This window comes from Zalophus californianus, chromosome 16 (genome assembly GCF_009762305.2).
Source record: "Zalophus californianus isolate mZalCal1 chromosome 16, mZalCal1.pri.v2, whole genome shotgun sequence".
Taxonomy (NCBI): domain Eukaryota; kingdom Metazoa; phylum Chordata; class Mammalia; order Carnivora; family Otariidae; genus Zalophus; species Zalophus californianus.
In genome coordinates, this window is record NC_045610.1 from 38,453,143 (window position 1) to 38,575,038 (window position 121,896).

Sequence of the window (121,896 nt, forward strand, 5' to 3'; positions counted from 1 at the left end):
GAGTCTCTCTCTCTCCCTCTGCCCCTCCCACTCATGCTGTCTCTCTCTCTAAAATAAATAAAATCTTAAAAAAAAAAAAGGCAAGATGATCTATAGATTTTTTGTTGTTGCTATCATTAAAGATATAAACCAAGTTCTCAATCAAGCTGCCCGTTAGGATCACCAAGAGCTCTTAAAAGATACAGATGCCCTTGCCCTACATACCCCCTGCTATTCTTAGGGAACCACTCCTATCTTTAATCTTCCTAGAATACTCTAAAGTGCAAAGGCTGAGAAACACTGGTATAGATGACCATCTAGAGCACATAATTTTCTAGAATTATCCGTAAATACTAAAGCAACACTCTATTGCAAAGAGGGATTTGGACATCCAGGATAATACGTGTATTAAGTTTTCTATTTGTTCTGAGAGATGCATTACAAATATAGAAAAGATTATCTGACCCATGGAAGTGAATCATTACAGGGTTAAAAGGATTCTACTGGCATTTTATAGGATAAATTAAAAGCATGTCACTGTGCAAAGAGCTATACAAAGCAGTGAGATGGACAAGCAGATGATTAAATACATCTGCAAGTAAAGACCAAAAAAAGGACATACATGCTGACCTTTGTGTTTTGTAATGTTTGAGGATACATGAGGGGGCAAAGAAAAAAAAAAATCAAGAATATAAAATCAACTTCCTCCTACTCATAAGAGGTAAGCAGGCATGAGAGTCAGCAAAGGATAAACGTTTAACTCCTTGCTCTGAAGCTGTTCATCTATACTCCCACCTCATTAACTAGACTCTGCAAAGCCCAGATTTCTGATACAACAGGCATATGATGTGTAATGCTTTGCTGAATAAGAATTTCAAGGGGTGCCTGGCTGGTTCAGTCAGAAGAGCATGTGACTCTTGATCTCGGGATTGTGAGTTTGAGCCCCACGTTGGGTGTAGAGATTACTTTAAAATAAAATCTTAAAAAAAGTTTTTTTCAGGCGCCTGGTGGCCCAGTCGTTAAGCATCTGCCTTCGGCTCAGGTCAGGATCCCAGCGTCCTGGGATCGAGCCCTGCATCGGGCTCCCTGCTCCGCAGGAAGCCTGCTTCTCCCTCTCCCACTCCCCCTGCTTGTGTTCTCTCTCTTGCTGTCTCTATCTGTCAAATAAATAAACTTTAAAAAAATCTTAAAAACAATTTTTTTTCAAAAATAATTTTTTACTTTTGGTTAGCGGAAAAGCAAAATCTTATAGACTAATAAGTACTGAACCTAAAATTGGTATGTTTTAAAATCAAGGGTTCATAAAATCTAGTTTCACACAGAACAATGTGTGTTCACCTTATAAACTGCCCAGGAATTAATCTGAATGTGTGAAATTTACTGACATTAAATTATAATGTAGGCACCTGGCTAGAGCATGCAATTCCTGATTTCAGAGTTGTGAGTTTGAGCCCCACATTGGGGACAGAGTTTACTTTTTTTTTTTTAAAGATTTTATTTATTTATTTGAGAGAGAGAGAGAATGAGAGAGAGAGAGCACATGAGAAGGGGGAGGGTCAGAGGGAGAAGCAGACTCCCTGCCGAGCAGGGAGCCCGATGCGGGACTCGATCTAGGGACTCCAGGATCATGACCTGAGCCGAAGGCAGTCACTTAACCAACTGAGCCACCCAGGCGCCCGGGGACAGAGTTTACTTAAAAAAAAATAACAACAACACATTTTTAAAAATGTAAAGTATATAATTTACATAAAGTGTATAAAGTAAAATAATTTAACGTATGTCTATGGTACTAAAAAACATAAAATTTCATTCCCTTATCTCATTTGATGTATTAATGTCATAAATATATTTTGTTCTATTTAAAAATTCTAAAAAACTCTATTTTAAAACATTCCAAGTTTCACACTTGAGTCAGAATGGTCTTCTCCCCAATCCAGTATCCTGAAAGAATGTGACTGTCTTTATGTCTAAGTTCCATGCCTAAGTTCCATAATGCCATTTCCATGTGTACGTTTCACATACACACACCATCCTGAATGTCACAGATCCTCTTGTCATGAAGTATTAAAGAAAAGCCCTAGATACCCAATGGGGAGAGTATGCCACCACCACCCCAGAGGCATGAACAAGGAGAATGACAGTACAGATTACTCCGATTTTAGTCTATATGTTGTTTTCACTAAACTTAAGAATGCGACGCACATTTTATGCTTTTTGTTTTTCTCAGAATACATTTGCTCTCACCTCATTTTATGAGACGGACAGGTTAACGATCATCTGCTGCTCCTATCCTATTTCATACATGAGGAAACTGAAGTAGGGTGAAACGGAGTGGGACTGTCCACAGTCACACAACTTTTACTGACAGACACCACCCACCTGCTTCCATGAGACCTCACTGCCCCCCTAACATGAGTCTGCAGTACATAAACAGAAGCAGGACTGAGGCCCGGACACACTCTGAGAGGTGGGGAGGAGGCAATCATCCTCAGGCATGCTTATTAATCGCCAACCATGCGCGAGGCCTACACTAAGCCCTTTACACGCTATCTCATCTGATCCTCCACAAACCTTGGGACTTGGGTACTCTCATTCCCCTGGTTCTACTGAGGTAACTGAGGCCCCCACACTTGCTCCCAGTGACACAGTTAGACTGTTACACACAAAGCCAGCCTGAGAGCCCAGGCCGGACTGACTCCAAAACCCATGCTTGTAGCCAGCAGTTCTATGACAAGTGGATGATGCAGCTGCAGGCCAGCCCCACGGTGCCCCACGCCACCGGGACAGCCCCAGCCCCGCTGGCCCACTGCGGCCTCAGCCTCTCACTCACTTGACAGCCCCAACATCCTCAGCGTAGCGCTGCATCTCTTCCCGGGCCCTCTCCTCCCGCAGCTCCCGCTGCAGCTCCTCGATCTTCTTCCGCTCAGCCTCATGCTTCTGCTCAGCCTTCCACACCTTCTCCACATTGCGGAGGGTCTGTGGATGCCAGCTCTTCTTCAGATTCTGTGGTGAATGAAAGAAGGGAGAAAACAACACAGGGGCTGGGTGGGTGGGTATGGGCCCCCCCATTCCCTGTTCAGTCCCAAGCAGACATCTAAGGCCAAGACGTTCTTCACAATAGTGAGGTTGGCACCCAATAATCTCTCACACATCTGGGGGTCTTGTTCAAGTATGTAAAGCTTCAGCATAGAACAGGCCTTTTCTGGATTCCCTTTGAACACTGTTAGCCTGAAATGTTTACAAATCAGACTTCCATTGGCCGTGCCTGAACTAAAGTATGGTGGTGACAGGAAAGGGGGAATGGGCAGAGAGGTGGGAAGGTAAACTCTGAAAGGCAACAGAACTCTAGTGCGTTTGGCAGGGGACATTCATTTTTATGAACACAATCTTCTCCCTGAGTCTAGTTAACCTGCCTTAACCTTATGTGGTTTATAACCCCACCAAGTACCTCTTTCAACCTTCCTTCTTGGGAATCTCCCCTCGGTTCTGATCCCCCCTTCATGCTGCACCCTAAAGCACCTCAAGAATGCTTCTCGTCTCCCTCCTCCCCATCAGCCACTGCTTTGGTTCAGCTGTCAACCAGGGAAGGTTTCCTGGAAGAAGTGACATCTAATGACAATTACAATTTAGCCCAGTGATGTAGGAAGCAGGGAGGAGCAGGGGTAGATTTCCAGAGGGAACAGCACACACAACTTGAGGCCCAGTGGTGAGAAAGAACATAGCACAAGAGATTCCGTGGGGCTAAAGAAGGCATGCGAGCTGATGAGGAGGGGGGGGGTCTAAGATGAAGCCAAACAAGACAACTAAGAAAGGAACAGAGTAAGTGCCTTATAAACCGTGTTAAGGGGGTGGGCTTTATCCTGTGGACAGTAGGAAACACTAAACAGTCATATGCAGGTGACAGGCATGACTAGCTATCATGTTTAGAATGCACTGGAGATGGCTGAGATTGAGGACCAGGAGACCAGTTAAGAAGCCTAAATGAGAAAACCTACAAGAGGTACGTGGTGTGTAGAAGGTATTCAGTCAATGAGGGCTCTCTTTTCTTTCTTTTCTCTTTTCTGCCTTGTCCTTTTCCCTTCATCAGGCTGCTCAGTCCCCTACCCCACCCCACCCATCCCCAGCCTTGTTCTACTGGTCTTTCTTCCCTTCCTTCAACATGGGTGTTTCTGCCCCCCAGGGAACGTTTGGCAATGCCCAGAGACATTTTTGGTTGTCCCAACTGGAGGAGAAGAGTGCTACTGGTATCCAGTGGATAGAGGCCAAGGATGCTGCTCAACATCCTACAATGCATAGGACCTCCCCACCCCCCCACACACACACAAAAAGCAAAACAAAGAATTATCCAACCCAAAATGTCAATAGCACTAAGGCTGAGAAACCCTGAATTAGAGCTTTCCTGCCCCTAAATGCAGTTACCTGAAGAACATTCTAAACTGGGGCGCCTGGGTGGCTCAGTAGGTTAAGCGTCTGCCTTTGGCTCACGTCCCAATCTCAGAGTCCTGGGATGGAGTCGTCAGGCTCCCTGCTCAGTGGTGAGTCTGCTTCTCCCTCTTCCCTTTGCCCCCACCCCTGGCTCGCATACTCACTCTCTCATAAATAAATATTTTTTAAAAAGACTACACTAAATCTTAGAGTCTTGGAAAGCATTCTAATCAACAACACCTGACAAACTCTAATACAGATACTGGACAGGTGGCAAAACCCATCTATTTGCTGATTCAATCAGCTACACTTTAAAGAGGTTAGCATCTTTCTGATCTTGTACCATGCTCTTGTGGGTCCTCTGCCCTATCAGGAGCTCAGCACACTACAAATCAACTATACAGTTTAAGAGAAATTGCCACATAACTTATATTAAGTGCTATAAACGCAGAAGAAAGCTGTCACTACAGATCAGAATGCAGCATTGAAGGAGGAGTGGAAGTCGGAAAGGTGGACATGAAGAAGATAATTTCAGGTTTAAAATAGATATGGCTCAGGGGCGAAGAGAATGGGGCACGACCACTCCTATTACAGCCCCAAACATGACTGAACTCCCAGCTGAGGAAGAGAGAAGTGTCCCAAGACAAAATACACTAAATCAAGCCTGCGTGACTTGGTATCTGCCTCCTTTCGTAGGCATGGTTCCACCACCACCACCCCCTCCCGGACCTTCCCAGAATTTCCAGCGGGGAAGGTCACCAACAACAAACACACAAACACCAGCCGCCACAGCTGGCGACACACTTCGCACACCTTCCCAGGTCTCTACCTGGTCCCTCCGTAGGCCCAGAGATCGGTCCCCTCTTCGAGACTACGCTCCCTTTTTGCGAAAGCACGACTGTGTAGCCATGGTCACCCACTCCCACACCTTCCAATTTCCGTCCACAGCCGGGGTCGGTCTCCGGCTCCGTCCTCCCCCGCCCAGGCCTTCCTCACTTACCAGATCTCCGCCCCCCATGACAGCTGAGAAGTTTCCTTTCTGCGCGGACCTGGAAGACTCGGGAGGGATCGAGAGGAAACGCAGAAAAATAGTTCAGCTGCTACCTGCCTGCCACTTTTACTGCCCGATCTAGAGCCCACTTCCGGGAGGGCGCCCTATTACTGCGTCGGCGTCGCGGGACGATGACGTTTAGTACACTGTCGCGCAGTGCGGGGTTAGCGTCACGAGCAGTCTCGCGACTTGGGGCCCAGATCTCGCGGCGCCTGCGGTCCGGTTTTGGACACCTCTGTTGGCCCCTCACCCGGTTTCGGGAACGCTGTGTTGAGACGGCGCTGCTCGGTCGTCTTACGGTCGGCCGGGGGTGCCCCGCCGGCCATGGCAGCGCGCCACGACGTTCACCCCGCCGCGCACGGGCTCCACCCGGCTTCTCCCCGCCCCGCTCCACTGCCAATTCGCCTCCACCCCGCACACCCCTCTCACGGCCTTTTAAGAAAAGCTTTTCAAAGCCGCACTCCTTTACAGCCTCCACGCAAGGTCAACTCTTACTCTAGGCCTAGTTTATCGAGGGAAGTAGAAAGCATCCCGCCGAAATTCCATCGGCTTCCCTGCACCAAACCTTTATTATTTTTTTATTGGATGAGGCCCACCCACATAAGGCTCTCTACCCAAAAGGTGGGGCTCGAACTCACGACCCTGAGATCAAGAGCCTGCTCTACCCACTGAGACCGCCAGGCGCTCCCTCCTGCACCAGACCTTTAGAATCTGCCTGTTTCTCCATTTCCTTTCCCTTCATTTATGCCGGAAGAGGCGTCCTTCCCGTCTAAGTCCTCACGGTTCATCAGCTTTGCATCCGACCCCTCATATCTGGTATTACAGATACCTTCCTCTATCCTGTAGCGCCCTCATATTGGCACTTTGTCATCAGCATTTTTTTTAAGATTTTGTTTATTTGGGGGCACCTGGGTAGCTCAGATGGTTGAGCGTCTGCCTTGGGCTCAGGTCATTGATCCCCAGGTCCTGGATCGAGCCCCACGTCAGGCTCTCAGCTCGGCGGGGGTGGGGGCGGGGGTCTGCTTCTTCCTCTCCCTCTGCCTCTTCCCCCGCTTGTGCCCTCTCTCTCTCTCTCTCTCTCTCTCTCAGATGAATAAAATATTTTTTAAAAAAATAAGATTTTATTTATTTTTTAGAGCTAGAGAGTGAATTCGAGCAGGGGAAGGAGCAGAAGGAGAGGGACAAGTAGATCCTGCACTGCCCACCGTAGGGCTCGATCTCAGGACTCTGAGACCTGAGCTGAAACCAAGAGTGGGATGCTCAACTCGCTGAGCCACCCACTTCAGCATTTTAGATGCGCTCAACTGACCCTTTAAAAAAAAAAAAAAAAAAAGCACGGGAAAATAACCGTGTCTTTCCCCCCAGCTGCTCCACTCTGTCTTAACCAGACTCTAAATGGGCTGTCTCCTCTCAGGAGACAAGATGCCTCCCCTTGGTCTTCTGCTTAACCTCAATCCTCCACTCAGCTATTTTTCCCCCATAATCTTCAGCAATCCCCCCCATACTTAAATCAAAAGTCACATCGCATCCTCATTTGACCTCCCCTAGCCTTTAAAGGTATTGAGGACCATACTCCCCTCTTCGAAACACTTTACATGTGACTTCTCTGCACCACTCTCCAGATTATTGTTTTATTCTCTAGTCCCTTCTCAGGGAACATTTTGTTTCTACCTCATTTTGCCTCTTCATCTTGCTCTAGGTTCTGTCTTGGGTCTTTTCACACTAAATGCTCTCCCTGGGTGATCTCGTTTACTCACAGGGCTTCAGTTCCGTCTATATACTGATGGATCCCAAATTCGTTATCCCCAGTCGTATTTCTCTCTCAAGCTCCAGGATGTTAAGCCTGCCTATTAGACGTTTCCAGTTGGACATCTGGGAGGCACGGAAACTGAACTCATTGTCTAACTATCCTTATTCCCACAATCGGCTCTTTTGTCCGTTACCAGCGCTTACTCCATCTTGACATCGTCCAAGACCTCTCCCTCACCGCCAACATCCAATCAGTCAACAAGATCCTTGCTGCTAAACATCTCTCACACCTACCCACCTCTCTATCACCATTCACCACCAGCCTGGTTCAGGCCCCATCATCTGTCCTCTGGGAAGTCTCATTTCCTCACTTTCAGTTGTATCCCCTACCCATCTGTGCACTCCTTTATAGCTAAGAGTGATCTCTCTAAAATGCAAATCTGATGTATCAATCCCCATGTTCTAAAACCCTTAATAATTCTCCATTATTCATACTATAAAGACCACATTTTTAACATATCTAGGCCCTTCATGACCTGATCCTTCTTACCTCTCCAGCCTCATAAGACTCCCTACCCGTCCTAGAGCAGGCAAACTTTTATTTCCCTGGCCAAACCCTCTTAACATTTTTTAAATAGGTTAAACATTGTAAATATGTTTTAAAAGATACAAAAGGCAATGCAGTAAAAAATTCACCCCCCGCATCCTTATACCCTCGTCAGAGTTCTTTTATCTCATGTGTCCTTTATAATTTTATTTTATTTTATTTTAAAGATTTTATTTATTTATTTGACAGAGAGAGACACAGCAAGAGAGGGAACACAAGCAGGGGGAGTGGGAGAGGGAGAAGCAGGCTTCCCGCCCAGCAGGGAGCCTGATGCGGGGCTCAATCCCAGGATCCCGGGATCATGACCTGAGCCGAAGGCAGACGCCCAACGACTGAGCCACCCAGGCGCCCCTCCTTTATAATTTTATATTAAATATTTATATTTGAAATTTTGATCCATTTGGAATTTATTTTTGCATATTATCTTTCCAGTTGGCTACACATTTGCCTCAACGCTTTACAGAGTAATCTTATTCTGGTGTGAAATATCCCTTTATTATGTAGTGTATTCCTATTTGTATCTGAGTTTGTTTCTGGATCCTCTATTCGATTTCATGAGTCCAGCTATTCATATGCTGTTACCAAATTGTCCTCATTATTGTAACTTTCTTTTAATGACTGGTAAGCCTACTTCTCCCTCACTACTACTCTTTTTCTAGAATTTCCTGGCTCTTTTTACACTTTTATTTTTCCAAGTGAACTTTAAAGTCAGTGTGTCCATTCCAGAAATAGTCCTGTTTGTGGTTTTATTGAAGGATATATCAAATTTTTAGATTAATTTGGAGAATTATATTATAGCACTTAGCACTGTTTTATAAATTGCTTGTGTACTTGTCTGTATCCATATGAGTTCCATAATGCTAGAGACTGTAGTTCACCTTTGTGTCCCTTATGCTTGGCACAGATTCTGGTGCACAATAGTTGCTCAATTAGATGTGGTTAAATGAATGAGTGACTGGATTACTGATTCCTTAAAGGCCCTATGTCCCGGAGTCAAAGCTGACCAAGAGGGCGCCTGGGTGGCTCAGTTGGTTAAGCGACTGCCTTCGGCTCAGGTCATGATCCTGGAGTCCCGGGATCGAGTACCGCATCATCGGGCTCCCTGCTCAGCGGGGAGTCTGCTTCTCCCTCTGACCCTCCCCCCTCTCATGCTCTCTCTCTCTATCTCATTCTCTCTGTCAAATAAATAAATAAATCTTAAAAAAAAAAAAAAGCTGACCAAGATATTTCTTTAGGGTATGGCCTCATAGAAATAATAGTTATATTAATATATTAATATCTTGGTTATTAATAATTACACAATAATAAAGGGGGTTATATATTTGAAAAACCAATGGCTTTGATTTGAGTTTGAATCTCAAGTGGGCTATATATGTTACTGTGACTTTGGACAAGTTTTATAACCTCTATGAGGGTTTTTCCCCATCTGTAAAATAAGTATACTACCACCTACTGTGAAAAGTTGTCATATGACATGAAATAGCATTTGTAAAGCATTTCACATAGTGCCTGGCAAATAGCAGCTGTTCAATAAATGATAATTCTACCTACCATGTGACTAGTACCCATAGTAACCGCTTTTCTAGGACTCCATCTGATTGACACCAAAGGTTAGGAGGACAAGGGGATGGTCCTAAAAGTCAATGGTGCCATAGTTTTGTGGTGGAAAATATTTGAAAACAGGACAGGGCTATATTTGAGGGAAAGAGAACTGGAAATAATCAATTTCTTTTCACCAGTGTTTTTCACATTGTGATCTGGGGACTACCCATAATGGATTGCCCTGAGGGTCTTATTAAACCCTACAGAATCCTGGGCCCTACCTCTGACCACTCAATCAGACTTCCCAGAGGGGAAATCCCCAGATTCTATCAAGATCCTAACTAACTTTAGAATAAAGTTAGTTTTCAGGAAAAATAAATAAAGTAGCCTTGTCTGAAGCCTAGAAGCATGAAAGTTGTTTACAAACACTGTAATCCAGAGCTGTTTCCCCAATGAGGAGAGGTGAGACATCACTGTTGATCAAGGAATTAATCACTATGGCTGACTTGTGTTGCCTTTTCATCCAGCTATACTTCATTCATTCATCCATTCAATAGATGTCGGACACTGGACAAATTGTACTGTAGCCATAGTCTGCAAACGGATCAATGCTCTTCCCAAGGTAAAGTCAGGTCTTTGCTAGTCCTCAGCTCTTCCAAAGACAGATGCTCCAACTTCTGTTTCTTTGGGGCTTGTAGCAACCAGCCCTGTCACGTAACCATAAATAAACAGCCCCACAGCCGTTGAGCCAGGTGAACAAGGATAGGCTCTGATCAAATGGTTTGGTTAGGCATGGATCTTTGCAGAAAGTGGTGGGAGAGGGAGCTTTGGAGGTAGGTTAAGCCAAAACATTATAAAAGTTAGGAAGTCTTCCTCCCTCCTTTCCTTCCTTCCTTTTCTTCATCCATCAGCACCTTAAGGGAAAGATGATTATAGGCTAGTTAGCACTATATTAAGCATGGAAGTGACAAAGATGGAAACTGTTTCTGCCCTCAAGGAGCTCATGGTATGAAGGAGGTGACAGACACCTAAACAACTGACATCACTATAGTATAACAAAGGCTATAATTGAAAAGTGTACAAAGTAATGTATTAACACAGAGAAATAATTTTTTGCACAAGCAGCAAAGCATAAGGAGCTCTGGAGTCAAAACGTCCTTGGGCTGGATCCTGGCATGCCACATTGCAAGATGGGAAGTTTTCTGAGCCTCAGTTTCCCCATTATTAAAACAAAGATTTTATTAGTACCTAACCTACCTCATAAGGTTGCTGTGCGGATTAAATGAAGTAAAGCTCTGCTAACCCACTTCAGTCATTCAAATACCACTGTCATGAGTTTGTCATGTTCATATAGCAATGATATTTAATATTCTTACTTGTGTTGATTCACCTTTTTTAAGAAGTCTCCAACATTATGAAAAATTTCAAACATTCAACATAGGTGAAAGAATTTTATGTGGAACACCTATAAGCCCACCACGTAGATTCTACAGTGAACAGTTTTACTATATTTACTATACTTGCTTTATCATATTTCTCTCTCTCTCTCTCTCTCTCTCTATATATATATATATATATATTCCTTTCTTCATCCACTAGCCATCTGATTTTCAGTGCATTTCAAAATAAGTTGCAGACAACAATGCACTTCCTCCTAAATACTTCAGCATGCTATCATTTTTAGAGAGAGAGTACAGGCATACACGTGCACATGCATGGTGAGAAAGGGGAAGAGGGCGAGGGAGAGAGAGAATCTTTCTTTTTTTAAGATTTTATTTTATTTATTTATTTATCACAGACAGCACAAGCAGGGGGAGTGGCAGCTGCAGGCAGAGGGAGAAACAGGCTCCCCACTGATGTGGGGCTCCATCCCAGGACCCTGGGATCATGATCTGGGCAAAAGGCAGATGCTTAACTGACTGAGCCACCCAGGCGCCCCAAGAGAGAGAATCTTAAGCAGGTTCCATGCTCAGCACAGAGGCCACGGCGGGGCTTGGTCTCATGACCCTGGGATCACAACCTGAGCCAAAATCAAAAGTTGGATGCTTAACCAACTGAGCCACCCAACCACCCCTCACCATGCATATCATTAACTAGAGTTCATATTTGTTTATAGTGTTTTTCATTTTATGTTAAAGTTACATAAAATGAAATATGTAAATCTTAAGTGTCCATTCACTAATTCTGACATATGCATACACCAGTGTAATCCAAGCCGCCATCAAGAAATGGAACATTACCATCATCCCCATTAAATTCCTTCATTCCCCTTCCTGGCTAATCTCTGTCCCACCCCCACCCCAGAGGCAACCACTCTTGTGATTTTTTTTTACCATAGATTAGTTTTGCCTTGTTCTAGAATTTCATATAACTGGAATAATACGATATACACTCTTTTCTTTCTTTTTTTTAAGATTTTATTTATTTATTTGATAAAGAGAGAGAAAACACAAGCAGGGGAAGCAGCAGGCAAACGGAGAGGGAGAAGCAAGCTCCCTGCGGGGCTCGATCCTAGGACCCTGAGATCATGACCTGAGCCGAAGGCAGACAGACATTCAACTGACTGAACCACCCAGCTGCCCCTACACTCTTCTATAAGGTTTTTATCAGCTTAATGTTTGTGAGATTCATCTATCTTGTATCAGTAATTCATTCCTTGTTATGGATGAGTAGTATTTCATTGTATGAATAAACCACAGATTTAAAAAATCATTTTCCTATTGGTGGGCCCTAGTCTGTTTCTGGTTTTGCCTATTATGAATAAAGTCTCTATGAACATTTCTATATACGTCTTTTTATAAGCATGTGTTTTCATTTATCCTGAGTAAAATCCTAAAAATGGAATTGCTGGGCCAGAAGGTCAGTCTACTTTAGTTTTGTACAAACTGCCAGATCTTTTCCCAAAATGGTATACCATTTTACATTCCCACCAATTAAGAGTTGGTGTCTGGTGTTGTCAGTCTTTATAATTTTAGGCATTCTGATGCGTGTATGGTGTAACAATGTGATTTCAATTTGCATTCCTCTGATGAGTAACGATGTCAAATACTTTTTCATGGGTTTACCCGCCATTTGTATCTCTTCCTTTATAAAATGCCTCCTCAAATCTTTACTCCATTACCCTTTTCTTCCTTCCTTCCTCCCTCCCTCCCTCCCTCCCTCCCTCCCTCTCTCTCTCTCTCTCTCTCTTTCTTTCTTTCTTTCTTTCTTTCTCTTTCTTTCTTTCTCTTTCTTTCTTTCTCTTTCTCTTTCTTTCTTTCTTTCTTTCTTTCTTTCTTTCTTTCTTTCTTTCTTTCTTTCTTTCTTTCTTTTCTTTCTTTCTTTCCCTCTCTCTCTCTTTCTCTCTTTCTTTCTTATTGGTTGCTTGGAGTTTATTTTCCACTTGGTGCAAGGCTCCCAGTTACAGGGTGTCAGGAAGGCTTGCGTGTGGAGCTTGGATAGTAAAGGGGGCGGTTTCTGCAGGGGAGACCAGGAAAGGCTGCTCCACCACCTCGGTGCACCTGGCCTTTACCCCATTTCTTAATTGGGTTATTTACAAGTCTTTTTACTTTTGAGTTGCAAGAGTTCTTTATATATTCTGAACACCAGTTCTCTGTCAGATCTGTATTTTGCAAATCATTTCTCCTAGTCTGTGGCTTGCCTGTCTCAACAGGGTCTTTTGACAAAGAAGTGAAGTCTCATTCATTAATATTTTCTTTTATGCTCTTTGTATCCTCTTGTTAAAGAAAAAACTACACATAACACTAGTTAAAGAACAAGGGTAAGGAAGACTTTATTTAAGGGGGACCTTGCAGTGGGGGAGAGAGAGGGACGTCAACTCTGAGAACAGCATGGCAATTTATAGCCAAGCAGCAGGGCAGAGCAGGGGGAGCAGGGTGGTGGTGGGGGTGCGGGGGTGGATGGAAAATTACTCAGAGGAAACATCAGGGGCAAGGGGGGATTTCTGGCTAAACTGACTTTACAGGATAGTGACTGACGGCAGGCCAGGATGATCAGACTTCGCCTACAGGACGGTGGGGGAGGAGGAAGCTGATCAGATATTGAAGGTGATCAGATCAGATTCTGATCCTGGCTAAACTGGCTTAACAGGATTCTTGCGAAAATTGAACAAGGCAGCTCCCGGCCTTAGCACCATCTTTTTGGAAACCTCTGCGCAAAGACAGCCAAGTGGAGGAAGAAGCGAATGCGCTGAGGTGTAAGAGAAGATGAGGCAGAGACCCAGTAAACTGCTAGCTTACGCACCCATGGAGTCATAGGAGCAGAAAGAAGGAAAGCCAGAGGCCAGGGACGATGGTATCAATGGTCGGACTGCACGCCTACCTTCTAGAGCTTGATTCAGTGGATATAGGACATCCATCGCCATCTGATCTCAACGCCCACCTTTAAGAGACCCACATTGCTCGTACCAAAACAGTCCCTTTTGTGCAGGCTTCCACAGCATATATACTAAAATTGGAACCAGAACAGTCCCTTTTGGTCCTTTGCCCTGGAACTATGACTTTCGGGACTAATTGTTTCCATTTGTGGCTGAATGTAACACATGTACAATAAATCATCCCTTCTGTTATCTTCGCTGAAGGAAAAAAAAAATTGGACAAGGCAGACAAGAACTCAGAAGTCCCAAAGTCAGGGCCTAGTTGAAAAAGAGCTCAGAAGAGTCCATCCAAAGTTTGATCGTGGAGAGAATCTCTTGGTCACTCACTAAGAAACCTTTGCCAACCCTCAAGACACAAAGCCATTTTCCTATGTTTTCCTTTAACAGTTTGTCCATGATACTTCTTGAATTTTTTTGAGACAATCATTTAAGTATTGGACAGGGCAAGTTCATTTAAAAAGGGGAAACCTATCTGTAGAAATGTGTGTAGCTTGGTGTCACAGGCATCAATACTCACAACTCTACTCCAGGTCACATACAACCGGGAAGAGGTAGGTGGTCATGCCAATCAAAATGCTTAAGAAACGATGAGGGAGTTACAGAGCATGATAGTCTCCGATTCACTGATCTGCATTTTCTGCATTTGGGCCATTAGCCCAGAGCATCTGACTGGTTCCCTGGTTACTAAGAAGTGAGTCTTCCTGTATTCTAAAGAGTCTTAAATAGTACACACTTCAGGATGTCACTGAAATCATAGTCTCCTGCAGGCTTAACCGTAGTTATCTGCTGTGTGATGAAAGCTTCTGTAATGAGGCCACCTTGTGTTCACTGTCGCAATACTTATTTTAAATGATGGCCTTTTAATTACTAGGGTGAGAAGGTGGAGGTGGCTAGGTGTGTTGAAAGCAACTTCAAATATTGTCCGGCATGTGTCTGCCAAAACAGAAACACCATAAAAAGGGCAAGAAACTGAAGACACCTTTCATTTGACCAAATATGTGTATTGGTAGAATTATGTTTACTGGGTCACTGACAACTGCCATCCTTTTTTTAAAAATTAATCAATTTATTATTTCAGAAAGAGAAAGTGCTAGGGAGGGACAGAGGGAAAGAATCTCCAGCAGACTCCCTACTGAGCATGGAGCTTGACACCGGGCTTGATCTCAAGACCCTGAGATCGTGACCTGAGCCGAAATCAAGAGTGAGATGCTTAACTTAACCACCTGAGCCACCCAGGCAATCCAGACAACTCCCATCCTATATGGAGGACCCGGTGTGTGTCTAGCATAGTAGTCATGCTGTATTTTGGCTACTATGGACAAATGAGTGAATGAATACAAGAATGCAAGAAAACTCTTTCTCGGCCACCGTAAAGAGAGAGCAAATATGCCAAAGTGCTCGAGCGCTCCTCAGAAATTTCAACCTAAGAGATAGGCCACATGTATATACATTTGAAAATTCATATATAAATACTTCTCATAGAGCAACAAGTTTCTATGGATCATTATGTATTTATCTCCACTCCCTCTCCAAACTCTTAAAGTGTATAACTCTTAAAGGACAAAGAGAAGAATGGACAGGGAACAGAAGAATCATGCCAAACAGTTTTCAAAGATGGAAAGAAGGGGTGGGGGTGACTTTAGCACAGCAGAGGAAGCTGAAACCCAAGTGCCAACTGAGCCAGTGGTTCCCAATCTTGGGTGCACATTAATGTCACCTGGGAGAGAAACAAGTCGGAAAGCTAGGTTCCACTAGGCATCAATAGTTTAAAAATCTCTCTAGGTGTTTCAGCTCAGGTCATGATCTCCAGGGTCCTGGAATCAAGCCCCGTGTCGGGCTCACTGCCCAGTGTCTGCTTGAGGATTTCTCTCCCTCTCCCCCTCCCCCCTTAAATAAATAAATAAATCTTTTAAAAAAAAATCTCTCTGGGTATATGGCAGTCGTCAAAAACTTAAACATGGAGTTACCATATGATTCAACAATTCTACTTCTGGGTATATACCCCAAAGAATTTAAAGTAGACACAAACAGTTATGTGTGTATCTGTCTTCCTAGCAGCATTATTCAAAATAGCCAAAAGGTGGAAGCAACCCAAGAGTCCATCAGTGGATAGATAAACAAAATGGGATATATCCATACAACGGAACATTATTCAGCCTTAACAAGGAAGGAAATTCTGACATGCTTCCCCACTGGGGAACTTGGAAAACTTTATGCTAAGTAAAATAAGGCAGACATAAAAACCAGATATCGTAGGAGTCCACTTACATGAGGTACCTAGAGTAGTCAAATTCATAGAAAGTGGAATGGTGGTTTTCAACAGTGAGAGCTGTGGAGAGGGACACAGAAGAGAACTGTTTAATGTGTGAGGGAACGTGGACTTCCTGAGAAGAAAATTTGGCATCACCAGGAAGGGCTGAGGAGTGGAGCAAATAGGGAATTTGGGTGAAAGTCTGTATACGGAACAGCAAAGATCCTTAATCTCTATCTCCAGTCCCACAGGTGAAAGATTTGTTGGAGAAACTGCATCTGTGAGCCCCAATTCCAACTGAGTGGCCAAAGGCTTTCAGAATAGCAGTGGGGATTAAACAAAAGTCTGCATGTTGAAAAGTGGGGTCACCAATACCCTTCCTCATTCTTCTCCTGCTCCCAAGATGCCCGCATCAAGGAGATATCCCAGGCAGGAGATCTCAGGATTTTTCTATGGAGAAACTGAATGGCCCAAGGAGTCAGGGAAGATGGTGACCCACAGATATAGACATTTGGAAGTTCCCAAATGAAAAGGCTGGGTCACTGTTGGAGAGCCCACAAGGGAGTTCACTAGTCAACAAGCCTACCCAAGAACAGAGCTTCCAATGGCCTTTAACCTATTAGAGGGAAAAAAGGCAATGCTTGGAGAAGAACACTTCAGAAACAACCATTATTTTAAAGAAACAAGAGAAAAAATGGTACCCATAAAACTAGAACAGGATGTAACGACAAAAAAAGCATTTGGGGCACATGAGAAAACTGAAATCTAAAAGCCAACAAAAAAGTGGAAAGATGGGGCGCCTGGGTGGCTCAGTTGGTTGGGTGTCTGCCTTTGGCTTGGCTCGTGGTCCCAGGGTCCTGAGATCAAGCCCCACATCGGGCTCCCTGCTCAGCAGGGGGTCTGCTTCTCCCTCTCTCTCTCTCTCTCAAATAAATAAAATCTTTATTTTTTTCTAAAGATTTTATTTATTTATTTGAGAGAGAGAGAGAGCACATGAGAGGAGGGAGTGTTAGAGGGAGAAGCAGACTCCCTGCTGAGCAGGGAGCCCGATGATGTGGGACTTGATCCTGGGACTCCAGGATCATGACCTGAGCCGAAGGCAGTCGCTTAACCAACTGAGCCACCCAGGCGCCCCTAAATAAAATCTTTAATAATAAAAAAACTACTAAGAGGAAAGTGCCCCTAACCTTTCAGAGAGGGAATTGCACAGTGTCAGAAATAATAAACTCTTCAGATCAGGCAGACATGTCCCTTCAAATTGTAGGAAAGCCTCAGTTAGAAGTTAGCCTAGGGCACCTGGGTGGCTTCGTTGGTTAAGCGACTGCCTTCAGGTCATGATCCTGGAGTCCCGGGATCGAGTCCCACATCGGGCTCCCTGCTCAGCGGGGAGTCTGCTTCTCCCTCTGATCCTCTTCCCTCTCGTGCTCTCTATCTCTCATTCTCTCTCTCTCTCAAATAAATAAATAAAATCTTTTTAAAAAAAACAAAAGAAGTTAGTCTAGAAAAGGTGGGTAGGTATTTTTAAAAAGATGTCTCTTCCTTGAGCTACAAACAAAGTGTCTCCCCCTGACCGCTGTGTGAACATGCTGACTTCCAGCAGACACAAAGCTCCCTGAGGACAGGGGCCCTATTTCATGTTTTCATTCACAGCTGTCTTGCAAGCTCTCTCAAAAAACATGTTGTATGAACCTCTTTAACTGATTGACATCAGATTGCTAAACTTGTGTTCATAGCTCTCACACCTAATTATTTTATTTTATTTCTTTATTAAAGAGTTTTATTTATTTGAGAGAGCACAGCAGGGGAGAGGGTCAGAGGGAGAAGCAGACTCCTGGCTGAGCAGGGAGCCCGATGCGGGGCTCGGCCCCAGGCCTCCAGGATCATGACCTGAGCCGAAGGCAGAGGCTTTAACTGACTGAGCCACCTGGGCACCCCTCTCACACCTAATTTTAGATTTAGAATTTCCTTCGGGACTTTGACTTAATTGAAGCCCAACGGGGTCCTCCAGGGGTCTCAGCTAAGTGTCACTGGAATGTAGGGGAAACTAGTAGTGTTTCAGTACAAGAATGAATTGAGAGTTCCTTGTCTTCTCTATTAACTCTGGCTGGGAGTTGAGAGGTACAGTGCATTTCCTTGCTTCCATGTAATGGAAGTAAAAAAGGGAGGAGGAAGGGGGCACCCGGATTTGAACCGGGGACCTCTTGATCTGCAGTCAAATGCTCTACCCCTGAGCTATACCCCCGTGCCCTGGGATCCTTCTCTTCTTTGTCCACTGAAGGTGACTCAGTACCATCAGGTTCCACCCCACACTGGAGCTCTGGCGAGCTTTGTGTTCTAAAGCTCCACCTTCTTTTGTATCCATCATCTGTTTTGCCTTTTCTCTTGGCCACCAATAAACTGGGTGGGGACACTTGAAAAATGACATCCTGGAAACTAGCTGAAAAGGAAACTGACAGAGCACCAGCGGAGAAAATGTCCACAAGCACTGTGTCAGAATTACCACGGTAGAATCCAGAGGCTAAAAAGCAACCCCAGATATCCCCTTGTTCACTGCCCTGACTCTTGATGGACTGAGGGTGGAAAGGAGAAGGAAGATGTCAGTTAGTTTGGCTGGGATGACTCTCAGGAAAATCAGGAAATCCTTCTCAGGGCAACCAAGGACAATCTCTTTGGACAAACCGTCTGCTCCTTTCTTGATGGGCAAACAGCAGCCAGCTTCTAGCCTGGGGCACTGCTGCTCCCTGAGCTTTGTGGAGGCTGAGGTGCGCAGCATCGTTCCTTCTTCTGACATGGGCCCAGGAGAACGGAGGCCTCCTTTCAAGCCTGGCACTCGTGGGCATGGAGTGTAAGGGAACAGGTCTGAGGACGCCCTCTCTCCTCCCACCTCCTCTCCAAAGGCTAGAGAAGCTGAGGCTGGAGAAACTAGCCCCCACCCCCAACCACAGGAAAGAAACAGCACACTTGGAGGCACAAATAACATCATTGTTTATATATAAATAGCATTAAGAATTCATCTAAACATCCGTCTTCTATTCAGGTCAAGGGGTGGGAAGGAAAGAGATGCTGTTAGAAGAGAGGGAATTGGGTGACCTCTCCAAAGACAGACGGGCGCTGGCGGAGGGCTGGGGTGTTCCGGCGATAGCCAAACCGACCATTGAACCCCTTGATCGTTTTCAGTTCAGCATTGTAGTGATCATGCCCAGTCACCTGCTGGAGGGAATGCCCTTGGGGGCAGAGAGAGAGGCCTGAGCCCCCATTCAGCCCCCTCTTGCTTTGCCCCTGCTCCCACGGGGCTGGTATAGAATGTGCTCCCCATGTCCCCGCTGAACCCTCCATCCTCAAACGTCTCAAGCCTCTTGATTAAAAGCCAAGGGTTGATGAAGTCCAGGAGACAGACAGCTTTCTAGAAACCAACCTGCATACCAGGAGTAGCACACAGGAGGAACGTGAATGCTATGTGCTAAGACAGGAGAGGACAGAAACTTCTGGGCTTGGCTGAACTTGCCTTGCTCCCAGGAAGACTGAAAATATTTCACCCTTGCTTCTGACCCATGCGGAGAAAATGGATGAGCTCAATTTGGCCAAATGGTGGAAAGGGTCATGTGACTAGAGTGTGACCAAAGGGCATTGGGGTTGGGGTGGGCGGAGGGTTCACACTGTCGGAAAAACCTCTCTCAACCCTTCCTTTCCTGTTGCTCAGTTGGGCCTGGAAAAGCAGCAGGACACAGCCTGTTGAGGGAGCAGGGAGGGGAACATGGGCTTCAGAGTAGGAAAGAGTGGAATTCCAATCCCAGCTACCCTCCTCAGCCAGTCACTTTACCTCCCTACACTTGTTTGCTCAGCTGGAGCGCAGGGAGAGCGTGAGCGTAAAACCCACCTGACCTACAGCAGGTGTTTAGTCCCTAAATAGAAGGAGCATGGTGACACCATTCGGCTCATGTCTGAGAAGAAAAGCTGGGGACACAGTCCCAAGGCCTCTCCCCCACCCCCCCAAACCAGGGCTCTCTGTGGCCTGATTTCTCTCTCTGAACTGGGGACCTCACACCACTCTTCCAGGGGGGGGTTCACGTCGAGGCTGAAAAGCCGGGTGGCACTTGCCTGCCCCTGCCCAGTTTCTCCTGTTCAGGTATCTCTGTCCTTCCCCAAAAATGTGGAAATAATCCACTATCCAGCCGTCTCTTCCTGTGCCACCGTGATCCTGAGAGTGAGGGAGAAAACACAAGACTGTCAGCCACCATGCTGAGAGGTGCACACGCAAAACTCTCTTTGGGCTTGTTGCAAGGGGAGAGAGCCGAGGTCCCAGCCAGGGGTCGCCAGGCCAGACAGCTTAAATATGAATACACATAGTGACCTACTGCCTCTCAGGGAGAGGCAGCCTAGGTGGGCAGTTAAAGGCTCAATGTCTGCTGCCAGACAGACTGGTTATTATCCCAACGCTGCCACTCACAGGCTGTGTGACCCTAGGCCAGTGACACAGCTTTTCTGGACCTCAATTTCCTCCTCAGTAAAAGGAGGGTTGCTGTCAGATTTAAGTGAGATAATCCTTTTTTTTAAGATTTTATTTATTTATTTGACAGAGAAAGACACAGCGAGAGCAGGAACACAAGCAGGGGGAGTGGGAGAGGGAGAAGCAGGCTTCCCGCGGAGCAGGGAGCCCGATGCAGGGCTCCATCCCAGGATCCTGGGACCATGACCTGAGCCGAAGGTAGACACTTAACGACAGAGCCACCCAGGCGCCCCATAAGTGAGATAATTCAAATAAAGGGCCTGGCATAGTAAAGGTTCCTTTTTGTTTTTAAGATTTTATTTATTTGAGAGAGGGAGAAGATGAGCATGGGGAGGGGGAGCAGGGGGAGAAGCAGACTCCCTGCTGAGCAGGGCGCCCCAGGTGGGGCTGGATCCCAGGACCCCAGGATCACGACCTGAAGGCAGACGCTTAACCGACTGAGCAATCCAGGCGCCCCTAATTTACTTTAAAAATAAACGATATCATGGGGCTCCTGGCTGGCTTAGTCCGCAGAGCATGCCACTCTTGATCTTGGGGTCCTGAGCTCAAGCACCACGTTGGCAGCAGAGTTTACTTAAAAACAAAACAAAAACCCCATTATCTTTATGTAAATGATAAATGTAAAAATGACAGTCGTGATGATTAAACCCTTATAAAATGGAACATAGAAAGTTTCCAAATTGTGCACATCATATTATTTTCAAGTTTTTAAATACTCAAGTTTTTCTTTTTCTCTGGTTCCTTTGGTCATAAAAATTAGGCGAGTAGAGACCCCGTACATACTCCAGCATGGGACACACAGACGGGTCCATATACATGCAATGCACACACCCAAACACCAAGACCACACACACACACACACACACACACACCAAGATTTGTTCGCAGAATAACCCCCATTAACCCCGCCTGTCCCCTCCCCATACCACTGTGACATATGTACACAAACACTGGAGGCAAAAGTGTTGGGAGAAGTAGCAGCCATCAGCAATAAGGTAAGGATCTTTGATCCCAGGTAGGACTCGGCTGAGGAGAAGAGGCAACACCCACGAGGGAAAAGGCCGGGGGTAAGCGAGGTCCGCAGAGGTTTGGGAAGTTTCCTTCCCACCCGCTCACAGAAAGTCCCATCGAGCGAGCCTCCACCCCACCCCCCCCACGCTCGGCCCCGGTAATTGTGACATCACCAAAGGAGGGCGCCCCGCCTGGAGGGTCTAGGCGTTGCTTTGTCTCGTTCGCTGAAGTCACAAGGATTTTCGCGCTTTTAGAGAATCTGCGGGTCCGTAACGTCAAAAAGGACAATGAACCGATTGGTTTGGCCGAGGCGGGCTTCAAGCCCCGTTCCCTAAGGTTTGCAGAAACCCCAAATGAGATCGCTCTCAAATTCGGGGGTGGAAAGTGATTCCGCGAGCTCAGTGAGCTCAATCCGGGTCAGCGGCCTGCGCTAGTTCCCTTTCATGGAGAAAGCCGAGGGGGCGGGGGTGGGAATGGGGAGCCTTCCCAAGAGGTAAGATGCCCGGATTTGGGAAGTCGCGCCCCGCCGCCAGGGTCAAGCTCTGCGGGGACAGCCGGTGGGATCGTCCGGGGCGCTCTTCTAATAACCTGTTGGGTTTTCCGCAGAATGGGCGGAACCACGTGGCTCTGGAAGTACCGGCGGGCGTGGTGATCCTGCTGGGCGTTGTAGGGCGGAATCGCCGACCAGAGCTTGGGCCTCAGGCGCTCATGGGCGCGGGCCTTGGTGCTCACCGCCACGCCGTCCAAGACGAAGCTCTTCTCTAGCCGCAGAGGACACTCGCAGAAGTGCGACATCCCAACCACTGCAGCCTCCAAGGGCCTTTCTGGTGGGAGTGGAGGGCCCTAGCTAGGCAGGGGCTCCCCTGCGCATTAGTCGCATTGTTACGTGGTGCGGTGTCAAAGACTCCTGTGACACAAACCGTACCGTCCCACCCAACAGGGTAGGCTCTCAGGGCTGTGGGGTTAAGTCACTCGCAAGGCCCCGAGGCGAAGGGTGACTAAGAGGGGACCAATGCAGGAGGCATTGGATTTTGGAGAGGGTATTTCTGAATTTAGGGGTGCGAACGCAGGCCCACTCCTCCTCCTCCCCGCTCCCCTCCTTACTATATACATTTACTAAACTCATTTCCGGGGAAGAACTGGTACCCAGAATGGATCAGAAAGAGTTCAGATACCATCTACTTCCAACTCTCATTTTTCATAATTCTAAGTTGAAGCTCAGAAACATTGGGATATTCCCTAAATCCATTTAGTGGCAGATCCAGAACCAGAATTCAGGTCTCCCGACTTCCCACTAAGCCCACTTAAAGCACTTCTCCCCACCTTATTGTTTTCATCAGCCAGTACTCCTCCTCCTCCTGTTAAAAGTTTTTTTAAAAACCAGGAGAGCCCGAATGGGGCTCCCTGCCCAGGGAAAGTCTGCTTCTCCCTCTGCCCCTCCTACAGCTCGGGCTCTAATAAAATCTTTTTAAAAACCCATCAGGTTAACACATTGCCATGTTTTCCTCTAATTTTGTGGATGTGACAGGATACAGCAAACCATTAACAATGAGTTCCTCTAGTTGCTGTGATTACAGGCAACTTTTACTTTTTATTTCCAAAATTTAATAAACCCCTTACAAAGATGCTTTACACATCAAGGTGCCTTATTCAGTGCCCCTCACACCAACTCTATGAGGTGCTATTATCCTAACACGAGACAGAACACGAGACAAAAGGATCAGGGAAATCTTTTATATTCACTATTATATGAAAGCACATTATTTTTTTAAGATTTGAGAGACCGTGAGAGTAGTGCAGGATCGGGGTGAGAGGGAGCAGACTCTCCGCAAACAGGGCAGGGCTCGACCCCAGGACCCTGAGATCATAACCTGGGCAACTGAGCCACCCGGATGCCCCAAAGGCACATGTACTGCATCTATACACAAACCCCACTAATCCTAGCAATTTAACGCTCAGCAAACTTAATGTTTCTATACTATGACAGGTAAATTCCTAGAAATCTGAAATTTCAGGAAATTAAGTTTATAGTTTTTTGAGTCCATTCTACATGGAATTGGAAAGAACCTGGAAGACAGAAAAGGCAGGGAAAGAGGCCCAGCCCTCACACCTCTTTATCTGAAGCAGGAAGATGAGACATTTCATACAGAGTTCACACAAGGGGATAAAAAGCATTAATTTTATTAATTTTTTAGATATTGAGAGCAAGCAAGCACAAGCGTGGGGTGGGGGAGCCTGATGCTGGGCTCGACCCAGGGCCCTGGGATCGTGATCTGAGCTTAAGGCAGACACTTAACCCACTGAACCACCCACGTACCCCAAGAATTTTAAATGGAGGACCTGCAGGCTTCACGTCACATCAAAGACTTCAAATTCACCAGGGTGGAGCATAGGGTAGGAAGACAGGTCTGTTTTAAGAGACTTCTGGATTTAATATTCCTAAAACCAAGATAGGCTCAGTCTAGACAGCCCTGGTTCTCCATCTCAGCTGCACCTGGGGATCTCCCGGGGATCTTTAAGAGGTACTGATGCCTGGGTCCTCCCTCCACAATCTGACTTAATTGGGTCTGGGCTATTGCCTTACTCCTCTGGTTGAGCACCACTGATTAGGTCTAGTACATTCCATTCTGAATCTTGAAGGACAAAAGGGTGGTCATCTTACCAAGTGAGTATGTGCTAGGGTCTAGGCATCCTCTAAACTTCAGCCTTACAAAGAACACCTAAGGCTGAGTATTTTCAGATACTAGATGTGTGAACACAAATCTTGGTCTAAGAAGCCTATTCCAACATCTTTAGGCCAGACTATTGACCCAAACCTGCTGAATGCTCATTTTTCCCCCTCAGGCCCCAAATGTCACATAAATAAAGGGTTTAGGAAGAAAAACAGTATCCGATGCCTTCCAGCAGAATTTGCCAAGGTTTACGCCCACTGTTGGTTAATTACATCACCTTTTATTCATGAATTAGGGTTTGGCAGGTACACTATACAGCTATCCTGTCAAAACGTTTTGATAGCAAAAACAATGCAGGTACTTTTAGTAACATCTTCCACAAGAGCAAATTTACATGGCAATTATGTGTTAGGTTTTACAAACATAGTCCTTTATGTGCTGGTTTACCCAAAGAAAACCTGTAACTGCAAGTGTGCATATATACACACGCGCCTGGTCCTTCCTCACATCACTCTGTGAACTCCATGTGTGTCCACCATCTGACCATTCACTCCACCTTATCTCAAATTAAGCACTTGGGGTAACCTCTCATCAAACACTATCTACTATCTGCAATTTACTCTTGTAAGGACTCCAAACACAAGTAAGTTTTTACAGCAGAAATTGGAAAGTCCGAAAGTTTCTGTACAGTCACAAAGCACAAGTACTGCACTGAGCAATTTCATTTTACAAAAGGTTAGGGGGTGTCAAGAAGAGTGACAGGTAGAAAAGAACAAGAAGGCAAACACTGAGAACAAATAATTTTTAATTAACAAATACACCAAAGAATCATGCAATGCTGCCAGCATTGGATGCAATCCTGGGCCACAAGTCTGCACACTCCTTTGCGACTGGTCCTGTGATAGCAGAACCTACATAAAAAAAAAGAATGAGATGACAGATAAGATCAGATAGATCCAGAGATGAAATCATCCCATCTCAAAGACCCAGGCAACACTGTGGTTTCTTTCTTACCTTTCATTTCACCTTTGTTGTTTACTATGACCCCCGCATTATCTTCAAAATAGAGAAACACACCATCTTTTCTCCGGTATGACTTTCGTTGTCGAATTACCACTGCTGGATGTACTAAGAGGGAAAACAGGACAGCAGTCACTTACCTGTCAAGTAAGTGACACCACAAGAAAGCAGTTTACATCTCATCCAGTTCCCCAACATTTCCCACTTGAACAGAATGTAGACTCACCGTTTGCTTTTTATTTCCTAAAAGCAAGTGTGAAAGAGCAAATACCAATCGCCCCTTAAGGAAAGACCTTACTCCAAGTCAAACAGCCAGCACTTCCTGCAAGTATAAATCTGTACTCTTTAGAACAATTAGCAACACACCAGCAGGAAACTTGCCAAGCACCTTCTATACTTGTTCCCATTTCACCCAACAGGTAGATACTGTTAAGATCCTAGTACCACAAGGGGCGCCTGGGTGGCTCAGTTGTTAAGCATCTGCCTTCAGCTCAGGTCATGATCCCAGGGTCCTGGGATCAAGCCCCGTATCGGGCTCCCTGCTCAGCTGGAAGCCTGCTTCTCCCTCTCCCACTCCCCCTGCTTGTGTTCCATCTCTTGCTGTCTCGCTCTCTGTCAAATAAATAAAACCTTAAGAAAAAAAAAAAAAAGATCCTAGTACCACAAAATGGGAACCCCTTTTGGCCTGCATAAGTAGAGGTCAAGCTATTAACTCATTAGGCAATATTCCATCCCAGTATATATCAAAACCTCCAAGTACATACATACCTTGATCTATAAATTACTGCTTTGGAAGTTTGTTGGGATTAAATATGTACCATGTTAGATTTTAAGAGAAGCTCATTTACATACAAATTCAACCAAAGAAAACCTACAACTAAAGATGCGCGTATCTGTACATTCACACTCCTTGAACCCCAGGAGCACATCCCAGGATCCTGACCACACACCCCACACCTTTATCTCAATGCCCAACTGCGGGCACATGTGTTATTAGAGCAGAAACTTGGAATAGGTTATCTCATGGCCAATACACAAAAACAGGATCATTTAAAAATGATTATGTCTATCCGTAACTTTTCACATGTAGGACAATCATCTATGCAGCAAAAAGAACGAGTTATGGGAAGGCCATGGTCCCATTTAAAAAGCTTACAAGCTAATTTTTTGCACGTTAAAGCAAAAAGAAAAGACAGGGCACCTGGGTGACTCAGTTGCTTAAGTATCTGCCTTTGACTCACGTCATGATCTCCGGGTCCCAGGATCAAGCCCTGCATCGGGCTCCCTGCTCAGCGGGGAGTCTGCATCTCCCTCTGCCCCTTCCCTCCCACTTGTGTGCTCGCCCTCTCTCAAATAAATAAAATAAAATCTTAAAAAAAAAGGCAACAAAATATTAACAGCGATCATCTCTTGAAAATCTGAAAGTAGGGTAATTGAAATTTAATTTGAGGTGCCTGCGAGGCTCAGTTGTTAAGTGTCTGCCTTCAGCTCAGGTCATGATCCCAGGGTCCTGGGATCGAGCCATTTAAATTCTCACAAATGACCACTCTAGTAGATGAGCGAGGCCACACACCAATCCAGGACTCTGGACTTCCAGAACTGCCCCTTTCCACATTTCTGTCTGTTATATGTAAGTCTAAGGTGAGGGGATGTATTCATTCAGCAGAAACAAGGACAAGTAAGACTAATAGAGTTGGCAATTCACTATTTTTCAAACCACCTCTGGTCTGTCCCACCACAATCTGATAGAGACCAACAACACACCCGGCTGCCATCTCACCAACAGTGCTAGTGGACTGCTCTGCCCTTCTCTGACGGCTTCCCGGGCCATAAATCAGACCCAGCAAGTGTTCTAAGAGGAAAGCCTGTCCAGTTGCATGCAGATCCCAATCTACACGCTGATTAATCAATGCTTAACCACAATGCTTGGCACTCCAAGCCCTCAAGTGGGTATTAAAGGTAAACAAAGACTTTGGACCCCCCCCCCAAAAAAACACCAGGGGGTGGGAGGGGTGCTTGTACAGGCCTACACAGAGTAACTTGTACTGACCAAGCCCATATTTGTACTGTCCATCAAGAGGTGGCTAGGACTTTTCAGAAGAGCAAGATATCCCAGGGCAGAGACAGACTAAGCAGAACAGGAGGAAAATTCAGGAGCTCCAAAGCCAGACAAGACATTACAAGTCAGAAGTGTTCTGAAACCCACCCCCCTCAACTTACACTCTTAGGGGGATTAAGCAATGAGCAGCTCCTTATTTTAGTTTCTACCAGAAAAGATTTAGAAGCAACCATGTATAACTTTTGACAAGTCACAATTCTGAGTTAATCTCTATAAAAAAAACAATCTTAATTAAATTGGAAGTGCCGGGGAAACGTTACACCGGCCCAAAAAAAAAAAAAAATCACTTTTGTTTACGTTCTTAAATCAGGAGGTATGTCATTCCATACTTACTAAGTGTTAGGTCACAAGCCAAATGCTCTGTGCTTAACTTATTACCTGAATCTCACAATCATTTGAGAAAGTATGCAAGTTATCATTCTTCCCCTTCAAATCAGTGGTTCCAGAAAAAGAAACTTGCCTGACACCTGGTCAAACTCTAAACGCCTCCTCCCGCAAAAATACATTTACTGGGGCGCCTGACTGGCTCAGTCAGTAGAGTGTGCAACTCTTGATCTTGGGATTATGAGTTCGAGCCCCACGCTGGGTGCAGAGATTACTTAAACATTTACTAAATACCGCCATATCCATTTGTAGCCAAGGAATCAGCAATGAGCCATGCTCCACCAACTGAGCCAGCCAGGTGCCCCGAGATTTACATCTTTAAAAGATGGGCTCTGACTTCAGTGTGGCAAATACATTTAAGGAGTAAAGGGGCAAGAACAAATAGAACAATGGGGTGCTTGGGAGCCCAGTCAGTAAAGCATGCGACTCTTGATCTCAAGGTAATGAGTTCAAGTCCCTCACTGGGCACAGGGATCACTTAAAAAAAAAAAAAAAAAAAAGGAAACAAATACAGCAAGACCAGGTAGGAGAGAGAATAGTCTCTAGGACAGCAAAAGCAGAACTTCCATTGCAGATATTTCTCTCACACTGTGTCTCAAAGGAAATCAAGCTTTAAGCCTTCAGAATGGTAAAATTATTATTCCATTTTCCAATAAAGGGAAAAATCCTTCAACTGTTCACCCAGTAAGGAGGATTCAGTGTCTCTACTCACCCTTCTTTCTGAGTTCTGGTTTGCCTTTCTTCACTGTGGCCATCACCATGTCACCCACACCAGCAGCAGGAAGTCTGTTCAATCGTCCCTTGATCCCCTTCACAGAGATGATATACAGGTTTTTGGCTCCTATGGATAATGTAAACAAAAGTGATTTGGGGGGGGGAGCGGTGTAACGTTTCCCCGGCACTTCCAAAGCCTCTCCCTCAACTCATACTCCCAAGCGGTTAGTTCCCCCAACCAAGGCGGAAAACCTTGTCACACCACCGATTGAAGCAAACCAACACAACATGCTGCTGCTTCACCCAAAAGCAGTGTTTTTACTCTGCCCTTTCTTGACGGCTCAGTGGGTCAGTAGTCAAGGCCCACCGAGTGCTTTTAAAAGGGGGAGTTTGGCAGAGCGCAGCTGAAGATCTCACCTGTGTTGTCAGCACAGTTGATCACGGCACCTACCGGAAGACCCAGCGAAATCCGGAATTTCGCACCGGAGGACCCACCACGTCCTGTGGATAGGAACGAAAACAGGACAGGGGTCACTGAGTAGTCCTGGTTCCGAGTTTCCCTCACACTCTCAAGGCATGAATTCACTCGCACATGCTCTGGGCAACGGTATACTCAATTCCCTCTCTCTGGGACTCCGCCTACCCCTCCTGAGCCACCCGGTTCCCACAGCCAACTCCTCACTATTACCGCGCTCACGTTACGATTAAGGGGCCTGAGCCACTCAATCCTCGCTCCAACTTTTGCACCACGTAGTTCTCCCTGCAAGGCACAAGGCGTCCACTCTGGGGCCTAACCCAGTCTCACTTCAATACCATTACTGAAGCACCAGGTGCAGAGGGACCCCGCGAGGTTTGGTCTAAACTCCTGTCCGGATCCTGCCAACTTAACTCTCCAGGCACCCCCCGCCGCCGCTTTCGGGGGCCCTTCCAGTGCTCTCACGGCGCCCTCCTCTCCCTCTCCGTCCCGGAGGAGAGCAAAGCGCCCCAGCTGCCCATGGCCGCCGCGCCGGGAGAGGCCAGCAGTCACCTCGCGACAGATGGCGAAGGATACTCAAGAGTCAAAACCTCACCTCGCTTCGACATCTTGAACGCCGGAAAAGGACAGAAAGGAAGTAGGTACAAAGGGACTCTGGGATATGAACCTTGATGCCCCGCCCAGTCTCGTCACGTGGCCCGGAGCTTGCTCAATCGGCCTCTTCCCCTCCGCCAGGGCGCTCTCTTATTACATAAGTACTGGACGTCGGTTTGAGCTCTCGTTAAGTGGGAGGTGTGGGTGTTAAAGGCTGCGGGAGGGAGAGACGCCCCGAGTCTCCTCTTTACGAGCCCTAAAGTAGTTGGGGATACGGAAACATTGGTTAATTTACCCAACGACCTCTTCTGAGCACGTAGTGTGTATGTGTCAGGAACTTCCCTGGACACTCGAGGTTCAGAAATGATTAAAAGCGCCTGTGCTGAGTAGGGGCCTCCAAAGAACACAGGGAGTGGGGGACCGAGCGAGAAAGAGCTCTAAATGGTGTCGTTAAGATGTGGTATTGAAAAAACAAATTGTGTTCAAAAATAGATTGCGAAAAAAAATCAACAAACTCCCCCCACCCACAAAAAGGATGTGGTTTTGAGTAAGTGCCATTCTACCACTACAGATAATTCCATGTATGTGTGTTTGGTCCCATACCCGTTTATATTTTAGAGATCTTGGTCTATTAGTTACCCCTTTCACAGCTTCAACCTCCCCTTCTTCTGGCTTCTTTGCTTTTGTCGATACATTCAAATATTTATTGAGCACCTACTTTATGCCAGGTACCGTCATGGGTATACATTAGACTACATCAGGGAAAAAAGTCCGATTAACATTCTTGCCCTTAAGAATTCTGCTAGGGTGGCAATGATAGTGGACATTCAACACTAAATAGATACAATAACTGCAGTGTATCATCCATAAGATGATGATGTGTACTATGGAAAAGTAAAAGAACAAAGTAGGTGGGATCAGGAAGTGGGAATAGGGGCAAATTGCAATTGGAAACAATATGGTCACTGTGGGCTCCATGGACGAAGTTGTTATTAGAGCAAAGACTTTAGGTGAGGGAGTTAGCAATATGAATGTCTGGGAAAAACAGGAAATAGTCATCAGTCAGTGAACAGGCCCAAGGCAGAAGTGTGCCTGAGCAATATGAGGACCAGCAAGGAAGCTGGATGTGACTGGACAGAGTAAGTGAAGAGAAGAGTACTAGGAGAGAAGGGCAGAAGTAATGGAATGAGGGCGCCTGGGCAGCTCAGTTGGTTAGGCAACTGTCTTCAGCTTGGTTCATAATCCCAGGGTCCTGGGATCAAGTCCCACCTTGGGTTCCCCTGCTCTGCAGGGAGCCTGCTTCTCCCTCTCTCTGCCTGCCACTCCCCCTGCTTGTGCTTTCTCTCTCTCTCTCCGTCAAGTGAATAAAATCTTAAAAAAAAAAAAAAAAGAAGTAATGGAATGAGATTGTGTAGGGCTTTGTACACCACTGTGGACTTTGGCATTTTTGGACTGGAATGGAGAACAATTGCCCCATCGTAAGCAGAGGAGGGACACGATCTGACTAATGTATCAGAAGGATCACTTTAATTGAGGCTAGACTGTGGGAGAGGATGAAAAGTTATAAGTAAGGAGATGTGCTAGGAAGCTCTCGCAATACCCAGGAAAGAAATGATGGTGATTTGCCCTACAGTGGTAGCAGTAGAGGTAATGTGATGTGGTCAGATTCTGGATGTGTTTTGGAGGTAGAGCCAACAAAATGTAGGGTGTGAAAGAGAGAAAGGAGTCAAAATGTCTCCAAGGCTTTAGGTCTGAGCAAGTTGAAGATGGCATTGCCATTAACTGGGATAAGGAAAACTATGGAAAGAACAGGTTTGGGGTTAAGAATAGGACATAAGTTAAGTTAAATGTCTATTAGACAACTGAACAAGATTCAGATAACAAGTTGGACATATTAGCCTGGAGTTCTGGAGAGAAGGAGCTATAAATTTGGGAGTTGTCAGCATATAGGTATACAGTTGACCCTTGAACGATTCTGGGGTTAGGGGCACCGACCCCTCTGTACATGTAAAAATCCATGTATGACTTTTGACTCCTCTAAAACTTAATTATTAATAGCCTACTTTGACCAGAAGCCTTACCAATAATATAAACAGTCAACATATTTTATATGTCATATGTATTAATACTGTATTCTTACAATTTAAAAGAGAAAAGAAAATATTATTAAGGAATCAAAATGAAGAAAAAATACATTTACAGTACTGCACTGCATTTAAAAAAAAAAAAAAAGAGGGGCGCCTGGGTGGCTCAGTCGTTAAGGTCTGCCTTCAGCTCAGGTCATGATCCCAGGGTCCTGGGATCGAGCCCCACATCGGGCTCCCTGCTCGGCCGGAAGCCTGCTTCTCCCTCTCCCACTCCCCCCGCTCGTGTTCCCTCTTTGGCTGCCTCTCTCTGTCAAATAAATAAATAAAATCTTTAAGAAAAAATGAGATTGCAGTTGAAACCCATGTTGTTCAAGGGTCAACCATGTTTAAAACCATGACAGTAGATGAGATCATAAAGAAGTAAGGATAGGGGTGCCTGGCTGGCTCAGTATGTGGAGGGTGGGACTCTTAATCTCAGGGTTGTGGGTTTGCGCCCAACGTTGGGTGTAGAGACTAATTAAAAATAAAAAATCTAGGGCACCTGGGTGGCTCAGTCGGTTAAGCGACTGCCTTCGGCTCAGGTCATGATCCTGGAGTCCTGGGATCGAGTCCCGCATCAGGCTCCCTGCTCAGCAGGGAGTCTGCTTCTCCCTCTGACCCTCTTCCCTCTCGTGCTATCTCTCATTCTCTCTCTCTCAAATAAATAAATAAAATCTTTAAAAAAAAATAAAAAATCTAAAAAAAAAAAGTAAGGGCAAATAAAGACCATGAGCTAAGCTCTTGGGCACTTCAACATTAAGAAGTCTATATATCTGTACATTTATGAATCTCTCTTATCACCCTTAACGTGCCTTCACTTGATCCTGCCAGCTTCTCTAGCTACCAATTTTTTGCTCTCCTTCACTTCTCAACCAACTTTCATGTGTTTCTCAATATATGACTTCTTTACCAAATTAGTCTCTCTTGTTAAATGGAACCACCATCCATCCAGGTGTCTCATCTGAGACTCTTGTCCAAGTTCTTTTCAGTTTGTCTTCTCAATATCTGTTACAAGGGTGCCTGGCTGGCTCAGTGGGTAGAGATTTGACTCTTGATCTCGGGGTTGTGAGTTTGAGTCCCATGTTGGCATGGAGATTGCTTAAAAAATAAAAAATCTCAAAGTCTGTCACATCTATCTACTTCTCTCCATCTCCTCTAGTTAGTACTGCTCTGGTCCATGTCTTACCTAAACTACTTCTGAAGCCTCCTAGCATACCTCCTGACCTCTGTTTCTCCCTCCACCCACTCACTTTTCATACAATGACCAGGAATAATTTTTCAGAAATACAAATATTACAATGTTGCCCTCCTGAAAATCCTCCAGTGGTTTCTTAGTGCTCTTAGAATCAAAGTTAAGGGGCACCTGGGTGGCTCAGTTGTTAAGCGTCTGCCTTCGGCTCAGGTCATGATCCCAGGATCCTGGGATCGAGCTGGACTGAGCCCTGCTTCGGGCTCCCTGTTCCGCGGGAAGCCTGCTTCTCCCTCTCCCACTCCCCCTGCTTGTGTTCCCTCTGTCGCTGTGTCTTTCTCTGTCAAATAAATAAAGTTTTAAAAAAAAAAAATCAAAGTTAAAATCCATTATCATGGCCTACTAGGCCCTGATCTGGCATTACCCATTACCTTGTCAACCTTACCTTGCACCACGCTTGCTCTTGTTCTGACGAACAGTTTTAGTCCCAGATACTGCCCATGCTCCTGAATACCCATAGGCCTCACACATGCTTGGAGTACTCTACCCTGCCTACCCTCTTCATGTACACCATGCCTACTGATTTTTTTAGATTTCAGCTTAACTGTCTCTTAGGGAAATCTGCCCTGACCCTCCTTCTAGGTCATAAGTCTTAACATGCTGCATTTTTCTTTCATATCTTTCATACTGCTTATTACAATTCATAACTATATATTTGAAGATTGTTGGATCACCCCCCCCCCCCGCAAAGTCTATAGCTAGTCTACAAGCTCCATAAAGGCTGGTCCATGACCTTTTTGTTCAACAGTATATCCCTAGCACTTAGCATAGGGCCTCACTCAATAAATACATGTTGAATGGCTGCTGAACAAATGAAGTCAATCTCGTTCATCTCCATATGTCAGCATCCTTGCATGAAGAAGCTTTCATTCACTTATGGCAAAATTAGAAATATTTGGAAAAGATGTTTCTTATAAAGCTACATTTGCTCAATTTATTTTTTTAAATGATTTTATTTATTTATTTGACAGAGAAAGACAAAGCGAGAGAAGGAACACAAGCAGGGGGAGTGGGAGAGGGAGAAACAGGCTTCCCGTGGAGCAGGGAGCCCGATGCGGGGCTCGATTCCAGGACCCTGGGACCATGACCTGAGCCAAAGGCAGATACCTAACGACTGAGGCACCCAGGTGTCCCTACATTTGCTCAATTTAAAATACTGCCTATTATTCTGGAATTATCTTCTTTCATTTTTTTTGGTGTTAAAAATTTTCCTTACAACTCTCTATCAGCTTCCCATTCTCCCAATGCCATTGTTTTTTTGGTCATTTTCATGGTAAATGATTGGTCTCTACTTCCTTATTTCCTGCATGTACACATTCCTTGAACCCTGTAGCTTATGTCCTTACTACATGACTGAAGTTATACTAGAAATGATATATGTTGAAAAATTATACGAGAAAAGTCACCGTGACCTACTCATTTTCAAATTCCAAGGACACTCTTCAGTGTCTTACTTGACCTCCACAGCATTTCACACTGGGATCATTCCCACCTTCTTAACACTCTTCACCCATGTTTTCCATGGTGCTGCTAATAATAGAATTTACTATTTATGGAATGTTACTGAGTCCTAGTCATTGAGTTAAGCATTTTACTGGAATGTGACTTCTTGGATTCTCCCAACAACCCTGGGATGTAGGTATTATTATATTCTCATTTTAGCAATGAGAAAACAGAGAAATGAAAAGGTGAAGTCATGTGTCCAAGATCACACAGCTTGTGAAAGGCAGAGCTGGAATGCCACCCCAAACCTGGCTAATTCCAAAGCACAGGCTCCAAGCCACTAAGCTCTTTCCTCCTTTATTTCCTTAGGTGATCACGTCCGCCCAGATAGCTTCAATTGTTGTCTATATGCTAATCACTCCCCCATCTATATCTTCAGTGCAGACATTTCTGCTTAGCTCTCGCCAATATATGGAAATGATTATTGGGATATCTCCACCCCACAGGCACTTCCAACCTGGCATGTCCAAAACAAATCATCATTTTCCTAGGAGATCTGCTCTTCTGCCTGCATTTTTCTCTTCTTTTTTACTTTTTAAAGTAAACTCTAGGGGCGCCAGTGTGGCTCAGTCGGTTGAGCGGCTGCCTTCGGCTTGGGTCATGATCCCAGGGTGCTGGAATCGAGCCCCACATCCGGCTCCATGCTCAGCGGGAGGCCTGCCTCTCCCACTCCCCCTACTTGTGTTCCCTCTCTCACTCTGTCAAATAAATAAATAAAATCTTTAAAAACAAAACAAAACAAAACAGGGGCGCCTGGGTGGCTCAGTTGGTTGAGCGACTGCCTTCGGCTCAGGTCATGATCCTGGAGTATTGGGATCGAGTCCTGCATCGGGCTCCCTGTTCAGCGGGGAGTCTGCTTCTCCTTCTGACCCTCCCCCCCTCATGTGCTCTCTCTCTCTCTCATTCTCGCTCTCTCAAATGAATAAATAAATAAAATCTTAAAAAAAAAAAAAAACCAAACCTCTATGTCCAACATGGGGCTCAAACTCACAACCCCAAGAACGATGATTGCATTCTCTACCGACTGAGCCAGCCAGGTTTCCCTGTATTAGTCTTTTTAGTTGGTGCTACCATCAGTGTCTCACCATAACATTCCATTGCTAAACCCCGTGCTGGCCTTCTAGGGCTTATAGAATAAAGTCCAAGCTCCTTAGTGTAACATTGGAGTCTCCTCCTGAAATGGCTTTTACCTTCTCTCTGGGCTCATCTCCAATCATCTTTCCTCTGACACTTCATTCTCCAGCAACACCAAACTGCTTAGGCTTTCAGGACTCATATTCATCCTCATATTCTTCAAAACTGTGCTCAAATGTCATCTCTTCCCTGTGCCATTTTGCAACCCCAGGCTGCTCTCCCGTGAGCCACCTCTTTACTTCAGAGAAGTGGTTCTCAAACAGATCAGCAATGTAGCCTTATACAATTAGCTTTTCTCTTTCTAGAAAGGGTCTCAGGAATCCCCCAGACCATTGTTTCAGAACCACTGATCTGGACGGATGCAGGCATTCTCGCCTTATACAGTAATTGCTTTGTTTTCATGTTGACTCAGGCATTAGCACCTGAAATCCTTGGTGCTGTAGTTTCTTTCCCTATTCCCAGAACACTCTGCAGAATGGACAGGATGGGACGCTGGCTTGGTTAGTAGTGTATCCCTTTCCCATCATCTTGAGGGTAGTAGGGCTTAAAAGTGAATACAGTAGGGGGCACCCGGATTTGAACCGGGGACCTCTTGATCTGCAGTCAAATGCTCTACCCCTGAGCTATACCCCCTCTGCTGGAGGAAGAGGGATTATATACCTTAATTGTGGCGTTCGCTGACCAGACCTCTCTGATGGTTAGTAATAGTTTAGTACCTGTGATTGACTGTTTCAGGTTTCCCGGGGTGATAGAATCAAGAAAAGATTACAGAGACAATCTCGACCCAAGTGGTGGGAGAGGAATGTGAGGTCTGCTCTGACCCAGGCTTGAAGGTCCTGTGGCGGGGTGTGTGTGTGTGTGTGTGTGTGTGTGTGTGTGTGTGAATGGGATTCCTTCTCTCCATCAACGACAGACTTTTCTACCTCTGGCGTCTGGGAATTCTTCTGTGCATTGCCAGCCTCCCTGCCTGCAACCCGAGCTACACTGAATGCCCAGCCCCGTGCTTTGTGCAAGAGAGGAAATGCTTCCCCTGTCCTTCTTCAGACCCTCTCTTCTTCTGTACCAGACGAGCTTCTATTGTCTCCATTCTCAGCATCTTCAGTCACTTCCTCTCCCCTGGCCTCTTCAAACATCAACAGGTTTCCCCTAGATCGGGAAGCCCTTCCTTTGCTTTGTACAGCTGCAGTCGCTTGCACATTTCTTCTTTCTTGATACCTATTTTTAAGAAAGCCAGTGACTTCATTTCTTTCATTATCAATGACCTGTCTCTGCAGTTCTGCTACTCTGCATTTGCCTTCCTGACTGTCAGTAATTTTTTCCCCTGGAGTATGTATCTTGGTTCTCCAACTGGATTGTAAGTTCCTTGAGGGCAGGGATCACTTTGCATTCCTCCTTGTTTTCCCCACAGTAGTTGGCACAGCGTCTGCCTGGTTCACTATACACCCTAGTTTGTACTTGCCAGCCAAACCACAATCCTGATAAAACTCAACTACCACATTACACCAAGCTAGCACCCAAGCCACTGAATTTTGCTGGGGAAGAGCTCACAAGTCCTATGTCACCTCATCAATCTCAAACAGGCTAGTGTTCCCTGTCTAGAATTCTTACACCACTGGCTGGCTAGGTTCACGTTCTCACTCTCCAAAATGTCTATTTCCCACACTTTCTCCTGTCTCAAACCTTCCATATCTTATCTCTCCTCACTCTCTTAGCTGAAGAGCTGGCCTGTTTCTTCCACTTTGGAGAAAATCAGAATCAGAAGCAGTGGTGTGCTGGTAAATGGCTAACAATGGGCTTCGAAGGACCTGGTTTATAGCATTTGCTAATTCCCACGGTGCAAATACTCCCACCTGCCAATTTCAAGCTACCACAAGGAAGTCAACTGGCTTTTAAAATTCCTGAAAATTCAATCATCAGTTCTCACAAGCAGTATGAGCCAAGTCTAGCACACTTCTGGGATTTACTACCTCCTTCGTCAACTCCCCACTGTACACTGACAACTCCCAGAATTACATTCCCAGCCCAGACCTCTCCCTGGTCCCCAGAATTCACTGGATCTTCAACTACATACTTAACATCCCCTCTTCAATATCTATGGAGCACCTCACTCTTAACATGTTGACCCATATTAGCATGTGAAGTCCATGAGGACAGGGGGCTATACTGTTTTACTTTCTGGGTAAGAGTTTTAAAAAGAAACTTAATTTTTTCCCTTCTAAACTTACGCCTTTTCCGGTATTCTTTATCTCAGGAAAACATACCACCATCCACCCAGATGGTGAAGACAAAAAAGAAGAGTCACTCTTGATTCTTCTTTTCGCTCCTCCTCCTCAAGGCATCCAAATTACAGGAAGCATGTAGCTTCTCTTCGATGGCCCATCTGGAGGCCTACACTCCTCTCCAGCTCTGCTGTTCCCATGGTAGTAGGCTAAATAATGGCCCTCCAGATACGTCCATGTGCCAGTCCCCTTGTGAATGTGTTAGCTTATAAGATAAAAGGCAGATGTGGTTGCAGTTAAGAATCTTGAGTTGGGGAGATTATCCTGGATTATGTGGATAAACTCAATTGAATCACAAGGGTCCTTATGAGAGAGAAGCAGGAGGATCAGAGTCAGAGACAGAGAGAAGATGTAAGGATGGATGCAGAGATCAGAGGGTGAGAAGATACTACCTTGGCTTTGAAAATGGAGGAAGGGGCCATGAGCCAAGAAATGCCGGTGGCCTCTGGAAGCTACAAAAGCCAGGGAAACTGATGCTCTCCTAAAGCCTCCGAAGGAACACAGGCATGTCAACATCTTTTTTTTTTCTTTTTAAAGATTTTTATTTATTTACTTGTCAGAGAGAGAGAGCACAAGCAGGGGGAGCAGTAGAGGGAGAGGGAGAAGCAGGCTCCCCACTGAGCAAGGAGCCTGATGTGGGACTTGATCCCAGGACCCCGGGATCATGACCTGAGCCAAAGGCAGACGCTTAATGACTGAGCCACCCAGGTGTCCCCAGGCATGTCAACATCTTGAGTTTAGCCCAGTGAATTTGATTTTGGAATTCTGACCTCCAGAAGTGTAAGATAATATTTTTGTGTTGTTTTAAGGAAATAAGTTGGTGGTGGTTTGTTATAGCAGCAATAGGAAAGAAGTCCACTATTGTAGTCTAAGACACCACCACCATCTCTTGCCTGCACTACTGCAATAGAATCCTAACCTGTCTCTCTGGGTCCGTCTTTTTCTTCTCCTTTATTGTGGCAAGAACACTTAACCTGAGATCTACCCCCTTCGTAGATTTTTAAAGATTTTATTTATTTGTTTGTTTGTTTATTTATTTATTTGAGAGAGAGAAAGAGTGTGTGCGTGAGCAGGGGGAGGGGGAGAGGCAGAGAATCTCAAGCAAACTCTGTGCTGAGCATAGAGCCCGATGTGGGGCTCAATCTCACCACCCTGAGATCATGACCTGAGCAGAAACAAAACCAAGAGTTGGACGCTCAACGTACTAAGCCACCCAGATGTCCCTTCACAGATTTTTAAGTGTACAGTACAATATTGTTAGCGATAGGCACAATATTGTATAGCAGATCTCTAGAATTTATTCATCTTGTATACCTGAAATTTTATGCCCATTGGTTAACAACAACAACCCATATCTCTTTCCTCATCCCTGGCCACCACCCTTCTACTCCCTACTTCTGGGAGTTCAATTGTTTTAGATGTCTCATATAAGTGGAATTATTCAGTGTTTGTCCTTCTGTGATTGGCTTATTTCACTTAGCATAATGTCCCATGTTGTCAAATATTGCAAAATTTCCTGCTTTTTAAAGGCTGAGTAATATTCCACTGTGTGTATTCTCTAAGTCCATTCTTGACTCCCCATACATCTTCCCCACAGCAGTGTGGGTGATGATCTCAAATCCCCGCTCAAAACCGTCCAATGGCTGGCTTTTCGTCCATATGCAATAAAATCCATACTCCTTGCCTTGGATTACAAGGCCCTTGATGGCCCTGGCTACCTGTCCAGCTCTTTTGAATTGCTCTCCCCTTGTCCACCTCTCCAGCCACTCTGGCTCTAGGGACTTGGTGGTAGTCATTCCCACTACCTAGAATGCCTGCTCTCCCAGGTAGCCAACTGTCCCTTTCATGTCTTTCAGATCCTAACTTTCTGGTTTGTCTTCACTAGACTTTAGACTTGGTGTGAGTGAGGACAGAAAGTATGTTTTGCACCTAACGTGGAATAGTTGCTCCATAAAAAGAGAGAGCGACCTCAAGAGCGTATAGGCAGGGAGTGTCTCTCAGTGGTGTCTTGTTAGCTGGGGTTTGTATTCTTTTTAGAGAGACCCGGGAAAAGGATTTCCTATCCAGTTTTGCAAAAGATTGTTTTCTGACTTCTTTGGGTAAAGAGATGGGTGGGGTTATGGATAGAGAATTGAGTCTATTTTGGAAAAGGCAGATTGATACCTGACTTCACATGTTTTCAAAATACCATGTCTTCTATTGGTATTTTGGTTCTGTCCCTCCTTACTAGAAAATTCAGTATCACCTAGCAAGAAGAAACCAACTTCCAACAAATAATTTTCAGGATGAAAAATTTAGGATTGCGGTAAAGAGAATTTAGCAGGCCTCTACCAGCAGAGGGGGTATAGCTCAGTGGTAGAGCATTTGACTGCAGATCAAGAGGTCCCCGGTTCAAATCCGGGTGCCCCCTTGGCTACCTTTACTGTTTTTCACAGTTGTTCAGGTATAACCCGGACTTCTATAGGTCCTGAATCCGAAAGTCTTTGGAATCCTGGTCTCTTCCACTTGGCTGATTTCCACCCCCCAGGTACTTGTTCCTTGTACCTGAGAAGCAAAGAGCAACACCCCAGAGGTTGAACAGTGATTATTGCCCTGTCCAGTCTTACGGTATACCTCAACTCAGTGGCAAGAAGCCCACTGTGGGTAAAAAAGGAAGCACGAGACATTTTTCATCTCTGAGACAGTTTGAGATCTATTGGTTTAATGTTAATTATAGTTTTCTTTTTAGGTTAACAATGGAGTGCCTGGTGGGGAAGGGGCGGAGAGGGAATATTATTTAGCCTAATTCATACTCTGAGAAGACTAGAACAGAATCCAAGTTCAGAAGGTTTATCTACGTGGTTGAGAAGTTTAAGACCCAGCACAAATAGAAGAAAGGTCAAAAGTAGATGGCTTTCTCCTTCTTTATGTTAGCTCAAAGGGAGGGCTTTGGCCTGATAAAAGCGCAGGTGGCAAATCTGAGGCCTACTGTCCAGAAAAGGGGTGAAAAGCTAGCTATTCCCTGGGATTGGGCTTTGCACCCCGACAGTGGTTCTGCTCAGTCTCCATGCCCAGGCTTTTGACGCCTCTCACAGTTATGAGAGCCATGGGGAAAAATGCACTCAAGTATTCCCCAAGGGCTCCAAAGGATGACACAACCAGATTCCGGGTTTAAAATATCACAGCTGCCCCCTGACCCAGGCAGCATGAATCTCCCTTTCTCCTTTATTTTTCCTTTTTTTGGGCAAAATCTAGTCGAGGGGGATGCCCTTGCTGCCTTCACACATTGTTTCCCTGTGGCCCAACAATGTTAACTGTCAGGAAGCCAACAGGTATCTGTCCCACCTTTAGATTGTGAAACACAATTGCCTCCTATTACTAGTTCAGTGGTTCTCGAAGTGTGGCCCCCTGACCAGCAGCAGCAGCAGCGCCCAGGAACTGGTTACAAATGCAAATTCTTGAAGTTCCACTCCAGGCCTACAGAGTCAGAAACTGGGGGTGTCTCAACAAGCTCCTCTGGTAATTCTGGTGCACGCTCAAGTTTGAGAGTCATTGCCTTAGTATATATCAGTTTGCATCCGGATGTAACTTTATTTTTGTAAATTAAAATGAGCCTATGGGTGTGAATTCGCCATTTTAACATTCTTGAAGTGCTTTCACTCTGCCCGTGTCATGAGCAAGAGGGAAGGGTGAACACGACAGGTCCATGACACCTTACTTAAAAAAGAAAGTTGAAGTTGGGGAAAGGTTGTGTTTGTGGGTTTCCCTCTCTTGACCATCCACCTCCCCCATCGGAAACGGAAAGCCAAGTTGGGGGAGTAATCTTGTCCTCTGACCCGGGCGCCTCGAACTGCCTGACACTCCTGAGGTTGCTGGCGGTGGCCGCAGAAATCCCGACAAGTCTGGCGCGGATAATAGGGAACTGCAGCTTTTGAACATGGTTTGTGCGCGCACCCACACCTCCTCCTTTTGCTGGGTACAAAGCAAAATCAAAAGCTCTTTGCTAAGGTTGAAAAATGAGGAAGGCATTCGTAAAAATTCGACTTTCGGTTTTCTTTCTAACCTAGGATCCAACGTTCAATAGTAAATCCAATTTATTAAATGCTCGTGTCAGAGTGAAGGAAAAACCACGAAGGGGGCACCCGGATTTGAACCAGGGACCTCTTGATCTGCAGTCAAATGCTCTACCACTGAGCTATACCCCCACGCCACTGCCGCTCCTGGACATGACTCTTTGGGTACTAAAACACTGCTACACTGAGGGTAGGAAGTAAAAGTAAGGGGAAAGGAATGAAGGGGGCCAAGCGGAGACCAGAAGGTGTCCGCACCCGGAAAACCCGGGAAAGCCGCAAGGCAGAGCGCGGGGAAGGAAGAACTAGCCGGGGCTGCGAAGCGCCGCGTCCAGGCTGTAGGGACGGCTTCCGCCCTACAAATGTGGGAAAGGATGTGGGGGAAGGGAGGCTAGCTGAGGGGCGGGGCGGGGCAGGGGCTTCCCGTTCCGTCCGCAGGTTCAAGCCAGGTATCGACCCGCACAAAGGAAAGTCCCCGAATCTGGTGAATCCAATCCGGCGTTCGGGAGGATTCCAGCCCCACCCTCGACGGGTGCGAGGGGTTGGCCCGCCTCCCGCAGCCCGGGCGCCCCGGTTGTGCGGCCAGACCGGCTCCGCGCCGCCTCCAGCGCCAAGAGGTCCCTGGCCTCCGGGCGCGCTGCTCGTGGGCACCTTCGGCCGGAGAGCGCCGGGGTACTGGGGACCCTCGGGACGCACCTAGGCGCGCGCCTCCGGCCCCACCGCCCTCCCCGGAATCCGCCCCCGCGTAGCCCCACGTCGCCCGGGAAGCGCGGCGCTCGCGCGCGCCCTTGCCCGCGCCCGCGGCGCGTCCCCGCCCCGGTGCAGCCCCTCCTCCCCGCTGTGTTTATTAGGGGAAGGAGGGCGGAGGCGGAGGCCAGTTCTCTAGCTCCAGCCGCCGTCGCCGCTCCCTCTGTAGTTGCAGCCGCGGCCGCCTCCCGCCAGCTCGCTCCGGGGAAAGAGAACGCGCGCGAGCTCGGGCGTCCCCGCCCCAGCCCTTCCCGGAGCCATGAATCCCAACTGCGCCCGGTGCGGCAAGATCGTGTACCCCACGGAGAAGGTGAACTGTCTGGATAAGGTGAGCCCCGGGATCCGGAGGCGCGTCGTTGCAATCCCCGAGCTATGCTCGGGATTAGGGGAGGAGAGAAGGGCCGGGTCGGTGCCGCCTCATCCCCGCCATCCCGGGAGGAGGAACGGAGGGCGGTGTCACGGGGTATGGGGACAGACCCCAGTCTGGAAACCGGGAGATCTGCGGCGCGGCAGGGAGTCCACGCGTGGCGGCAGCCACTGCTGGAGAATATGGGCTCTGTGCCCTGGGGCTGGGAGGACGGAAGAGGAGTAGGGAGGCCAGGCCCCGGGGTGGGGGGGTGGGGGAAGGTTAGGGGTGCAGTCCCGCCCCCTAGGGCCGGGAGAGTGAGAGGAGACGGCCGCTCCCTTTCCCCGCCGCGCTGAGCGCCAAGTAGGCGGAAGCGCGGGGCGCTGGGGGGAGGGGGAGGGGGAGGGGGCGGCGGGGGGGCGGGGCAGAGACTGGGGGGCCCAGCGAAACCCGCAGCTCTGGCCGCAAATGGCCGGACTTCATGGCCTGGAGACCCGGGGCCAGAGCTATCAGCCGGCCAGTGTTGCATCTGGTGAACTGGGCTTCGGATAAGGACCCAAGCCCCACTGCGAGACCCCCTTTTTTTGGACGACCTGTACTCCCCTCGGTGGTTCCGCGCTTAATAGACTAGTAGACCTCCTCCATAGCTTCCCAGCCCCCACCTTAAATTAGAAGCCAACTCCCGGGGCTGGGCCGCCCTGCCAGAGCGGGGCGGGGTCGGGTGCTCGAGTAGGGTGGGTGGGGGGTGCTTTGCAGAGATCTCCTGAAATTGTGCTCAGAGCCTGAGACCGGCTTGTAGAACAAAGAGCTAACTTTTCAAAGCAGGTTTCCCCAATGAAGGGTGGGGTTGGCTGAGTTCTGGGGAAGCCCAGAAAAGGGGGAGGTGTTAGGGAGAGGGGAAGGTGGCCTTCTGGAAATTCACGGTCCCCTGGGGGCCCTTACGCATCGTCGTCCCCCCCCATCCGTGCTGGACTTATTCATCTGGTTGCTATTATACTTTTGGAGGGGGGTGAACAGTAGAACTGGGTGTTTCCAGCAGTTTCGGGTAGGATCCGGTCTTTTAAGCTTCCTAAGATCCTAATGCGATGCCTCCCCCTCCGCATCTTCTCCCCACTCTGGAGGAGAAGCCTCTGTGGTTTTGTCTCCTTTCCTTGTCATGCCTTTCACCCACCTCCCAAAGCTGACTCCACGTCCAAATATCCCCTCCTACCTGTCTGAACTGGTGGGGGTTGGGGGGCATGGGATGGAAGAGGGGTGCAGAGCCCTGGGGCCTGCTTCACTGAACACCTGGAGCCAGGTTTTGTTTGGGAAAGGATAGTTCATTGGATACTTTTTGTCTCTTCCTTCCCCCTTGGGATTGGAGCTTCCTCAGTGATCTTTAGCCACTGACTCAGGGCAATGGGGTAGGGTTCCCAGGTCCTGAAATACATTTGAACTTCCTCTTGGAGGAAGGAGCTATATGGGGCTGTTGCTGTTTCGTTGTCTCTCTTGGCTGGGCAGGAGGAGAGGAGGGCCATATTGTGGGCACAAGCAGTGGGGGTGCTGACCTTCCCAAAGACCATGCCAGCTTCTGGAAGGCAGGACTTGAGCTTGGAGGCACTAGCTGAAGAACTAACTGTTCGGGGTTCTTGCCTTTCCTCGATGGGAGGGATTTTGGCCTCTGCGTCTTGCATTTGGCCTCTGCAGTCCATGTGCCGCCCCCCCCCCCCCCCATTCTCCATAATCATGAACTGGGAAGAGGCTGTGGGCTCTTTCACCTATATAAGGCAGAAGCAATATTTGGTGGAGGGTTTGCTTGGCCAGGCGTTGGGAGACTTGGTCCTAGTTCCAGGTCTGCTCCCACCAACTTTATGAATGGCTTTAGGCCTCAGTATTCACCATCTGTCACATGGGTATGAATGATGTCATTTCCTTCGAGGTGGGGCAATGTACTGCAGTGCCTGCCAAAGTGCCTGGAAGGGAATGCGGTGTAGGCTGTGTCCTCCCTGTCTTTCTGGGATACTCGGTCCAGCCCCACACCCAGCTCCCTTATAAAGTCCTTTGATGCTGTGTGCCAGAGGTTGGGGGGGCGGGTAGGGATCCTGCAAGATGCCTTCTCCAGGGGTTCTACATGCCCTAGCTGGAAGAGGACATTCAGGTGGGGTTGCCCTGGGAAGTGGGAGATGGTGATTCCTCCCTCTTTTTAGAGCTCTCCTTACAGGCGGTGGCCCTGGGGAGACCTCCCCGCCTCCACTGAGCAGGAGGCCTAGAATAGTCAGGTGTCAGACCTGTTCCTCCCAACCCTCTCCAGACGGTAAGCACAGGCACTTGGACTGGGGGGGATCTTGTTGCCAGAGCACCGAGACCTGGGAGGGGGGGCAGTCAGTCTCATGGGTGCGGCTGCTAACCAACTTCCGAGGTCTCCCATTTACTGTAGGAGAGAGTCAAATTAGACTCATTTCACGACGATTGCCCTGTGGTACATAGTTCACGATGTGACCCAGAGCACAAGCTCCGTCCTGGCTGTTAGCTTTTTCTCCTACCTGAGCCTTATCTCCCAAAGGCTTAGGTGGGTAAAGGCCGTGTCACCGCTGATGGCCACCCTTCCCCCAACCGGCAGCACCCAGCGTGCTGTGCATGCTGAATAAATATATATCAATGATGATGGCGTTTGAGGAGGGAGGTCGAAATGTGCTTCCTCAGAGGACTTCTGGGCTTAGAGCTGGGGGAGAAATGGGGTGACCTCATTCGCTTGTTCATTCAACAAATATTTATTGAGCACTTGCTTTGTGCCAGGCTCTCTGAATGGCTGCTGCAGGGCCTTTGGGGAGGAGGGGAGTCTGTGTCCCAGAACGTCCTCTACGTTTGGAGAAGGGCGGAGTTTTGTCCCGGACCCTGTTGGGGACGCATTTGTATCCGGGGATCTGTACTGTGGAGTACTCTCCCCTGGCTTCCTTTCCCAGGCCCCTGAAAACAGGTGGAGACCTTCGGGAAGGGTAGAGGATTGGTAGGCTACTAGCTCCCCTTGGGACGCCTCGTTGGGAGGGCGCTTTGCCTCTGGTGGTCTGAGCCACCCCCCCCCCACAGGGGGCAGCAAGGTAGAAGGTGGCTGGGCTAGACTAGAGAGAGAAGGCAAGTCCACGTGGCCGTGGTGCCCCACTTTTCCAGCTGAAGCTGAGCGTACCCCACGATCGCTTGGTGGAAGCTGAGCGTACCCCACGATCGCTTGGTGGAAGCTGAGCGTACCCCACGATCGCTTGGTGGAAGCTGAGCGTACCCCACGATCACGTCGTGATCATCTAGATGTTCACAGTAGCTACTACTGACTGCAGCGTACCAGGTTCAGTCTTCACAAAACAGACGTGATTGCTCCCATGAATTATGAACCCCATACATGGAGGCTCAGACAGATCATGTGGCTCATTCCCTGCTCAGCCAGAGATGGAATTCAAATCTAAAGTGCTTTGTGCTCAGCGTTTCTGCCCGTTCTATGTTTGCAAAAGGTACTTTTAGTTACACCGTCTCGTAGTGTCCGTAGTGGTCCACCCCTTCCTGACCCCGGCCTGAGGAATGTTCTGGGCCTGGGCTCCTGTGTGGAGCTGGGGCACTAGGAATAATAATCTCCCCCTGGAAAATTGGGGAGGTGCAGCCAAGGTCCGTGATTTTAAGCCGGCAGCCCAGGTGGTTGACTGGGCTAGGATGGTGACCCCGGCCCGGCCAGGGGACAGCTGGTGTTGCTCCCGGAGGAGGGAGGCACTGTAACCCTTGGCAACAGGAAGGGAGGGCAGGGCTTCATCCTCCAACCCTGAGTCATGGCCACCCCGGGCAGCCTGGGTGCAGAGGACGAGGTGCCAGGCTGCAAGGCACAGTGACCTGAGGTTCGCCGCATTCCCCTCCCCCAGAACTGTGAGAGCCGCTTCCCCCAGCTGCACAGTGACTCCGGAGAGGGAGGCTGGCCCAAGCCTTGACCACGTGTGGGGGATCTTGCTTCTGCCCCCACCAGCCTGCATTTGCCTTTCTATGGAGTGGGGCTTCTGAGGAATGGATGGAGCTCTGGAGGTGCAAGTGGAGGGGCCTTGTGGGCACTACTGGAGCCCAGAGACAGGCTGAGAGGCTTCTAACTGGCCCCCCCCAAGGTCTGGTTTTTGTGACGAGGTGAGGGAAACAGTGGACTTCCTGCAGGCAGCAGGAAGGATTAGAGCTGCATGCCCAGAGGTGCACTTTGCTCTCCTGAGGCTAGAGTCTCAGGAATGCATCTCTGAAATCTTACCTGGGGCCTCCAGGAAAGTGGGGGGGGGGGGGAATCTTGCTTGCCACAGGGCCTGTGGGGCAGGGGAGGGAGGCAGACAGGTCATTGTGGGGCTGTACTGACTTAGTTCCCTGTGTCCTTCACCAGACCGATGGAAATGGGGATGGGGTGTCCTTCATCTTGGGATACCCTTGGGGTCCCCAGCCCCAGCTTGGGGCCCCCAGGGGCTGTTGGGTGAGTTGCCATCTTCTGCTCCCCCTTGCACTCCTCCCCTGCCCTTGCCCAAAGGGGACACAGTAGCCAGAGCTACTGGATTTTCTTTAACCTTGGAGCCCTCGTCTAGAGGGGAAGCAGCTCTTGGCGCCGGGCTTGGAGCCTGCATCTGGGTCATCTCGTCCCTCCCACGCCCCCGCCCCGCACCTCTGTGAGACCACTCTGCAGATGGGGAGCCTGAGTTCAGTAGCGTCGCTGGAGGCCATCAGTCCACTCTCGTTTTCGTTACCCCGCTCCTGAGCCCCCTGTAAGGGAGCAGGGGACTACTGCTGGCCTCTCATGCGCCCAGCCGAGAGCATGGTGTCTCTGGGGCTGAGGGGGGGAAGAACTGCTGATGGAAATGGGCCCCATCCCCTGCTGGGGGCTCCCTTTCCTCCAAAAGGCAGCTGGGAGGTCTCTTGTGGCACTCCTGTACCCCCAGCCTGGCCAGTATACTCTGCCCCCCTTCCTGAGGGGTTCGGCTCCTGGGCGGGGACCTGGCCATCTCCCTCTTTCCCTGTGTCTCCCCCAAGTCTATCAGGAGGCAGCTTTGGAGGTCCCCAGTCCTAGGACAGTGCGTATTCCTGCATATGTGTGTGTGTGAAAGTGGGTCATGGTCCGGATTCCAGAGAATGTTTTTCCTGGCAGGCCCCTGAGGGGGTGGGGGGAGGTGGAGGCCCAGGCAGGGGCCTGTGCAGCTAGGCAGGCAGAGGCCAGCAGACTGGGTGGTGACAGGGCTGGGGCACTCTGCCAGCACCTTCCAGGCATTGGCTGGGGGGAAAGGAGCTGTCACTTCGGGGGGGCTGATGGGGGGCAGGGACTACCCTGTTCTAGTTTTCCAGCCAGGTTGTGTGTGTGCTGGGGTTTTGTACTGGGAGCAGTCTGGGCTGAGCTCTGGGATAAGCCCAGATGGGGGTGAGGGCCAAGCTTAACACCAGCCATTCCTTTGCTTCCAGACTTCCAGCTGGCCTTCTTCCCAAAAGAGTGGGTCTCCTATCTTCATTTACTATTCCACCTTGGGCGAGTCTCCTTGATAGGGAAAGTACTCTACGAGAAGGCGCTTACCCCCACGTTATCCCCTGGTCTCTGGTTGAGGTGGGCCAGGGTGATATCCCAGCCTCTCAGCTTCCTTTTTTCTGCCCCCTCCCAAGTATCCCAGAGGCGCCCGTTGCCTGGGCAGCACGTTTAGAAGAGCACTGACTTGGGAGAATTCCTTACCAGGTGGCTGAGAGCCAGCTCTGTGCTGGGCACCTTCGGAAGTCTCCCCCTGGGCCCTTCCCTGGCTCCTGGCCTCCTCCTCGGAGGCGTCAGGAGTGTCTTCCTCTGACTGCTAGGAAATGGGGCAGAGGCAGGCCCACCAGGGCACCAGACAGCCCAGATTCTGGGGTCCTGGAAGCTGGACTCTGGGTCGGTGTTGATCCTGGGGCCTCATCCTGGGCTGCCAAGGGGCGTGATCTCTCGATCTCTGTCTCATTGGCGTGGGTTTGCCTGGGCATCACCATTTCTCAGGATGCGGGCACTTCTGTCGCATCGGTCCTCCTTCCCTTCTGGTCTTCGATGCTCTTCCCCTCGACGGCCCCGCCCCATGGTTTGCTCCCTGGGTTTTGCTGGAGTCTTACCTGCCACTCATTCGCACACGCACTGTAGCTGTGGTTGGGCACGGTGGAGCCCCCCCTGCTCCCCAGCACACACCAACCTCCACCGGGAGCTGCTGAGCCCCCTCGGCTGGGTTTGTACCTGTCGCGGTGCCCGGCACCTAACATTCGGGTACTTAGAGGGGCCAGGCACTGTGCTGAGTGCTTTACAGGTGATTTCTCATTTAGTGCTCAGGATTTGGTATTATTTTTACGTTCATTCTGCACACGTGGAAATGGCTCGGAGGCATGGGCCCTGACCGAGGAGGTCACAGGGCTCGTCCCCCGTGGGGCATACCCTCCAGGCAGAGCTCTGTAGTGCTTCGGAGGGAGGGGGGTGCGGGGGGGCCTCTCCTACCAGTTACCTGGCTGGGGCTGGAAGAAGGGTGAGGGAAGGTAGAAAGGGTACAGGTGTGGTGACCAGAGCTTGGGGCACCCCCCCACTCTGGTCACAGGGGCGGGGGGCCCAGGAGGCGGGAGGTGAGAGATGAACAGCCCCAGGGTAGGGGGGGCCCTGGTGTGGGAGTAAGACATGCCGGGCTTCCGGCCCAGGGCATGGTGGCTGGGACCCCCTCCGCTTCTCTAGACCTTGTCAGGGCTGAGGAGCTGCCCCTCCGAGTTCAGCAGCAGTGGCTTCTTAGCAACCCTGGTGCAGCTTTGCATCAGCAAGGAGGCTTCTCCGGCTGGGGGTGTGTGTTGGGGAGGCAGCAGGAGTGGTCTGGGGGCGATGGAACCAACCTGCTGGGGGCCTTTTCTGCACTCACCCAGCCTGTCTGCCCGCCTTCCGCTCCCGACAGCTCCAACAGCTGACCGGTGGGGAGTGGGGAAGGGGAGGCGGATGTCGTCAGCTTTCGGAGCCTGTGACTCGAGATGGCCCCGGTTCACCCAGGGTGATGCTGTGATCCATCTCTGCGACGGAGTGCTCCTTCCTGGGGCTCGAGTCCCCCTTCCCGAAGTCCCTGTGTCTCATGGCTCTCCTCCCTCTGCCTCTGTCCCTAGTTCTGGCACAAAGCATGCTTCCACTGCGAGACCTGCAAGATGACACTCAACATGAAGAACTACAAGGGCTACGAGAAGACCCCCTATTGCAACGCGTGAGTCCTGCCTCCCTCCCTCCTCCTTCCTCCTGTTCCAGGATGTTCCACTGCCGCACAGTACCTGATAAGCACTCCTCACCTTTAGGCCTCACCTCAGCCGGATGAAGTAAGGGCTGCTGATAGGCCCATTTTACAGGCAGGGAAACTGAGGCCGGGGAAGGGAACGGACTTGCCAGATGACATGGCTAGTGAGAGGCTGGTTCAAACCCAGTAAGCATGCTTCTCTCTGCCAAGCAAGCCTGTTCCCTCCCCTGCGCTCTGCTGCAAGAGTGGGGCCCAGTGCGGCCCTTCAGAAGACAGTGCTTTGCCCTGTTGTGTTTGCCTTTCCTCATTTCTCTCTCTTCCTTGCCCCTGCCAGAGGGTCTGGGCCCTAGGCTTTGGGGGCTTCTGGCTCCAGCCCTTCCTGGTGTTCATCCCTTGAGAACCAGGGGCAACATGCAGGGGGCGCCTGGCCTGGGGGCGGATCTCTTTCCTCCCTTCCCGGTGAGGGAGGCTGTGGAAGGCTGGGGAATCCTTCATGTCTTTCCCAGTGGAGTTGGCTGGGGGTCTGTCCCTTCTGCACGGGAACCTGCAGCCCATCCTGCTGCGGGGTGGTAGGGAGAGGTAGGGTAGGACACCATCCAGAAGGACACCCCCTTCCCATCCTGTGCAGTTCCAGAGAGTATACCACCTGCAAGCTGACATCATATGCAGCAACTGGAAACTCCGCGTGGGGGCCACTGCGTGTGCGGGACCTCACGCCCCACCTGCCAGGTGAGGGCTTCAGAAGGTCAAGTCACTAAGTAGTGGCAAAATCAAAATTCAGAAACATCCAGGATCTGACTCGAGTCCAGGCTTTTTCTCCGTCACGAGGCTCTTTGCCGCTGAAGTTCACCAAGGAAGGGAACACCGGGACTCAGCTAAAAGGGCTGGGGGCTTAAGCCCCGTTGAAAGGCTATCTCTCCCTTACAGCACCCCCAGTGCCCTCTGAACCCCACTGTGTCATCTACCTGGGGTTTGGACATCCATCAGGCATTTCCTGCCTGCTAGCTGCTCTCTGCCAGCCTGAGCCAGGTGCTGGCAAAAAGAGATTTCTGGAAGCACCTTGGACGTTGTCCCTTCTGGGAGGGACTGGGGCCCTGGGAAGGTTGCCCCCCCCCCCCCCCCCCCGGGGAAGAAGGAGGGTCACAGCTCTGTCCTGGCTCCTCCTTCAGCTACCTCTGCTCTTCTATTAGCTTCCACTGATGTCTTCCCCCTACCAACCCCTCCCACCCCCCCAAGGGAAATGGGACATTCTTAGAATTCTTAAGGGCTCACACAAGCCCTGATTCTCTGCCACTTCCTCCCTCTGTTGGGGAGTGGGGTGGGGTTCAGTAAAGCCAGAGGCCAGGGGCAGTGTAACCCCTTCGTGGCTGAACCACGCGAAGCTGGATCCTGGGCACCGAGGCTCCTTTGGGGGCAGCTGCTGAGCCTCTGCCCCTCCAGGCAGAAGTGTGGCTGAGCCCGGAGCCTGGTGTGGGTGGCAGGGACTGATGCTTACTTACGTCTCTTCCTAAGACTCTAGTGGCCTAGAATTCAGTGAGCATTGGGAGTTGGTGAAAGAAGTCAGAGGCTTGTCCTTGTTTTGTCTGCATTTTCTCAGCCTGGTGTCAGAGTCCCAGCTTAGCTGTTCTACCCTCTTCTGGGGAGGGTGCAGCAAGTGGGGCTGGGGACTCCTGCAGGTGTTGGGGTCTCCAGGGAAGGCAGAAGATGAAGCAGCTCTTCCCGGATGCTGCTTCCCAACTGCCCAGGCAGAGAGGTTCCTGTCTCTCTCCTGGCCCCTGGCCAGAGAAGCAGGTTGGCCCCTTGTTCCCCCAGCCTTTATAGCCCTAGCCTCTGCCCGGCCCCATTGACCTTTGGCCCAGCTGGGGTGTTATCTAGGGAGGACTCCGAATGAGAATGAGGGCGGAAGCCTTGGTGGATGTGTGGCCCCGCTGTGTCTCACTGTGTCTCACTTCAGCCAGGAGTGTGGAGAGTTGCACCTTGCCCAAGGCACTCACTCCCTCAGCTGGGCTTCTGCTGAGCAGTGGGTCTGGGCCCGCCAACCTGACCTGGTGAGTCCAGAAGGAGCCGGATGTAGGAGGCCTGGCCTGCAGGGAGTATCCTCTGGACCTGTCCAAGCTTCAGGTTCTCCACGGTTACGAATTCCTCCCCAGGGATGCCGGCCCCTAAACCAAAGAGGATGAGCCCCTGCCACGTGCCAGGCCCTGTGCTGACGTCCCCTCTCATTTCCCCCTGTTCCCTTTCTGCCTCTGGCCCCATCCTCCAGTGGCATTCAGGTTCTTGAATCTTGGGGTTTCCCAGGGTGTAGCTGTGCCCCCACTCCCCTCCTGGCCTTGCTTTGTAGACCTCAGGCCTGGCTTCCTTCCTTCTCAGCAGTACCGCCTGCTCAAGACCCAGAGGGGCTGGTGATCTCTCCCGGCACTTTGCCAGGGAGTTGGACCCCCTCTGTGGGGGAGGGCGTGAGTTTGTTGTGCAGGGAGGCTTCTGTGGTGTGCCTGTTTCTGGCCAGTCCCTGAGCCAGGATCTGGCAGAGCGGTGGTCAAGAGGGAAGAAGGCTGTCTGTCATTCCCCAGTGGCTTCTCAAGACTGAGATTTTAAAATGTTCTAGAAAGTGACTGTTAAGCAGCAAAAAGGCCTCTTCTATTTCTCTTCTTGCACCAGACTTGTTTTGGGGTTAGGCAGCAGAGAGAACAGGCTAGAGCTCATAGCCAGCCTGCTGGGCGGTCATGGACCCCCACAAACATGCCCTTAAACACACGCCTGGTGCGTATCCAGGCACACACGCTTGGATGTGGGGCCGGGGAGAAATGCCAAGGAGTCAGACTGAATGGGCGGTGTGTGTGTGTTCCCAGTTCCCAGGCACAGCCACCCGGGCATTGCTGTGACTAGGTAGAGGTGTGTCTTTCGGCTTGTGTACAATGGCTGGTGGTATAAGAACCACCTTCAGATTCTTCTGCGAAACTTCCAGGTAGGTGGGGTGAGCCTGCTTGCTCCCTTGGTTAGGGGAATTTTTTATGCCCTCGGTTATTTGTTTTGTAAACTATGTTTTGTGAAAGTGGAGCTCATGTGTCCACACGCACAAGCCTGCCCCTTTGTCTCCATGCAAATAGTCTAGGAGTGTGGAGGTCAGGGGTGGGGTGGGGGTGGGGAGAAATGAGACCGTTCCCTCCTCCTTGGGGGCCAGGAGTTAATGGAGTTAGGCTGCGTACCCCAGGCAGAGATTCAGGCCAGGGGAACCAGGTTTTGGGGGTATCAAGTGTGGGGGTGGACATAGACCGGGGAAGGAAGGGGGGACATTCAGATGCACCTTCCCCCTCTTCACTGAATACAGATTTCCAGATCCATCCTTCAGTTTCCTTGAGCTGGGTGGTGGGGGGCTGAGGACGGTGGAGATGGCCCAGGCTCCAGGCTCCGGAGAACAAGGGACTATCATCCTGCTCCTTCCCTCAGGTCTCAGAGTGTGGGGTGGGGTCTGTGCTGGTGGGATTGGGGGCTCAAAGTGTCTCTGGATTCTAGCAAACTGTCTCGAATCCCAGCTACTCTTAGGGATGGGGCGTTGGTGGGTAAATCCAGGACTGGGGCCTGGAGCTTTCCCACTTCCCTCTTTCCTGCCTCTGATTGGGAACAGTGGGATCAGATGTCCCAGGGAGCGGGTATCGTGCCAGGAGTGGGAGTGAGAGGGGCATGTGTGATGTGTGTTTGGGTTGGAGGAGGCAGGCTCAACAGGGCATCCACAGTGGCCAGATGCACGGCCCCCAATACCACCACTCTCATCCCTAAAGCCTTACACGCAGAGATGTCGGGGCCTCAAGGAACCTCAGAGATCACTTTGTTTCCTAATGCCCCATTTTAGAGATGAGGAAACTGAGGCCCAGTGTTTGCATGCCTTGCCCAAATTGGCAGAATCACTTCTTTTTATGTACTGCCATCAGGGAGGGGTACCAGCTTTGATTTTTCATCTTGTCTCCAACGCCTGAGGGCTGGTAAGTTCTTCTTCACGTCTGGCCTTGATCTTTCTGGCTGCTCATTTTTTTCCTCTGGTCAAACAATGCTTCCTTGTTGCTTCCTATCCCCACCATTTCAGCTCCTCAGGCCTGGGGGACGGGTGAGAAACTGGGTTAGAAAGGAGCCCCCCCCCCCCACCCACATGGGCAGTGTTCCCAGCAGGGGAATCAGCAGCTCCTTCCAGAGGCAGGATGTAGGGGCTATTTTTTTTTTCTTTTGGTAAAACCAAAGGCTCCTTGTTGCTTTTGTTGATGTATTTTTGTTCCTCCCTGAACAAAAAGCTGTGGTTTTTGAAGGGGTCCAAGGCTGGAAGGGGCAAGGTTGCTTGTAGAAAGGGGGAGCTGGGCTTTCAGGATCTCTGGTCTATTCTGGCCCTGGCTCTGCCTCTGGAATGCGGCGGAGGGCAGGAGCAGAGTGGGGCTGTGCCCTGGCACCAGTGTGTCTGTAGCAGGGGCCTCGCAGCTTCTCAGCATCCTCCCTGCCCTTCTAGTCCTTCTGAACAGGAAGGTGACTCACAGGTCTTTAGGGCAAACCCCAGAGAGGCAGAGGACCCTTCTCCTGCATCCATGTGGGTCATTATCTACACTCTTGAGACACCTGCTTTAGAAAAGTTTTAGGGAGTAGGTGGCTTCTGATTGTCCGCCTGCCTTCTGACCCCCAGAGGGTCTCTCATAATGACCAAGCATGGGAACTGGTTGGGGTTGAAAGATAAAGTTCTTTGTTCGCCACCCACCCCGCCAAGTGCCTCTTTTTCCAGAGTTCTGAGAGCTAGCCGTGTGGACTGGGGTCCATCTGAGAGAGAAGTCAGCCTGCCCTTAGATGGCCAGGCACTTGGGGGGAGGGGGAGTGCACTGGGCGAGGTCTTTGTACTTGACACTGAGCATCAGTTTCTTTATCTGTAAAATGGGCCCAATGAGAATGCCTGCCTTTCCTAACCCAAAGCCTTGTGGCAGATGAAGGGAGAGTGGACATAGGATACCACAGGGCACACACCAAATCAAGGCACTTGATGTGCCCGTAAATTCTCCCAGAGGCCTGCAGCCACACTGCCTGATTGCCCTGCGGGTCCCTGTTCTTTCCCTCATGGCTGCTAGATCCCTTCCCCTGCCCCCCCCCCCCCCCCCAGGCTTTCCTTCCTAGTGGACTTGGACTGTCTGCATGCCTTTCTTCCCCAGAGCAGCTGATGCTGCAGTCAGAGGTGGGGAGGGGCGTCAGTGGAGGGCCTACTGCCTGGGGTAATGAACAAGGGGCTGGGTGCAGCCGGGCCCATGGAAGGGACAAAGAACAGCTCTGCTCTGCACCCAGCTTCAGGTAGGGTTGGGACACCCAGTTCTTCCCACCCTGGGCCCCCCCCCGTTACCTCACTGTGGCCCAGGCTGTTGGTGGGGCTGGGGTCCCAGTTGGGCTGGTAACCCCAGGGCGGCCTCTGTGCCCTGCATTGGCTTTCGTGCACATCCATTCATCCCGACTTGGGTCTGAGAGTAATGGGTCGGGAGAGCTTCAGCCTGAGGACAGAGAGGGAGAGAAAAGGTAGAATTCCCAGCAATGGTCTCTGGAAGGAGGTCAGATCAGTTGCGCCCTTCTTGGAAGGCAGTCGTGTGGGTGGGGGAAGGGCACAGCACCCGCGTTCGTGCGTCCTCCCCCCTGAAACACACCCGAGGCACCTGTCTTCCTCACTGACACTGTCTGCAAGGATCCTGCATTCACAGCCTCCTGGTTTTGCCCTCGTGGGCTCCCCTGCAGCTGAGGACAGGCTGGCTGTCCGCGCATCTCCCCCCACCCCCACAGACTCTGTGTCTGCCCTGCACTGCTGCTCTCCAGCCTGGAGCTGAGGATGGGGTTGCTATGGGAACCTGAAGCGCAGTGAGCAGGGGGAGGGAAAAGGCACTGCTGGCTCGCCAGGGCCGCCAGGGCCAGGGGCTGTGGGGAGGGGACAGGTTTGACCCAGCAGGAGGAAGAGATATCTGCCTGTCTTCCTCTGGTCCAGGGTTGGGGTCCAGGAGGCGGGCTAAGAGATTGGAGGCTCTGGAGCGCCTCTTGAATTTAGTTAATCTGATGCAGGATTAAAACCTCCCCTCCCCCCCTTCCCGCTAGATTAAGCTGTGTGAACATCTAGGCTGGTCTCCCCTTGCCTACTGACGGGATTGGTGTTTTGGCCGTGGGGGGCTGAGATCTGGGGGTCATGGTGGCTCCAAGGGGAAGGTGAAACACCTCACAGTCCCATCCAGAAGCACTCGCTGCATATTGGGGGGGGGGTCTCCCAATAACGTTCTGGTGCAGTGGCAGAGACGACTGGCCCCCGTGTCTCGGAGCCGCGCATTGCTGCGGAGGGCCCGTGTCTGCATTCTGCGGTTGTGGACGCTGTAGGAGCCTCGGAACTGCACGTCAGCCGCCCCCGTTGGGCTTTCCTTGGGCCACCGGAACTGGCATTCCATTTTAACCTCGTACATTCAGGCAAATGGGAAAAGCCCAGGTTTGCAGACTGGCTGCGGAGCACATGTATTTGCCGAGCCTGCCCGCCACCCTTCCCCACCAAATGCTGAGCGGCACCATCTCGGAACGGGCCAGAGCTGCCCGGAAGGTCTTCCCCTCGGTCCGCCTGCTTCAGGACCTCACCTCCCTCCTCTGCCACCGATGCTCTCCTCACCACATCCCCCACCCCGTGACACCCTGGGAAGGGCTCTGATTTGGTGGGAGGGCCATCTCTGAAGCCTTCCCTCCTAGGACCTCAAGGCCAGCCAGTTCTGCTAGAGATCCTAACTTGGATCCCTCCTGCCGTTCTCTTTCTAATCTCCAGAAGCCGACTCCCAGTGGACCCTCCCTTTTTCTCGAGCTGCTGAGGAATTTTGAAGGGAGCACCTCAGCTGTGGGTGGCCCTGGCTGCCTGCAGCTGGGCCAAGCCTGGGGCGTGGCCCCGTAGCCTTAGCCCTGCATTCATCCCCAGGCCATTTCTGTTGTCAGCTGTAGGCACCTGTGTTTATTTTTCCTCTTCCTCCCTCTGCTGGGGGAGCTGAGGGCCCGAGCTGAGCCCACCTGGGAGGCAGGACCCAGGTGGGGCAGTGGAGGGTGGGGGAGGGGCACAGCTGGAATCGCCTAGGTCCAGGTCAGTGAAACCAGCCCAGGAGGAAAAAGGATTTGCTAAAGTCACCCAGCGAGTCAGTGGCAGGGCCAGAGCCCAGCACTGTGTCCATTGTAGTCACTCCTCCCCCACCCTGATTTAGTTCTGCAAACCCCAGTCCTACCCTTCACAAGTGGTGGCTGGGGTGGGGGGGAAGTCACGTGTTCACAGGTAGCTCTGGCTCAGGGTGGTGACCGTAAGAACCTCCCAGCTTTGGTGAGTGCACAGTAGGGCAGCTCATTTCCGGCTCTAGGGCATGTTGGCCAGGCCAGCCGGGGTGGAACATGCCTGGAAGGCAGCGCTCCATCTCTTACCTGAGGACAGACAGCCTGTGACTCGGGGATCTGCAGGTGGTCACGGTTGTGGTGAGGTGTGGTCACCCAGGGCTGCAAATGGCCAGACCTCAGCTCCTGCTCAGAGAGGCCACTCGCCAGCCCCTGAAATATTTGGAGCCCATGTAGACCCGCAGCCATTTCACATTCCAGCACATTCCCACAAACCAGTGACTCAGGGCTTCCTCTCCTTTAGCTGGTTTGCTGGGGGCCTTTGGGATGACCCCGTGGGACATAGGAGACTGGAGTTCTTGTCTTGGCCCAGCTTCAGTGCCTGGTGGGACATTCACTTATCCATCACACGTTTGTTGAACCCCAGGTTCTGTTCTAAGGAGTTTGGGATAAATCAATGGACAAAAGAGACCAGAAACCCCTCACCTCATGGAGAAGTAGAGAGAGGACAAGAAACCAATGTGATGGGCGCCTGGGTGGCTCAGTTGGTTAAGCGACTGCCTTCGGCTCGGGTCATGATCCTGGAGTCCCGGGATCGAGTCCCGCATCGGGCTCCCTGCTCAGCGGGGAGCCTGCTTCTCCCTCTGACCCTCCCGCCTCTCATGCTCTCTCTCTCTCATTCTCTCTCTCAAATAAAAATAAATAATTAAAATCTTTAAAAAATTATTAAAAAAAAAGAAAGAAACCAATGTGATAAATGAGTTAATTATGAAATCAGCTAAGTGCTAAGTGCCTGGCACCACAACACCGTTTCCCCCTCTGGGAAATGAGGGGATACAACCTCATGATTCTGGTGGTCCCTGTGGGCCTCGCTCCAAGGGCTCCCCTGGCTCCTGCTACCTCCAGTCTGGCCCCCTTTCTGGGGAGCAGCCTCCTGGTCTGTCCCGTGTCTGGAGATGGGAGTGTTTGGTTCAGGATGCTGGGCCCTGGGGAGATTGGGTACAAATTTATATGCCACCATTTACTGGCCCCGTGACTTGGCCACACTGTTTAACCTGTCTTGAGCCTCAGTTCTCCCTTCTGTCAAAGCAGGAAAATAGGGCGTTTGTGGCGATTTGGTGAACTAAGACGCTAGGCAAACATCAACCTTTGTTAAAGTGTTATCTGTCACTTGAGGGCCTCAAGCTGATTTTCTGACATCAAGCTGATTTCTCACCTACTTCCAGTTGAGTTAGACCTTGTTAGCCCTTCCAAATACCACCCTGGATGTGTGCATTTTCTCTCTCACCACCTCCTCCAGGAAGCCCCCCCGGATATGTATGTCCCATTCCCCTTTACTACTTTTTTTTTAAGTTGTTATTTTAATCACCCGATGCTCATCACGACAAATGCACTTCTTAGTCCCCATCACCTTTTTCACCGCCCCCCCCCCCCCATAACCCTCAGTGTATTCTCTAGAGTTAAGAGTCTGTTTCTTGGTTTCTCTCTCTGTCTCTTTTTTTCCCTTTGCTCATCTGTTTTGTTTCCATTCCCCTTTACTTCTGTCTCCACATCCCTCCTGCCCTTCCTCTGCTTGGTTGGTCTCTGTTTCTGCCTTTAGCTGAATGCTTTGTTCTGGCCCATGCTCATTTTCTTTCTCCCCAGTCTGGCAGGGCTATTCCGGGTGGCCCAGGCCTCTCCACCCCCCTGCACGCTAGATTCTAAGGCATGGGTTATTTCCAAACAAGGGTCATCTGAAACCCTCAGACACTGTCCCCAGGGCCTCCCATTGGCTCAGGACAGTTCTCCATGGTAGGCCCGCCCCTCAGGCCTAATGCATCTTCCTAGCTCGGCCCTGGCCAAGTCTGAGACATAGTTGCCTCCTCTCAGCCAAGCCTGGTGTACATCGTGGTCCTGCTGCTGGGCTGGGCAGGGGCTGCCCACGCACGGGTAAGAGGAAGTTTCCAGGAGAGTCAGGCCTGTGAGAAGCCCAAAGATTCCCGCCCCTTCCCCAGAATGACCTCTGCCCTTTTTTCTGTCCTGTAGACACTACCCCAAGCAGTCCTTCACCATGGTGGCTGACACCCCGGAAAACCTCCGCCTCAAGCAACAGAGCGAGCTCCAGAGTCAGGTGAGGGGGTGGGGTGGGCCCTGTGGCCTGGCAGGGAGGGAGGGCTGTTGTAACCCCTGGATTTGGCAAGGGCTGCTTCCCCCCTCCCCGTGGTTACTCAGCGAGGCCAAGGTGCTGAAATCCTGGCACTTGCCCTGTCTCCCTGCCCCCACCCCTGCGCCTGGTTACTTCATATTTCCTGACTTTGTCAAAGGAGTGGAAGAAGTGGGTTCGAGAGCTATCTCTGCTCCAGGAGTCTCTTGTGGGGCCTCTAAAGCCTGCCTCCTCCAGGAAGCTGTTCCTTTCTCCCTTCTCTCCACTCCCTCCCCACCCTCAAAGGAGGGGACTCACCTCCCCAGGCTCAGGCCAGTCTGAGGTCAACCCACCCTTTATGGCCATGTCTCCGAAGCTCCTCCACTCTGCAGAGGGCAGGCTGCAAAGGGGGCCTCGCCCTGGGGGCCTGTCCGACTTGTCTCCTTGGGCCTGACTTTTCTGGAGCACTTGCTTTGTGGGGAATGGTGCATGCCGCTGTAGTGGGGAGGAAATGGGTTCCTGCCCCAGGCACGACTCAGTCTTTAGGGGACAGTGAGGAATAAGCAAAGAGTCCAGAACCCTGAGCCCCAAACAGGTCACTGTGGCTGGAGGTCTGGGAAGGCTTCTGGGACCAGCCTGGCCTAGACTGGGGGTGCTGGGGGAGGGTGGGGTGGGGCTTCTGCAAAGACCCCTTGAGGGACTTAGCCAAGTGGGCAGGGTGCCCAGGGCCAGGGAAAATGTTGCAGAGGACCCCTCTCGGGCCATAGAGGGGTATCTCTCCTGATCCCTCTGGAGTGGGGTTCCTGCTGTCGGATGTTAACATGACCTCTCTGGGTCCCTGTCTCCTAGGAGGTCCCGTGAAGGAGAACCAGCCCTGTGCTCTTTAGTGTCCTCTCGTTGACTTCTGGCAGCTGTGAGGGTGCTGTTTCTCCCGGGGTACAGATGAGGAAACATGCCCAGAGACACGAGGGGACTTGCTAAGATCATATGGGGTAGTAGTAGGGCAGGAACACTATTAACTGCTCTCATCTTGAGCGCCTAATGCCCTGGGCATTTAAGTGCCCTCAGTTCACAAGCCTGTGCAGTTGCAGGATCACCCCCACTCTAGGGAAGAGGGAAGGGAAGCCCCTGACTTGGAAGGCCGGTTTGTCTAATTCTGAGACTTGTGTTCTTTCCAGTTTTCCACCCAGCTCCCTCAGGAGAACTTATCTCTACCTTGATAATAAACACAGTAGTTCCTGGTGCCAGTAAGAACTGTTACAGCTTAGCAAGCGCTCCGAGTTACTTTGCCTCATTCATCCTTGACCCCGCTCTGGGGGCCGTCAGATGAGGGAACTGAGGCTTTGCCTGTTGACACACACAGTGAATGAAGTTTCAGGATCTGGACTCTGGTTTTTCCACTCCCAAGTACAGTGACCTTGACCATGTACAGTCCCGGTGAGGTGTGAGGTGCAGGCTTCCTGCGTGCCCCACAGCGGCAGGGAGCAAGTAGGGGAAGCTGGTTTTTCCCTTGGCGGCAGCTTAAAGCTGCTAGCCCGGATGCTGACCCTGCTGGGCATGAAACCCGCAGTTCGGGGGAGCTGGTATGGATACCTGACCTCTGCCCCCTGAGGGAGGCAGCATGGTCCAGCTGGCAGGGAGAGGGGCTGAGGCAGCCCTGGGGTCTGGGCCTCGTCTGCATGGGGAGGATATTAGCCAGACCCTTGCCAGCTGACGACTTTCCCGGGACCCCCCCATCCTGGAGAGGGCCCCCTGGGGCCAGAGGTGGAGGGGGCTTCGAGGGGTGTGCAGGCCACAGCATCCAGGGCGACCTGTACTCACCCCACAGCTTGAGAGGGGCAGTCAGAACCCCAAGTGGTGGGGGCCCCATCAGGAGGACCCGGAAGAAGAGGTGTAGGGAGGAGACGTCAGGTCTTTGGAAAGGTGCAGCTCCCCGAGGTACGAGAGTGCACACACTCAGGCAGAGGTAGAGGCGCGCACACACACACACACACACACACACACACACACACACACACACACACAGCCCTACTCTCCACACACGCACACACGCACACACGCACACACACACACACACACACACACACACACACACACACACACACACACACACACACACACAGCCCTACTCTCAGGAGGAGAAATCCAAACCCTGTTAATTCCCTTAGCTTTTGTCAGTCCCACAAAAGCCGGGTTGTAGCCCTTTTTGCCCCTGGAACCAGCTCCCTGAGGGGCGGGGTCTGGAGGAGGAAGCAGCCGGGCTCAGGCTTCCGAGGTCCCTCTGCCCCACCTCGGCTTGGCTCACTACTCCCCTCCCCGGGGCCTGGCCTGCTGCTCGCCTCCCAGGCCCCTGGGCCCCTGTCTCTCAGGCAGGCTGAGGAAATGATGAGGATGGCAGTCATCCTCCATGAGGTCCTCACCGAGGGCCAGGCCCTGACCTCACAGAATCCTTGCAACCACCTGCTGAAGGAGAGATTTTTTTAATCCCCATTCTACAGATGGGGACACAGCTTTAGAGAGGCCATGCCGGTTGCCCAGAGCCCAGTGACAGAGGCAGATTTCAAGCCCTTTGCTCTTGCCAGTTGCGTAGCCTGATGTGGCCAGCAGCCAGCCTTAAGCTCTCACCCATTGGATGCACAGTTACCAAGGTGGGGGGGGGGCAGAGAGAGAGAGAGCGCGCGCGCGCACGCGCGCGCGCGTGTGTGTGTGTTGGAATGCAGATTCCTAGGCTCCACCCAGGGGGTTTCTGGTTGGCAATTCTGGGCAGTGCCCAGGAATCTGCATTTTGACTCCCCTGGTGATTCTCATGAGCCTTTTGGACTTGATTTGTGAGACTTAGAGCCAGGCTTGAGGGGCAGGCAGGAAGCTAGGTGGAACTGACCTGAGCTCACCTTGCTCCGGCTCTGGGGGTGGGGGGGCGCGTCATGGAGTCAGGGCTCTGTTGCACTGAGGATACCGCTCTAACCTGAGTCCGGCTCCTGGGGCCTGGCAGCTGGGGTAGGCAGAGGGTGGAGGCCAGGGTCCTGCCTTCTTTGCAAGCCTGGGTCTGTCTTCCTTCTCCCTCGCCCCCAGCTCTGTGGTCTGAGCCTGGCCGGTTTCCTCTCATAGCTTTTTTCCTCCTTGGTAAAATGGGGACAGCACAGCCCCGTTGCCTGGAGGCTGGGGGCTGGGCTGATGCACTGGAAGGGCTGAGTGGGCCTGGCCGGGGGTGGTGACAGGTTCTGGTTCCTGTGGCTGCTGTGGGGGCAGGGCCGGCTAGAGCAGCCTGTGGCTGGCGGGAAGGGAAGTGGGAGCCCCTGCCTCCGGTGCCCCACCCCCCCACCAGGGTGTCGCTGGGTCTCTTGCCAGGGCCCCTTCCTGGCCTGCATGTGTGTGTCTCAGCCCTCCTCGGTCTCTGGAAGCTGCCAGTGCTATTTCAACTTTGTTTTCCTGTGTCTAGATTGGTTCCCAAAGTGGTACTTTGGGTGTCTGGGACACCTGGAGCCTCCCCTGTGGGGGAGGTAACCACAGAACTGACCAGAAATGACCCTCTGGGTGGTCCTGCCCAGGCCTGGCTGAGGCAGGGAACCGGAGGCTGGGGCCGAGCTGCACCCCCTTCCCAAGGCAGCTCTCCCTTCCCCAGCCCCAGGCTGAGTAGAGGCAACATCTTTGGGGGGGGTGCTGAGCGCTGGGGGGTGTCTGTGTGGCCCCCGGAACTGACGCAGAAGTACAAGAAGAGGGACACCTGGGTGCTCAGTCGGTTAAGCGTCTGCCTTCAGCTCAGGTCATGATCCCAGGGTCCTGGGCTCGGGTCCCACATCGGGCTCCCTACTCTGCGGGGAGCCTGCTTCTCCCTCTGCCTGCCACTCCCCCTGTTTGTGCTCTTTCTGTCTCTCTCTCTCTCTCTGACAAATAAATAAATAAATAAAATCTTTGAAAAAAAAAAGACAGGAAAATCCTTTAAAAAAAAAAAAAGAAGTACAAGAAGAATGCCTCTCTCATTCTTTCCCCCATTGTCAGACCCCGTGGCGCTGTACAATCCCAGGCACAGGACAGTGTGGTCTGTCCCCAGCCCTGCAGGCAGCATATGGTGTCACTCTGACCTAAGCTGGCTGAAGGTCAGATCCTGGGTCTGCCACACTAGCTGTGTGATCTGGGGTAAGATATTTCACCTTCCTGAGCCTCAGTGCCTTCATCTGTAAAATGGGGATTATCTTTCTCCAAAGGCGGTTGCAAAGATATAGCATATATTATGTAGTATATATAACGTCATATATTACAGGGGATATAGAGGATATTAGTATATATTAGGCATTTAGAACAGTTCCTGGCATAGAGTCAGCACTCAGTAAATGTTCACTATTTTTTATTTTATTTTATTTATTTATTTGAGAGAGAGAGAATGAGAGATGGCATGAGAGGGGGGAGGGTCAGAGGGAGAAGCAGACTCCCCGCTGAGCAGGGAGCCCGATGCGGGACTCGATCCCAGGACTCCAGGATCATGACCTGAGCCCAAGGCAGTCGCTCAACCAACTGAGCCACCCAGGCGCCCAGTAAATGTTCACTATTAACTATTCTCTTGGAAAGGAGGGAAATGGAGCTTGGGCACAATGAAGCTGGGGAATAGACACAGTGACCTTTTGCTGATTGCTTCCAGCGCTGACCGTTTTCATTCGCTCTCCTTCCCATCTGTGTCTGTCTTAATTTTCAAGCTGATTTCTTTTTTGTTAGAAGGGGGTAAGTTACATAGTATGTGGGCACAGCACATAGTAGGCACATGGTAAGTGGAAATGGTTGGCACTGTATTTTTTTCAAAAAACTTTTTGTTTTGTTTCATACTGGTTTATTTCGGAGAAAAAAATTTTTTTTTGAAGTCATGATCTTTCCTCTTTATGTTAGGTCAGCAAAGCAGTGACTTTCTAAATTGTGCTGTCTGTTTGATATTTTGTGTCTATTCAGTTCATTCATCATTCATGCAACAAACATTTGTACCTACTTTGTTGCGATAAGTAATGAACAAGACAGACCCAGGGAGTTGGGTGGTGTTTGTTGGGTAGGAGGAGGAGGAGCATCAGACCTGGCCCTGCCTCAGGAATTGTCAGGATGGGCGGCCCAGGCAGCTCCCAGGCATGGAGTCATCCGCCCCCAGTGCAGAGTTGCATCCTGCCCCTACCGACAACCTTGAATGACCTTGGGTGGGTCCCTTCCCTCAGAGACGCCCCCCACCACCACATCCTGCTGAGCCGTCCCAGGTGAGGGCAAACCCTCCTGCTTGGGTGACCAGAGAACCCTGAGGGAGGGGCTCTAGGCAGGGCCCTACCCCCGCTCCTGGCTCTCTACCTTTCACCTCTGCCACCCACTCCAGCACCAAAAGGCCTCTCAGAGAATCTCCCTCACCTTGATTCTTCATAGTTAAGGCCTGCAGGTACTTAAAAGTGGTCACAAACTCCAGAGCGGGGTGGGTTTTTAGAGATCAGCTGGCCAGTCCCCCCCCACCCCCCACCCCCCACCCCCCCGCTCAGGGGATCCAGAGGGGGGTACTGACTTGCCTAGTGACATACAGCAGTGAGGTGCTAAACCCAGACCTCCCTCCTTCCCTTCTCAGTCCCCAGTCCACCCCAGCCCCGCCCTATCTGGCTGCCTGTGCCAGGAGTGAAATGCATTCTCCTTCCCCAGCAGGGAGAGGCAGTTCCTGAGCCTGGGAACTAGCTGACATCATTGTAGTGTCGCCTTGGCAATTACTCCCCTGGATTAGGGGCCTGACCCTAGCAAGGCCAGGAAGTGGAGGAAGGAGTGGGGGTCTGGCACTGGTTCAGCACTTTAATGTTGACAAAGCACTTCCACACTTGCCTTTAGCCGCAGGTGCGGAGCCCTGCCCTGCTTCAGGATGCTCGGGGATACATTTTGCTGTGTTAGAGCCACTGTCTGTAGTTTACGCCGCTGACTGGAATGGGTGGTACTCTCCCCATTTTACAGATTGGAAATGGAGGCTTGAGGGGTGATGTCAGTTGCCCAAGATCACTTGGCAAGTGGAAGACTGAGCACGTGTTAGGACCAGCTCCCTCGGGCTCTTTGCCCATGCTTGGCGATGGGAAGCCCCCTCCCCATATTTTAACTGATTCCCATGACAACCCTTTTACAGATGGGGAAATCGAGGCCAGAGGCCTTGGATTTGGGGCTTCTGCATCCTCTCCCTGATGCCCCTTTTCCCGAAGGGTCTCCCTGCCCCCGGCACTAAAGATCACCACACTGTTCCAAGGCTTTCTGGAAGGGCTGATGCTGGGGGCAGTTCTGGGCCCTTGGGGTGGGTCAGTCCTTGTATTTACTTCATTAACTTCCAGTCTTTTGGGAAATAGCACATCTAGGCCTTTGTTTTCAGTCTGGATCAGAACAAAGGAGCCTCTTTTAAAAAATAAATAAACAAAGGAGCTTCTGAAACCTTTTAGGATCTAGAACCCCATAGGTGGGTAAGCTGGGCTCCAGAGGGTGAACAAGGACCTCTGACCCCTGGGCAACGTGCAGAGGAACTGACAGGCCTGGCCATGGATGCATACGTGGGTGTTGTTGGTCAGGTCAGGGTGCCGCTCAGCCCCGTGGCCAGGTGACTCCTGACAGCTGCCTGGGCATCCCGTCCTGGAAACTCCCAAGGCCCAGGGCCTTGTGTCCTGGGCTGACCTGCTTCTCGGCGAGTGCAGCCCCCCTGGAGGAAATCCAGGCAGCTGGTGGGGCTGGAACAGCTGGCTGGCTGCTGAGGGGGGTGGGCGGGGGAGGGGTGAAATCTCTGGAAACAGGGAACAGTTCTCTGTCCCATGGGCATTTCTAGCCTCCATCCCCTCTCATCCAGGGGATAATAAGATATTTTTCATATTTCAATTCCATTAGCGTTCGGGAAGTCCTTTCTTAGGTCTGACTTGAGTCCCTCTGGTGCTTGAGTGTCCGCGAATTTCTCAGGAGAGGAGGGCAGTGGTGGAGTGTAGGGTTCTTCCCTGGATCTTGGAGCCCTGTTCCGAAGTCCGGTCTGTGCCCCCACCGACGTCATCCCCTCCCGAGGCATTGACCTTAGAAGCGGGCCTAGCAGGCTCCGGGAAGCCGCCGGGCCTGTCAAAGGCTCATTGATGGAGCCCTTCCGAGTGGCTGTCTCACCAGCGTCCTTTCTGGATGCCAGCTTTGTGCCTTGGCACAGCCTTCACTCAGCTGGGCGCTTAGAGACTCCTCCGGGTTCTCGGTGGGTCAGGCCACATCCTGGCAAGGGTGAGGGCTGGGGCAGCCTTTGGAGCTCTGGAAAGAACCTTCCTATAGCTTTCACGCAGGATAGGCCAGTGGTGAAGGGTCAGGAGTCAGGCAGACAAGAGTTTGCACCCTGGTGGCTCTGGACATTTATTGCCGAGCTTTGTGACCCTGGCAGGGGGCTCTGCCTCTCTCTGGCTCAGTTTCTTTATCTGCAGAATGGGGCTAATAATAGAATATAGTAAGACTTAAGTGAGATAATTCATGTAAAGCACTTGGCACTCAGAATGCACTGAATACATCTTTGTGGGTTATTGTTAGTAATCAAACACTTTTTGGCTAAGGCTCCTGCTTTGAGTTTGGGGGTGGGCGGTGGATGTCACTGCAGGGCGATTTCTGGTCAGAGTCTCCCTCCTGGCTGGTGGTTGCATCAGAGGTGGCCACAGGCTGGGGCCACCTCTGCCGCCCCTGTGTTGACGCTACCCCCTCTTTCCCGCTTCATCCTCCAGGTGCGCTACAAGGAGGAGTTTGAGAAGAACAAGGGCAAGGGCTTCAGCGTGGTGGCAGACACACCCGAACTCCAGAGAATCAAGAAGACCCAGGACCAGATCAGTAACGTAAGCTCCCCTGCCTGCCGTGGGACCCACATTGCGCCCCCCCACCCGCCCCCTCCCTGCCGGTCTGACAGGCACGAATGAGGCCAGCTCTCTGCTGCCCCAGCTCTTCTGGGCCTGCCTGGGTAGCAGCTGTTTGAGCAGAGGGAAGGAAAGGTCTGGGGTTCCCAGATGACTTTTTTCTGTGCACCCCCATATTCCCCTGTTCCACTCTGTGCCCACATGGCATTTCCACCATAAAAGCACTCAACTTTTGTACAGGGAGGGCCTGTGTGCCAAACCACTCCCCACCCTCTCTAACGTGCCCCCCCCCCACCCCAGCTATGGTGGGTGTCAGGGTCCAGACGGACTGTTTTGTCTAAGCATAAAGGTCATAACTGGGTGGCAGGGGTGGGGAGGGGCCAGCCCCCCTCTTGTCGGTCTCTGGGTGCTGATATTGCAGTATTTCCGCCCTCCTTTGGCCTCCACCCCCACCTCGGCTTGCTCTTCCTTCCTGTGTAAAAACCCTGGCTGGCTTCGCCGGCCGGCCCTGTACCCCCCGGCCCGGCTTTCCCAGGCTGGGGATGGTCGGCAGTGTGTGGCTAGGCAGCACGGCGTATAGAGAGTGGGTGGTAGAGCGAGGGGCCCGGGGCACCTGTGGCCAGGGAATAGGCATTGGTTTCCTGCTTGGCAGAGCTACAGAGCAGCAGCCTGTGTATCTGGGTTTGTGGGGAAGCTGCCTGGGGAGTTTGGGGCACGTGGGGGTTGGAATACTGCTGTGAGCCACAAGCACGGAACCTAGGCTGCGGGACCCCGTGACACAGGGGCCTGGGGCACAAGAGTTGCGGTATGTGCCCAGCCAGCCTCATCTGGCGGTGGGGGCGGGGGGGTGTCCTACAAATAGAGGCCTGAGCAAACAGTTGTCCTTATGTCTAGAACAGAAAGGAGTTGGCACGTTGCCTGAGGTCACTCTGGGTGGAGGGTCTGGGATTCTGGTGGGCCACCTGTCACCTGTCCCCGGCCTCCACAGACCTCCGCATGCCTCCCCCACCCAGCCTCCTTGGTGGCACTGTGCTTAGAGTGGGCTCCATAGTGGCTCAGGTGGATTTCAGAGCCAGGGCCTAGGCCAGGAGAACCAGTCAGGCCCAAGACTGTGGTTTTTAGACTTTGTAACTTACGATATGACGTACATTTCACATAGTGACCCACCAAACAGGCCTGCTTATTTATTTAGAGAGAAAACCAAATCAAAACTTTCATCAAAGAGTCCTTACTACTTGGAGAGCATTCAGGTATTTCTGTTCTAATTATTTTGTGAAGGTGCTTGCTGTAGACTTAACTAAATGGGTAACTAAGTGGGGTTTTTTTTTTTGAAGATTTTTTTTATTTATTCTTTTGACAGAGACACAGCGAGAGAGGGAACCCAAGCAGAGGGAGGGGGAGAGGGAGAAGCAGGCTTCCCGCCGAATAGGGAGCCTGATGTGGGGCTCGATCCCAGGACCCTGGGATCATGACCTGAGCTGAAGGCAGATGCTTAACAACTGAGCCACCCAGGCGCCCAACTAAGTGGATTTTGCAACAAGGCCATTGACCTACAGTTTGAAATCTGTGGCAGGAGGAAATGGAGAGCTTCCTTTGGGCTAGGAGGGCTCTAATCCACACACACACACACACACACACACACACACACACACACACACACACCTGTTTCAGGAAATGGAGAGCTTCCTTTGGGCTAGGAGGGCTCTAATACACACACACACACACACACACACACACACAGGCTCTAACACACACACACACACACACACACACACTAACACACACACACACACACCTGTTTCAGGAAATGGAGAGCTTCCTTTGGGCTAGGAGGGCTCTAATACACACACACACACACACACACACACACACACACAGGCTCTAACACACACACACACACACACTAACACACACACACACACACACACCTGTTTCAGTTGCTTTATAAGCCACCTCACACCCTAGAGCTTCCCCACCCATGCTGCCCAGACCCAAGGGTAAAGAGGATTAAAGAAGGCCTGTTCTTCCAGCTCTCCGCATGGTAAGTGGGAAGGAGGGGAAGCCTTGGGCAATGGGGAAAACCTGGAATGGCTCACAAAGCTGGAGTCTTGATTCTCCAGGCCTCTGTGGCCTTTCCATTGTGAGGACACGTGCTCTCATCTACAACCCCATCTCCCCAACACATTCACTCATTGCTTCCAGCCTGTGGGTTTTAGAGGCAGAAGACAAGTAAGCGCAGTCATTCCCTGCCTCCCTTTCTGGAAGGCTTCCAGAATATTCCATACCCAGTTATCGGAGGTGCTAATATCTGAGGAGCTCTGGTAACAGAACTCACTGTGGCCAAGACATCTACACCAAAGGAGATAACCATCTTATCATTAACTACAGGGCTGCAATTAGCTGATTGTCCTCTGCTCCGAGGTGGGGGAGGTGGCTTGAACCTGACCGGGTTCTGCTTTTGCAGGTTTAGCTAGGACATCTGAGGTGTGACCGACCACAAAGCTGGAAGACTCTTGGTTTTAGTGAAGACAATTAGAGTCTGTCAAATGTGAGCCTCTATAAACAGCTCTACTAGAATCACATGGGAAAGGGTTTTTTTTGGTCTTGTTTAATTTTAAAGATTTTATTTATTTATTTGAGAGAGCGTGTGTGTAAACGAGGAGGGGCAGAGAGAAAATCTGAAGCAGAGTCCGCACTCAGCGTAGAGCCGGATACGGGGTTCGATCTCACAACCTTAAGATCATGCCCTGAGCCAAAACCAAGAGTCGGATGCTTCACTGACTAAGCCACCCAGATGCCCCGATGTTGGAAGGTTTATTGAAAATGCAGGCTCACAGGCGGGCTCTTCAATAGGCTGCCTGACTCAGCATCTCTGGGATAAGGCCCAGGAACTGGCATTTTATTTTGTTTTGTTTATTTAATTTTTTAAGATTTATCTATTTGAGAGAGAGAGCAGGGAGAGGGACAGAGGGAGAAGGAGAGAATCCCAAGCAGACTCCTTGCTGAGTGGGGAGCCTGACACGGGGCTCCATCCCATGACTCTGAGATCATGACCTGAGCCGAAATCAAGGAACCAGTATTTTAAACACATTCACTGGGTTCCGGTGGTGCTCAGTGAAGTTTGAGAACCATTACTTAAAAGCCTGGAAAAGCTTCACCAAGCCCTAAGTCAGAGAGTGCCAGGCCCAGCCACATCCCCAAACTCTCAGGGAGCTTGACACCCTTAGAGCCGTTAAGTAGGCCCGACCTCCAGAAGCGTTTTGGCAAAGATAAGTGTTTAGAGAGAGCCACACCTTTGTTTAGTATCCATTCTGTGTAGTTTGTCACTCACTTCCCAGGTTAGCACCCAACGACCCCTAGCTGTTTCCAAACAGGTCAGACCATCTTGAGAAGAGATGACTTTTACCTCCCCGGAGGAATATGTTCCAGATTAGAGGATTTACAAGCGAGACTATTTTGAAAAAGTGTCTGGTCTCCCCCAGGTGGTGTTTAAAGGCTTTGGATGTGTGCGATCTGTCATCCATCAGATCAATGTGGTCAGTATAATTACCATTTCTGTAAAGGCAGAACTGTCTGCTTTCTGCACTGTGACTAAAGGAAAGGCAGGGAGTAAAGCTTGGTTGAGAAGTTGGGCCATTGTCTGGTACTGAGAATGTGTGAAACTTTCTGGGGGAACTGTGTCTTCGTTAGGGGCATGGAAAGGGTTGAGAGGCTAGGGCCGCATGCTCTGGAATGCAGTGTATCCTTCTGGAATGGCCTTTGATCCTGAGTTCCAACGGCTGTAATGCACTGGGAAATTTTCACGGCTGAGACCCTTTTATGGGAGCCCCTGCCTCCGGGTAGAGTAGTTCTGCTTTTGTTTATCTTATGTACCTACTTATATATTGATTTTCTGTGTATAGTCCTGTGTCTTTTTCTGTGAAATGTAACACCCAGTAACAACCCATACAGTAAACACCTATGTTCACTGTGCAAGTCAAGAAACATTCCTGGAACTCCCCTCCCCCTCAACCCGAACTCCTCTGCTTTTAGGGCACCTGGGGGGCTCAGTTGGTTAAGTGACTGCCTTCGGCTAGGGTCATGATCCTGGAGTCCCCGGATCGAGTCCCTCCTGGGGCTCCCTGCTCAGCGGGGAGTCTGCTTCTCCCTCTGACCCTCCCCCCTCTCATGTCCTCGCTCGCTCGCTCTCAAATAAATAAAATCTTAAAAAAAGAGCTTTTAAAGTGCTAAAAACCTAACTCTTCTACAGTGAGCGCCTATCATATATTTCACTTAATTATGCTGGAGGTTAGGACAGGCGGACCTGCTGCCTAGTCAGTCAAAGAGCTGGATACAAAGAGACCCAGAACTGGTTACTGCCCTGCCATTAGTGCAGAACTGGGTAATGTTCTACAGGACCATAAAACCATAAACTTTGGGAATATCTTCACCACAGGCAGAAATGCTTTACATTTCTATCAGTGAAAAGTAATTAGCAACATGTATTCTGTAAGTTAGCTTCAGTCTTTAGAGGCTGGGCCTACTCAGTAGTAAATAGTAACGTCAAACAAAAATTCCATGCCCAGGGTCAAATGACCGGGAGGCAGGCTCGTGGAATAACCTGAGTGTAATTTTTGAGAGCATGTGCTGTGCTTTCTTTTTTCTAATTTTATTTCATTTTTTAAAGATTTTATTTATTTATTTGGGAGAGGGCACACGAGGGGTGAGGGGCAAAAAGAGAAGCAGACTCCCCACTGAGCAGGGAGCCCGATGCGAGGCTCGATCCCCAGACTCTGGGATCATGACCTGAGTGGAAGGCAGACACTTAACCAATGGAGCCTGGGGCGCCCCTCTTTTTTCTAATTTTTTTTTTAAAAGATTTTATTTATTTATTTGAGAGAGGGAGAATGAGAGATAGAGAGCACAAGAGGGAAGAGGGTCAGAGGGAGAAGCAGACTCCCTGCCGAGCAGGGAGCCCGATGCGGTACTCGATCCCGGGACTCCAGGATCATGACCTGAGCCGAAGGCAGTCGCTTAACCAACTGAGCCACCCAGGTGCCCCTCTTTTTTCTAATTTTAATATGTAACTATATATTACTAAATGCCATAGTTTTGTTTTTCCTGACTTTAAACATATACTAGGTATTCTTTTTGTGTCTTTTTTTTTTAAAGATTTTATTTATTTATTTGACAGACAGCGAGAGAGGGAACACAAGCAGGGGGAGTGGGAGAGGGAGAAGGAAGTTCCCCGAGGAGCAGGGAGCCCGATGCGGGGCTCGATCCCAGGACCCTGGGATCGTGACCTGAGCCGAAGGCAGACGCTTAACGACTGAGCCACCCAGGCGCCCTTTTTGTGTCTTCCTTTGGTCAACACTGGGTTTAAAGATTCATGTACATATTTGCACGTAGCTATAGGTCATTCTTTTTCATTGCCAAATAGTGTTCCATTTAATGCTTATACCACTGTTTATCAACTCTGGTGGACTTGTGATTACTTCCACACGCTCTGGATGTCCCCATATTTCCTGGTGTTCACGTGGAGTGGAATTGCCGGGTCTTAGAGTTTACGATCCTTCTATCTTACCAGATAATGCTGATCTATTTTTCAAGTGGCTGTACTGATTTATTCTGTCCGCAGTGATGAGTTTCCATTGCTCAGCATCCTTAGACTTACTCACTTTAGCCATTTTGATTTTGTGTAATGGTATCTTCTTGTGGTTTTAACTTGCATTTCTCTGTTGACTAATGAAGGTGAACACAGATTCACATTTGTTTAAAAGTATATATGTGGTTAGTCTGTGATAGGGAGCAGTATTACCTGGTAGCTGAGATGTAAGGACGCAGTGTGAGAACTGGAGTCTGCTAACCCACCAGTTACCCTCTCCGGAGTGTCGGTTCCCCCATCTATAAAATGGGGGGTGATAGTGATACATAGTAGTAGGGCTGGCTGAGAAAAGGAAATGAATGATCCATGTAAGGGCACAAAATCAGCCCTCAGAAAGTGGGAGACATTGTTATAAAAAAAAATAGACTCTGGCTGGTGAGTTGATGATTCCATTCAGAGCCTATGTTCCCTTTTGGACCATGATATAGAATCATGTGGGAACGTTGTGCAGCGTCAAACCTTTGTTTTCCATCACAGTCAGGAGAGCAGGGGTTCAGAAAACAGAACGTTGGCTAGCAGAGAAAATGGGTTTCTTTATTTAGCTGTGGAATGGACCTTCCACTAGTCATTCCTGAGTCCTGGCTAGCAGGGGCCTGGGCCTCTCAACCCATGTGCACTTGGACCTTCTGGGCATAGAACAGGGTGCTTGGGGGCCCACGACAGTTCTTTATTTTTTTTTTTTAAGATTTATTTATTTATTTGAGAGAGACGGAGAGGGGGAAGAGAGAGAGAGGGAGGGAGGGCAGAGGGAGAGAAGCTTTCAAGCAGACTCCACGCTGAGTGCAGAGCTGACACAGGGGCTCGATCCCATGACCCATGAGATCATGACCTGAGCCGAAACCAAGAGTCAGACGCTAAACCGACTGAGCCACCCAGGTGCCCTTGACCGTTCTTAAGCTGAGGCCCTGGTGACACCTCTGGGCTTATGGTGACCCCCATTCAGGGCTCTTGGAAGATCAAACTCTGCCGACTATGGAGCAGGGACCAGCCAGACCCCTGGAGTCTGGAAAATGTTTCTTTCCCTTTTAGATATGCAAACTCCTTTGAGCGTGCCTATTTGCTTCTCACACCATTTGGTGGGTCGGCAAAGAAATAACACAATTTTCTCATTTGCTGGGAAGGGAGGGAGAGGAAGTGGGGAGTGGTGGGGCCTATCCCAGTTGGCCTAGGCAGAGGGGCTGCGCCCCGCTTGTCCCTGCTGCGCTGGCTCTTCTTCCCTCAAAGTTAGGGTGACCTCGTGGACTTCGTCCCTGTTCGAGTGAGAGGCGCGCTACCCACGTTTATTCCAGAACAATAGACATGAAGTAGGACGAGGGGGGTGCTTGGGCATGTGGTCACTCTGCTCCGTGCCTGTCCCCAGGAGAGGGCCTATCTAGCGGTGACTGTGTCCCTATGTCACCAGCCTCAGCCCTTCCTGAGCAATGAAAGCTCTGTCTTGGGAAGTCATTGAACTTCTGAGCACGTTTTCCTGTTCTGTAAAATGGGAATTAAAGTGTACCTGTCCAGCTTTTTTTTCTAGGGTGATTATCACCGGGGCCAGAGGAGATAATGCTCAGAGAGCCTTCGTGCGCTTGGTGTGAGTCACTGAGCAAATGGGAAGGTTATTAATATTAACAGTAACAGGTGGTATGTACGTCGGTGGCGGTGGGGAGGGTTCTTCTGTGTTCTGGCCGCCACAACTGCATCCACCTGGGGCAGCTGGCCCTAGTTTTATAAATACCTACTCCTGTGTAGTGGCTTTGTAAGGACCAAGAGCGATTCTACCAGCCACGTGTGGAAACATATGCATGTCCATACTTGCTTTCAGCTCTCGAGTCTGGTTTGGTTGCTAGACCTGGTCCGGAGCCTCAGGACCTCTTGGGAACAGATGGTACCAGAGCCTTGTTTACAGATCAGGAAACTGAGGCCCAGAGGGGTAGGGACTCTCGCAGGGTCACACTGATGACCTTCCAGGGGTGAGGCATGGGAGGGCCACTGCGCCTGTGCTGAGGGACTGAGTCTGTAGGACACTTGAGTGGGGATAGCTCTAGGCATTGGCTCCTTGGTACAGAAAAGGAGCTGGGACCGATGTACCCTCTTCCCCAGGGCTTCCTGTCACTCCTTCATATCCAGAGAAGCTGGGCCGCCAGCATTAGGGACACCTGTCCCCCCAGTGCAGGCCTCTGTCCGCTTCTACACGTGCACTCCCCTTCCCCTGGTCACTAGCTCCTGGGGTCAGGTCTCTTTTCTTCCACAGAAAGTAAACACAGGAAGCTGACCCTTCCAACCCCTAGGACAAAAGTCGGAAGGGCAGTTGCCTTGTGAGCCTCAAGACCTCAGGAGGGGTGGCCCCTCCTCCTTGTCACGCCCCCCCCCCCCCCAGTGGACAGGGGTCACTGAGGGAGTGGGGCTCAGGGACACTCGCCTTTTGCTCTTGTCTTTGGAATCTCAGAGCAGGGCACTGGCCCTGTGTCTGAAAACTTCACTCCTGGGTGCCCTTCTGAGTAGGAGTTGAGGGATCCCATAGGTTTTCAGTCTGGCCAAGGCTGGCTGCCTCCCTGTGAGGAATGGCGCTCAGCCCATCTCGCCATTTGGGGGTGGGTCCCTACTGGGGCCCAGAGGGAAGGGGCAGGGAAAGGAGGGAGTGGTGGTGACCCAGACCACGCCCGCAGACCTTTAGCCCAGCTACTAAGTGTTAGCCGTGCCTGGCCGAGTGTTAACTCTTGCCCTCCTTGCAAAGCGAATGCCAACAAGTGGGAGAGAAGGCAGCAGAGAAAGTGGGAGCGGATGCCAAAAGGGACTGCCCTGGTTTGGGACAGCTCCCATCAGGCCTTGGGGCACAGAATCACTGGTTCCTTCTGCTCCAGAGAACAGGGCAGGCTTTGCTCGCCTCCCTTCCTCGATGAGGAAGGAGGACCCCACGTTGCTTGTCCTCCAGCCTGGGGTCCTCAGCAGAGCTCTGTGAGGTCACGCCCACAGAGGCCGGATTGCCTCATGATTAAGCGCATGGGCCTCAGAATCTGCACGATTCGGGGCGACTCACTCAGCTTGTCCGTGCCTTCGTTTCCTTCTTGTTAGACGGGGACTGTCATATACCCTCTCTTGGGTGCCGACAGGCTAAAATGCGCCTGTGAGGTAGAACGCCTAGCGCAGTGCCTGGCGCCCAGCAGGTACTCAGCAGGCGTCCCTGTCATTCTCCCACAACACCTGAGGTAGACACTGATGTCCCATATTACAGAGGTGGAGACTGAGGCCCAGCAAGGTTAAGTAGCTTGTCCAAGGGCACACAGGAACCTGGTCCCCTGTGCCTGTAGCCCTCGGGGAGTCTCTCCTCTCCTGGGCGATCTTAAGTGGCCACAGGAAGGGAGCTTTGCTTGGTTTGCTGAGTCCTTCACCCAGCACTTTCTGCCGCTGCAGATAAAATACCACGAGGAGTTTGAGAAGAGCCGCATGGGCCCCAGCGGGGGCGAGGGCCTGGAGCCTGAGCGCCGAGATGCCCAGGAACGGCAGCAGCTGCCCCACCACATCCCAGCCAGCGCCCCGGGTGAGCGTGAGGCCTGTGACGGGGATGGGCCTGAGAGCAGGCCCACTGTGGGATGGGGAGGAGGTTGCAGAGAATCCTTGTGCACAGGCACACGCGTGTGTGTGCTTGCACAAGCCCTCAGGCCCCATCCCAGCGGGGGTGGGGGCACCATGAGCACCGGGGTCAGGGTCCGTGGTGGGTCCCAGCGTGTTGGTGGAGATACAGCCCCTGTTGCAGAGTATGCAACACCAGCAGATGTGCACGCCCAGGCAGATGAGCCTTTGAGAAGTGAGGGCTGAGCAAGGTTGCAGGGGGTGGAAGCGCGTGATAGGGGCCTCGTGGGGGAAGGACGGAGGTTCTGGGAGGGATTGGGTTTGGCGTGACAGTTTCTGAGTCCTGTCCCCCCCTCTTGCAGTTTACCAGCAGCCCCAGCCACAGCAGGTGGCTCAGTCCTATGGTGGTTACAAGGAGCCTGCGGCCCCGGTCTCCATACCACGCAGTGCCCCAGGCGGGGGCGGGGTGAGTAGCTCCGGCCAGAGGGAGAGATCCTGGAGCTGGGAGGTGGGATGGGGGTCGGAAGCCTGGGGAGGCCAGAGGTGGATGGGTTCAGGGAAGGCCTCGTGGTCACAGCTCCTAGATTCTCCTTAGAAACCCAACCAGGCGGCTTGGCTTCCCTTGACCTTTGAGCCCAGCTCCTAGTGTCCTCTGCAGGTGATAGGGACCTTAGCCTCTGAGCAGACGCATTGTGGTCAGTACACCGAGCCCTGGGCTGGGGTTGGGGCCCAGCGTTCCAGCTCCGGGTGTAGCTTGCACAAGTCACACAGACACACACAGACACACACACAGACACACAGACACACACACACACACACACACACACACACACACACACACACACACACACACACACACACACACACACACACACACACACGCTTAGTTTCCTGCCTCTAGCTTCCCAGGAGCACATGAGGCACCTTTCTGTCTGGGGCCTTCCATACCTTGGTCCTGCTCCCCACTCTTCATGAGGATGACCCCCCCAACATCCTTCAGATCTCAGCTTGCCCCTGCCTCCGAGGGGTCCTCCCAAACACCCCGATGTCAAATGGGTCTCCCCTGACCTCTCTGTCACTGCCCCCGCCCCACTGGTTCCCTTCCAGAGCACTTTTCCCAACTCAGAACTGTTCTGTTTGTTAACTTCTGTGTGCATCCCCTGCTGGATTTGCAGCTCTGTGCGGGCACGGCCGTGTCCTCTTGGTTCATCGGCTCTGAGCCAGGCACAGAGCAGGCACTCAGCGACATTGCCAAGTCAGTGATGAGCAAAGTAGGAAATGGGGCCGGATCAGGCTTACCACCCTTAGACTTGAAGTCCCCGGTCTGTAAACCCTGCTGCCTATCCCACGGAGGGGGCTGCTGAGCCACCCAGCCTGAGCTCCTGGCTGCGCTCAGCTCCTCTGTGCTCGGTTCCTGGGAATTGGAAGTAGTAGCTCATGGAGGAGCAGGAGAGACAATACTTAGAGAAGTAAAATAGCCTGAGATAGGTGTCCTCCTGGAGCCTCATGCCCTGGGCACAAGGGAGTAAACAAGGGATTGTCCATGCCCTGTGGGGTGCTGGGCAGGACCTGAGAAGTCATCTGTAGGATAAGATTCCAGATAGACTAGCCAGGCCTTCACATACTCGCTAAACCTGTTTTGGACACTAGGGGTTTGGCTCTGAATAAAAGACCACCTTCCTGCCATCTTGGAGCTTATATTTCAGTCAGGGAGACAAATAAGAAGGCAATGAACAAGTAGGTGTATAATATTTAAGGTCCGATAGAGGCACATGCTGGGAAGAAAAAGACAGCAGAGTGATGGGAGGGAGAGCAGCAGAGTCCTCAATAAGATGAAAGAGTGAGTGGTTCAGGGAGAAAGCAACTGCAAAGGCCCTGGGGCCAGCAGGAAGGCCAAGGCGATTAGAGGAGGAAGAGGGGAGGAGATAAGGTCAGATCCTGCAGGGGCTCGTAGGCCACGGGAAGGCCTTTGTGATTGGTGAGCAATGCCGCGTGACAGGTTTTGATTTATGTTTTTAAAGGATCACTGGTGGCTCAGTGAGCAGAGGCCGCAGAAGGTTGAGGGCAGAAGCAGGGAGACGAGGGAGGAGGCTGTCGCAGGATGCAGGCGTAGCTGGCGGCTGTTCAGCCCAAGAGATAGAGGCAGGGTTGGTGATAAGAGACCAAGGTCACTTCGTGGGGCGGGGTTGACCTCTTATCCTACACATAGCCTTCGGGGCTGATGGAGCTGGTTTCTGCTGCTCGAAAGAAAGTTTGCAATTTGGTGCTGGCTGGCTCAGTCGATAGAGCATGTGACTCCTGATCTTGGGGTCTACGTTAGGTGTAGAGATTACTTAAAAATAAAATCTTAAAAAAAAAAAAAAAAATTGGTGCTCAAGAAGGTGGGACACCACTGAAGGATTTTAAAGCCAGGGAGTAACACGACCAGGTTTGCAGTTTGGAAAGCTCCCCCTGAGATCACAGTGGATGAACAGATTGGAGGCCAGAAACAGAAGGGCTGAGCAGGGGTCCCAGTGGAGTGGAGCCATGGGGGCAGATCTGGGAGGTCCCTGAGGGGCCCCTCCAGTCCTAGACCCATGGGCACACAGATCCCAGGGCCCAAGCTGGGGGACCATGAAGGCTGAGCTGACCCCTGGAGTCAAGTCCATGTAAAGGGCAGCGAGGATGTTAGAATCTTGCCCACCAGGGCGCCTGGGTGGCTCAGTTGGTTAAGCGACTGCCTTCGGCTCAGGTCATGATCCTGGAGTCCCGGGATCGAGTCCCGCATCGGGCTCCCTGCTCGGCAGGGAGTCCGCTTCTCCCTCTGACCCTCTTCCCTCTCGTGCTCTCTATCTCTCATTCTCTCTCTCTCTCAAATAAATAAATAAATAAATCTTAAAAAAAAAAAAAAAAAGAATCTTGCCCACCTCCAAGACCGCAGGTGGACGGCAGGTGCTTTCCCTGGGCATTTCCCAGGCCAGGGCCTTAAACTTAGGATTTTGGCTGAGGTTGGAGAGTGGAACCTCTTGTGGCCCCTGGAGATTTTTCTCCCCAGACGAAGTCTTTAGAACACGATCAAGCCTTGTATTCACTGGACCTGCTGCATTCCTGTTGCAAGAGGTGGGGCAGAGCTGTGGCAAATCTCAGTCCCTGTCCCAGAGCCTGGCTCTTCAGAGATGCCAGATAGGGCTGGAGAGGGTGATGGGTCTCAGACAGTGAGACCCGGAGGTGAGAAAATTCACGGCAGAGCCTTCCCGGCCCGCCAGCCCCGGGTTCTCTGCTTGGCCGGGCCCCAGGCTGACCGCGCCCCCACCCTTGCAGAAGCGGTACCGCGCTGTATATGACTACAGCGCTGCCGATGAGGACGAAGTCTCCTTCCAGGACGGGGACACCATCGTCAACGTGCAGCAGATCGACGACGGCTGGATGTATGGGACCGTGGAGCGCACCGGCGACACGGGGATGCTGCCGGCCAACTACGTGGAGGCCATCTGAGCCCCCGGCCCCGCCCCGCCCCCGGCCGTCTTCAGTGCATTCCACGCCATTGCATCTGTCCTCGGCGGACCTGTCCACCCTTCAGTGTCTCTGTTTTTTTAAATCTGCGACAGCTTGTTTATTCCCACCCTCCTCCAGCTTCTCTTGCCAACTGAAGCCTTGTTCTGCCACTTTTGCGGGCTCTTCCTCTGGCACGTTTTCCCCTTGACCAACTTCTCGGTTTTCTCTCTGGACGGAACAGGTGTGGAGCTCTGGGGGGGAAGTGGGGGCTGAGGCCCGGGGAGCTGGTCCAGGATTGGAGACCCGTTGGCTCCCAGGCCTCTGCCTTCTCTCTTTCCTGCCCCCTCAGACCTTCCTGCCCCTCCTCACACACCCCAACTTTCCAGGACTCCCAGGGGAGGGGCTCTGTGCATTCCCAGATGGGACCCTACCACCCTCGCCCCTGGGAGGGGCTTTGCCTCTGCTTCTCAAAGACAGGGCTGCCGGCCCTCCGAGGGGGCCCCTCACCACCCTCTCCCACTCTCAAGGACCACAGAGGAGGGTAGAGTTCCCGCGTTGGGATTCATTTGTCCCTCCCCACATGTGTTCCTTCTCACACTGTGATTTCGCTCTCCTGCCCACACAGAGCGGTGTGGGCGAGGAGCTCCCCAGGAAGCACGGCTTGAGTCAAGTGCTCTCGCCTTTCTTACTTTTAGGGACGGCTGCAGGAAGGAGGGGAACGGGGTGTTATCTCCCACAGCCCCTTTCCTTCCTCCTCTCCCCAGTCCCCAGGCGCCCCGGCTGTCTCCTGAACCACGAGCCAGCCCCCCTGAGCTCTGGGTTAGGTGGGCCACACCCCCCTCCTCCCCATGGGAAGATGTCTCAGGCCTCCCACAGCCGCCCCTCCTCGGCCCACAGCCAAGTGGACTGGAACTGTGCAAAGCCACAGGACCTCTCTGTCTCCAGGACTCCGCATGTGGGGAAGGAGCTTGTCTGTATCTGTGACAGGCTAGTGGCAATGAAGCAGTCAGGGTCCAGGCCTGTGGGAGTCTCTGGGAGGGCCCCAGGGGAGAGACGTCCCTTGTGGTTTCTTTGGTGTGAAAATTCCTCCTTTCCTTCGATTGCCAAACGGCGGAAGCCCACCCACCCCCCTTCCAGTGTGCCGGGCAGAGGTAAAGGGGGGTGGTTGTAGAGTGGGTGGGGCTGATGTTGGGGCCCACAGCTTGCTGGGGTGAGGGTGGGGGCAGGCTTCGTGGCTCTAGGCCTATTCTTTCCCTCCCAAATCAGTGCCCCGGGCTTCAGAGGAGGGCATCAGACCACCCTGTGTCACCCACACTGGGGGTGCCTCACTGCTCCCCGGCCTCCCCCTCGCTAACCTCAGTCCCCTTGAAGCAGAAGGAGAAGGTCCCAGGGCTTCAAAACTGGAAGCACAGACCCCGGGATGAGGAAGGGAAAGATGGTGCTATCTCCAAGTCCCTTCTCGCTCGTTGGCAGCTGTGACGACCCTTGCTTGGCTTTATTCATCTCTGGGCTCTCTCAACACCCCTCTGGGCCTCCCCCTCCTGTCTTCACCTCAGGCTCCCCAGTTGCCGTGTTTGCCTCCTTGTCCCTTCAGGGGAGGGGGGGCACCCTGCAGGCAAATCTCAGCAGTCAGGTCCTCACTGCTTGGGGGTTGATGGAATATTTTCCCCAAATCAGAAGGATGGAGAAAGGACTGTTGGCGGGGGCGGGGGAGCCCCCTGCCCGACCCATCTCCCTCCTCTGGCCCCGGCCGAGGTGAAGGCAGGTGGAGGGTCTTTATTGTTGGACGGTTTGGGGGATGAGGGAGGCAGAAAGGAAACAGTTTGGGGAGCTTTGGGGAGGCAGCAGTCCACTACCTTTCCTCTTGATCTCAAAGCACAGCTTGGATTTGGGGACCAAAGGTCAGAGACGGCTCTTGTGGGAGGATCTGCTGGGAGTGCGGAGAGTGATGGGAGGAAAGCCTAGAGGAGCAGGAAGCGGCCTGTTTTCCCTTCGCTTTGTTCTCTTCGAGAACAAGGCAGGCCAGCCACTGGGACCTTGCTGCCGGCCCCTCTGCTGCTCCCATCCTAAAAACGGGGCTTTTTCTTATACACCCCCAGAGAGAAGGACTGTCACACTGGTGCTGAGGGACCCAGGGGCTGCTAGGCATCCTTGCTTCTTTCCAGAACCATCCAACCCTACAAGAGCACAGAACCAAGGGTTGGGCCGAGTCCCTGGCCTTTTCATACAGTTCGCAAAGGTCTTTGGCCAGTCTAATCCCAGGAAAGATGATGCATCAAAGCTAGAATGTGAATATAACTTCAGTGGACCAATAAGAAAATACAAGAAGCCCAGTGGTGAGAAAAGTGAATTCTGTCACACTGCTTCCTATTTTCTTCCTCATGTCCCTCCAGGGAAAATGACCTTACTGCTTCATTTCTGCCTTTTTCCTCTCACATACGCACTTTTGGGCCTTTTTTTTTTTTTTTTAATAGCTGGAAAAAAAAACCACCACCCCACAAACCTGTATTTAAAAAGAAACAAATTACCATGTGAAATTTGCCTCTGTCCAAACATTTCATCCGTGTGTGTGTGTGTGTGTGTGTGTGTGTGTGTGTGTGTGTGAAGCCGTCCGTTCTTTTTATATGGGGTGGTTGTCTTTTCTTGGTCTGTTCTGGTCCCCTCCCTCGTGGGCTTGTGCTTGGGATCAACTCTTTCTGGCCTGTTAATGATTCTCAACGTTTGACTTGGACCACAAGTGAATCTTTCTCCTGGTGACTCAATAAAAGTATAATTTTTACCTGTGGACTTGGTTTTCTCTCTGGCTCTGAAGTGCTGTGTGTGCGCGCACCAAGTGTTCGGGGCATTAGCCGGGCACCCTCCCGAACCCGAGAGCCCTGCTGCCCTTCAGGGAGAGAATGACCAGTTTGAAAGCCGTCAGCCTGGAGCAGAAGTTGGCTCTGCAATGGGGACTCGGCACCTCCTTCTCATGGAGAATTCTTCCTGCCACTCTGCACCTGCCCAGCCTGGTGGCACTCCCGGACACGTACCCGAGCTCCTGGATTTCCCTCTTCCTGTCTGATTTCCCTGGTTAACACCTGCCTCCCGCTAGCCAGGGCCGTCACAAGGCAGGTAATGGGTCGAAGTCCTCGAAATCCCAGTGCCTGCCCTGGGCCAGGCCCATCGCTGCTCAGCAAGGATGTGTTGACTGATGCAGGAGACCGGCCCGGGGGCACTTTTAGCCCCCCCTGCTGCTGCCTGGCGCGCAGGAAGAGCTTGGCGCAGTATGAGGAATGAAATGACGGGGTCAGTCTGGGTGGGCTAAGACGGGAGGAAGCCATCCTACCAGCCCAAAGCAGTATGCATCAGCCGAGGACCTACAGCCATGTCTGTCTCATGGATGGGGTTCTGAAACCCGGGGAGGCCGTGATTTGGTGGAAGTTGCACAGCCAGTGTGGCCCGGCCTGAGGGCTTAGGACCCGCAGTGCGACGCTCACAGCCTCACGCCGCGCTGCCTGGCCAAGGTGGGCCCTGCGCCCCTGCCCTTTGCACCTCACGTCTTTGTATCCCCCCCTACCGGCCTTTTGCTCCAGCTGCCCTGGGTCCGACTTCCCACCAGAAGGCCAGGTGGCCTCCCCTCTTCTGCAGGGTTGGGAAGGGGACAGTGGTAGAGAAGGAGTCTGGAGCCTTCCCTCCCAGGCCCATGTCTCCTGTCCAGCTGCTTTGTGCAGAGGGGCACTTCCCACCGGGGGCTCAGCAGGAAGGCCGTGGCGGAGTTGAAAGGGGCCCTCCCTGAGCCCTGGTCGTGGAGAGAAGGAAAGAGGTGGGTCTGCAGGGCTGGAGCGGTGTAAGGAGGTGTCAGAGGCTTGGGGGGGGGGGGCGGGGGGGAACGCTGAAGACAGTACCAACACCCGCTCCCTCTCCGAAGGAACAGGCCGCCTGGTATTTTCCCAGCAGAAGGGAATGAGTTGGTAAATCTTGCCTCCTGTTGGCCTGCCCCCTTTTGTCGGCTGAGGGGCAGCCCTCCCTCCCAGGAGGCTTCATTCACCGGAGCGACTGGAGGGGACAGTCGGCTCGGGAGGGAAGCCCTCCCGCTCGCAGAAAGCTCTGGGCTCTAACCTCCTGGGCATGGGCCAATGGGAGCAGTTTCTAGACCCTCTTCTAGAAGGGCCCTCAGTTCCCGCAGCCTAGCATGTGGAAGGGGGTCACCCGTGCCCTCTCCCTCCCCCCCCATGTCCCCCAGGGCCTTCAAAGGAACTCTTTAGGGTGGAGCCGAGGACACCAGCCCTCAGAGACGTCACGGGGAGTATTTTTAATAGGGAATGATTAAGACACAAAAAGGCATAAAACAACACAAGACATAACCGAGTACCCACCACCCAGTTAAAAAAAATAAAACATTAATTCTCCTTTGCCCTCAGAAGCCATCTCTTGAATTTGCATATCTAGGCACTCTCCCCTCCCAGCGACAGCCCTGGGAGTTGATAGTGCGCTCTCTGGATAGGACGCTGTCCCCAGCTCTCCGAAGAGGACACAGAAGAGAACAAGAATGCGGGTCCTGACCACAAAGAGACAGGGAGTAGCTGGAGGAGAGACCCCTGGCCCTCCCACCGTACACGGAGGGATTTGAGCCGTGCAGGGAGGGCGAGGGGCGTTTCAGGCGAAAAGGGTGGGCCAGTCGGGAGGCGAGAGAAGAATATGGTCTCCAGAGTGTGTAAGCCTAGTTTTCCATCTTGGTCTCCCCCACTTCCAATGAAACATCAGGCAAGTTCCTGACCAGCTCTGAGCCTCATCTATAAAAGACTTGTAGAGAGGTTGAAATTACAGCCCCTGTGCAGTATCTGGCACAGTACAGGGATCCCACGAGCGTTTGCTCCAACCCCAGAGAGGCCAACTGGGGCTCTCACGAGACGTCTATGTCCCTCCATAATAACTTGACCTTTACAACCTGCCCATGGCCCACCCAACTCCCAACCATTATTTTTATGAGAGAATTTGCTACCGATGTGTTAGAGGACAAAGGAGGATTCATTCCTAGGGGATCCGGATAGAGATCAGATCTCCTCCTACGTCCCTATCATGCAGGCTCCATTTAGATACGAAGGGGTGGGATTGGGTTCCTGGGGAGAAATTGAGCCTCTTCACTTCTGCCGGGTCTAAATCCAGCAGTGCCTTGGTTACCCGCTTCCGGGCTTTGTGATTGGTTGGCTGGGGTTGGGGGCGGGGAGGTGGAGAAGGCTGCTGATGGAGCTGCAGCATCCCTTAGTCTCGGGCCCTGGGAGGGGGAAGGGAAGAGACGGAGCAGTGGAGGGAAGAGGGAGCCATTTCTCTCCACTGGCTGCAACCTCCGTGCTCACGGCTCACGTTTGCCCGGCATCCAGAGGCTTCCTCGGCCAAGGACTCCATGATGCTGGATATTTTCATCCTGATGTTCTTTGCCATCATAGGCCTGGTCATTCTGTCCTACATTATCTATCTGCTCTAGTGGCCGGCAGCTGCGTCGGGGAGCCCTCAGAACAGCTCAGGATGAAGCGGGCTGGCCGAGCATCCTGCTTTGCTGACGCACCGGTGGATTTTTGCTTCTGGTCATTATTTCGGGTATTGATTCAAAAACAAAATTGAAAGAGATCTTATTATCCTATCTTTTTTTTTCCCCCTCAGGTGCATTCATAGAGCCTTTCTCAGACCACTCGGCAAAGAATAAGAAATGCCAACTTCTTTCTTTAAGACCTAATTTAAAATAACGATTTTTTTTTTACAACGAAAAATAAAACCCACAATGCAAAGGATTTTTAGATAGAATGGGTTGGGAGTCGTGTGCTTGGGGGGAGGGACTATTATTTCCTAGTATTTTCCTTCAAATTAGGTGCTCAGACTCCAAGTTGTCTTTTTTCTCCCCCCTCTTGGTAATTAAAGGTAAAACACATCTGCATATATCAGCAGAGTGGTTTGCAATTATGCTTCCATAGTTGCATTAATTAATCAGTGGCTCATTTTCACTTGAAGATGAAGTAGCTAATGAAATGTACTGGGGAGTGGGGTCTGGGGGAGACGTCCATCCTTTCCCAGCTGTGGGGTTTGGTGGTGAGGAGAGAGGAACGAACTCATTTGTTGGTCCATAGCCAATACAGGGTTGCTGAAAGCGTCACCGCTATTCCCATCTGAGCCTTGTTTCTCGGTTTCCCACAGCTCCTGGTCTCCAGTCCAACCAGAGGCCTCTTAGCAGCAGCAACCGTCCTGCTGCCCAGCAGACCTCTTCCAGAGCCTTCCGGATATGGTTAACCACTGGCGATCAAGGGGCTTTTTGAGCTCCGAGGCAGAGGCCCTCAGCTGGGACCTCAGGAATTCGTGGGCATGCCTGGCAGATGCCGTGTGCGTTCGAGCTGTATGTAGATAGAGGGTGTTGAGGACACAGAGCTGAAATGTAGACTCATTAAAGTTACCATGGAGAACTGGTCAAATACTCATCTTGACAGCCTTTCTTTAGGTATAAGTGCAACATATGATGCTAAAATACGTTCTTTCCTTTCCCTCTCACACGCAGGGGGTCCCTTGTAAGTTCAAGAGCACATCTATCTTCGTCTATAAAGTAGTCACCTTGTCACTGTCTTACAGACTGCGGTGTGAGCTTGTATGGTGGCCCTTTTGTCTCGCTCTCCAGCCAGAAGGAACTTGTCCTTGGAATTTTTAAGATTTATCATATTTTTTCCCACTCCATACCCCACCTTCTCATTTCAAGAGAGAAATGGTTATATGGTCCTTATTCTTTGTGACTGGCTGAATTGTAAATTATTGAAATAGGGTAGTTATACCTCATCTTACTTGTTATTTGGGGGGGAAAATCTCTTACTCCCAAATAAATGTTTTTTATGTTGTCAAGTGTTCCTTGTCTGTAAAAAAAAAAAAAAACCTTTCAACATTTTTTTTTGGGGGGGTCCAATTAAGGTTGAGGAAACCATATATTGTGGAATTCAGAGTAGACGTGGGCCCCAAATCTGTGGTAACTGTTCCATTGAAAAGTCCATCATAATTGTTCTACATTTGATTTGCCTTTCTAGCTTAAAAATAAACAATGAGAAAGATTAACTTAATAGTTTTTATTTATATTGTATTCAATTTCCATGTCTTAAAAAGAAGTAAAATTGAGGCACTACAATATATGATCCAGTTAAAATGGAAAACTTGCATGTTAAAATTCTGGCCAAGAAAAAACACTGCTCTAGAAGCATTATCTTGGTAACAAATGAATGACCTTCATAAGTCATTTAACCTTCACGGCTTCTGTTTATTCTGACAAATGAAAGGGTTGGACTACAAAATTATTACTTGTTTACTATGTTATTATTTATTAAATTTTAACTTAATTTTAATTTTAAAATTCCCCTTTCCATTTTAAAATTCTACAATTCTAGGGGTGCCTGGGTGGCTCAGTTGTTAGGTGTCTGGCTTCAGCTCGGGTTGGAGTCCCAGGGTCCTGGGATCAAGCCTCGCATCGGGCTCTCTGCTCCACGGGAAGCCTGCTTCTCCCTCTCCCACTCCCCCTGCTTGAGTTCCCTCTCTCGCTGTGTCTCTCTCTGTCAAATAAATAAAATAAAATAATCATTTAAAAAAATTCTACAATTCTAGGATGCATTATCTTTGGAAACCACACCTTTGAGAGAATTCCTATGGAACAAACTTTTAATAGTTTACCTTTTCTGCTCTCTCCACATGACATTTTATAATGAAAACTCAATTGCAAAACTCTTTTTTTTTTTGGCACCACCAACCACACTGTGAGGAGAAAATGACAATATTTATTTACTCCAAATACGTGGCAGTGACAATTTGCCTAAGCTCTTTAGTGGATATTAACACGAGCAGTACTACGCCTATGTGGTGGTATGTAACAGCAGGAGGCGATCTGACAGATAGCTAATGTAGGAGGCATGGGTCTGAACAATAATACATTCAGGGATGATCTTCAGTTATCTGGGGAGTCCTCGACATGACATTTCCCACTACAACATTCCTCTCTCTGGCATAACTTCGTGTTTCAAACTAAAATTTTTTCTACTGTAAGGCGAATGTCAGTGTTTTGGAGGGGTCCAAGGTACACAGTTAATTACAGTAGTATGGATCTTCAAGTTTTAGTCTCTAACCAAGTTCTCTCTGAAGTTCTTTTATGAGGTCAAGGCTCTTTAGGCTGTATACATGCATAGCTGAAACCACTAAACAATTCCGTGAAAACAAGCAGCCCGTTTCAGTTATACCCCATCGATACATATCACTGGTATTGCGTGCAATGGAAGGACACAGAAAGAGTGCCCATATTACTTGTGAAATATTATGGTTTTAAAAAATAAGTGATTATGTTTTGGAAGAAATTTTAGGACTTTGTGGACATGCTATAATATGCCAGCTTCTAATAGAGTTTTATGGCATTCATCATTTCAATATTTTTTTAATTTCACATTTAAACTATTTGTATACTGGCATATATTGGCATTTTCATACAGAATAAAACACTGGAAAAAGTTACTTCTGTAATATGAAGTTTTGTATAAATTTTACAAATCTGTCGTAAGGCAACCCTGTCCTATAGAGTGGGTATTGTACTTGGCCCGCACCAACGCAATAAAAACATCTCTAAATAATTGTAAGTTACTTAGAAAAAATTATTGTGGCAATACACTAATTCCCGCTTTCTTGACAAAAAAAAATAGAGATTTGTATGGGAAAGTGATGTATTTTATTTCAGGAGAAAGAGGATATATTTTGGGAAATGGTTAAGTAATGGAAAGATAAATGTTACTAAGTTTTGAGCCACCTAAGACTCATTGTTCTGGGTATACAGAATCAAATCCAAACTTGTTGAGTTTGCAACTTGGCATGACATGATTTATTAAATTTCAGAAAATGTGTTTGCTTTTAAAGGGCTTAAATTAGCATTCTTCAGACTTCAAATCCCCTGAAAGTATCATTTTAATTTTAAATTACTCAAAAAAAGGGAATTTCCCTTAATAAAAGACTTAAGCATAGTTGAAGTAGAAAACTGTCTTTGTGGGTGCCTGGGTGGCTCACTTGTTAAGTGTCTGCCTTCAGCTCAGGTGGTGATCCCAGGGTCCTGGGATCGAGCCCCGCATCAGGCTCCCTGCTCCACAGGAAGCCTGTTTCTCCCTCTCCCACTCCCCCTGCTTGTGTTCCCTCTCTTGCTGTGTGTTTCTCTCTGTCAAATAAATAAAATATTAAAAAAAAAGAAAATTGTCTTTGTAAATTACATACTTTGGCTTTATCACACTCCAAATATTTGCTAAACCTAGAATGACCTCTTCTAAATTAGTTTTGCTCCCATCAGTTTTAAACAACCAAAGTCATATATAAAAGAGGAAACAGAAAAAGCCATTGACACAACTCCCATTATGAACTCAAATATGCTAAGGCAGATACATTTAGACATATTTAAGAATTTCTTTGTTCTTAAACAAATCTTGGGGTGCGTGGGTGGCTCAGTTGTTAAGCGTCTGCCTTCGGCTCATGTCATGGTACCAGGGTTCCTGTGATAGAGCTCAGGACCTGCTCTGTGGGAAGCCTGCTTCTCCCTCTCCCACCCCCTCTGCTTGTGTTCCCTCTCTCGCTCTCTCTCTGTGAAATAGATAAATAAAATCTTTTAAAAAAAGAAAAACAGATCTTGTGGTCATGGAAAATTGCAGGTAATCCACAATATTTAATTACATATTTTGTTCTTTGAAACTGATGTTAAACTATGATAACTGTAGTATTTGGAACATTAATTGCTTGGGAATTTGGTCTCTAAGTTAAATAGCAGAATAGTATACTGTTCTACTTACAGATTATTGTTCAATTTATGAGCTGTTGCTAGTAAATGAAATTATTTAATTAACATATACTGTAATACTAAGCATAAATATACATAGATATGAAGCTAATTGCAACATTTTTTTTTTAAGATTTTATTTATCCATTCGACAGAGACAGGAACAGAGAGAGAGGGAACACAAGCAGGGGGAGTGGGAGAGGGAGAAGCAGGCTTCCCGCTGAGCAGGGAGCCTGATGTGGGGCTCAATCCCAGGACCCTGGGATCACAACCCAAGCCGAAGGCATACGCTCAACAACTGAGCCACCTAGGCACCCTAATTGCAACATTATATTAAGATGTTTTGTGTTTTGATCACGGTAGAGCTATAACTAACAGCTTAAATAAAAATAAGTTCCTCCAGGGGCTCCTGGGTGGCTCAGTTGGTTAAGCGACTGCCTTCGGCTCAGGTCATGATCCCGGAGTTCCGGGATCGAGTTCCACATCAGGCTCCCTGCTCAGCAAGAAGCCTGCTTCTCCCTTTGACCCTCCCTCCTCTCATGTACTCTCCCTCATTCTCGCTCTCTCAAATAAATAAATCTTTAAAAAAAAAAAGTTCCTCCATAAGAAATAAAGGAATTATACTCAATGACTTGCATAATAACAAACTCTATACAAGTTAGAATGTTTCTAATTTAAACTTTATTAATATTAATAAATAACAAATTAAATAAAATTTAGCAAATATTAATATTTAGGTATCAAAGACATTTTGCCATAAATACAATACTTGAAAAATAACGCATATTTTTCACTTTTGTACATATCTATAAGAAAGCCTTTCAGGGGCTAAACTATTTTTTTTAAGTCTCTGGTTACTTGAAGAATTTTCCAGAATTATATTTTCTCTCTTGATGAAAAAAAATTGTGTTCTTGGTACTTCAGCACTTTTTATTTTAACCTAGAGAAAACTATCCAATACAGCTGTCTTTCAGGTCATCTTTCCTATCTTAGTGACGTTTCAATAAACCAAGGAGCATATGTCCATAACCTGATTTCTTACAGGTTTCACTGCTACCTGCTAGTGGAAGTGAAAAGAAATCTCGAATCATATAATTGAGTACTATTCACTTAAAGACATTGACTCTCAAGTAATAATCACACAAAGAGGTAAAGGTTTGTTTTTTATTAACATAAGATGGTTCTCCCCGTTGCATCTTTCCCTGCACACCTCCTGCTTGCTCTAATCTCCACTTTAAGGTGGACGACTATCCTGGTAATAAAATCTTTGTTCTTATCCGAAGAACAGGAAGAATGAACTAAGTCATCAAAGCACTGGAAAAGTGTGAAATAAGGTGTCTACTGTTCATGCTACGGAGAGCAACCTGATAAGCAGCCACTTGAACTTCTGGAATGATTAAACCACTTCCCAAACACAGTAATTTACTGCCTGCATTGTGAATACGATAAAGAAGTTAAGGGACCAGAAGGGCATGAGAAGGAATTATCAAAAAAAATGTTAAGGATAGACGTTCCATGGTTTCTTAAGGTATAGAGTATTTATCACAAGATATAAATTTTAAATCAGTTTCTAAGAAAAGAAGTGTCCTTAGTTTATTGGTATGGTGTGTGTGGGTGTTTAGGAACAATGGTAAGATAAATATAGTGACGAGTCATGGGGCTTGCTTCCTAGTAGAAGTAAAAATCAGCCTCCAATGAAAGTCAAAGGAGACTGAGGGAATCACTATCAAAAGGAAAAAAAGAGCTAGAAGACCAGGTCAATCTTTAATTTAGAAAAGAGATAGGATAAATTATCTGACCTGTTAGCAGCCCACGTTGTTGTTATGACTGTTCTGAAGTTGGTTAGAAGTGGACAATCTCCTAGGAATTTTAGGCTATGCATTTTGCCAATACTCCTTCTTTGGTGGTACTATGAGTGTCTATTCTGTCACTTATTGATGTTATCATTGATACCAGTGATAACAATATGTGCTTTTGCAAGTTAATCTCCCTCTTAGACATTTGATATCACACTTTATTCCTGATGATAAATGCATTTGGCAAAAAACGAAACAAAACAAAAACAAACAAACAAACAAAAAGCAGGCTGCTGAATTGAGGAAATTGCAAGTTTGGTTTCAGTGTTTTTATCTATTGATAACTGAATTAAGAACTTGTCAGTTTACTTTTTATTGGTAGCAAGACGATATCCTTTATCTACTGCACCCAAAGAATGAATTTGATTTTTTTATGTTCCAAATTTTGGGAGAGGGTGAGATAATAATCTCACAATTATCCAGGATAATATAATAATATGTTTAAAAAATTTTATAGCAGCAGTCATGTCTGTTCACGTGTATAAGGAGATTCAAAATCTGGGTCAAAAACATGTTAAGTTAAACCATGCTTCTTTTGTAAACCACTGTGGGGACTTAGATAATTCAGGGAAACTTCACAAAGCCAAATTTCTTTCTCTAAGAGAATGAAACAGTATCTATTGAGTGAAATACTGAAAATATTCAGTTTACATTAAAATTTTAATTTTTCCTCTACTTTTCTTCCCCCTCCCCCAAATAATCAAATGGGTACAACTGTTAACTTGGAATCACCAGTGTTTTGATAAATAAATGGATTAGGCTTTTCAGAGCATGTACAGGAGAAAGAGTGAAAGAGGGAGAAAGAAAGGCTAAAATCAAGGTATTATTTTGTATTCTGGTATCTGCCAATTTTTAATCTTTATAATTTAATTGTGGGTGAATTCTTAAAATGAGAGGAAGAAAATGAAACCAGGAGAAAAGCAAGAACTTTGTTTCTGCATGAATATGCAAATACTAAACTCCAGAGAAAAAAATTCCTGCCCCCGATGAAATTATAGTTGGACGATTCATCAGGGAAAGGTAGTTAATTTCTGACATTTTAAAAACGAAGGTAAGTGCTTTTGCTACTGAAATATAGTAACATTTTGTTATCACAATTTATATTTCTCTCAAAAGTTTCACTCTTCCTGAATCCTATTAAACTCTTGCCAAACACTTGAGAATTTCCCACAAATTACACAATTTACATTCCACTTCTGTGGGTAATTTCTATATTTTCTAGTGCTCCTTTCCTTCCTCAGCTGCAGAGGTGAGTTAAAGTCAAGGGCTTAGGAAAAGAAAGCCAGCCTCTGAGAAGTCCAGTGGGAATGGGTATGTCTTCAGCAGAAATAAAATGATCAAACCCAAGGAGAAGAAAATGGGAGATCCAGGAGGGCCCCAGCATGATTTCAGCCCCATGAGACACTACTGGTTTCTATTTTAATAGTAAAAGCGGTGGGTAAACGTTAGTCAGACTGAAATAGTCCTGGAGCTTCTTTGGAATCCATTTACTGGAGTGAAACCCCACTCTCTCAGGGCGGCCCTCACCATGCATGCTGCTTCCGGGTTCCTTCGAGCCCTGCTCTTTAAGATAGGGAGGAAAGCTTTAGGAAGAAGTGCAAATTATCTGTGAAGATTGTTCTGGCAGCAGAATGGGTACTTTCTTTCATTTTATATTCTCCCTTATTTGCGACATTTTACTCTAATCTCCAGGAAGGAATAAAAGATGACTTAATTGTATTAAGACAACATATACTTTCCTCTATTTATAGACTTTTGTCTTAAAGAAGGAAATGTATGTGTGTTTGTATATAGATAGACAGACATATGTGTGAATATGTATATACACACACACTTCCTTTGGTTTTTGATCTGTTAGTTCATGTAAAACATCAACAAAATATTAATGTTCTATGCCAAAAAGGTGGTAAAAAATGTGATTTATATCTACACATTCCAAAGCATCATATTGCAGATCTTTATAAAGCATTCTAGGTTATGTCTGTACAACCTAAGCAAAGTGAACAGATATAAGCGTTTAGTGAATCTGAGTCACCTCTACTTACAAAACAGAATTTTCTCTTGCTTCAAACATCCACACATACAGGTTGGCCGCCGATTCTTGGACACTAATGCTCTATTTAGTTGGGTGTTGGGTTTACCAAAATCTGGAGAGACACAGCTTGTTTTCTGGAGAAATCTCAATACACTCTTGCGTTTGCCTGTAATTTTTATATTAATAATGGTGCAAGCAGTTGCTTCTAAAATTCTGTGCAGCTTTGGAGTTCTTAGGTTACTTAGGTGATAAAAAGTCCCATGGATGCTACTGTTTGAGTGTGGAAAAGTAGCACTCTTCCAATTGTTTGTTCGGTGAGGTATTCTCTAAATGCAAGGCTTTCTGAGTTTTTAGGTAGAGAGAGTATTCATGGTCAAATACAAGACCTCCTTATGGAAGTTTGCCTGAGCGTGCACAAGATGGAACAAATTCAGAAAGCTTCTGTCATCTTCATCACGGTCTCCTGTACGCCACACACAGGAGTGGGCCGTAGGGAAAAGAAAGTACAAGTTAAATTTTTAAATATATGATTTATTTGTTATAAAACATTCCAATTTTCCCTAATAATAGGTAACAGAAGACTAGTTAGTGGTCTTTATTTACTAAGTCAGACATTAACCACCAAAATCAGGGAACTATATAAGAGCACTGAATAAGAAGTCAGAAGAAAAGGACGCTGGTCCATGCTTTACTGCCTCTAACTCTATGATCTTGGGCAAGTCAAGTCATTTCTCTAAGCCTTAGTTTTCTCATCTGTAAAATAGGGTTGATTATCACGTTGGCTACCTAATAAAACTATACAATAATATGTGTTGAAACTAAACAATATAGGGCATTATTATGATGATTAGGATAGTTGGTAAGTGAGCGAGTGAACATTTTGCTGTGCAAAACTGGAACGAGTTCCTTTCAGAGCAGACTCTTCAACTTTAGGTTTTCCATTAAAATCCATACGAGACTTAAAAAGTAGCAAAACCAAGAGCTAAATATATCTCATGGAAAAATAAACAAAATGTCTGCTTCTTCTATTCTTGGTTTAGAAATAAAAGTCTACATGGAATTAGCTCTGTTTTGAGTGGAGGGTAGAATGCATTTTAGTCACACCTGTGCACCGTCTACACACACTCACTCACCGGACATAACTGACTGCAGCATTTCCATTATAACACATGCAAATGCATTCGCCACACTCTGCAGGAAGTTAGTTCTTTCCACGGGAGTGCTAAAGACTTTACACACTTTTTGCATCATTTTAACTGCCCAATCCATGCAGTATAGTTCTTTCTCACACACCTGATTTAGATATAAAAAGAGTAATGGTAAAGCTTCATGTGAAGAAAATTGTAGAATTTGAAAATGGTATTGACAATGATGGTTTATGACTTTACATAATTTATTACACATGACATCATATTGAGTTTATAAGTGGGAAATGCTCTTACATCGAATTCTCCTTTCCTTTCAAATGGTACAATTTTATTGGGAAAAAAGTATGATGTAAATAAAAGCTTTGTCCAAGATTATCATGTCATATTATTCATTAATGTAAGAACTAATATTGCAAATAATTGTTAAACATATCAAAAATAAGACTTCTGCTCATTCATTCATTCAGTTATTATTTATTGAGCAGATGCTAAGAGCTGGAGAAACAATGGTTAAGCCATAAAGACAGGGCCTCTATTTTCCAGGAATCCAATAAGGGTGACAAACAGGCAATTTTAATAGGCAAGAGAACTATCGTCTTATCAACTCTCCACCTTGAGAGTTGTAGGGAATATTTATCTCTCTATTATTTAAAAGATAAAATATTTAGGGACGCCTAGGTGGCTCAGTTGGTTGGGCATCTGCCTTTGGCTTAGGTCAAGATCCCAGGATCCTGGGATCAAGCCCTGTGTCTGGCTCTCTGCTCAGCAGGGAGTCTGCTCCTCCCTCTCCCTCCACCCCTCCCCCCCTGCTTGTGCTCTCTCTCTCTCTCCTCTCTCTCGCTCACTCTCTCAAATAAATAAATAAAATCTTTAAAAAATAAAATAAAGGATAAAATATTTAAAGATTACATGTTAATAGTTAAAGTTGGCCAAAAGGAAAAAGGTTTATTAACTAACATTCTAAATGGCCAATTTAATTCACATAGCCAAATCATATACAGCATGAAAATAAACCCTATAGTAGTGTAACATTTAGTTATAATGTAAACCTGACAGGAAAGATTTGTTGACTATGTATTATGTGTAAGGCATTTTTCCAGGCACTATGAAAGAAATAAGTCACCTAGTCTGGATGTCAAAGAGCTCTCAATCTCTTCTGGGAGACGATTTACCCTACACATAAAATGGCTTCAGAACACTAGTAGTACACTACTCGTAAACAAAAATGAAGAGAAGACAAATCTGAGGCCACTTAGAGCAAATTAATGATCAGCATTGAGATGTTCATCAGAGGTTTTCTAGGGAAGTCACCCTTAGTGACTTCCTCTTCATTCTACTTGTTATAGTGCTGCCAAAGTACCCTCCAAAAACTTAAAACTTATGTCTCTCACGTTCCTAAAACTTTTCAGCAGCTCCCTGTTAGAGGATGTGTTCAAGCCCCACAGAATGGTTGACAAAGTCCTTCCTTACCTAGCCTCTCCCTTCCTCACCTCCTTCTCTTCTGCACATTTTACTCCGGAAATAATACTGAGCGGCTTACAGTGCTACAAATATAGCCATGCAGTTCCATCTCTCTCTCTCTCTGAGGCAATCTACTTAATTACTAAAATAAATATTTACATTAAGAATGTAGTTAATTTGGTAGCTTTCTTCACAGTTTCACATTTTAAGAAGAGCCACAGAGGTTTCATTCATGTTTTAAGCAGTTGGTTTGGTAAAGATTCTTGTCTCTATTCCATTGATCCATATTCCATCAATCATTCCTCACAACAGTCACCTGGAAGACTATTCTAGTGCTTTTGAAGCACTGGTTGGGGTGGCATCTGTGATGGTAGCCAAATCAATGAGATTTCTATGTAACACGTGCAGGTACACTCTTGAATAATTTGCACACACACATACACACATACACACACACACACACACACACACACACACACACACACACACCCATCTCCCGGCAAACTAAACTCCTATTCATTTTTAAAAACCTATTTCTCCTGGGGCTGGGGAAGCCCTGTCTGTGCTATATTCACACAATATTGGCTCCCCTCTGCTACCCGTGTTTGTATATTTTTGTACATATATTTTTGTACTTATCACACTGAATTATTTATGTATACCTTGATAGATCCTAAAAGACCTTAAGCAGCTTTTGGTCAGAAATTTGTTCCATTAATTTCCATAGTCTTAGAATCTCACACAGTGTATGGCCCATAGTAAAACACTCAATTTGTGTTAAATGAATGAATATTAAATATATTTTAATGTTTTTTGTTTTTTGTTTTTTGGGTTTTTTTTTTGAGAGAGAGAGAGAGTTGTTGGGGGGCAGGGCAGAAGGAGAGAGAAAATCTGAAGCAGGCTCCACATCCAGTGCAGACCCTGATGCTGGGCTCAATCTCATGTCCCTGAGATCCTGACCTCAGCCGAAATCAAGAGTCGGACACTCATCCGACTGAGCCACCGAAGGGCACCTTTAATGTTTTATTTTTTTCTTTTTTTAAGATTTTATTTATTTATTTGACAGAGAGAGAGTGAGAGCACAAGCTGGGAGACAGAGGGAGAGGGAGAAGCAGTCTCCCCGCTGAGCAGGGAGCCTGATACAGGGCTTGATCCCAAGACCCTGGGATCATGACCTAAGCTGAAGGCAGCTGCTTAACTAACTGAGCCACTCAGGCGCCCCTAATGTTTTATTTTGAAAAACATTTTAACTATACAAAAGTGGAAATAATAGTATAGTGAACCTCTAATATCCATTCCCCAGCTTCAGCAATTACCAATCTTGTCTCCTACTACCATTTACTTTCACATCCTCTCCCTGCTGCCCAATGATTATTTTGAAGCAAATCATAAAAGCTGTTTTTAATGGAATTAAAAAAAATATAACTCAGCAGAGCTGTATAATGAAAATATGGACATTAAGTGGGGAGAGGTTAATATAAGGAATGATTCCAAATATGATCTTATATATATTTAAAATTTTTTAAATATACATAAAATATATGCTTAAATACTTATTCTTTCAAAATGTTTTGAGCATATTTCAGTTCCTTCAGGGCAGCTCCCCGGTAGGTCAACTATAATGTTAAACAACTTGCTAGAGAAAAACTTGGTTTTTACTTACCAAAGCCAAAAAGACTATCAGCTTTGCCAGTTCAATAGCCCGTCCATTCACAGCTTTACTAGCCATGAAAGTGAAACAGATGTTGTTCCCACTTAGGATTAGGAGACGTGCATTATTCTCTAGAAGCCACTCACGGGGAACCACTTTTATTAGAGGAAGAACGGTTATTTAGTGAGAAATTACATAATAGCTCTAGTAAACATCATTAAGTACATGCAATATTATATTACCTTATTGGAAATACAACTAGAGCCAAGGGAAAAGCACAGAAAAAGTGCTTTAGTTTTGTAATTATTGCATTCAACCAGAGATAGAGATTATTGCCAAGTTATAGTGGCTTTTACAAATGTCCTAGCAATATAGTCAGAGCATTTCTCCTACACATATATCAAAAGGCAAGGTAGTCTAATTCTGTGTAAGGAAAGAAACCTTATAAACTTTAGAATCTAAAGGATTCTGCAGGAATGGAAAAGACTGTTTTCCGTCTGCGCCAGCAGGAGAGGGCTTTCTTCTTACACAACCTAGGAGGTTGTTTGTGAGAATTTGCAAAATGGAAATAACTGAGCTATTTAAATGTGAAACTTTCAAATAATAATAAATATATATTTATTGGCAACTGGAGAAAAGGAAGTTGATTATATGCATTCTCTTCAAACATATACCAAACTCTTTAAATATTTTAGAACATTTAGTGATTTTGAATAGGCAATTCATTTGTTACCTATAGAATTATCCTTACAATTTTATAACTGTACTCTAAGAATATATTTCTACTACTCTGTGTGGTAAATATGTACTTTTACCTGATAGTTCATCTACAAGACTGATAACATCATCTGCTGTCCACTCTTTGGTGCCTGTGTCATACAGTAATTTAATAGCATCAGCCAAACCTTTCAGACTGGATTCATCTGTAGGTCCTTCTATCATTTTCTGCCAAACCACCTGTCCTGGATAATTGAAACAAAAACTAGGCTATGACAGAATAGTTGGCTTTGTAATAAAGACTTCATGGATTGTTTAAAAAGGAAACTGGATTGCATTATAGAATCCCATTTGCTTATATATGCTACTTTCATAATGAAAAGTCAATTCTGATAACAGTATAAGTGTGACTGTCTCTGACTGATGTGATGAAGTTTAACAACAATTGCTACATGAAGTAAAGAAAAGGTAGTTTTGCCAAGCAGAATAGTGCTTCTAGTTCAAAGATAATGCTATGCCTGTAACAAAAATTATAATAGGGGCGCCTGGGTGGCTCAGTCAGTTAAGTGTATGCCTTTGAGTCAGGTCATGATTGGGCTCTCTCTGCTCAGCGGGGAGCCTGCTTCTCCCTCCCCCACCCCACCCCCGCTTATGCTTTTCTCTCTCTCTCTTTGTCAAATAAATAAATAAAATCTTTTAAAAAATTATAATAGGCAATTGATGTAATCATACTAAAATCAAATGAAATCTACTGATATCCTTCCAAAAAGAGAACATGCTGTATTTGAGTATCTTCCAAATATTAAATATATCAAAACACAGTAATCCAGTCAAGTTTTGAATATTTACCTATGACCAATTCTCTTTGTGAATTACACAAAACAAAATTTGATCCCAGATCGGCTTCCTGCTGCTACTTTAAACTGGTTACCTCCTGATATAGGCAATGTGAACCAAAGAACTGTATGCTAATTTTAACATTAATCTAAGCAAAACTTAGTTAGAAAGGCAAAAAAATGCACATAATCATATTATGTACCCAAAATTAAGTAAAACATCAATTTAACTACTACTGTGCTTTACAGACACTATTATTCCCTTCCAGCAGCAAACATAATCTTGAGGTAAGATAATGTTTAGAAATGAAAAGTAGTGATTTTTAGGTATACCAGAGATGATAGGAACATATTTGGTAATGGCCTGCAGTCTTGAAGCTTAAGTTATGCATAAGCTAATGTAGTGTACATCTATGAAATCATGAAACACAGTTTAATCATTAGGAATGAGGAAACTGAGCAGGTACAAAAAGATATGTTTCCTAAAGTAGAAGTAATTAACATTTTGTAACATACATCTCTAAAAAATGTATGCTCACCATCTTGAGGAGATATTGGTCCAAAGATGATATACAATAATCTTGCCTGATTCACCATTGGCCATGGTTTTAATATACGTGTCAACCAAAAAGCAGAATCACTTTGATGTGTCCAGTGATCAAGCAGGACGTTCCTACAGAACAGTCTGATCCTTAACTCCAGTTTTCGGGCACTTCCTATGAAAACAAAAGAATTGTAAACCATTCTTCCTAGAAAGGCTGATGTGCATATTGGATATGCACACAGTGGATATGGTCAGTGATAGACATCTGTAATATACTTTGCACTGAAAGTATTATTTCATTTTCCTCTGTAAAAATTTTAGATTATCAAGGGACTATTTTTTAAACAATTTTATTGAGATATACTTTACACACCATACAATCCAGTGGTTTAGTATATTCACAGATATGTACAGCCAGCACCAAGTCAATTTAGAACATTTTCATCACCTCAAAAAGAAATCCTGTTCTTTTAGCTATCACCCCCCATCCCTCCATTCTTTACCATCCCTAGACTTAAGCAACCAATACTCTACCTTCTGTCTCTAAAGATTTCCTTTTTCTGGACTTCATGCAAATGAAATCATATAGTATGTGGTCTTTTGTGACTGGTTTCTTTCACTTAGCACGTTTTCAAGTTTCATCCATGTTATGGCATCTATCAGTACTTCCTTCATTTTTATGGCCAAATAATATTCCATTGCATAGGGGTGCCCTGGTGGCTCAGTTGGTTAAGCGACTCCCTTCAGCTCAGGTCATGATCCTGGAGTCCAGGGATCGAGTCCTGCATCGGGCTCCCTGCTCAGCGGGGAGTCTGCTTCTCCCGCTGACCCTCCCCCCCTCTGCTCTCTCTTTCTCTCTCTCAAATAAATAAATAAATAAAATTTTAAAAAAATATTCCATTGCATAGATATACCTCATTTTGTTTATCCATTCACCCACTGATAGACATTTGGGTTTTATCCACCTTTTGGCTATTACAAATAATGCTGTTATTAACATTTGTGTACCAGTTTCTGTGTGGACATATGTTTTCATTTCTCTTACGGATATACCTAGGAGTGGAATTTCTGGGTCATATAGTAACTCTAAGTTTAGTCATTTGAGGAACTGCCAGACTGCTTTCCAAAGTGGCTGCACCAGCTTACATCCCGACCAGCAATGTATGAAGGTTCCAATTTCTCCATATTTTCACCAATACTTGTTGTTATCTGACTTTTTGATTTTAGCTGTCCTAGTGGGTATGAAGTAGTACCTTGAGTTTGTCTTTTTTAACAGACTTATTGAAATATATATAATTTACATACCAAAAAATTCACTCATTTAAAGTGTATAATTCAATAGTTTACAATCTATAATATTATTGGGGTGCCTGGCTGGCTCAGTCGGAAGAGCATGTGACTCTTGAAGTTGAAGTCGTGGGTTCATGCCCCATGTCAGGTGTAGAGATTACTTAAATAAACTTAAAAAAATCTATTATATTATTAATTTTTAAAAATTGTGGTAAATATATTTACTTATACATATATAGATATATATAACACAAAGTTTGCCATCTTAATCATTTTTAAAGTGAACAATACAGTGGCATCACTTAATTCACAATGCTGTTCAACAATCACAACTGTTTATTTCCAAAACTCTTTATCACCTCAAACAGAAACTCTAAAACCATTAAGCAATAACTCCCCATTTCCCTCTGCCCCCCGTTCCTGATAACCTCAAATCTGTGTTCTGTTTTTATGAATTTGCCTGTCTGAGGTACCTCAGTTAAGTGGAATCACAATATTTGTCCTTTGTTGTCTGACTTATTTCACTTAGCATGTTTTCCAAGTTCATCCATTTTAGCATGCGTCAAAGCTTCATTCCTTTTTACAGCTGAAAAATATTCCATTGTATGAAGAGACCACATTTTGTTTATCCATTCATCTATTCATTGATGAACACCTGGGTTGTTCCCACTTTTTGGCTATTGCGAATAATGCTGCAGTGAACACTGGCATATAAGTATCTTTCCAAGCCCCTCTCTCAACTCCCTTAGGAATAGCTAGGAGTGGAATTGCTTGGTCATATGATAGTTCTATGTTTAGCTTTTTGAGAAATGGTCAAGTTGTTTTCCATAGTGGTGGCAACCATTTTACATTTTTATACCATTTATGTTCTACTTACTTGTAGATAAGACAAGAGTAAACAGAAAGTCCACCAATGATCTTAGGCCATAGGAAGTAAGTACCCCTTGATGTAGTAAGCCAAGTAACACAGCATCAGGAAAGCCTTTACAGAGGAAGTCTGGCAAATTGGGTCTTAAAAGATGAAGAGAGATGGTATTTTAGAAAAAAAAAAAAGAGCGTGAATAAAAGATATGAGGTAGAAATGTGTAAGAGATATGTGAGACAGTGAGGGAAGTGATCAAGACTACTCTATGTCAAACTGATACAGAGAACAGTGGGGAATAAATCTGAAAAAGTAGATTGGGATGAGAATGTGAAGGCCAGTATGAACAGTTTGGACTTTATTTTGATGACATTGGGGAGCCAATAAAAGGTTTGGATCCAGAGAGGGACATGATAAATTAATCTTGTTATTGTTTCATTGGGCTTCTAATCTGCCTTTCTGATCCAAAATTTGTTTCATAATGAAATACCTCAAGCTGTCAGAAAAGAAGAGATACTGTAACAAATATTGTGTACCACTTAGCTTTGTCAAAGCTTTACTTTTTGCTATATTTGCTTCAGATTTTTAAAAAAATAAACAAAACATAGGTAGGGTTATAGCTTCTTGTATATCACTCCCAATCCTCTTCCCCTTCATCCTTAGAGGTAATCACCATCTTGAATTTGGGTTTTGACCCTCTTGTACTAGTCAGGGTTCTCCAGAAAAATAGAACAAACAGGATGTGTATATATACATGGAGAAAAATTTGTTTTGAGGAATTAGCTCACAAGATTGTGGAGGCTTGGCAATCCAAAATCTGCGGGTATGCTGGCAGACTAGAGACCAGAGAAGAGTTTCAGTTCAAATCCAAAGGCAGTCTGCTGGTAGAATTTTTTCTTGCTTGGGAGATCAGTCTTTATCTGTTAAGGCCTTCAAGTGATTGATGAGACCTACCCATGTTATGGAGGGTAATCCGCTTTACTTAAAGTTTACTGATTTAAATGTTAATCTCATCTAAGACATAACTTCAGAGAAACATCTAGAATAAAGTTTGATCAAATATCTGGGTACTGTGGCCTAGCCAAATTGACATACAAACTTAACTATCACATCTCCCAACTATATTCTTACATTTTTTACTATATGTATATTAACCATAAAGAATAGATAGAATTATTTTACATGTTTTTAATTGGTATATAAATAGTATCATGTGGAAAATATCCTTTGGTTACCTTTTTCTCAACTTACATTTTGAGATTTATCCATATTAATACATGTGGCTTTAGTTCATTCATTTTAACTACAATGGTTTTAACTGTATGGATACTTAATTCATTTATCCATTCTCCTGATGATGGGCATTTATTTAGATTGTTTGCAGTTTTTCATGGTTGGTTACATGCTGTAATGCTCATTCTTATACAGGTCTCCTTATGCACTGTGGAAGTATCTCAGAGTGAAATTGCTAGATTGTAGGATTCCATAATTTTAAAAATATGAAGTATTTCATATATATATGTATATATATATATATATATAAAGGCTTAAAGAATACTATAATGAACACCTTTGTATCCTCCATCCAGTCTTAATTAATAAAATATTATTAATACAGCTGAGCCCTCTGAATACTTCTTTCTCTAATCACATGCCATGTTTGCCTCACAATCTAATTCAGTGTTTATCATCCCCTTAAATTTCTTTGTCCTTTTACTACATATGGATGTCATAATTTTCTTTTAAATATACTTTTGAACTCTGCTTTTTTTCTATTTTAATATCTGTATAATATTATCTGTGAATTGTAGTTTTTTTACCTGGTTTGCTGCAGACAGCGGTCTGCATCTTGCGGCAGAGATTAGTCAGCTCACATAAGAAGTTATACACACGATGGCACTCGAGTTCATCCCAACCTGCTGTTAAGGTCTGAGAATAATAAAATAAAGGAAACATTACAGATGTTCAGACCATCAAATCAAAATGTAAGTCACTGCTAGCTTGTGAGCATAACTGCTGTAGCACATGATTGAGGTGATGTGCAATTTTTACCCATTATGGAATGTTCAAATTAATAAGAAAATTTACATAAACAAACCCTAGAAATGCTCCAAAATCCAGTTTCTTTTTGGTTGTAAAGGGAATATCCTTTCAAATGGTTCCAAATCCTGAGCTCTGACAGTATAGGTAAAGTAACAAAGGCCAAAATCCTTAGATATCTGACTCACAGCCATTCTGTGGTTTAGTTTTCAACAGAATCCCTTTGAGTTCCTCTAATTATCATTTATGATATTGCTTACAAATGATAATGATCTCATCTCAATGTGACGATTATGAGCGTTTACTAATAACATTTTGATGTGAACGAGCAAAGATTTTTTATTAGGACAAAGTTTCATAATTATCTTTGAGCCAACCAGAATGTACAGTTAAACATACAGGAAAAGGAAATTCAAATGGTATGCTACTCTAGTTAGATTTTGAAAAGGTTGATTAATCATATAAATTTTTCTTAAAACAGTTGAACTGGATTTTAGTAGTTTAAGAATTAATCTCATTCTCTGTGGAAGGACATAGAAGAAACTGCTAACAACAGTTACTTCTGTTGAAGTCAACTCGGTGGACCAGGGACAGGCCTTGATGGTAGAGTTACTTTTCATTTTATAAAGTTTGTACCTTTTGAATTTTATATAAATATATGTGTTTATATTACCTGTCCTTCCTCCCCCAAAAGCAAAAATCTATCTTAGAAGAGGGATGGTAGGAAGGCAAAAATATACCTTTAAAAACATGCCATAACATGGTAATCCTAAACATTGGATAGGAGCTGCACAGCCATTGAATTTAAAACAGGAAACCTGTAAAGAGAACAACTATTAATTTCTCTTTTTCAATGGAACTGTACAATGACTGGACATTCAAATTTAATGGAAATATGCAAGAATTTTTCAGTATTAATTGAAAATAACTAAAATGCGGGGCGCCTGGGTGGCTCAGTTGGTTAAGCGACTGCCTTCGGCTCAGGTCATGATCCTGGAGTCCCGGCATCGAGTCCCGCATCGGGCTCCCTGCTCAGTGGGGGGTCTGCTTCTCCCTCTGACCCTCCCCCCTCTCATATGCTCTCTCTCTCTCTCTCTCATTCTCACTCTCTCAAAATAAATAAATAAATCTTTAAAAAAAAGAAAATAAAATGCTAAATAATTAGCATTGTGTTACATAGGTAAGATCACAAAAGAAATATAAGAGTCTATCTTAAAGGAGTTCATAAATACATGCACGTGAAATTATTTTGATAATTCAGGTTAGAATATACATAAATGTTAAAATGACTAAATATACACTATATCAGATACTGTGAAAACAGAGACAAGACAAATTTGGGAATGATCAAAACAGCTTCTGAAGCATGTGAAAAAAGCAGTCTTAAAGTAGGATTCAAATATAAGGAATGAGAGGTGCCTCTGTGGCTCAGTCATTAAGCATCTGCCTTGGGCTCAGGTCATGATCTCAGGGTCCTGGGATCAAGCCCTGCATCAGGCTCCCTGCTCGGCAGGAAGCCTGCTTCTCCCTCTCCCATTCCCCCTGCTTGTGTTCCCTCTTTCGCTGTGCCTCTGTCAAATAAATAAAATCTTTTTTAAAAAAAATATATAAGGAGGGCGCCTGGGTGGCTCAGATGGTTAGGCGTCTGCCTTCGGCTCAGGTTATGATCCCAGGGTCCTGGGATCGAGTCCCGCATCGGGCTCCCTGCTCCTTGGGAGCCTGCTTCTCCCTCTGCCTCTCTCTCTCTCTCTCTCTGTCTCTCATGAATAAATAAATAAAATCTTTAAAAAAATATATATAAGGAATGAAAAAGATAGGAAAGATAGGTGAGGGGAACAATAAGGACAAAATTGTAGAGTGGTAGGAATAAAAAGCTTTATGTGGGAAGAAAGATATGACATGCTTCACTGGGCTCAATGTAGTAGGGAGTAAGGTTGCATTGTCAGGAAGAGCCCTAAATACCAGCTATAGACTTTGGACCTTATTCTTGCTGAAATTGAGTAGCTACTGAAAGATTTTTAAGTAAGAAAATTAACTCAGTGAAAGGGATGCTTTAGGAAGAATAACCTTGATTCAGCATACAGAATGTCTTGGGAAGTAAAGAAATAGATGGCAGAAAGATCATCTGAGAAGCTGCTGTAATAATATAGACCTGAACTCAGTGCAAATACTGACATGAAAAAAAGCTAATGCATCAGAAACAGTTTGCATACTACTGAGTGTAGAACTGAACCATCAGTGTTGGATGTATGTTTGAGTTTGTATAGTGAAACTCAAAACTTATACAGAGATTACGCCTAAACACATGGATACACATTCAAGTCATAAATCATCATAAACATTTTATTTTTAAAATGTTTTAAAGATTTATTTATTTTAGAGAGAGAGAGAGAGTGTGTGTGTGTGTGTGTGTGTGCGTGGGAGGGTAGAGGGAGAGGGAGAGAGAATCTCAAGCAGACTCCCCATTGAGCGCCAAGCCTGATACAGAGCTCAGTCCCACGACCCTGCGATCATGACCTGAGCTGAAACCAAGAGTCAGACGCTTAACCAACTGAGCCAACCAGACACTCTCAAAAGTTTTGTTATTTTAATATTAAAAATACTTTCCTATGTTTTCATACATTTATAAACAGTAAATTAACATTCAGAAATTATTTCATTTTAATAAAATATCTAAATCACTTTAAAACAGCCTCAGGACTCTCATGTAGGAAAAAAATACTTTTATACTCTGATAAATCTAATAAACTTGAATGATATTCTTAGGTATACATAAAAATTGTTTTATGATAAGTAAAAGACTACTACATTTTGGTGTTTTATAATCTCTGGGTACTTGGTATAGTATTAGATTATCATCAATCAATTATTAGTACTAATTCATGAAATTCTAATAATTGAAGATGGATCTAAAATGAGTGTAAGATATTAATAAAAAATATCTTTACTAGAAATCAAGACTGTGAACCAACTGAGAAGTGTGATCTTACTTCTGCCAGTATCTTGTGAATGTACTTTAGTCTTTCCCTTGTGGGTAGCAGCAACGTACATCTTTTAAATAGCAGACCTGAGAATGTAAAGAGACACATGAAAAAAATGACAATACAATTAATGGAAGAGTGCCTGTAAAGCACAGCATAACATTTCCTTGAAAGTCAAGTATGGTAAATCACAGTGGACTGTGAGCTGATATGGTTCTGAAGAGGAAGTTTGGGAGCAAGGGTACCAGACACTTACAGTATATGGTGTTTACCAAGTAACTGTGATGTCCACTAAGTGGTATAAAATCTTACGAAAATGATGAAATTGATATTATAAGACAGATATTGAAAGTATTTAGATTAAAAAAGATATAACAGACACAAAGATACACTAGTGGAACTGTATCTTTATTCTATAGAAAACAGATTCCAATATTTCTTAAAATTAACATGTTCACAAAGGAACATGTTTTAAGAGTTATTAATGTAAAACATGGAAAGAATGAGAAAAGCGATTTTGTATTCCTTTCTCCATATAAAATTTTTTAAAAATCATAAGTACTTAAAATTTCAGAGGTTAGAAGTTATTTTCACTCATAGAAAGTATCCAGTTTGGATGCAATATCCATTTCTTCCTTCAAAGATATCCTTTTATGGGGCATACATGTTAAGAATGTATAGAATTTTGTGTTCAGATATTTTAAAAAAGAAAAAAACCCAGTGTGACATATAACTTGAACTACAGTGACAGAAGTGTATGATTTGTTTCCTCTAACTTCATGTGTTCTGTTTTCCTAAAATGGCAATACATTGTTAACATTCCTATAAGGGCAATGTTTCCCTTACACTAAAAATAAGATATATGGTAGGAAAATAAATACCTGAATATCATTAATTTCTCCATTTTTATCTTCTCTGCATTTACTCTTTTTTTTTAACATATATGATAGCTGCTTTATATAATTCTGTAGCATCTATGGGAATCCAATTTATTTTTAGAAGTTGCTATGTTTGGACAACGCATGACCAGAATTGAGTTCGAAATATAAACCCTCCTTATTTTTGTACGTAAAAAGACATTTTCAGTGTTTGGTTTTTAAGCTAAGTTCTTTCCCTTTCATGTTTTGGCATCCAGTCCCATGGCAGATCATAGCTGGGGAAGTGTAAGCTATAATTGTATGCTGGTTGCTTTTTCTAATGTAAAACTCCTATTTTTAAGGATTGCAATTTACCATAAAAACCAATACTGGCTGACTTATTTATTTTTTTAACACAGGTGCTCTGCTATACCCTTTAGAGACCAACTTTTAAAATTTCTTCCTACTAAAATAGAGTCAGATGTAATGTTCTTTTCACACTGGCCATCTGCGCTGTCTTGTATGAAGAAGCAAATTAAAATTTTTAATCTTCAGAGCACAGAATTCTGAAAATGTTATTTTAATGTCTGAAAACAGGAACGGATCAGATAGGAATGGCAACATGAGAAAATGGTAAGTACATCAAACATTTACCTAAAGATTCAGTCATAAGCCAGGTGTCTGCACCAAAACTAAATGGAAGGTTGAAATCATTACATGAATAAAACTGTTTTTAAAAGCTGGCTATTAAGATCAATACATATTTGTATTTTTCACTGAATTATCCATATAATTATCTTAATGCTTTTTTGCTTCTTTGAGCAACTGAGTCTTGGTCAGGGAGAAAAAAAAATTCTTTCAGACCAAAACCAAAAAATAAGCTCTTTTACTGTACCACTTATTCTGCAACTAAGGATGTTTGAAAAAAGATATTTACAATGACATGTAGCAAAAAGTCATTGCTATATTCTGTTACAGGCTTTACTAAGTCTAATCACAAATACTGAAACCAATAACACTGTAATCAGATTACATACCTTTCATTTAATCTTATTAATCTAAATATAATAGTAATTTTATTAATATTATCAAATATACTTTTATGTATTTACATATGGATATAGTCTTATTTTATTATCTTAAAGATAGGTATCGTTGGGCTACTAAAAGGTAATAATTATTTAACTTAACTATTATGCCTTTATTTAAAAATTGAAAACATCACCTCAATTTTTGGTTTTATTGCCACGCTTTGGTTAATTATAAGGTAGTTTCATAATTAAACTGGTGCCACTAGTCAAGTCAAAATTAGAATTTTATTTCAGCATAAAATTAGAATCTTATTTCAGCACATCAATGAATGGGGTGAAAGACATAGATGATTATAAATCAAGGGAAGAGATTATATGGAATTTCCTTTGATAATTTATTATAGCATCATGATTTATTAGTAAATGTGTGGAGTACTTAAGAAAAACACATTGTTTCTGATAAAATAGGTGATTTTCCACAATAATGTGTTTACATTTCTTTTCTATTTTAAGGACTAGATTATGGTTGAAAGAGAAAAGAAGTTTAGAAATAAAACTCATTAGATCCACAGGAAGTAAAAGCATTGAAAATACATCAATTTCACTGGTAAGCCACCTAGACAATAAGCAAAGGTGACATTGTATGCACATGAATCACAAGGACTGATACTTTACATTAAAGTGCATTCTCTCATCTTTAAAGATACGTATAAGGGACTATTATGGGAAAGTCTTCACACTGAAGAATAAAAGCGTCATAGAAATAGACACATTTTAAGAAATATCCCATTTCCCACAGGACTTACAGAATTGTTTAATAAAATCCCCTTAATTAAGTGTAGTTCTTTACTTGTTACAATTCTCATTACATAAATTACCTAGAGATCTGTAATGTTCCAGTATGGCAGAATCTTGTCTCTTGCTAGGCAGCTCAAGGTTATGAAAGTCCTGTAGTAAAAGTCTTTTGCTTCCTGACGAGGTTGAAATATAATTAATAATGTGCTGGCTGACTGTTTTGGACACCATGCTTAGCATGCTGATATCCTTCACTACCAAGAGAAATATATATACATATATATATAAATAGCTTAATTACAAGAACATCATTATTATTACAATCTATTAACTTATAAGTTAGCTCATTAATAATATACTAAATAATAAAATACATAAATAAGTGGGGGAAAGGGGGAAAATCTTAAAATTGTTTTAAATCTCCTGTTCAATGAATTGGAAATATTTAGGGATGTAACAGTCAAGTTACCATGTTGTTATAATTAGAAGCATGCTTTAAAGAGTTTGAGTGTCATACTTTCTTTATTGTACCTCTTACCTAACAATGATGAAACCTTTAGAAAATAAACATAATGTAAATAACCATTAATATTCTAGCAGAGCCTAAGATGACAAACTAGTTCTTGAGGGGGGAAAAAATATTCAAGTGTTTATATAGCCTACTCATAGTTCCCAGACCTCACCTGACAAATATCTTAAGATTATCTGGAATATTTCCAATGGCAAGGCTTTAAAATTTCCAAGCGTTGATAAGAGCTGAGAATCTGAGTCAAGGGTGTTGGAAAAATAGCTGCTGGATAGACGATTACTACGTCTATATTTCTGGTTGGGAATCAAAGTGAAACTGGTATTTATTCTAGATGCCATCCTTTTCTTATCGCATGAATTTATCCTGGTTAGAAAAATAAAACACAAGAGACAAAGGAGAAAGGAAATTATAGAAACAAAGAGCTGTTTTTTAAAATGAAGAAGTTGATACTTTGATGGGCAATAGCTGTCTATCTATTTACAAAACTTTAAGTGATCTCTACCCCTATCGTGGGGCTCAAACTTATGACCCCAAGATCAAGAGTCACATGCTCTACTGACTCAGTCAACCAAGCACCCCTCTATTTACAAAACTTTTAATATAATGTCCAATTTACGGAGTTCCCACCAATAAGTGTATTTATTCATCTCACATGATATTAAATGTTTAAAAGTCTTTTCCCTCTTAGCCAAATATTCTAGATAAAGAATTTTAGTAGAATAAGAGACATGTATTTGGATGAGATATAGTCTAAGAAAATATGCAAAATCTTTAAAACGTAAAAGATTTGACACAAAAAACCAATATAACAAATTCAAAACATTCAAGATCTGTGATTAGTATGTTGCTTTTATAATCTTTACCTTCTAAAAAAAATCAAAATATCAATGTACCTTTAAAATTTTGTAGTAAAGTTTTCCTATTTCTTTAAAACTGAGTACTGACATTTTCTTTGTTGGAAACAGTAAAAATAGAGATAAGAAATAGAAATTCTAAGTTTAGAGCTTTTAAAATTTATGAGTTCTAAAAGATTAAGAAGATTGCAATGCTATTACCAATTATGTGCTGTGCTGTATAACACAAACAGTAAATTAAAGTCTTGTAAAATTAAAAAGACTAGAATAAATAAATGAACAATGATTTTCATCCTAATTCCACTTTTGGTTACTTATAAGTCTTAGGAAGGGCCTACACAACTTGATTTTGAAGTGAACATTTCTTAGACAGAACTTATTAAAATCACTGATAATTTACTTACACCAAAAAATAATTCTTAAAAAAATATTCATAATAGGCAGTGACTTTGTCACTATTGCTCCAATTCAGAAAACATTGTCTTTTGTATATATACACGTACATGTACATGTACATATACATAACTGCAACTCCAATCTAAGGCTCCCTGTTTCTGAAGTAACAACTAAGACATTTCATCAAAGAGTTACAAATATATCTGACCCAAATCCATTTTCTCCTTTTGTCACAAACTTGCTAAAATCACATTGTTACTTACTCATCTAAAAGGTTACATATCAACTTAAAAGTAGTTATACATTCAAAAACATGGCCAAGAAATTTAGTTCTTAGTGAAAAACATACTGTGAACCTCCTTTAAAACCATACCATAGCACTTTGCTTTAGCATTCCATGAGCACTTAAATTAGAAGCTATTTAAAAAATAATCAGTAAAATTACACAAGTAACATATTGCATGTCAAAAAGTTTATAAAATACAGCAAAACAAAGACAATTAAATTCACTTATAAACACTTTGGTTTATATCATTTCAGAATCATATATATATATATACAACCATATAGAGAATATATATATATTCTAACAAAAAAAGATCACTGTTCATACTATTTTGTAATCTGCTTTTTTCAACTGTAATTGTAAGTAAAACTAATTTCTTTCCATGCCAATAGATACTTCTACAAGTATATATATTTTAAAGGCTGCATGTAAGTCCACCAAATGGAAGAATGCTGATTTATTTAATCCATGAGGTTGTTTTTAACTTTTCACAGTAGGCACTTTAAAGCATTTTCATTGTATTAAAATTTTAAATCTGGCCTAGGATTTGTCCTGTCTCTGAGGAACGTGTAAAGTGAGACTTGGGTGTGGGCTCTTCACAGACTCACTGACACCTGGGACCCAGGGGACTTCAGTGTTCAACCAATGAGTGTGTATATTTAAACCACCGCGAATTAAAACGCATTGGGCCCATTCTTTTAACACCGAAGTCTCCTCTTATAATTCCTTATTTTTCTCACTCAGACCTGGACGCTTTGGGGGGAATGCAGGCTTTTCTGAAAATCCTGAAGGTGTAATCCCAAACTATTTCGGGTTTTCTCCCACCTCCCCCCAAGAGAACGAGAATCACTGACCAAAATAATAGTAATAAAATGTTTCCATGCCTCCGTTCCACACCACTCGTTACTGACTGTGAAAGGCTTTGAGGGCCTTCTTGGCTGAATTCCGCCCCCCCCCCGCCCCCCCTTTCAGAGAAAACCGTCCAACAGCAATTCACCGCGATTTCTATTTTGTTTCAACCTAAGAAAACCCTTAGAAGAGACCCACGTCTGCTCGGGTATTGGCCCCAAACACCTCCAGAGAAGTAAACCAGGGACACCACAAAGCATAAACTGGCCGATATAAGACTCCAACCACATGGTGATGCATTTTTTACCCCCTTCAGTCCATGAAAAGATGAAACTATCTCAAGAAAGTACTGGGGAAAAAAATCTCTTTTTACCACAGATTTTGACAGTTTTCCGGCTAAGGAATCACAGGCAAATGGGATTTAGTTGTTCTGCCCCACCATCCTCAAATTTCTTAATGTTTAAAAAAGAAAGTATCTCCTCAAGGTTTTCCCGCCGGCTTGAGAGCGGGTCCAGCTCCGGTCGGCTCCGGAGCTGCGTTAGCGCCTCCCAGGCGCCCCCGTAGCCTCAAGAATATTTTAGAATCCTCCCAGGAGCCCCAGCGGGAAAGAAGCCCCGCCTCCTCGTGAAAAGCAAGACCCCCCCCCCTCCCCCGTTCCCATAGTGCCCTCCTCCCTCATGAATATTTTAGAACCCTCTCAGGAGCCCCCACAGGAAGGAGACTCCGCCTCCTCATGAATAGTAAAATTCTCGGCACCCAATAGTGCCCCCTAGACCCTGAATAATTAACGAGGATGAGGTCCTCGGAGCCCAAACGGAGCCTGAGCTGAAGACAGGAAGGGGTGGAGCCGTTAGAGTCTGGGGGAGGGGAGGGTGCAAAGGAAGAGCCCCAACCTGGCGCGCCAGGGATGTGTTCCAAACCACTTCATTTCCCTTTCAACCTAATTTTGAGCCCATTTTTTGTTCCCCCTGCCCCCACCCCAGAAGGGTAAGTTACAAGAGCTTTCATCAAAACTAATGTTGGAAGAAACCTCCAAACATTCCTTTTTAAAACCTATGTGGGTTCCTAGAATCAGACAAGGATTTGTGCCTCCAGCCTTCCAAGATGGAGTGCAAGACAGAACTTCCTAGCCTGGCCCTCTTCCCTCGAAGATGAAGTTCTCATTCATTTATTCATTCATTCACTAGCTATTTATTAAAGCCTGCTCTGGGCCAGTTACTGGAGCAGGCCCTAAAGATACAACAGAGAACAAGACACATGTATTTTCCGGCCTTAATGGAGCTTATTAGTCTAATGGGAAAGATAGCATAAACAGTGTTATGGAGGAAATAAGGCAACAGAAAATAAGATGGTATGGGGGGTGCCTACTTTAAAAGGACTGGTCGGGAAGGGCCCTTTAAGGAGGTTACACTTCATTTGAGAACTAGTGGAGGAGAAGGAACCAGTCAGGAAAAGGGCTTGGGGCAAAGGGAACAGCAGGAAAGATTTGGGTACATTGTAGGGATTTGTAAGGCTGCCTGGCTGAGTTTAGTGAGAAAGTAGGAGAGTAGCATCATGGAGACCATGGAGAGGTAGGCACAGATGGGGTACGCAGGACCCTATATAAAGGCCTTAAAAGAGGCTCATTTTAGAACCCCTGTAGGCTCTATATCCTTGAGCTTTCAGGGACCCACTCCACTTTATACCCACATCCTTTATTAAAATAAAATACATAAATGACTACATAACGATTGATTTTACATTTAGGATTAGTTGACATATTGTTATATTATGTAGTCACAAACATTGATTAATTTTGACTTTGTAGTTTTTGGAGCTAGTTCTTTTTTTTCCCCTATCTCAAACATTTTTTATAGCTTCATGAAGATCTCAGCCCCTAGGCAGTGGGCCAGGAGTACCTAATGGATATAAAGATTCTGAGTGGTGAGCAGTTTACATTTTATTCAAAGTGTCATGGAAAGTCATGGAGGAGTTTTAAGCAGAGAGTGATATAACCTGATTTATATCACTGAAAGATTTCTCTGGCTTTTATGTGGAGAATAAATGAGGCTGGTAGAAATAGAAGAGGGGAGATCTGTTAGGATGTTGTTGCCTGACTAGAGTAGTGGCCCTGGAGAGATAGGTTTGAGATATATTTTGGGTATAGAAGTAACTGAATTTGCTGATGTATTAGACATTGGTGGGAGAGAAAGGAAGAAGATATGAATGATTCCCAGGCTTCTGATTTTAATGAGTGGGTGGATGTAAATCCCATTTACTAAGATACGCAAGTGGGGAGGAGTGTTTCTAGCAGAAAATGAAGAGTTTAATTTTGCAGATAGTAAATTTGATGTGTCTAGGAAACATCCAAGTGGAGCTATCACGAAAGTAGTTATCTGGAGGTTGGAAGAAAAACTCTGGGCTGGAGATAATACATTTATGGACATTCAAAGATTGGGAAAAGTAAGACAAGTTCTTAGAGGAATTCAAAAAGGAGGCTCTGGCGAGTAAACTGCCGAAAGCCAGGAGAGAATGGAGTCGTGGAGGCTGGAAATGGAGTGCTTCAAGAATGAGGCATGGTCAGTAGTGCCGAGTGCTGCTGAGTTCCACAAGGTGTCTGTTAGATATACTACCGGTGCCCACTGGATTGGCAATCCACTTGAGGGTAGAAGTACTTTGGGTCCACGTTGTCATTTCCCATCTCAAGAATGTACAGTTACTTTGTCTTGCCAGCCACATCACACTCAAATCTCTGCCATTTCTTCAGTGTTCTCTATCATCTCTTTCCCTCTACTTGTTCATTCATTTGTTATATTTGATCCAAGTCTACTTTCTGTCATGCCCAGTGGTAACTGCAGGGTAAGTACAGTTTCTGCCTTCTAGTAGCTAAGGGTCACAAGCACCTGACCTGGACTAACATGTATTCTGTTCCTTCCCAAGGAGACAGACCTGCTTCTCCTTGGGGATGAGGGGTCGGGAGAATGGATGGGGGAGGTATCTCCTTAGCAGATTTACGCCTATCTCCTTGTGTTGAAACTTCCATCAGAAATGATTTACCAGGGCGCCTGGGTGGCTCAGTTGGTTAAGCGACTGCCTTCGGCTCAGGTCATGATCCTGGAGTCCCGGAATTGAGTCCCACATCGGGCTCCCTGCTCAGCGAGGAGCCTGCTTCTCCCTCTGGCCCTCCCCCCTCTCATGTGCTCTCTCTCTCTCTCTCTCTCATTCTCACTCTCTCAAAATAAATAAATAAATCTTTAAAAAAAAATGATTTACCAGGGTGCCTGGCTGGCTCAGTCAGTAGAGCATGCGACCCTTGATCTCAAGGTTGTGAGTTCCAGCCCCACGTTGGGTATAGAGATTACTAAAAGAAAAAATAAATAAACTTAAAAAAAATTATTTCCCTCCTTTCTAAATCTTCCCCCAGGTCCTGCTTTAAGAGTCACACCTTGCATGTAGCTTGTTTCTTCAATAAGTATGCTTTCCCTCCTAAACGACACTGTGAACTCTTTAAGATGCCTTACATCTCTTTTATATCCTTCATATATGGAAGAACAACAGATACAGGGATGGATCTATCATGAGCCAACTGAAATTTAAGCTTCAGGGCCTCCTACTTGGACAGACCCCTTCCAAGGCCCTGCACTTAATTTTGTAGTCATAAAGAGCAGGGGAACATTGAGTACATGTTTGCTGATGGACTCCAAATTAACTAACTTTGAATATTTATTGATTTATTAAGCTTGTTTTATTCATTGGGATTTATATGAAGATTTTAGTTACTGATTATATCATTCCCTTTCCCAAAAGCCTTCAATGGCTCCTTATTGCCTCTAATTAAGTAGAAGCTTCTCAACCTGGCTTTCAAGGCCTGTCTCAATATGGCTGAATTTTATGTCTCCAGGTAACTCCTCAAACTCTCCTTACTTCCCCAACACTGACCCCCTTGCTGTCACCCTGGTGGTGTGGTTCATGCTGATTTCTCTGCTCAGAAATCTTCCTCTTCAAACTCTACCTTTTGACATCCTAACTTTAGACTATTGCTTCTGGAAGAGGAGACCCAGGACCAACAGCCTGACCTGAGAGCTTGTTGGAAATGCAGAATCTCAGACCCTGCTCCAGGCCTCCCAAATCAGAACCAATGCATGTTAAAATGCATTAACAAAATCCACAGTCAAGTTTGAGGTATATGGACTTAGGCCATTTCCCAGGCTACTTCCTCTAAGCATATTAAACCTTTAAAAATCCCTACAATGAGAAATGTTTTTCCTCTTTTGAAACTTCTTCATTCTGGACTGCTCTAAAGGCGCTTCATTCTGCCTTGACTCATGGTTAATTATGTACAGGTCTTGGTTATCCTGTTCTTCCGTGAGTCTTTGAAAGCACTAGCAATGGAGTCTCAACTTAGAGATGAGTTAGTTCACTTGGTATTTCCTCTCTGCTTCTGCTACAATCCCATACACACACGTACACCCACCCAAACTTAGATGGTGCTGTAGCTGTTTTACTTGATACTCAGAATCTTGCAAGGATCCAAATATAAATTGACTCCCAGATGTGCCACGTGTGGGCAGGGAGATGGGTTGCAATTATTTTTATTTAAGAAAATGAGCATCTGGGCGCCTGGGTGGCTCAGTTGGTTAAGTGACTGCCTTCGGCTCAGGTCATGATCCTGGAGTCCCGGGATCGAGTCCCATATCGGGCTCCCTGCTCGGCAGGGAGTCTGCTTCTCCCTCTGACCCTCTTCCCTCTCGTGCTCTCTATCTCTCATTCTCTCTCTCAAATAAATAAATAAAATCTTTAAAAAAAAAAAGAAAATGAGCATCTCACTAGTATGTCACAAAAGTCTTGAATATCATTCCCTTTACCTTTGGTTGATACTGTGTGATAAAATTATATCTTCACCCCTGAATTTCAGAGTAGGGGGAAAACTGGCCTAAATTATTCAAAAATAGCTGGTTACCTATAACATTCTATAAAAACTTTGGGGGAGGAAATTCCACAGATTTTTTTAAAGATTTTATTTATTTGACAGAGAGAGACACAGTGAGAGAGGGAACACAAGCAGGGGGAGTGGGAGAGGGAGAGGCAGACTTCCTGCCGAGCAGGGAGCCCGATGCGGGGCTCGATTTCAGGACCCTGGAACCATGACCTGAGCCGAAGGCAGACGCTCAATGACTGAGCCACTCAGGCGCCCCTCCACAGATTTTTTTTTTTTTTAAGATTTTATTTATTTGAGAGAGAGAGAATGAGAGAGAGGGAAAGCACATGAGGGGGGGAGGGTCAGAGGGAGAAGCAGACTCCCTACTGAGCAGGGAGCCCGATGTGGGACTCGATGCCGGGACTCCAGGATCATGACCTGAGCCGAAGGCAGTCGCTTAACCAACTGAGCCACCCAGGCTCCCCCCTCCACAGATTTTTACAGGTTAAAACAATATGCTGGGTTTCTTCCTAAAAATTTTAATTGAAAATTCCTACAAGAAATCAATGTTCACTGCAGAAAAAAAAATGTAAAAATGTACACAAGTCCCACCTCTCGCCCCACCCCACCACCCACTGCCAAAATCAACCTAATCTTTCTACCGGGTGATAACTACTAATGCCACTTTGGTACATTTCCTTCCTGATGGGATCTTTCCTGGTCAAAAAATATAAATCGGTCTCATTCTTTTTACTAGTTACATAGTATTTCACTATAAGCTATATCATACAAATTTGTTTAATTGATTCTGTATCATTAGATTGTTTTCAATATTTTGCTACTTAAGGCTGCAAGGAGCACTTTGTATATTCATCTTAGGATAAAGTTTTTAAAGTTAATTTCTGGTTGTCAGAGTGATATTACTTAAAATTAGGTTAGGCTGCAAGTGATAGAGAACTCCCAACTACTGTAGCTTAAGCAAGATAAAATGTGTTTTTCTCACATAAACAAGGTCTAGAGATAAGCAATCAGGGCTGGTGTGGCAGCTTAGCAATCATCTGGAATCCAGGCTCTTTCTATCTTCTTGCTTTTCAACCTCCCCCCCACCCTGCCCCCTGTGGCTTCCACCTCATGGCTCAAGATGGAGGCTTGAACTCAAAGCATCATATTCACATTTCAGCCTGCAGGAAGAAAGAAAGGGGAAGAAGAGACTTCTCTCTGATCCTTTATTTTATTATTATTATTTTTAAAAGTTTATTTATTTGAGAGAGAGAGAGAGCACACACAAATGTGGGGAGGAGCAGAGGGAGAGGGAGAGAAGCAGACTCCCCACTGAGCACAGAGCCTGTTGTGGGGCTCAATCCCATGAACCTAAGATCATGACCTGAGCCGAAACCAAGAGTCAGACGCTTAACTGACTGAGCCATCCAGATGCCCCCTCTTTGACCCTTTAAAGACTCTCCTTGACATGGATTTGGTCAGAACTTAGTAACATGGTCACTCTTTTTTTTTCCTAAGATTTTATTTATTTATTTGAGAGAGAGAAAAAGAGAGATAGAGAGCATGAGAGGGAAGAGGGTCAGAGGGAGAGGCAGACTCCCTGCTGAGCAGGGAGCCCGATGCGGGACTCGATCCCGGGACCCCAGGATCATGACCTGGGCTGAAGGCAGTCGCTTAACCAACTGAGCCACCCAGGTGCCCACATGGTCACTCTTAACTAGAGAATATTTCATAGGGCCCTGTGCCCAACTGAAAAATAGGGGATTCTGTTACTATGTAAGAAGGGAGGAACAGGGGGCATCTGGGTGGCTCACTTGGTTGCATGTTGGACTCTTGGTTTCCACTCAGGTCATGATCTCAGGGTCCTGGGCATGGCATCTCCTGGAAATTTTCTCTCTCTTCTCCCTCTGCCTCTGCCCCCCCAAAATCTCTTAAAGGAAAAAAAAAAAAGAAGGAAAGAGCAGATATCAGGGTGTAACAGCCGTCCCTGTACAAAAGGTTAGCACATTTTCCACTTTTGGTACATTTTGCCTTCTTTTCCATCGCTTTATCAACAGTTTTTAATGTAGAAATTAATCTAACAACAGCCTAAACCAATTTCCTGTTGGTTCTTTTTTTTTTAAGATTTTATTTATTTATTTGAGAGAGAGAATGAGAGAGAGAGCGCGCACATGAGAGAGGGGAGGGTCAGAGGGAGAAGCAGACTCCCTGCTGAGCAGGGAGCCCGATGTGGGACTCGATCCCGGGACTCCAGGATCATGACCTGAGCCGAAGGCAGCCACCCAACCAACTGGGCCACCCAGGCGCCCTCCTGTTGGTTCTTGATAGAGAAGACACACAATTGGCTTATGTCTTTTATATAATTGAATGCAATTAAAGCCACCTCTAACTTCCCTTCTTTAGACAAAGTAATTTCCTTTCTAGTTGGATTTCCTTAGAGTTTCCAAATCCTATTCCGTCCTTCTGAGGTATTTGTTGTGTTCTATCGATGTTGCCTTATTTTGGTCCCTAAGTTTCTTACCTTTTTTTCTTACTAAATCATAATTGTCTGAATTGAATTGAAATATAGTGATTTTCCTCCTCTACTTTTGTGCATTTCTTTCCCTTTTTTTAAAAAAATATTTTATTTATTTATTTGACAGAGAGAGACACAGAGAGAGGGAACACAAGCAGGGGGAGTGGGAGAGGGAGAAGCTCCCGGCGGAGCAGGGAGCCTGATGTGGGACTCGATCCCAGGACCCTGGGATCATGACCTGAGCTGAAGGCAGATGCTTAATGACTGAGCCACCCAGGTGCCCCTTGAGCATTTATTTCTTTACACATCAAGAGTAAAGCCCAATGATGGATATTTTAGCTTCTCTTTTGTCATCCTTTTTTACTAAAAAGATGATATTTTATTTTTATTTTTTATTTTTAAAGACTAGTCAGCTGAATCACAAAAATTGCTAGCAAAAATAATAAGGCAGATTCCAATGATTTGCATAGGGCAGTTGAAAATACATAAATAACAAAAAATACATAATAACAAAAAATAAACCGTATAAACTGAGCGTATGTGGAGCTAGGAGCTGTTACATAGAGTCCTCAGGATGTGACATAGTGATAAAATGTCATCCCAAAATAGGCTTTGGCAGGAGAATGGCAAGAAATTCTTCACTTTTCAGACAAGGACACCAAGGTCCAAGGAATTAAACGTCTTTCCCAAGGTTTTCAACTCCAGCATCCTGGCAGGAATCCAGTTTGAGGAATCACGCTTGAGTCACGTCAGAATTTGCCTAGAAAAGTATATGTTAACAAATATGTTAACAAAAATCATATGTATAGTGTAATACTATTTTTGAAAGAAAAATGTGTCTCTAAGTGTATAAAATATTGGTAGGAATGACACCATTAATATGTTGGCGTAGTTATTATTTTTGCATGGAAATATGAAGGGAGCTGTAACTAAGTTGTTTTTTTCTTTTCTGCATTTCCAGGTTTTCCAAGCTCTGTGTATGGAGCCAGTGTTATTTATTTTATCAGAAAAAATATTAATAGTACGCACTGTTGCATATTACGGTACCATAAATGGAAGGGTTGGAAAGTAGTTTTGGAAGTTTTAATGAGTATCATTATAAACCAGAAGATGGTAATAAATAAATGTATTCAACTATCTAAGCCTGTTGAGAGTTCTGTCTGGGAAGCCAGGAGGCAGAAGGAACAGAGAGCACAGCCATTAGTGGGTATTACCTCTTTTCCCCCAAATCTTTTCCTGATCTCCTTTCAAAAGAAGCCCTACCCCAAGGTTAATTTTTAGAAGGGAGTAAGATTCTAATTTTATTGCCCTTCAGATTACATCAAGCTCCTGGCAAGTATACAACAAAACCCTGAGATAATGTGGATTCAGATATGAAGGGACCGGCTGTTGGCTCCCACCCTCTGAAGCTGACTCAACCTCAACTGGCAATATATTTAGTCCTATATTTTATATTTTATGATTGAATTATTCGGACTGCTCTTTTAGCGTTATGATGGGAATTCTGGAAAGTGGTTTTGTTTTAAAATTAAGGCCAATGAGCCACA

The 121,896-nt window shown here is 46.9% G+C and overlaps 5 protein-coding genes and 5 non-coding genes across 16 annotated transcripts in view; 2 read left to right on the forward strand and 8 right to left on the reverse strand.

Annotated features, from left to right (window-relative positions):
* CWC25 (CWC25 spliceosome associated protein homolog) overlaps positions 1-5,554 on the reverse strand; it is a 21,763-nt gene extending 16,209 nt beyond the window's left edge. For both annotated transcript variants that reach the window (XM_027625230.2, XM_027625229.2), the window contains exons 1-2: positions 5,405-5,554; positions 2,810-2,982 (exon numbers count right to left, since the gene is read on the reverse strand). In XM_027625230.2, coding sequence (XP_027481031.1) covers positions 2,810-2,982; positions 5,405-5,422 — 191 coding nt within the window. In that variant the 5' untranslated portion in view covers positions 5,423-5,554. The remainder of the gene's footprint in view (positions 1-2,809; positions 2,983-5,404) is intronic.
* Positions 5,555-18,149: 12,595 nt separating this feature from the next.
* TRNAC-GCA lies at positions 18,150-18,221 on the reverse strand. The gene has a single exon. It is a non-coding gene; the product is annotated as a tRNA-Cys (tRNA).
* A 719-nt stretch (positions 18,222-18,940) lies between these two features.
* On the reverse strand, positions 18,941-23,044 carry C16H17orf98 (chromosome 16 C17orf98 homolog). The gene is made up of 3 exons (XM_027567883.1): positions 22,086-23,044; positions 20,078-20,177; positions 18,941-19,203 (listed from the first exon to the last, which is right to left on the reverse strand). The coding sequence occupies exons 1-3, from the start codon at positions 22,290-22,292 to the stop codon at positions 19,046-19,048; spliced, it is 465 nt and encodes a 154-aa protein (XP_027423684.1). The 5' UTR covers positions 22,293-23,044; the 3' UTR covers positions 18,941-19,045.
* A 1,912-nt stretch (positions 23,045-24,956) lies between these two features.
* Positions 24,957-29,600, reverse strand: RPL23 (ribosomal protein L23). Its single transcript, XM_027567884.1, has 5 exons — positions 29,477-29,600; positions 28,824-28,907; positions 28,405-28,533; positions 25,184-25,297; positions 24,957-25,080 (listed from the first exon to the last, which is right to left on the reverse strand). The coding sequence occupies exons 1-5, from the start codon at positions 29,487-29,489 to the stop codon at positions 24,998-25,000; spliced, it is 423 nt and encodes a 140-aa protein (XP_027423685.1). The 5' UTR covers positions 29,490-29,600; the 3' UTR covers positions 24,957-24,997.
* Positions 28,658-28,792, reverse strand: LOC113908371. The gene has a single exon (XR_003515446.1). It is a non-coding gene; the product is annotated as a small nucleolar RNA SNORA21 (small nucleolar RNA).
* Positions 29,601-36,048: 6,448 nt separating the features above from the next.
* TRNAC-GCA lies at positions 36,049-36,120 on the reverse strand. Its single transcript has one exon. It is a non-coding gene; the product is annotated as a tRNA-Cys (tRNA).
* Positions 36,121-40,104: 3,984 nt separating this feature from the next.
* Positions 40,105-40,176, forward strand: TRNAC-GCA. Its single transcript has one exon. It is a non-coding gene; the product is annotated as a tRNA-Cys (tRNA).
* A 1,702-nt stretch (positions 40,177-41,878) lies between these two features.
* On the reverse strand, positions 41,879-41,950 carry TRNAC-GCA. The gene has a single exon. It is a non-coding gene; the product is annotated as a tRNA-Cys (tRNA).
* A 789-nt stretch (positions 41,951-42,739) lies between these two features.
* On the forward strand, positions 42,740-82,910 carry LASP1 (LIM and SH3 protein 1). Of its 2 annotated transcripts, XM_027625875.2 has the most exons (7): positions 42,740-42,890; positions 50,022-50,116; positions 59,513-59,597; positions 67,325-67,432; positions 76,491-76,617; positions 77,012-77,115; positions 79,950-82,910. In XM_027625875.2, exons 1-7 carry the CDS (start codon positions 42,822-42,824, stop codon positions 80,121-80,123), a joined length of 762 nt encoding a protein of 253 aa, XP_027481676.1. In that variant the 5' UTR covers positions 42,740-42,821; the 3' UTR covers positions 80,124-82,910. The 2 variants fall into 2 exon arrangements, with proteins under 2 accessions (XP_027481676.1, XP_027481677.1); XM_027625876.2 differs by lacking the exons at positions 42,740-42,890; positions 59,513-59,597 and having other exon boundaries at positions 50,036-50,116.
* A 7,688-nt stretch (positions 82,911-90,598) lies between these two features.
* Positions 90,599-113,491, reverse strand: FBXO47 (F-box protein 47). 5 transcript variants are annotated; one of them, XM_027624549.2, is made up of 11 exons: positions 113,311-113,491; positions 110,707-110,915; positions 110,107-110,277; positions 107,350-107,426; positions 105,100-105,177; positions 104,140-104,248; positions 100,163-100,339; positions 98,886-99,032; positions 98,083-98,225; positions 94,944-95,103; positions 90,599-94,273 (listed from the first exon to the last, which is right to left on the reverse strand). In XM_027624549.2, exons 2-11 carry the CDS (start codon positions 110,888-110,890, stop codon positions 94,161-94,163), a joined length of 1,359 nt encoding a protein of 452 aa, XP_027480350.1. In that variant the 5' UTR covers positions 110,891-110,915; positions 113,311-113,491; the 3' UTR covers positions 90,599-94,160. The 5 variants fall into 5 exon arrangements, with proteins under 5 accessions (XP_027480350.1, XP_027480351.1, XP_027480352.1 ...); XM_027624550.2 differs by lacking the exon at positions 113,311-113,491 and adding an exon at positions 112,943-112,977; XM_027624551.2 differs by lacking the exon at positions 113,311-113,491 and adding an exon at positions 111,446-111,468.
* Between the last annotated feature and the right edge of the window lie 8,405 nt (positions 113,492-121,896).

What these genes read in the sequence shown, in the direction of transcription:
- C16H17orf98 (XM_027567883.1), bottom strand. Translation starts at nt 22,292, where the DNA reads ATGTCGCACTTCTGCGAGTGTCCTCTGCGGCTAGAGAAGAGCTTCGTC. An exon ending in TTCTGCGGAAAACCCAACAG is followed by an intron (nt 20,178 to 22,085) that starts GTTATTAGAAGA and finishes CCTCACTCTCAG; the next exon opens with GATCACGGTGGCACAGGAAG. An exon ending in GAGAAACTGGGCAGGGGCAG is followed by an intron (nt 19,204 to 20,077) that starts GCAAGTGCCACC and finishes TCTGCCCCCAAG; the next exon opens with GGCATTCCCTCCAGCAGGTG.
- RPL23 (XM_027567884.1), bottom strand. An exon ending in ACCAGAACTCAGAAAGAAGG is followed by an intron (nt 25,298 to 28,404) that starts GTGAGTAGAGAC and finishes TTTCCCTCTTAG; the next exon opens with TACATCCAGCAGTGGTAATT. An exon ending in CAACAAAGGTGAAATGAAAG is followed by an intron (nt 25,081 to 25,183) that starts GTAAGAAAGAAA and finishes TTTTTTATGTAG; the next exon opens with GTTCTGCTATCACAGGACCA.
- LASP1 (XM_027625875.2), top strand. Translation starts at nt 42,822, where the DNA reads ATGAATCCCAACTGCGCCCGGTGCGGCAAGATCGTGTACCCCACGGAG. An exon ending in AGGTGAACTGTCTGGATAAG is followed by an intron (nt 42,891 to 50,021) that starts GTGAGCCCCGGG and finishes CTCTGTCCCTAG; the next exon opens with TTCTGGCACAAAGCATGCTT. An exon ending in AAGACCCCCTATTGCAACGC is followed by an intron (nt 50,117 to 59,512) that starts GTGAGTCCTGCC and finishes TCTGTCCTGTAG; the next exon opens with ACACTACCCCAAGCAGTCCT.
- FBXO47 (XM_027624549.2), bottom strand. Translation starts at nt 110,890, where the DNA reads ATGGCATCTAGAATAAATACCAGTTTCACTTTGATTCCCAACCAGAAA. An exon ending in AATCTTAAGATATTTGTCAG is followed by an intron (nt 110,278 to 110,706) that starts GTGAGGTCTGGG and finishes TTCTCTTGGTAG; the next exon opens with TGAAGGATATCAGCATGCTA. An exon ending in GGAACATTACAGATCTCTAG is followed by an intron (nt 107,427 to 110,106) that starts GTAATTTATGTA and finishes TTACATTCTCAG; the next exon opens with GTCTGCTATTTAAAAGATGT.